A 144,179-nucleotide genomic window follows, 5' to 3' on the forward strand; every position below is an offset into this window, starting at 1 on the left:
AACGTACACAGAAACGGACTGTTTGATTGCAACTGTCATATTCCTGCCTAGATACAAAACATATGAAAAGAAATGGGGGAGTTGAACTGGTTTAATGGCCAGTTAAACTTTTTGCTTATATAGCAATGTTACAAATATCACTAGAATGACAGCATTACGTGACAGGAACACAGTGCAAAAAAAACGCAAGAACACTGTAAAATACACAAATACATCAAATAATAGTTACAACATGTAAACCACAGAAAATCAGTATTTACGACGGTGCAACAGCACACCACAAACAAACTATGAACATGTTCGTCACATGAATGTATCAACGCCAGAAAATGTGCTGTATATTTGCTAACGTTCCTATTATCATAGGTGAATTTCTAATAAATATTAGACTTGTAAAAATAATATAATAGACACGTACAAGAATATGAAACTGGGATTGAGTTTGTAATGATGTTATTTTATGTATTTTGTAAAGAGTATCAAAACATAATTTGGTTTATGATTGTGTTGTATTTGTATTTCCTAACCAGCTCGGTGTTTCCTCCAAATCAAAACTGTGAATAAACAAACACGAAATACAAAGATGCTTTTAACTTAAAATAATAAATGAAATAACTTATATTTTATTTTTAAAACTTAAAGATAGCCGCAGCATATATATAATCACAACAAAACCAATCGACATTGTTCTCTTTTCTTAATGAAACTTATTTTTTAGCTATCCTACAGCATTAGAAATGGTAGAAAGTGGTAGAATAGACCTTAAAGACTTTGTGACGCATCGTTTTGACATGACTGAAACTGTTAAGGCTTTTGAAACCGTCGATGACAAAGCCATGAAAGCTATTAAGGTCATTATCAATTGTAATTAGATATTAAAAATTCGTTTGTGTTTATCTTTATTCTTTATTCTTTTTGTACAGACACATTTGAATGTTTGTCTAAAGTGACTTGGATTTTATCCTCTCTTTTACAGACGTTCGTATCTATCTTACTAACGATATTTCTAGTCATTTTCTCTTTTATGTGATGAGTTAAATGTCTTAACAGTAGATACGAGGTCCCAAAAAAATTAGAAAATTCAGCGTTAAATGGTAGTCAGAAATAAATATCAAGAGACTAATATTTAACTGCCCAAATAAAAAACGAGACTGTCACAAGGACTAAAATATAAGATAGATAAATAGATAAAAGCAACGAGACAGTCTCAAGAACAAATAAACAAGAAGCATAGATAAATTTAAAGCAACGAGACAGACAGACGAACCACCAAAAACAAGCAGATAGCTTAATATAAAGCAACGGGGCAGATGCACTGACTAACACAAACAAAGGCACAAATGAACACAAAAAACGACTAGACATGCACATAAACTAATACAAGTAGACGCATAGATAAATAATAATAATAAAAAAAAAACAACAGGAAAGGCGCAAGGACCAATAAATATATATTCCAACACTGAAACAAGTTATGATATTTTTCTGCTCGAGACCGAAAATTTTAATATCTAAAGTGGGAGGCTGAATGTCTCCCAAATATATTTTGCCTCTCTTTTATAAAGGTGGAATCTTTTACTCTAAAGATGTGTGTCCTTCCTTTTCAAAGATTTGCAGAAAGTTGTGTTCTTTATATGTAACGTTATTATGCATGGTCTCCTTTTTTTGATGACGTCACAATAGGAAATAAACTCATCATAGATACCAGGATTGAAAGTTTATATTTACGCCAGACGCTCGTTTCGTCCACAAAAGACTCATCAGTGATGCGAAAATTGAGAAGAAACCAAGGAAATTTGACGTCAATATTAAAGTTCGATCAATTATTTGCTGAGAACATATATTTGTCTAATGAAGAGAAATATTTGTCTTACACCGTTCAAAAAATATGAAAATTGCACAATTTGTTTTAGGTCTAAATACGTAATATGGCATCTGCATCAATTTACATTAGAATGTATGATCTGGGGAAAAAAAATTTCATTACTTCCTTCAACGTCTGGGAAATGTTCTTCACTTAAAAGTAAAAACTGTTATACTGTAGTTTGAAAATTACTCGCACCTCCATTTGATAATTGCCATACGGAATCCTGTCAATTTCATTACTGTCAGATACAATATTAGTTGCAAATTCTCCTCCAAAGAATATGAATTGAGCTAGACAATCGATTGATATTACGTTATAATCCCAACTGAAGACTGCAATATCATCAACACATTCCCTCGAAGTCTATTTCATTGTGAACTTATTTTTGAAGATTACAAGTGTCAATTGGTGTCCTGTGAGAATTGTTGACTTAAGGTGGTACCTAACACTACAGGGAGATAACTCTGTAAAATCAGCTAAACGTTTTAATTACGTTGTGTTGTTAAGGGAATATTAAGCTTCTCAATGATCAAAATTAGTGTTTGTCAAACTGCTATATAACCAGTGTAATATTCCTGATAAAATGGTTGGTTCATTTTTTTTTGAAATTTTTATATTTTCATTAAAGGATCAAAGCAAATACTTTGTCAAAGTTTTATCAAAATTAAACGAGTCAAATTCATTATAGTGAAAGTGTTGGGTACCACCTTAACTTGATATATCATATAATTGTCTGCAAAAATATAAAATAATGCTTTGTCATAAAATTATTGCTACGAAATATGTTGTGGAAACTGTACAAATCGTATTTCATTTGAATGATCAAGCCAAAGTAAAAAAATTTTTTTTATTATTTTTAATTTTGGGCAAACATCTGAAATGGTAAAACAATGAAATCAAATACCCTCAAAAATATAAGTTTCCCTCAATCCACGGAAATTGATACCCACGAAAATAGAGGTATCCTCAATTTTCATATAAACAAATGTACTGGCAAAGTTTAACTTTACGTATAGCCGGAGTTATATTATTACGATTTATTCGTACAGTATATGCATTGCACTCTTACAGTGCATTGTTAAATATATCACGCCTCCATGAATATTGCAGTTAAGTTTTTCTGTCAATTATATCATTGTTTAGTAGCACTTACAAATCATACTTCTAAGCAATAGGTTTGAAACTTAAAGATCACTAGCTAAGCTGTATTCCCGATTGAAAACATGAATAGCATAAACACATTCCCTCGAAATCATCTTATTGTAATTATAACTTATTTTCGCTTGTTCCCCTCGGTTATTTAGAACTGAACTTGACAAAAGATGTTTTGTTTGATAACGCTTAAATGTATGTCAGATATCCTGAAATCTGAAATATTAAAACCAAGTAGTAATGTCAATGCAAACCAATAGCCAACCGAAACTACAACTTTATTAATGACCTATCAGAGTTTTGCAAAAATTGTGAAAAACATCGGATTTCTTTCAACATCACCATATTATTTACCCGTTTGTAACACGCATGGAACTTGTAAGTCAGTGGTTGTTAGTGAGTGTTGTCTGTCAAATGTTTTTGATATACTGTTGAATCTGCTTACCCTTCCGGAGCACCTGAGATCACTGCCTGATTTTGATGTGGTTCGTGCACGTGTTGCTTAGTCTTTAGTTATCTTTATTGTGTCTTTTATGTTTTTTTTCTGTTTGTCTTCTTCTTTTTTAGCCATGGCGTTGTCAGTTTATTTTTGATCTATGAGTTTGAATGTCCTTGTGGCATCTTTCGCCCCTCTTTGAAAGTAGACCAGTCTGCTAGTTTTCATATTTTTTTTTTATCATTTTTCATTTCGGAGTCCTTTATAACCTACTATTAAGACTGTAAAGTCGTTTTAAGCCAATGTTTTGTCGGTCTCTGTTCGATTTATTAAACAAAAGGTTCACAAACTTTTTATGTGCATAAAGGTGAAGCAAAGGGTAAGCAAAAACTATTTTTTATCTCGCATATTTGACTTGTGGACGTATTTCAATGAGAATGTCCTTATTGAAGTGCTTTGGTCTTGTTCCCACCGGTCCACTTGACCCAGTATATCAATATTCAGGAATATAAGACTGATGAACGTCTACAGAATTATCACTTTGTGGTTTTCGAACTAATGAAACATAATGAAGCCGTAAACTTTTTTCTTTAGTGATTGACTGACTTCGAGTCTTCCTAATAGACAATTATCATGTTTTTTGTTACTAGAAATCTCTATAATCAAAAGGCCATGCGTATAAATCATAACCAACATACATATTAATGTCATAAATAGCAACGAGCGTTTCATTTATGTATAAAAAGTATATTTCCTAGCACGAATATACAATTACGTTATAAGACTAAAATAAACTGATATCCTCATTACTTTGGTGGGGTTCGTGTTGTTTATTCTTTAGTTGGTTGACCGTTATGGAATAACCGTTTCACAAATGATATCGGATATGTTCCCTACGTCGTAACTACAATCCCCTTCCCTTTCATGAATAAATAAAGGCAACAGTAGTATACCGCTGTTCAAAACTCATAAATCCATGGACAAAAAACAAAATCGGGATAACAAACTAAAACCGAGGGAAACGCATTAAATATAAGAGGAGAACAACGACATAACACTAAAATGTAACACACATAGACAAAATCCCACGAGAATAACAAATATAACATATATATATAACATCATGAATGTGACCTACCGAATTAAACTGTTTACCGGATTTGTTAGAATATATGAAACACGACGGGTGCGACATGTGGAGTAGGATCTACTTACCCTTCCGGAGCACCTGAGATCACCCCTAGTTTTTGGTGGGGTTCGTGTTGTTTATTCTTTAGTTTTCTATGTTGTGTCATGTGTACTATTGTTTTTCTGTTTGTCTTTTTCATTTTTAGCCATGGCGTTGTCAGTTTGTTTTAGATTTATGAGTTTGACTGTCCCTTTGGTATCTTTCGTCCCTCTTCTTTTACTTCAAAAGACCGACAGACCAACAAAAAGAATGAACGACACGAACATTAACAACAATCTGGAGGAGATCTCAGGTGTTCCGGAAGAATCAGCAGATCCAGCTTCACATGTTGAGTAGTATGGTATCGTCTCCGCATTTCAGAATTCACCTTCACCACAGAACAAATAGTCTAGGATCATATATTTGAGGGGCACAAGAAAAGGTAAAAACTATCTTGTGCTAGTCAAACTTTAAAACAGGATGAAAAAATGTCTTTATAAATTACTTGCGCCCCAAACAATTTCCTGGATTTACTTCATGCAAATCACCCAAGACCATCCTATTAAAGACCATGAATGTGTAAGTAACAAAACAGTTGAAGAACTATATGACTGAAACAGACCTTATAATAACAAATTCATCTGAGTTTAATTTTTTTAACGTAAAATTTAAAGACTTCTTGTATCTTCCATATACAATTATTTGGTTTCTACTAAAATATCATAATAATGTATAACCGTCATGTAGTTATGATACTGTTGTCTGGTCATTAATGATGGCATATTTTGGCTTCAATATTGATTCACTTATAGGGTCTTTGCATCCAAAATAAACACATGTATTCTAAAACCATTTGTTGGCATGACAAGGGTTATGTTTTTCTCATATATTTTATGATGGTATGATACTAAACTTCTAACAGGAGGGAGTGTGCTTGATATTCATATAATGTTGACATAATCTTTCAATCAGTTTAATTGAGGTCTGGAGTAGGTAGGTCAGTAACTGCTTGTAGTCTTTTGTTAATTTATATATCATTTTCTTTTTGTGAAAGTTTTTTTTTTGTTATCTATTCTGACATAGGACTAGGACTTCTTTTGAACTGAGTTTTACTGTGCGTATTGCTGTGTTTTCGTTTTTCTATATTACCTAAAGGTATAGGGGAGTGTTGCGTTTTAAAAGAAAATATGTTTGATCACGCAGCATTTTACTTCTGTCCAAAGTCAGGAGCCTCTGGCCCTTGTTTGTCTTGTAGGATTTTTATTTTTTGTTTCTTTTATATATTTCAGAGTTTTTAAACGATTTTAGTGTCTCAGTCTTATTTCGTCAGTCATTTTATAGCTTTTGTGTGGATATTGTTTTCTTAAAAGCCAATGTTATATCAGACGAATCATAGATCCATGAAAGTATAATACACATAATCTGTAGAGGTTACCCCTAAAGTAGTTGCATTTGATTTGAACTAGACAATCGATTGATATTAGATTATATTCCCAACTGAAGTCTGCAATGAAATTTAGACATTCCCTCGAATTTTTTTTTTATTGTGAACACATTTTTGAAGATGACTACTGTTCATTTGTGTTCTATGGGAATTGTTATCTTAACTTGATATAATATGCGATTGTCTACTACAATATCTAAGAATAGCAATGTCATTATATTTCTGTTACGAAATATGTTGTGAAAACTATTTGAATCTTGAAGCCAACATGAGATAACAATTAAATCATTTCTAAAACTTTGGGCTTGCATCTGCTTAAAGAAACAGTAGCTGTCTAATTCATAATTACCGAACTGACCCTTAAATTGGAATTGTAGCACATTAAAACGTTTATTCAAATTACAGAAGGTTAACAAAGAATTAATTAACAATGCATGGGCTCGAATTTCGTGCGTAATTTAGACGATGAGCGATTTCATTATCCATGCGACGGTCATATAATCTGACATAAAGATAAATAAAAGTAATTATTAACCAACTAAGTGCATTATTGCCAAAAGTGACTGTTTATTAAAAATTTCATATTTTCTGTAATGGCCCTGTTTTTCTGTAATGGCCTTGTTTTTATCTGTAATGGCCCTGTTTTTCTGTAATTGCCCTGTTTTTTCTGTAATAGCCCTGTTTTTCTGTAATGACCCTGTTTTTTCTGTAATATCCCTGTTTTTCTGTAATGGCCCTGTATTAATGCCCAGTTTGTCTGTATTAAGCCCTGTTATGGTTTTTAATAAAGTTAATAAAACTAAGTTGTAAAGAGTATAACCTATAATGGTTTACTTTTTTAAATTGTTATTTGGATGGAGAGTTGTCTCATTGGCACTCACACCACATCTGCCTTTATCTATATAATACCTTTTTGTATTTTATTGAATTTAGTAACCAGCAACCAACATTAAAGAACCATATCAAAAGATCACTGTTCATCCTGGTTTTTTTAACTCATATCACTTTCAACTTAATATCTTGGATATTTGGTATATTTAAAGCTTTATAATGATACAAATTATTTTGTTCAAACTAAACTGTCATTAAAAGAGTAGGACAGTACATCAAGTTAGCAGCAACACATACACTTTTGTTCAGTTGGATAATAAATGTATTAAGAAATGGGTGTTTTTATAATGGCCCTGTTATATGTCCTCGGTCAGAAATAGTGGCCTCGGATGTCTGTAATAGCCCTCGGCGTTGCTTCGGGCCATTACAGACTTCCTCGACCATTATTACAGACCTTGGACATATAACAGGGTCATTATAAAAACACCCATTCATTAATACTATAATAAAAGGATCTGTTTGGTTCAATGTTACAGTCGATCATAAATATATGTAATCATCGTTTTGCTTGTCTAAAAAGGCACTTAGATGTGCTGGATAATTCAAGGAAATGTCAATTTGTGGTGTCTCCCTTATTTCACTTGTCAATATTGACGTTCGTTTCTTGCTGAAAACTTCCACATTCTCCAATAAACGTCAAATCATACGTTTCATGAATATGGATTGAAATGAGTTCAATTTAGTACTAGAGATGTTTTACGGCTTATGTTGAACAAAACTGACAGCATATAGCTAAATATTATTTTCATATTCTGGTTAGATATATGTTTAAAACAACACTAACGCAGGTGGTGATTCAATCTATTTACAAAGTTATGTTTCTTGTCCCTGAGATTGGTATTCCTCGCGGTGAAACCAAGGCCAGTAGTTTGTATTGAATGGAAAACAAACTGACTATTATCTTCGAAATCAGATTTAAAGAATGCCATGATACCAAAAATCACTTTGTTCAAAGATATCAAAATACACCATGTAAAAACAATTATAGTTTGATAAACAGGAACATGATGCACACAAAGGGAGTGCAATAAAAAAGGGTATAAGTTTTCAAAACTTGGTTTATAGTCAGTGATGCTATCGGCCGGCAGTTGAAAGTATACATTTGTTTTTAAAATTAGACAGGTATATTGACGTATGATAAAAAAAATGTTTTGCTAAATGGAAAACTTTAGCTGAAGTAAAAGAAATATGTTGTTCCCGAAAAAAATACAACTCGTTTTAATGACAACACCACAATTGATAACAGAACCATAATTTGTTTCGTTGTTTATAATTCAAATTACAGCGGTTACAATGTAATTTGTAGTTTTGATTTAGGTGGCAGAAACCAGTTATTTTACAATAAATCTTAAGAATTTCAAGGATTTATGATTTTATTTTCTTGAAAATTCATTCAAACTTATATGCAAATAAAATGTATGGTTTCAAGAAACTAAGATGTATGCGTGCCTTTGTGAATTTATAGAAAACCTTTAAATTTGGGTGTCTGTCCAGCATGGAGATTTTAAAATTTATAAATGCATGGAAAATAAGGCAATAATGTGATGCTCTGATACAAATCTAATCCTCACCTGCAGAATCCTGCTAATAGCAGACAAGAATTTTAGGCAAAATTCAAAAGATAATTAATTTTCAGTGAATTGAAACCTTGTCCGAACCTATCCTTACCACCAAAATCTCAAGATATTTTTGTTTACATAAAACTGAAAATTTACTGCCAATTTGATTGGATGCGGTCAAGTGAGGAGACCATAATTTTGACTTCTGATTGGACCCATATGTGAGAGAAATCCCAAACCTGTGTATGCAACTACTTACTTGTGTAGTATCATAACCTATAATTTAGATTCATTTATTTTTTTTCAATCCACATGATGCAATTAAATATCTCAATGCTTAACTATAACAAAATTTCTGCGTGGAACATATGTTCTGGTACACCAATACTGGTACCTGCCACCTTAGTTTTGAGTTTTATTATTCAATACAGTGGTATTTAAAGGGCACCTATCATATTCACGTTTGTCGATTTAGGAAAAAAAATGATCATTTATTTTTAAGATACTTAAACGTGTTTCCAAATTATAAAAAATAGTATACAAGATATAATTTATCATTATTTTGAGTGTATTTTTTTGACAGACGCCATTTAATCATCGTTTGAAATTACCTCCAAGGATTATCGATATTCATATAATCCAACACCAACATAGTAATGAATTTAACCAAATGTAAAATATCCTTTTTTGAAAAACATAAAATCGTATTTATTTATTTTGTTTTCAATTTTGTAGCTAATGCCGCTTTAATGATGTTCGATACTCTGTTAAAAATTAACAAGCTTTTAAAAAGACAATTGGGAATTGATAGTATATAATTAAAGAAACTAAAAAAGTAGAAAAAATGGAATGTCCGTGTGCTCGTTTTCGAGATAAAAGCCATTGACAATTTGGCGGGAAATTATTCTCTTTATATTTTTCATAATTATATTTAACATTGGCACCTTATTTTTTCAAACACTATGAAAAAATAATAACATGAATTTTATTGATTTAAAATATGGCTTTTTAAACTTTATGTAATAAAATTATAAAAAGAAAAGTAGGGGTTAGTGGGCTATTGTTTTTAATAACAATACATGGATAAAACCAGAGGATTCGGAAAATCTGTCAAAAAGTCAAAAAATAAAGGAGCAAACATCCTTTACGTGCTTTTTAATTTACCATACATATTTTCATTATTCAACTAATGTACTATCAAAATTTAATGTCTAACCGGAGTTGAAAATTACGATTTATTCACTTGCTTAAAAAAAGCACAGTGTTAATGTGTTGCACTATTACAGTAAACTGTTAAATAACTCACGCCTACATGGATATTGCTTTTAATTTGTATTGTCTGTTTTATCATTGTTTAGTAGCACTTTTTTGGCAAATCATACTTCAAAGCAATAGGTCTGAAACTTAACAATCACTCGGTATTAAATTGAATTCCCGATTGAACACTGAAATAGCATTACACATTCCCTCGAAATCCTCTTATTGTAATTATACCACATGTTCGTGTGTTTCTCTTCATAATTCTGAACTTAACCTGACAAACGATGTTATAATTTTCAAAATTATAAAAATATAATTTTCAATTTATAAAAGATATTCTAGAATATTTTTGAATTAGCTATTGAAATACAAATCAGAAGCCAGACATGCAACTTGTAATGCAATGGTTGTCGTTCATCGTTGCTTGTCATATTTGTTTTTCGTATACTAATTTAGTGGGAAGCAGGCCGTTAGTTTTCTCTTTTAGATTCTTATTTTTCATTTCGGGGTCCTTTATAACATACTATTAACACTGTATAGTTTGGCAGTTGTCCTTTCGTCGTTTTATACAAAGGTTTTGTCGGTCTCTGTTGGAGTTTCAACTGTCACTTTGACATCTATCGCCTGGTTGTTTTGGATGCAGTGCTAACTTACTTTCGTATTAGGATAGCCAAGTATAAATAAAAGGGAAGTCATATATCCAACAGAGGCATAGAGAAAATTACCGAATCATTTATAAGTCAAGAGCTTCATAATCTGTTTATGTGTATAAAGCTGAAGTATAGTGTAAGCCAAAACCATTACAAACGTTAAAAAAACAACAAAAAAAACATCTTAAATCTCAATGCATTCGAAGCGCTTATGTGGGTGTACCTTCACCAGGAACGTTCCAAGCCGAATATTTGAAAGTCAAAGATGTATATATATATAAACCAAAAACAACTGATTAATGTTTACCTTTAAAAAAAGAAATAAGATATCTTACAGATTTTGATTATGGATGTATTTCAATGAGAATGTATCTTAAGAAGTGATTTAGTCTTGTTCCCACTGGTCCACGTGACCCAGTATGTCAATACTCGGGAATATAAGACTAATTAATGTCTACAGAACTACCACTTTGTGGTTTTTGAATTATTGAAACAAAATGAAGCCGTAAACTTTCTTATTAAGGTATTGACTGACTTCGAGTCTTCCTAATAGGCAATTATCATTTTTTTTGTCAAAAGGCTATGCGAAAACATCATAACCGACATAGATATGAATGTCATAAATAGCAAAGAGCGTTTCATGTATGTATTAAACGTACTAACACGTATATTTCTTAACATTAATTATTTGTTTTTGTTTTAACAGTCGTAAAATTCTTTAAAACATGCATAACACTGGGGGGATCTCGGCGGCTCTGGAAGGATGTGCAGATCCGCCCCACGTGTGGCGCGGGTTAAGTACCGTTATCGCATTTCAGGAATTCACTCCTCCAAAAATCAAATAGTCCAGTATCTTGTGTTAAACTGGCAAAACAAAAGAAAGTCAAAGCTATCTTAGGTCCATCAAAAGTATTAAAATAGATGAAAATAAAACTTTCTAAATTCCTCCGGAAACACTTATCTGGATTTTTTTTCATCCGAATCACTCAAGACCTAACATTTGAAAACCATGGATGTGTGAATACCAAAACAGGTGAATAGCTATATGACTAAATAAGACATAGAAATGCAAAATCTGTATGAGTTTTATTTTCTAGACGTCAAATTGCTACACTATTGCCTGACAACGCCATGGCTAAAATGGAAGACAAACAGATAAATAAAAGCACACAAGACACAATATAGAAAACTTAAGACTAAAGTGTTTTGGAAGGATAATCAGATCTTGTTCCATATGCAGATTACAACGGGTGCCACATATAGAGTATGATCTGCTTACCCTTCCAGAGCATCTGAGATCACACCATTTTTTGGTGGGGTTCGTGTTGCTTAATCTTTAGTTTTCTATGTTTTGTTTTGTGTACTATTATTTGTCTGTTGTCGTTTTTAGTTTAGCTTTGGCGTTGTCATTTTATTTTCGATCTGTGAGTATGACTGTTCCTCTTGTATCTTTCACCCCTATTTTGAAATCAACCGTATGAAAGTATTAAAAATGTATAATCGTCATGCATTACAAATGTAAGAAACGTTTCTCCACACTGTTTTTGCAAGTACTTTTGCAATATTTTAAAACAAAATCCCCAAATCTTGTAAACATTGGATAACGAAACTTTAAGTTATACTTGGTTCCACTAATTATCTAGATAAAACAATACAGAGAATGAATTAACTTGTATTTATATATGATGCAGGGAATTTCACGTGGGAAGTGTGAACCTCTACATTTAACAATACATTTTTATATGTTAAATGCTATTGAATATTATGAAAGTACTAAGCAAGTTATGAATTTAGAGGTCTCAATGTAGAAATAACTAATAATCGCTTGATTGATGACACAGTAAAAAATAAAAGACAAAAGATAAAAGTCCTAACTGTTTTATTAAGTTATAAAAGAGGGACGAAAGATACCAAAGGGACAGTCAAACTCATAAATCTAAAACAAACTGACAACGCCATGGCTAAAAACGAAAAAGACAAACAGAAAAACAATAGTACACATGACACAACATAGAAAACTAAAGAATAAACAACACGAACCCAAATTGTTTTATTAAGTTATAAATTATCACTATATCTATATCGGCCTCTAATGACATCTTCTCAACCAAATATAGAAAATATATGCTGATATTTTATAAATGCTGAAATGTTAATCATGTGTTGCAATAGTGAATTTTTTATTCACCAACAGTTATATTAGAGGTATTTTGTTTTATTCAGTTGAACATATCTCATTGACCTAAAAAAAATATATATTGGAATTTATTGTATAACATGTTTATTTTAGATATCAGAAAATTTCATATCTCATTCATTCAAGTACAAATGTAGACGATCTTTTCCCACAATAAAAACATACTAGGTGCATGCTGCATTTTTTGGTCATTAACATGACATTCATCACAAACACTGTAGATTCACAATTAACTCCTATACTGTCCTCCGCAACTTTGTAATACAAAAATCAAGTGCATTCATTTTTTTTTAATTTCTTACCCAAATTTTATCAATCTCATAAAATAAAAAAAATATTACATCTATTACTTACCAATCACCGAAGCATATGGCTTATCCAGAAATATCTACCCGAAATTGCCGGATTTTGTTGACATGTTATTTACCAAACTTACTATTGTGTTGGATTGACACTTTATATGCCTTATGTTTGTTAATGATGAGTTGCTAAGCAGCTAAGCGATATGGTCACCATAAAAAAATAAGTTAAACAAAAAAAAATGAAAAATATCTAAAGAGCATGAATATGGAGGCTTTTTTTTTTTTTTACATCAAAGCGGCGTTTTTCCTTTAGAGCATATCCAATATAGTTACGAGATAACTGATCTCATATTAATTACTTTATTTCCTCTCTTTTGACAAGTTGTGTTGCTCTTTGATTTGTTACACGCATATTCACATATTTCGAATTACTTACCTAATGCATGCAATGTAAAATCAATTTATATATTCTTCGTATTTGCTTAAATATTTTGATTGTTTCTGTCTTTTTTCGTCGGTCATTTTATAACTTTTGTGTCGATATGGTTTTCTCAAAAACCAATATTAGTTTTTAATTTTCTATTTTGCGTCTTGCGTACTTTTTTTTTGTCTGGTTTTTTCTGTTTGTTTTGTTTTGTTTTTAGCCATGGTGTTGTCAGTTTATTTTTTATAAATGAGTTTGAATGTCTGTCTTGTATCGTTTGCCCCTCTTATATATGATGAATCAGAGATACTTGAAAATACCATTCATACAACATGTAGCGGTTATTCAAAACAAGTTGCAAAGATGTTCATACTTTATATTAGTATTTGGCTAGTCATACATTTCCCTTATGTTCTAAAAGTGTGAGACTTATAATTCATAATTGATAACAATGCATATACAAATAAACACGATGAATGTTTATGTGTGTAAGAGGATTTACAGAATCTTAAAACAACCGGCACAAAAACAAGTATCTCTTTCAGATTTAGACATGCGTTTTCTGTTTACCTTAAAAACAGCCTACATTTTTCCTTTTTGTGATACAATATATCAAATTAAAGTAACACATAATACGAACAAATAGTATCAGTGTATTTAAACAAGCTTTTCGAATTGTAAATTCTATCCGGTAGAATTTCTTTGGTCTCTAAAATTTGAAAAAACGAAAAAGTATTAATTATGAAAAACATCCAGTACTTGGAAATATGTGTAATGCAATAGTATATAGCAGTATTTACAGTAATGAATTGTGTCTTATATTTGCTTGACTCCTTCAAAACTCTGTGTGAAGGAAAAACTGAAAACCTAGTCATAACATTGTCGTTTTGGATCTTCAGAATCATTTAAGAATGAACAGTAAAAGTATTATTGAAAAAGATAATGTTCTGCAATAATGAAAACAGCACGTTAAATAAATTGCATGCGTCCAAAGCACTTTTCTAGATTAACCTACATCGGAAAAACTCTCAACAAGTTATGTGAACCAAAACAATTGAAGAGTTATATGATGAATAAAAGCATATTAAATAGACAAATCCATCATCTAAGGTCAACTCAGCCTGAGGGAGTTTAAATCTTAGTTTCTTTAAAATTTATAAATTTATAAACTGACAATTTAACAAATGATTGTTATAACCTTCAAATGGCAGTCGTGTTTTGCATTAGTTTGTCCTCAAAAGACATGAACAATTATACCAGACAACCTTGGCAGGGTATTTTCAAAAGAAGTACAATAACCGTGCGGAATTATCGCAGATGAAAAGGATGTGTTCCGTTTGTTGAAGCATCACTAATCACAACCCATAGTAATAATACCGTCACCTATGATTTATCAACGGAATTTTAGTGTCCTTAAACCCTAATGTGTCTCTTTTTTTTAGGTTAATAAATAGTATGAAAACAATGGTTTTGAGATTCAAATAGTTTGAAAATGTACTATGTTGAACAAAAGTTATGATGTAAATAAATGAGGAGGCTCTTCGGGGTCAATCTTTGATCATATACTAATAACTAAAGAGAAATCTGCCATTAATGTATTTGGTTACGAGGTTGCTATGGATATTTTGTTATGTCTTATGTTCGATGTCGAAGAAGACGTGGTTTGGTATTCATATATTCCGCTTTCTGGCATTTTGCTGTTATTTTTTTCTATGTGTGGATCCGGTGGGTCATTTTGTGCTAATTTAGTTAATTAAGGAATGACTGCAATATTTTTTCTGTCTATGAAGAAATAACATAAAAAAAAATGTGTTGCACACTGAATAACCCGCGTAGCGTATTATTTTACAGAATGCACCACACTTGTTTTGTTTGTTTAAAATGGAATGTAGAAATAAATTAAAAGAAATGACTTAATTTTTTTCTGTCTATTCGAAATAACATAAAAAAAAAGTTCAACGCATTTTTATGTTATTTCGAATAGACCGAAAATAAATAAAGTCATTTCTTATAATTTAATTTTAAATTCCATTTTAAACCTTAGTAAACTATGAAAAAACGTTGATGACGTCACAGTCACATGATAAAAATATGTCTATGTGCTGATAAACATATCAACGTCAGCCAATCAGAAGACGCGTTACATCCAAAATAAAATTATGTAAGGATGTTGAAAGTTCTTGTCCAGTCTTTCCGTTCATTAATATAGTCGAGTAATTAGTTTGTCAGTTTTTGTAGACTTTCGTCCTATGCTTTAGGTTTTCATATTACAAGCCTTATTATTATTTTTTCAATAATTCAAAACACTTTAGGTATAGAACCGGTAATTCAGGCCCGGTCGGAAAGTAGTATAGTTGTTCAGATCAAAAGTATCTGTTTTGGTACTATCAAACTTCCTGGAAACAGTGCGGTCTAATATGCAATTAAAGGTATGTTGATTTTTTTTCAGCACAAGTTAGGATAAGATATAGTTTTGACATGAAATGACTGCCACTTTATTTGAACTTAAGACAAAGTACATATTAATGCATAAAATTGCAGAATTTAACATAAAAAGCAATGGGGCTATGAATTAGTGCATTTATACCTTTAACTTATTTTATGAAACTTTTGTGAATTGTTTTATATCTAATTACGTAAGCTCCATTTCAATTTCAGTTATTGTCAAAATGTGTTTTTGTGCCTGCATTTTGCTGTGACAGTTTAATACTTTGATTTGATTATATGTGTTGGTTTATGGTCTTCTTAAAATAAAATATTGTTGCTCGATGAATTGTGGATAGATAAAGACAACAGTAGTACACCGGTGTTTAAAAATCATAAATCAATTGAGAAAAAATAAATCCGGGTTACAAACTAAAACCTAGGGAAACACAGGTACCAAATAGGGGAAACAACAGTAACAACAGGAACATTCAAGTGAAGCAAAAGCAAACGCCAACACATATTGCACGAAATATGTGTCGTAAATATTTGATGTATGAATCAAACGTCAGGTTTCAATATTCATATAGATTCATTGATTGTTTTGATGGCACTTTCAGCCCTTTTGTGTTATTTTGTGGCGGTCAATTTAATCGGTATATGAAGCAGGGGCCTGTTTATCGAAACTGTCCTAAGTTCCGTCCTAAGAATTTCTTAGGACAGAATTTAGGATAAAGTTAGGACCGACTTACGACACGTCTCAGCATGCACATCGAAGCTATCTTATGAATATCTAACTAGGACCTCCTAACCGATGTCCTAAGTATTGGTGGAAAAGAAAATACAAATTAGATATGAAAAAATACAATATGATATCATATTTTATCAATAATTTTGTTTTTTCAAATATAGTTAATTAGAAACTTATTAATAGTGTTACATTAAAGATAATAAATGATTATTGTATAATATTTGTACATTTAAACTGTATAAAACAAAACATAAGACAAAAATAATAACTACGTATTATATAAAAATTTAACAAACTAATTGTAAACTAGATAAATAATCGGTAAAAATCATTACATGTTTTGAGTGAGTTGAATTCGAAGTGTCAAGGTTTCAATATTTAATAGTCCAAAGACAAATCTTTTCGAATTAACTGATTCAACTGATTGAATATTGAAAATCGTAGAAAGTTATGATTTGGTGGATACTTTCATGAAGAGACATAAACAAAACAAACAAATATTGTATTGCTAATCACAGCACCCAAACTACGTGTGGTATTCGAGCTTCGTATATCAGGGTTGACAGGCTTGTTATACGCTAGTTTGACTATTAGACCACTCGGCAACAGGTGATTCCTATGATAAACTGAGTACTGTGTCCAAATAATTTCATATGAAATCAAATAAAAGTATAAAATACAATTATTTATAATGAGTGTTTTTAGGGAAAGTAAAACCACTAAACATACTCACAAAACATAATCCAAAACGGAAAGCCCTTATCTTAGTCAAAACAATGGATAAGTTAACAACTGTCATATTCCAGACTTGATACAGGAATTGTCTTATGTAGAAAATGGTGAGTTGAACTTGGTTTTATAGCTAGGTAAATATTGCATCCAAATTATTTTTCCTAACAGTTTAGGGTTGGTGTGACAGGTAATTATTATAATCTTAATCAGTTTTAAATCTCAAATATATTTTTAATTATTTTAATTGACAATAATTAAGAGCCATTTGATCCAAAACTGCAAACAAATGAATGAGAAGATCTCGAAAATGGACTATTTCGGTAGTTTTCCTTTAATGCAATTCGTTTAAGTCACCAAAGCAAATATTTAAGAAACAATACAATACCATAAATAAACTGATGTTTTATTTCAAAAGCAAATACTTCCGACAGAATACAAAACTATTTAAAAAAATCAATGGAATTCGTCAATTTCGACTTTGACATCCATTTTTCATCAGAAGCACTATATCCAAATTTGAAGAACAAAAAATTATAAAACCTGTCTTAAATTATTGCAAGGAAATTGCATGGTGTGTCAATTTCTAAACAATAGAAAATCGGAACTTATGAACAGCAAAAGTGAAAATCATGGCTCTAACTCAATTATGTTGCTAAAAACCAGCATATTGAAATCTAAATATCATTGGTTTATCGGTTATCAAGCAAAAACACCAAAAAGTTTGATCCGCCTGCACACCAACCTAACGCGTTATCCCCGAAATTATGTCTGGATTTCTCTGTCGGAAAACCCGATATAATTATCACAATATCTACTCTTTTGATGTAGCATAAATGAGAAATCATATTGATTTGTATAACACTCTGACGAGAACAGACTATATTCTCATTTATAATTATGATAAAGTGGTAGTTTCCTCGATTTGACCATCTATAAAAGTGTTCATGATAATGTTCTGATAGACGGAATTACATCGAATAACAGTGTTTAGCAAAATCAAAGCAGTATTTTGTTCAACGATTTTGATATTTCTTGTGTAACTAGCTGGAATTACCAAACAGAATTTTGGATTGGTCTTGCATAATAAGAATACACAAATTTTATTTATAGTTGTTACAAAAGATTGATTTATGCATCATCAAGAAGGAAACAAATCTGTCCATTTAATGTGGCGTTCACACAGTGCTAAGTATGGCTTCCGTTTGAGATCAAACAACACTAAAACACGAATCTTAATTCATTCTTATCTGGTTTGTATCTTTTGCATGGTAAAAAACATAGAATCTGCTCCGACAGCGTCCCGATTCTGTGATCTTCTGTCGAGTTCTATCCAACAGAGATCATACAGTGAACCGACGCTGCCGGGATATATCCTTTGCAAAACTGTAGCCATATTCGGGATGCAAGTACTGTTAGAACGCAATCCTGTCACAGTCTGCTGTATCACATTCCAAACGGCTTTGTCTGGATTGTGTTCTGTAATTGTCGGGGCTCTGACGTGGGTACTATATCCGAATTCCGTATCAATAGCGGGATTTTTTCGGCAGACGGTTGGTTTGCACTCGGCAATCTGCACTCAATCGTTAAAAAAACAGTAATGAAAAATTTCTTCAAGTCATGCCCGTTCCACAGGACTGCGTCCAGAACGCACAGAACTTTGTTACGATTTTGTTCCGATAAAGCAGAAACTGTCACTACATAGTAACATTAATAATCCGACTAGACAAAATCGGCTGAGTTTCACAGAATGTTATGGGACGAACGTAAATATCGAGCATACTTGGACGATCTCTCCAGACCATTCACGATCCGTAGAAATCTGTAACGAACGTATATTACTACGCTCAGACAATGATGGGACATTCCAGATCATTAAGGAGAGTAATCTGACGTTTTAACTTTTTCCGTATTAGCGCTGTCTGATTTCAAACGGGTGTCATAATCGGCACTGTGTAAATGCCGAATTTAGAAAAATTCTATTAACAATTTGAAATCATCAGCGATGTGCTTAATACTGAATTAAAGTACTGGTGTACGACCCTATATTATATATGTTGTGTTTTGTTATATCTAACTGCCCTGCTTTATATCCTTGAAAAATCTATTATTTTAAAAAAGATATTTGGATTTTTTATAATGAAAACAATACCCTTTAAATTACAATTGTACTTAATGTTTTTTTTTCGATTTATCGACTACTAGTATTATCTGGAAAAACCACAGCATAAAGGAGAGAGGTTTTGAAAACCAAAAAATTATCACACAACATTTGTTGTTTGCATAAAATGCTGAAAATATAAATTTTATTTCCCAACTAAGTTAAAATGACCGAAATCTTTAGTAGACACTTTCTTAGAATTATTCATCTTTGATGATCACTTTTTCCCTTTTTGTTGGGCTATTACCTTGAAAACTGGTATTTATAGACAGATAAATATATAAACTATATTGGTCAGCTAGACAAGATTTACATTAAATAAAAGTCAGCATTGGCAAACGCAGAATATTAAAATAGACTTTCAAGACATCATAACTATTTTCACTATTTAAGTTCGATCGTAACATAATACGCTACAGTGGTATATTATTATATATCTGGCATTGTTTAATCCATGCTCAAAGCCAAATATTTCAAAAGTATACACAAATGCATTTTACATTCATTGTGGATTTAATAAATGGAATAGAATAGAAAAAAAATAATGTTTATCGTTTATCACAGAGATAGTAGCTGAGCTTAATGATCTAGATACAATGATCCTTGAAAAATTTATAATAACTAATAATGGTCTTTTGTGGATAGTTGTCTCATTGGCAAGTATACCACATCTTCTTTTTTATATTTTAAATAACTTAAATAGAAATATAGGAATTTAAAATTTACCAGCAATAAGATAAAACTTTCATATATATTTTCCCCATGAGATAAAACCAAGTTTTTAGTGGGGTTATTGTTGCTTAGCCCCAAGTTTTCTATTTAATTTTTTTTGTGTTCTGTTGATTGTTTCGTTTTTTTGTGTGTTTTTTTTTTTTTTTTGTCATAGCGTTCGATTGTCTCTTTGATATATTTTGCCTTCTTAAGTACAGTGACCACGTTCCATAACACAGACAAGGTGGGTAAATTCTGTCCGCAATTTCTATCTAAAGTTGCAATATAGTAGTATATCCTTGTATTTTGCTTTAAAACTATCAATCAACAATTATACTGTAAGAATTCTGGTCTTTCTTTAAATAGTAAGAAATTAAAATTGTTTAAATATTTGAAGAAAATCTCAGTATTCTCAGAACTAATGAGCAAGCAAAAACAACACTCATTAGTTAATATCTTCAAGGAGAAAGCCATGTATAAATCACTGTGGTAAAATTTTTGTATGTTTTATTTTTGGCGCAAATGATACCATCTAATTTCAAAACAGGTGGCGCAAACGTAGCATTGGAGTAAAAAGTTGTGGCGCAAAAAGGCTCATTTTTGGTGCAAACAGATCTCTCCCCTATGAATACCTTTTATTGTTATACGTCAATATATATGTAGGAATCAAATTTATGGTGGGCTTCAAATCTATGGCAGATTCCAAACCTATGGTAAATATGACGTCATGCCATTCCAAATCTATGGCATATTTTTTTAAACCCTACTCTATGGCGAGTTTTGTAATTTCCTAATCTATGGCGGATTTTTGTTGTTTCTAAATCTATGGAAGATTTTGTGCATACGAAGGCAGTACATATGTATACAATCATTTAATTGTCTTAGATAACTTCAAATATACGACAATCGGAGCATGTCTATAAACATTTTTGAATTAAAATTTCATAATGTTCAACCAAATCGTGATGTCAATCATTTAAACAGTATAGAAGTGATATACTATAGTACAGAAATGATATTCCCCGGGAAAATAAGCATTTCCTAATCTGTACATGGTACCTTTTATTCCGTAAATTAAAACAACTATAAAACATTGAAGTCCCTTCACAAGAAAGAAACCAGTGTTTTTAATTTTTTTTTTTTTTTTTTTTTTAATTTAAACAGTTTGACTTTTCACATAATATCTATTTCAGCCGGTACTCACTTTCTTTAACTGATAAAGATTTATGTCAAGGTGGTATCCTGTATTTCATTTTCTAACTTTAAATACTTTGCCAGCCGTAGACGCTAAAATATTAATATGACACCATACCCAAAATATCCGCTACTAAAAACAGCTGTGCCTTTCTTCGTCGCGGGATTCGGACGGTACACCACATAACTTTCGCCCCTTTTATGGATAAAAGATAACAGCTTCCTTTAAACCGTCAGCAAATTGTTATAGATGAAAAACGGACAGTGTTTCTTGAGTATTTTAAACACAGAACTTCAGGAATGTTTGGAGAGCCAACAACTTTGTTGAAGTCGGCGACGACTTATATGGCGTGATTTTTATTCTATTCTTTTTCCCGGAAAATTACGCAATTCTTAAATCTGCCATAGATTTGCAGAAAACCAAAATCTGCCATAGATTTGATTTGTTTGACGTTTGTTACGTCATATTTGCCATAGATTAGGAATCTGCCATAGATTTGGAATCCGCCATAAGTTTGAGTCCTACATATATAGTTAGATAAATGCGATGAATTAAAAAATAAATCAGTAATGCATTTTGTTTTTTTTACAATAGACCAGGGGAGGTAGGGGTGATACATGCAAAGCAGAATACGTTTATCCTGTCGACGCCACCGGTCTTGCACCTGTTCAAGTACTTGTGTTTTTGTTAAAAAAAAAAACTTCATTTATATCTTCTACTCTAAATTCATTTCGTTGGTACTGGTGAACCACAAATTCAAATGTTCAAAGAATTAACATATTTTCAATAGGATTTGTATGTAGAGATTGGAAAAAAACACAAAATCAAATATCCACGAAAAATGAAAGATTTTCTCAATCCACGAACATTAATACCCACGGAAATAAGTGAATCCCCAGTATATCGATTTACACGATTTGAACATCGATAATCAAATGATGCCTTAATTTATCTTCACAATGTTAGAAATATTAACACCTGGAAATAGAAACAACGTTGTTACCTATGTCGACTACACCTTTTAACAAAATAGTCATTTTTATTTTTCAAAAGGTGTTATTATTTTTGTTAAATCTTTGACAGCAATGAACTTCAAGTAACAATAAAAATCCCACAAAATATTTTGATGTATGATTATGATGTATATGAGGTTGTCCCAACGGTATTTTTGACTTTCAACAAATCGATTTTTACACGCATAAATATATTTATGATCATCGTATTTTGTATAAGATATATTCAAAACGTTTCTGTAAATGAGAGTCAATGCATTTTCCACATCAATAATAATCTATTGGCAATAAAACACATTTAATGGCATATTCATTAGTATATGGCTGTTTCCTTATGATGAGCGATAATGGTAGGCAATTAAACTATGAAGGATTGTGCAGCATAGACAATTCTTGAATAATTTGAAATTTTAGAAGGTTGTTTATTCCCCTATATTCATTTGACAGAAAGCTAGATACCATAAACATGCTATGTATACACATGCCAGAGTCTGAGCTTGATGTGCTGTATGATATAAAAACTAAACTGACGAAAATAGCTTGATAACGGGTAAACAAAAGTAATCACAGTAATTTCTGCTTTGTAATTGTACACTGAGTAATTTACTTTCCTTTTATCCTAAACTCTTTGATAAGTTTCATTTAGTTGTTCACTGCAACGTTCTTTCATCTTAACCTCTCCCTTCAACTCTATATGTTTTTCTTATCTTTCATTTTTGCTACCATTTTGTTATCAATGATGGTTAACGTTTACTCCAAGCCCGTTTGGTAAGTTTCTTTCCAATGTCACTTGATTTTCTGTCAATTACTGATTTCCATTCATTCTATCGATAACATGGTATTTTTACCTCATCTCTAATAAACCTTTTCTTCAATAAGTACTAAATTTTCTCATCTTGTATTCTTTTGTCCATTGCTGATGTATTATTTCAGATAATTTATCTACAACTCAGTTATACTTCAATGCAACCATGTCTAGGAAATCATTTCAAAGTAATCTAATTTACTGTTAAAATAATCTAGAACGGCAATGTTCATATCGCAACTGTCAAATGTTGCGATAAGGCTGACCTTCAAATCCGAAGTGCGTATATATATATGTAACAGTCAGTTTCATCAATTCCAAGCTTTAATCTAAAAGGACTTTACAAGGATCTGTGTCAATTAAAGCTTATAATATATTTAGAAAAAATGGCCGACACAAATGTACCAGCGATTATTTAGATTCATGCCCAATAACCTAGATCGAAATCGTTTGAGACTGTTTTCAATGTCATACTAAACTCACGGAAAAGTACACGAAGCCTTACAATAATACATGACGATCTCAACAATACATTTGCATTTCGGGAGAACATTTACACAAGGTAAATAGACTTTCTAACTGTTTGCGTAAGTTCAAGATAATATATCAGATTCATGTTTTATGACAGATTCCCACATGTACGCTTTATCCGTCATCTTAAACTGAAATATTGTCATACACAGTCTTTGGTCAACATTACAACTAATTAACAAGTATGTGGCTGCCACTAAAAAATGGTTTAATTGGGAAATATTCCATGCAAGACATAGATTTGTCGGATATTTTCTGATTAACGAATATAACGGCCAAGGCCATATGAAAAATATAACAAATGGATGGCTTGCATGAATTGTGTCGACTTGAATAGGACAAAAACGGTGATTTGAAAATCTAAAGCGCAAGTAAGATTGTCGTATGGCTGTTCAGAACTTCTATTTTACACCCTGTGCGATAAAAGCTGCAAATTTCAACTAAATCTGAGGTTTGCATGAACTATTCCTTAATTAACAACTAGAAAAATAATGTTCAACCCATATAGTTTAAATCCCAAACATTTGTTTTCGTTGGCTAATATTGAATCTGACTTGTCGCGACTATCGCCGTCATGTTGATTTGATGAAATCCATGAAAGTTCGAATAATGTAAAAGAACAAAGGATGAAACACCACCTAACTGAAAACTATATTCCCATGTGATATTTTCCAAATTTGGAGCGTACATGTAACGGAATATTCTTCAGCTTGAGATTTTTCATTCGTATGACGTCACATTAATAAATGATCGTTAATGCGCTTAGATCATTCATAACATTTTGCAGAATTCTATATTATTTTGATTTGATACATCTTTTAAGATCTTTTGCTTTTATTCTTTTTGTTATGCATTAGATTGGAGATAACATTAGTTTCTATTTCAATTTGAACACAACGAAATCCACATCAGGATTTCCGTGGCAGGATAATAGTAACAGTCATATTGATAAGTACACAGTGAAGTATGTGCTATGTATAAATATATCGAGTATTCATCAAGCTGTTGTTTACAAAACGATAGAAGCACGTCATATTAAAATTGAGAATGGAAATGGGGAATGTGTCAAAGAGACAACAACCCGACCAAATAAAAAACAACAGCAGAGGGTCACCAACAGGTCTTCAATGTAGCGAGAAATTCCCGCACCCGGAGGCGTCCTTCAGCTGGCCCCTAAACAAATATATACTAGTCCAGTGATAATGAACGCCATACTAATTTCCAAATTGTACACAAGAAACTAAAATTAAAATAATGCAAGACTAACAAAGGCCACAGGCTCCTGACTTGGGACAGGCGCAAAAATGCGGCGGGGTTAAACATGTTTGTGAGATCTCAACCCTCCCCCTATACCTCTAACCAATGTAGTAAAGTAAACGCATAACAATACGCACATTATATATAAAATTCAGTTCAAGAGAAATCCGAGTCTGATGTCAGAAGATGTAACCAAAGAAAATAAACAAAATGACAATAATACATAAATAACAACAGACTACTAGCAGTTAACTGACATGCCAGCTCCAGACTTCAATAAAACTGACTGAAAGATTATGATTTCATCATATGAACATCAGGCACAATCCTTCCCGTTAGGGGTTTAGTATCATACCATCATAACATATATGAGAAGAACATAACCCGTGTCATGCCAACAACTGTTTTTAAAAATAATGTGTTTAGTTCCGATGCAAAGACCTTATCAGTGACTCAATATTAACGCCAAAATATGCAATCTTTAATGACTTTGAATACTATAGTACTATATGCCATTAAAGTAGTCAGAATTACCATTTAATAACAATAACTCTTTATAATTTTCATGCGTAATAAATTAAGCGCTTCTCTAGATTTATCATACATAAATAATTATTTAAAAGTCAATGACGTTATAATTACCTGGATAGACGAGGAGTGAGCAAAAGGGACAAAAAAGAAATAGCCATTCATACGAGAAAGCTTGGACAAGAGAAGTATTCCAACGACGAATCATTTCATTCTACCATGGTTTTGGTTTTACATGATTATTTAACAGCTTGCTTGTTTTTTTATGATATAATCATAAACTGGTTGCCATTTTATAAATCTAAATTATGTCTTTTTCTATCACAACAAATATATCAACGTTTGCAATATCGTAACAGTAACGCCAGATTCATTATAACGAATACTGTTCTGGCTGGACATTTAATTTCTCTCTTTCAGAAACTTACAAATTGTTTAAATTACTCTGTTGTGACGTTTTGTTATAACTTTTTATCTGGTTCCTCATGCGCCTCAAGTTAATTTTGTAGTTAATTGCTCATTAATTGCTTTTTCTGTACATTGCGACATGCAAACAAGCGGGATAGTGTTATCTTGAATCTTTGCCACAATTCTTAATTGGCTGGTTGTATGGAAACATTCCTGCTTCTAGCCTTCATGTCTTCATTTTCTAGTCGGATTGTCCAAACTTACCGCCCATTCTAATATGACATTCTTCTTTCGCTTTGTAAATAAACCCATGCTCGAAATCCAATAAAATGTGTTTGCTCATGCGTATATTGACTACTGCAGAAAAATGAATTTTATCAAATTAGCATGCATTTCATATATTTCATTAACTTAAACCACTTTCAAACTCTTAAATGATGCACATGTTGTTATAGTATGACTACAATGTGTTACAATTGGCAATTGACATATTTGACCTAGATACAACGTTCATACTGGCTGTTCAAAACCCCTTCCTTTGAAAAACACATTGCCAGTTGTCTGGTTGTTCACAAACAACATAAGGGAGGTTCATGGAAGAGCCTATACAAACTATCTACACTTATACACCTCTATACTTTATTGTAGTTTTAACATGGATAGGCATTATATCCGTGTTATTTTAGCCCTTACTATCGCTCAGGCAAAGATAATCACGAATATAATGCTTACCCATGATAAAACTACAATAAAGTATGACTTGCATCAATTATTTCTTAATGTTTACCTACAGAAAGTACCACGGGTAGTAACCTCGATATATCAAGGAGTGTTTAGTTCAGTGATTTTGTCATAGTTTAGTTAAGTTGGTCATGATTAAGTTTAGTTACTTCTCAGAACGATAGGCTCAGTTCTTTTCAAAAGACCAAAATAAAAAGCAAAATAGATGTTTGTCAAGCGATCTACATAAGAATTGTTATTTTTAAGAAATTAACGCAGGGTAACTGTGACCAAAATATCGATATTGATGTACCGTTGTTTTCAACTGTAATTGTACATAGACTTGAGGTAGTGTTGATTGGATATCATGTTTTTTGTTTTTTAGCGCCACTTTTAAGCACCGATTTTTGCTTATTTAATGGCGGCAAGTTTTTATTGGTTGAGGAAGCCGGATTACCTGGAGAAAACTCCGACCTTTGATAGGAAAACTTACAATCCTAGTCAATTAAGATTAGCGTCGAGTGCACCCGCACGAGCGGGGTTTGAACTCTCAACATCTGTGTTGACTGGCAAGTGATTACAGTAGTAACTACTAAGACCACTCGACAACAGAGGCCCGAGGTAGTGTTGATAACGGACACAAAACGAACTTTTTGTTGAATAAAACTGTTGTAAAGTTACGAGATTGCTTCACAACTAAAATTTAGTTTGATATCGAAATGTATCTTTGTAATGGTATGATGTGTGAAAAGTATTCTAATACAAATGATCAATTTTTTGGTGTGATCTTACAAGAGAGTAATAAACTCTAAAATGCCTACATGGTACAAATGTATATATAAGTCTTATATTTCATATTTATACGTGACCATATGCAGGGAAATATTCCGAACCACAATTGGATGAAAAAAAAAGATCCTACAGATATGATACAAAAATATTCTAAATCAAGAGTTTCCCCATACATTATAGTGTTAAATGTTGAAAAAAAAATGATTGCCAGCATCGAAAAAAAACCCGAAATAAAACGTTTGCGCGGATAAATTTCTGGCTCAGATAAATTAACAAAATACCCCCTCCCCCTCTCCTTTTTTTTTTTTAAAGTTAAGTGGTTGCTTCTTTATGAAAGCCATTTTGATGATTTGCAGTAGTTTAAAAATAATAAAGATGTCTCGATTAAGCATTAGAAAACGTAGGCTGCAGCAGCGTGCTTACAGGCGAAGAATATATATTTTTATTCTCATAAAGCCAATGCATTACATCGGTACAGAGATTGAAGAAGAAGAAGGAATTATATATTAGGGATCACTATAATCCTATCTTTTCTGTTTGTTTCAAATGGTATTTCTTCTCCAATGAGTGTTTGGAAAAGGGAGGGGGTAATATTTTTTTAAGTTTTAAGGGTAATTTAACGGATCCAAGATACATGTACTAGACAAACAATACATTTACCTCACACTTTTTAAGTAATGCATTTATGAGTGAATCGTTGTTTGAGTAAAGACCAGTGGCAAAAATTTCTGTGCAAGTCAAGTCGATTCAGAGAGACCTTAATTTTCAAATGAATTATGTGTTCGGCAAGTTTAAAAAAAATATATATATCAAGTTTAGATAAATATTTCTGTAAAGAACTTTATTAATAGGTTTAGGTCAATGTGAACACGGCCTAAGCCGGTGATTATTTTTTTCAATCATGATACTTCAATTCATAACATATTATCTTTTATTCTAAAAATAAAAGTTGATAAAACTAGGAAAGTCAATATTTAAAATTTCGTTTACTATGTATACATGTTTGTCTTCATGACAAAAACCAAGATAATTGTACGGTCGGTAATAAGAAAGTTATCCTTGATTTAGTAATGTTTCTAATAGTTAGAAATTATCGAGGGAAAAATAAAGTTCTAACTTCCTCTGACAAAGTTGACTTCCCATGGATTTTGGCTATTGTTATCTCCATTTTGTCATTATACTCCTTACATTTCCAAGTACTTATACCTAGACGTCTTTGGTTTTCACAAATCTAGAAAAGCGCTAGGACTCACTATCTATTTGTATTTACAAAACTACAGAGACGCTTCTCCGTATTAGTGTGAGATGAGTATTTTCCAAATAACAGTTACTGAAACTATGAATAAGAATTTGAATGAACTGCATGCATCATTGGTTACAAGAGTATGCATAGCTAACAATACTAACTAATAAACGAATATGTTAGTTATAGACAAATGTTGTGCATCAATTGGTTATCTTCCTAAATATGTCCATTTCTTGACCAGTAGTTGAAGTTAACCCTTGCTCAAGTAAGGCAGCGTTTAGTGTTTGCAATGTATTAACATATACAAGGAAAGGTGTCTTCCACTATCCAACATAGCTTTTTTTCCATTGGAATTATTATTCGGCCAATTATCCCGACTACCTACATTTTTTTTTTACCTTGCAGAATCGACCTTTTGCATTTAAATTTGTTAATTTGTTCTCGTCCTAATTATATATATGTCGTGTACAAGTTGCGATTTTGTACAGGTTATAACATGTACAAAAATATTGTACATGTTATAACTTGTATAAGGCAAAAATACAAGTTATAACATGTACAAAAGTACCCCATACATGTTATAACCTGTACAAAATATTGCTTAAAAATGGTTTTAACTTGTACAAAATAGGAAAATAAGGATATTTTTCTATTATCGCAACAGATGATATTGACCTCAATAACATTTTCATAACTTTTTTATTATTCCTTCATGTTAGTGTGTTTGTCCCTTTTTGCTACAGTTGGGTCAATATCTTTAATTGTTTTTACATAGGCGGTAATGGTAACGTTTTTTCCTGTAGCTCAATCCATATCGTAAACTTGGATAGCTCGTTAGTAAGCTGTGACATTTTCACAAATGTGGTTAAATTTTCGGGGTACAAAGTGAGATTACTTTTTCCGTAAATTAGCATACCCCGAACATTTTTTTGTGATGCGGCTTCTTGTGGTAAAATATCCACTTTTTAACACAATAAGTTCTTTGAAAATTTAATACTTTGAACACATTTAATAGCTCCATTATAGTTTTTACACATTTATTCTATGTTCCTCTACTTTCCTAATCACCACAAATGGTTAAGTTCAGTCATTTGTAAAAAATAGAAACATGTCCAATATCACTAGACAGAGATTTGTTCTTTACACATGACTTTTGAGTTCCTCATTTCGAGGCGCATTAGGGATGATGTCCCAGTTAATGTCCAGGGGTCGGTATTACGAAGAATTCCTAAGACCTGTCATAAGATATATCTTAGGACATGTCTTATGATCCTCTTATGACTATCTATGGACATATCTTTATTTGATGAATTATAATTGTGAGTGCAATAATAAAATACTTTCATTCTAGTTGACACTAAAAGACATAAGAGGATAGCCAGGATAGATGTGTTTACAAATAAAATTGGGAATTGAAATGGGGTATGTGTCTTAAAAAAACAACCTGCCCATGGAGCAGACAACATCCAAAGGCCACAAATACATGCTTTCAAAGTAGAGGATATATATTTAAAACATATCAAAATGACATTCGCCTCATGCAATGATCTTATAGTTTATAAACAAAAATTGAGTTATAAATTTACATAAGTCATGCTGAAGGCCAAAAATGTTGAAGAGTAGATCCAAAGATATTGATAATGAAGCGTGGTCCAATGAAAACTATTTCAGCTCTCTCTTACTTTTACAGAGTAAGCATATAAGACACTGTTTTAGTCTTTGCATGCTATAAAACAAGAGGGAGGAGTATTTCCCAAAATTATTAGGAATCGTTCTTAAATTTTTTGGAAGAATTTAGCTACTAGTATTTAATGTAAATGTCATTGAGGAATGCAAGCTTTTAGTAAATAGTTTCACACTTATTTAAGCCATGATGGACTGTATAAAACATACAATTACATGAAAACACATTTTGCCAACATAAGTCATGAAACATATATTTCTGAAACTTTGTGATCATTGTCCTCTACAGAAAAAGACACGTTCTGGCCTATTTATTGTTGTTCTTTATGCATTGGTGAATTTAAATGTATATTTTACTTTATTTTAAATTTTGTACAAGTTAAAACCATTTTTAAGCAATATTTTGTACAGGTTATAACATGTATGAGGTACTTTTGTACATGTTATAACTTGTATTTTTGCATTATACAAGTTTTAACATGTACAATATTTTTGTACATGTTATAACCTGTACAAAATCGCAACTTGTACACGACATATATATATATAAAAGTATGAATGAAATATTTGAAACTGAACGTTAAAACCAACCAAGCAATCGACCAACTTTTAACATTTATAGCATATCAATCGAGGTGAACAATCACGAATTTTCCTTCTACAAAGCAGGAATATATAATATTTATATATTTATGTCGTTGGATTTTGATGCGTTATGTGATGACTTCTACTGTCGTCTTTGATTATTAGTTAAGATTGGGTTACTCAAATACTGTATACTCAATACTGCATTTACGCATGTTAGATATGTCGTTAAAATGATCATCCTTAACATGCTTGTAACTCCTAGTAATCCCTTGTTAATTCATGTTAATTTATGTATCATTGTCATTTTGCTTAGTTTCTTTTGTTACCTATTCTGACATCGGACTAAAACTTCTTTTTTAACTGTGCGAATTGCTGTGTGTTTCTTTATTCTACATTGGCTATAGGTATGGGGAGGGTTGAGATCTCACAAATCATGTTATACCCCGCCGCAGTTTTTAGCCTGTCCCAAGTCAGGAGCTTCTGGTCTTTTATAGTCTGCATATTTTTTAATGTTGGTTCATCTATATGTTTTGGAGTTAAGTATGACGTCTATTTTCCCTAAACTAGTACACATTTAGGGGTCAGCTGAGGCCCACCTCAGGTGCAGGATTATCTCTCTGCACTGAAGACCTTTTTGGTAGCCTTTAGCTTTCATATGGTCTTTGGTCGGGTTGTTGTCTCTTTCATATATTCCGCTTTTCCATTCTCAATTTTATGAAATATTTTTTGCAATTGGACGTCAAGAAACTAACAATCAATCAATTAATCATTATTATGGTTTCCGGTCGTATATCTAAAAATAGAAATTTCAACTCCTAGACGAGTAATTGCTCTTGCTATATTATATTTTAAGAATGACAAGAAAAAACTAGTTTGAGGGGGATCCTGGGTATAAATCATTTTTTTTTCTTATATAGGATTTCGCTATATTTTTTTATAAATGAACTTTACTTAAAAGAAAAATGAAATAAAAAAATGGGGTCACCGTTCATTTAAGCTCACAATCTGCCTCCGGAAGAAGCATGCATTTTTGTTAATGTCCTTTTTTTCTGTTGAACTAATAGGAGAAATAGAGGTAATATCGAAATAAAAAAAATAACCTAATTACAGAAATCGCTTAAATTTTACAATTATTTAGTTTATGTACAGCTTATATGAAAACAATAATAAAAAATATAGGTCACCGATGAGTTAAAAAAGATATTTCAAATTTAATGCCAAAAAATGGCATTTTTGCACCAAAGGGAGATAATTTGAAGCTTTTTCAATGATATAAACATTTTAAAAGTCATCTGGGCCAAACCAAATCGATTTTTTGGGTTGATTTTTTTACCATATCATAAAGTAATAACTAATAGTGTAATAAATAAAATTTGTAATGAAAAAATAAAGGTTCAATTCTTTGCTGAAATTTTTGTACCCACGAGCCACCTTAAGTAAATATTTTTACCGATTATCTAGGAGCCTGGAAATCTATGCAAATCTGACTTCCTATAAACATTTTTTGTACTCCCCAATCAGACACTTCTCTAACACGACAGAATGTCACATCTTTTAAAAGTGATAAAAACGGAAATATGTAACTAGTCATTATTTTTGCCTGATGAAAATTTCTATAAAACTGTGTCAGTCAGAATTGGCTTGATTTTATATATCAATACGTGACAAGTGAAATGCCTGTTGAATGATAATACCAAATATAAATTTCTGATCACTCTAATTATCGAGGGTAATATTGATCTTATATCCAGCGACAGCCGTACAAATTGTGACAGTATTGATACAAGTGATCGGTCACTTCACAGCTTTCAGATATACCTATATATAATTATACGTTTCTATGACAATCATACGCACCTTGTGTTTCCAAGGCGATAACATCAACAACATTATCCAATTGATTCCTGTGTTTAACGCGAGTAAAACGTAAATTCAAATATTGACATGGAAATCAGTATATTATAAATATCGACATGTTAGACTTTTGAAAATATTATATTTAGTTATTTTTGAAATAGACATGGGAAACGGATCGTCAATAGAGAGTACCAAAACAGTTTATCTGGACATAAATGGAAAGTCAGAAAAGGTAAGAAATAGGCTTTGTTTTAATCAACATGTACAATGGATACATATTTCAATATTTGTCATCTTTATTTTGTTTGAATGTTTTATGTGTCATTTTATATGTGAACAATTATCAATTTGTTTATGAACAAATATGTTGATTATTACGTAATATGTGAGTGTGTACGTTTGTTTGTGTGTTTTGTATTTTCGTTCTTTTCTTTTTCTTTTTTTTTGGTTGATTTTATTTTGAAAGGCTTACAATTGTAAAACAAAAATTGGTCAAATACTAAGATAAAATATTTTGGTATACGTAATTTTGGTATACGTGACAGAATGTATTCAAAGACTGACCACTCAGATTGACTAGCTTTCCGATGAATGCCTTATATAAGAAAATATATTTATGATTTTTTTTATACGTTATATTTGTTGAAATATTGTTCCTTATTCCATTCAGAAAAAAAACATATTTACCCCTACTGCTTAAGTTGTTTAATTTCACCGTCGGGTCGCTTTCACATTGGCGATACCCTACTTATGTTATTCATATTGTTTGATCTACCAGTTTTATTAGGGCATAGGACATTTGAGCGAAAAAGAAAAAAGCACATAGGGTCATTTGAGCGCCGACTTCATAGGACATTTGAGCGCCGGGATATTAACCTTACCTGAGTTTTCAGACAGGACATTTGAGCGAAATTTTCCCTGATAATTTTACACGAATTAAGATTTTTTTTTAAAAGTAAGAAAAAAAAGTAAGATTTAGTTATAAATATTTTTTATTTTATTTCACACCCGAGTAATTCGACCGGTTCTGGCTGGTTTATGTAAGTGAAATCCTAAGTTGATCTCTATTTACCAATCAATTCTACTATAATTCATTGGCTATGCAAATTTTCTTTGTTCTAAAATTCTTATATATATATCTATTAAGTGAAATGTCCCTTGGCACTTGAAATCTTAATACTAATAATACATGTACGTGTTAAAATGGATATTATTTTGACCGAGACTAATAAGGGAAAAAGAAGCCTTGTTTGTGACAGTTTCCGATATAGAGTGGACAAAACACTAAAAGGAGAAGAAATATCCTGGAGATGTACAGTAAGTACCTTTTTTTACAAATTTAATGTTAATGTAAACTACTTGTTCGTCTGTTACGCTTCAACTTCCATAACTTCCAAAATTTTGATTTATATCTATATCATTATATGTCTATCTTATACCTCCTTTAGATTAATTTTTTAACACATTTGAATATAAGCTACCACATATAGGGTTAGGTATCAAGGCTCCATGTTGAAGGTCGTACTGTAACCTATATAACATTGTTAGGTTGATTTTCTAGGCACTTTACAATATTCATACAATACACTGTAAAAATTGTGCTTAGAGCCTAAACATGTTTAGGAAAATGTTTAGAAGCTAAACACATAAATGTCTGTGGTGTTCCCATTCTAAACATGTTATGAATTTCATTTCATTTCATTTCATACTACATCTTATTTTTATGTTTTGCAATAGCAAATGAAAAAGCATTTAAACACTTCAATTGTATTTTACAATTAAAATATGTTTTAATCTTTTTGTTGGTAAACTCCTCATTTAATGAACTATATTCGTAAGAAAATGTGGTATGATTGCCAATAAGACAATTCTCTATCCAAGACTTGTTTTCGCTCAAATGTCCTACGCTTATTCTTATTTTCGCTCAAATGTCCTAAAATTTAGGCGCTCAAATGTCCTATACTTTGGCGCTCAAACGTCCTTTTTTTTTCGCTCAAATGTCCTGTCAATGCGCTCAAATGTCCATTGCCGTTTTATTATAAGGACCAAACTTTGTCGAAAAGGGAGTCTTAAAAGGAATAGTTTAACACTTCGGTGTGATGTGAGATAAACAACTCAGTAAAAATTCTATGTGTCAACAGTTACAGGTAAGTCGTTAATTAATATCTAATATATATAATTAATACTAATAAGTACTACTGTCATTATTTGAGCGGTGGCCGTTTTGTATTAATCAAGTACGAAATATTCACTGAATTTTGGCACTGTGTCTTGATTAATTGTTGGTTGCTTGACGTCCAGTGGCAAATATTTCATGCATATTCAGGACGAGTCACAATAAATACAATAGGTAGGTCTTGTCACAATAGAGGCAATCTAGGATGATGGTCGGTGAAGAGCATGGCACTCTCTCTACACGAGACATCGGATTTAACGTCTCCATTCTGACCGGACGTGAGTGCGAACTTGATACATCCCGCACAGCCAAACGGACGCCCTACTTCAGCAAGCGTTTTACTGCCGGTCGGAAGAAGACCAAGTGACCATATTTCTATTCCAAAGTCACCCTTGGGGCCAACAGTGTCTATACTGATTGCTTAATTTTAGTGTTGAGTAATTTTTTAGGTTCAAATTCGAATAAGAAATAGTTTCGTTTAATGTCAGATTCATGAAACTTGACAAAATTAATTTACAGAATATAAAAACACAAAGTTCACGGTGAATTGGTGAAGTTATTTCTATATTTTTTTTCTAGACATGCGAAGACAAAATCATTATTCAACAACCCTAAATAAATAGTTTATATAATATTAAAAAAAACAATACACATTAAATGTATATGAAAAGTCTAGAATTGTCGAAATTAAAGTTTGAAACATTAAATATAAAGTACAGGGATAAATTTTGAGACATGCGACTGTTAATTATCAAAAATGTTTCCAAAAAGGACTTTATACAACTTCAAAATATTAGTAAAAAATGCAGCCTCTGATTGCCTGATATTTAGTTCAGTGTAATAATACAATTATGCATTTCAAATGTGTTTTTATAATCTTTGTTATGTATCTTTTGATGAAGCCAAATTGTTTGTCTTAATTGCTGATGGAGGATGAACAAGGAAATAGTCTCTGACATTTAGGATTGTTGACGGACATAGCTGTCATTCGTGTGTGACCTTTATGTTATTAGAATGTCAAGTGGTATCAAGGGGATATAAGAATGGTTACGAAACAACGCAAAAATTAAGTCCTTATAAAAACAATTGTGAAAATCATATTCCTCTAAACAAAATATATAAACGTTCCCGGTATGAAAAATGAAAATCAATTCAGAAAAGAAAAAAATTATTTCGGAGCCCATTATAGATGACTATGCGGTATGGGCTTTGCTTGTTGTTGAAGGCCAAACGGTGACCTATGGTTGTTAATTTCTGTGTCATTGACCTCTTGTGGAGAGTTTCGTTATTGGCAATCATACCACATCTTCTTTTTTTATATTAACGGCATCATTTTTACAATACAAGATACAAAAAACAAATATGTCAGAAATAAACCACTGAAATGCAGGCTCCTGACATAGAACGGAACAGATTCTAAGATAATCTCAACATTCCTGTAGAGCCTACCTAAGTACCCTAATAATTCTGTCCCTCCCCGTAATCTATATCTCATACTTGGGCGGTTAATGAAGTAATTGTAGATCAGCGGAATACTATTTTATAACCAGAATATTCTGCTAATTATCAAAAGAAGGTTCAAGTTCGGATAACGTTTAGCAATATTTAATAAATGGTACAACAAGCATATATGCAATGTTACAATATTGGGTTCCATGATTTCGGTTAATGTCCTTTTCCAAAACTAAACTCTAATTATTGTAAGAAGTGTATTAAACATAATTATAGAAATCCCTATATTTGAGGGTTGAGTAATTATAATTTATTGTTAGGACTTAACTGTCTTCGACACATAGATACACAATTCATTCGGGATTTGTTAAATCATACATTTATATAAAAAAAATAATCACTTGTGAAAATTTAAGCTAAAGACGACAATTAAATAGTTAAATAATAAAAGTCCGAATTAATAGTCAAACTAACTAAACCGATTTTCGTCCAGTCACATTTTAAAGACAAATACTCCTAATGAAAATCTTAAAACGAGGCTTAATTACATATTGCGTGCTTATAAAAAGATTTATCTTTTCTATGGCATTTGACTTTTATGGATTTGGCTTTTTTTCTCAATCAGTCATTTTTATAATCCTTTCTAAATCTATCTTGATTTATATTGACTTAGAAAAGTCGTGCTTCAGCTTTAAATCTAGTTTGTCATTTATAAAACATTAAAACTATGTATATCAAATGTACGTCATTTTAGAAATGTTCTTAGATAGTAATCTCAATATTTCATTTTCATTAATTTGTGTTCTCTGGTTTACAGATCTAAGAGAATAAGAATTTTTTTTTTATCTTAAAGTCATATGAAACGAGTGAGTGGTGAAAAATAATGTTTATCCTTGAACCAATGCATGTATATATCATAAACTTAGTCCTCTGTGCACGATTTTCTCTTTTTTTAACGCAAATATATCGTATAATCGTCAATTTTTTTTCTCTCTGTCTGTTATGATTTAACAAATATGGCTGCTCATTAAATGCCGTGTTTTGAAGCCGAAAGTTACCGATTGTCACCTTATAGTAAACAAATAACAAAAAGCACGGGTATACAGCACGTGTTTAAAATGTACAATCAGATAGTTGTTTAATTTAATGACAGATCCATGCGTATTGCGATCACAAGAGGGTTACGCTCAGGTCACTATGAATACGGAAAATATGTCGGCGAATTGCTTCCTGCTTCCTGGAAGGAAGCAATTAAAAATAAGTAAACTTTTTCTAAATGTGGACAAATTAAAGAATTTTCCTCAGAAAAATGTATACGTACATAAGTTGTATAATGACAACTATCCATTTAGTAATAAAAAAAAACATATGGATATTTTTTTTAATTTGAGGTTTCTTATGACTTTAAACTATATTAATATAATTTCAGTCGGTTGATTTTATGAATTAGAATGAAATTGTTTTCTTCTGAATTGTCTGCCCATAGATGGCGTTTAGGTTAAGTGAGTTGTGTGATTTGGCGGTTAAATCATTCGGCACGACAGGGTCTACTAGATAGGTCACGTTATTTTTTAAATTCACTGTGTTCAAACGAACATAAAGTATTTATGTGCTAAATCACTCTCTAGATTTTTGTAAAGCATACATATCTGAGCACATTCAGATATGTACATTTATACGATAAATGCATAATAGAAAACTAAATACATATTTGGGTACTGTTAGGCGCAATGACCATCTCAATTTTAATAACTATAGATCCAGAGATTACAATATTTCTAATATCAAACACCATTAACAGTTCATGTTTTGAATACGGAAACCATGCATCTACGAAAACAAATCCCGGTTAATAAACATCACACAATCAACAATACCGGTAAAAGACAGCAATCAAACATCAACAAAATATATACAAAACACATTAATTCTTTACATACAACTTCAATACATTAAAAAAAAAAAACAGAATTCTCAATGAAAATTAAACTTCAATGCAAAAGAAACGTACGACAATGGTCACTGCCCAAACCTCGATAGATAAATCTCGTGCAAACTCTCATTATATACTGAGCGCCAAAACCGGTTTACAACTATTGCGAAAACACAATAGAATAAATAACATACTTCAAAACTCAAACGCGAACCGTACATAAATATATTTAATTTTTACATCCATGCTAATTGATATTTTGTATTATGCATTCGAGATTGATTGATCTATAAATGATTGTGTTTATTGGAAATTAATACTAGTACATATATGATGACATTTCGAACTGATTCGTAATTTGTTTACGATATATATTATTAAATGGTTGTTATTAAACCAGCCCTCGGCTCTGTCGTGTGGTATTGCACTTTACTCTTTTTTGTTATTTATTAGTATGATTATTATCAGTGGTTGTGATATATGGGTGTTAACGGAAGAAGAAGTAATGTACTTTCTAATTGAATGTGGTTCCTCGGTGGTTGCTTTGTCAAGGTAGTTTATCTTAAATAAAACACTTGCTTGTCAACACTGAGCTTGTTTGTTAGAATCACGCTCGCTCGTAACAGGTGTATTCGGCTCCCATCTTGATTGACTAGAACGGCCAGTTTCCTGCCTAAGATCAGAGGTAAGCTGGTAACAACAATATAGACGAGAGAGCTGTTAACAACAATATAGACGAGAGAGCTGAAAACAACAATATAGACGAGAGAGCTGATAACAACAATATAGACGAGAGAGCTGGTAACCACAATATAGACGAGAGAGCTGGTAACTACACTATAGAAGAGAGAGCTGGTAACAACAATATAGACGAGAGAGCTGAAAACAACAATATAGACGAGAGAGCTGATAACAACAATATAGACGAGAGAGCTGGTAACCACAATATAGACGAGAGAGCTGGTAACTACACTATAGAAGAGAGAGCTGGTAACAACAATATAGACGAGAGAGCTTGTAACCACAATATAGACGAGAGAGCTGAAAACAACAATATAGACGAGAGAGCTAGTAACCACAATATAGACGAGAGAGCTGGTAACAATAATATAGACGAGAGAGCTGGTAAAAACAATATAGACGAGAGAGCTGGTAACAACAATATAGACGAGAGAGCTGGTAACAACAATATAAACGAGAGAGCTGAAAACAACAATATAGACGAGAGGGCTGGTAACAACAATATAGACGAGAGGGCTGAAAACAACAATATAGACGAGAGAGCTGATAACAACAATATAGACGAGAGAGCTGAAAACAACAATATTGACGAGAGAGCTGATATTTACAATACAGTCGAGAGAGCTTGTAACCACAATATAGACGAGAGAGCTGGTAACCACAATATAGACGAGAGAGCTGGTAACAACAATATAGACGAGAGGGCTGGTAACAACAATATAGACGAGCGAGCTGGTAACAACAATATAGACGAGAGAGCTGGTAACAACAATATAGAAGAGAAAATGGTGCTAAACACATCAATTTAGCTCATTTTATTTTAATGAAAGTAGATAAATATATTACCACAAGGAACACGTTTTTATTTAGATAAATAGTTCCTAGAATGAATTCATAAAAGAAAACAATTGAATGAAGACGCACACATATTGATGACAATGGTTGTTATTCAGTTATGCTAGAACACACCCGTGATATCGCAGGTCCGTGACTGAATTAAAGTATATAACTATGCGCAAGCCTTATTTTAGTATTAGTATTTTCATCTGATAAAGTCATGCCGATTATGTTAAAATACACAGTTTTCTCTGCTTTCAAATCCGTCTGTTTTTACCCGTCGAATTGGAACTTATCAATTATTGGTAATATTAATTATTTGAAAACAAAAGGTCCTGGAATGGAGTATTTTTTAATCAACAGCATTGTCCTATCTATAACACTAAAATAACGAGGTCCAATTTGTCAGCCGTCATCACGTAAAAACGACTGACAAATTGGACCTCGTTATTTTAGTATTATAGATGTTATTAATAAAAATGACGTGACAGATAGTAGTAATTTAAAACATTAAATTTTCCTCAATTGATGATTATGGACGATTTTGATTTGCTAGTACGGCGTAATGTTGATTTAAGACAATTATGTCATTGTTTTTTATTGTCAATGCTTTTCCATGATCAATTAGTACATTGTGCTGACAGATATGTAGCGACAGAAGGTCCCGAGATGAAAGCCCAATATCGTCATTAAAAAACTTATGCAATACCATAGTTTCATTTTAGTAAAAAAAAATGACGTTAATACGCGTAATAGTGTACAAAATAATGCACGGAAAACTATACATCAACAACACAAACTCTACAAAATTCGGTGGAAACTGTAGTACTGCGGTAGGGTAAACAGATCCTGCTCCACTAGTGACATCCGTCGTTGTCTACTGTCAACTAAATGATGGGTAAAAATTGCATTCGGTGATGTTATTATTAACGACTATAGGAATGTATTGAGACTGGAAAGATTTCAGACCGTGTTCTTAAATGAATTCCTTATAGGCTTGTTTTTCCCGTTTGAGTTATAGACCTAGTTAAATCGGGTGTTTCTTTAATCTCTGTCTTTTGTCTTCTATGATACTCAATACTGTTTAATTTAATGATATTTTATAGTCAACACCTGCATATGTTCATACTATTGTTTATGTCGAGAAGTTTGACTGTGCCTTGAGCTATGCATTGTTTCTATGCATTGGCAGTTGGATTAAACTTTGGTATCACTATTCAAATTGTCGGCCGTCTCGTGTGATAGTGTACCTATTTGTATTCCTATCGCACGAGAAGGTATGGACAAAGTGTTCATGTTTTATTGTACTGGGGGTGTCATTGTTGTTTGGATGATCGTGTAATATAAGAGTATATTAGGTCTTTCTCAAGTGTAATATGCATGTCATTGACGTATACAAACATCTGCGTTAAGGCTATATTAATAGTTCGTTCGTACTCGCAATTCAAATTACAATGCAGTGCTAAGGGAAATATAATAAAGCCAAGCGTTTTCATAACTTGTATCATATTTTCACTCCCGGTATTGATCAAATAGAATGTTTATATAAATGATCTTTTATATGGTCAACCGGTATATCACCATTGTTTTTTTATTGAGGTCGTGTTTTTCAATCTTAATGTTTTATACATCTATCATAAGGGTCACCTGCATTTCACACTAAGTTTTAGATAGAGGTCGTGTTTTTCAATCTCAATGTTTTATGTATCTATTACAAGGGCCACCTGCATTTCATCCTTGGTTTGTGATTGAGGTATTGAGGTCGTACTTTGCAATCTTAATGTTTAACTTGAATATATCTATTATAAGGGCCACCTGCATTTCATCCTTGATTTGTGATTGAGGCCGTGTTTTTCAATCTAATGTTTTATATATATTTATTATAAGGGCGACCAGTATTTCACCCTTGGTTTAAGATCGGTATCGTGTTTTTCAATTTTAATGTTTTATATATATAACTCGTCGATTTGGTGTCACGATATCTCAGTGGCATGGGTTTGAATCCCGGCGAGGGAAGAACAAAAAATTTGCGAAAGAAAATTTACAGATCTAACATTGTTAGGTTGATGTTTAGACGAGTTGTATATATATATATCCAAAATCAGCCAAATCAGCGAAACAGATTTATACAGGGAAATAGAAACCACAACCCAACGAACAATTTTAGACAGAACCACCAACAACGTTTACAAAGATATGAACAAAGTAATAGCAATTATAAAAGAAATGACGAAAGTACAGAGAGTTAAAATAATAACAGGAATCCATATCAAAGAAACCGAAATTCAAGAGAACGTTTTTTAGAACCAGGCGAGAGAAACCGAGACACTCGGTGGAACCGTCAAAATGTGAGATACCAAGAATAATTAATCTATCTAACTTAACATTATCAGCACCAGAGATTCAAATACTTTCAAAGGGACTAAAATTTACCCCGACTCCACAAAAATCAAATTATAATGAGATTAAAAATGACATTTCAAATTTCTGTCGAAAATTATGTTTAACAGAAAAATTATTTGATAAAGAGAACCCAGACGAATCTTTTGTCCGGAATAAAAGTACTTATAAATCGTCAAAGGGTAAGAACAAAGCATTAGATACATTTTGTGATCATATAACAAATTTTCCCTTAAACGAAATACAAAGTCCGAAATGCCGACCAAATACAAGTCGTCAGGAATGGGAAACAATATACAAATTAAAAAATAACAAAGATATAATAATCAAAGAAGCAGACAAAGGAAGTGCCGTTGTAGTTATGGATCTTAATTACTATATAAATAAAGCCAATAACTTATTACAGGACAATACTTATTAGGAAAAAGTAAAGAACTACAATCAGTCAAAAATAAAAAAAAAGCAAATTAATAACCTGCCTCCACTTACTAAGAAAAGGATTAACCGACAAAGAATGCGATTACCTAACAAATTTTAAATGTAAAAGCAGTAATTTTTACGGACTTCCAAAAATTCACAAAAGTAATGTTATTAGGGAATCTTGTAAAAATTCAAAGTCAGAATGTGTGAATATACCACATCCTAACGATCTGAAATTGAGACCAATTGTAGCAGGTCCTTCTTGTGAAACACATAGACTAAGTAATTTTCTAGATATTCTTTTGAAACCAATACTTAAACATATACCAAGCTTTATTCGAGATGACTCAGATATGTTGAACCATCTTCCCAGAACAGTTTGCAGAGACAGCATTATGGTTTCTTTTGATGTAGTTAACCTGTATACCACCATACCACATGAATATGGATTAACAGCTATTGAATTTTGGCTTGAATAATTTCCCTCCGAAGTACCTGATCGGATAGAGAATAAATTCATTATTGAGGGAATTAAATTTATTCTTCAAAATAACTACTTCAATTTCAACGGGGAATCTTACATACAGATATCTGGTACAGCCATGGGAACACAAGTTGCCCCTACCTATGCAAATTTAGTAATGGCGTATTTGGAGACGGAGAAAAATGTAGAGAATAAAAGGACTTTAAGAGCATTTTGAAATTTAATTTGATTTTATATATATATAAAGGAATCTAAATTGAAAACTACGTTCAAACCTATGATTTCGTTGGATAAAAACCGCAATTTATTATACGTGTGCATTTTAAACAAATTTCGTTGGAGAAGGGTCTAAATACAGCACAAACAACATTTTCCAAAAGACAAAAAAAGTGAAAAAGTATATTTAAACAAAACGCATTTGACTAACAGGTCGAACAACTGATGTTCTTTAACCCTGCTGACTGCCATTGGCGATTGCCAAATAAAATTGATCACACGATGTAACAAAATGGATCTTAATATAAATTTAAACAATAAATTTGTGGTCAAGATGTTTTGCCACAAACAATGAGGTGTTAATATTTTTTGTACACCAGATCCTGTTTTCAACATTCAATGTCTCTTCAGTGATGTTAGGGATCGAAACGATATTTGGAAGGCCATATAATTTACCCTCAATTTAAGATAGACTCTTGAATTGTAAGCGTCAATATAGGATGAACGGATCATATAAACCGGAAGGAAAATATGATACAAGCCCAAACAAGTCTAAATATAAATATATTATAAGGGCCACCTGTATCTCGGCCTTGTGTATTGATTGAGGTCGTGTATTTTCATACCATTTTTATATTGTATTTTTATAAATTTACCTGTTTTGTTCCTTTATGTTGCATTAATAAACAGTTCATTATTCTACTGTGATGTATTTGTGTTCTGTCTTAGATTAATGTAAGGTGTGCGTTATTATTCTGTGGTTTAAATGTTGAAACGTACAATTATATTATTCATCTACCTATTTCTCTGTCCTGAATGCTCTTGCATTTATTTGTACTGTAATCCTGTCACATAATGTTGTTATTTTAGCGGTATTTTTAACATTGCCATATTAGCGGTAGGTTTAGCTATCCATAAAATAAAAGCAATTCAGCCCACCTGTTTTTATCACATTTGTCTTTACTACATCAGGAGTATGACATTTGCTATCACATAGTCTGTTTTTATGTATGTTGACGCTTTTGTAGCAGTTCAGTGTTTCTGTTCCGTTTTGCTTACTCTTATAGTTGACGAGTTTCCATCAGATTTGGTTTATGACCAGATTTGTTTCAGTTAAATCGACTATTGAACAGCGGGTTTCTATTACTTGTAATACTTTTATTTTCAATCTTAGTGTTTTATATATCTATGTTATGGGCCACCTGTATTTCACCCTTGGTTTATGACTGAGGTCGTGTTTTTCATCGTTGGTTTATGACTGAGGTCGTGTTTTTTACCCTTGGTTTATGACTGAGGTCGTGTTTTTCATCGTTGGTTTATGACCGAGGTCGTGTTTTTTACCCTTGGTTTATGACTGAGGTCGTGTTTTATATCGTTGGTTTATGACCGAGGTCCTGTTTTTCACCCTTGGTTTATTACTGAGGTCGAATGTTTCATCGTTGGCGAAGACCGAGGTCGTGTTTTCAATCATATTTTTTTATGGGTAGTGTTTTTGGTGACTATTATTTATCTGTGTGTCTATATTCCTTTGTGTGTTCTTGTTTTTATCTGTACTAAATTTTGCCTTTATTCAAAGCACAGATAGCCCACAACCTCTAACGACCATGTTTCATAAGTTTAATGCGTGTTCTTTTGTTTGCGTTGTTAAGTACTTTCTTACATTTTAAGTGCCACTGTTTTCTTAATTACTAATTGTTATATTTGTTTTTTAACTTGTACTTTATTTGTCCTTTCAACATTTTTGGTTTGAACTTCACTGATAAGTTTTTGTAGAGTTTTTTATTTCATTATAAATTGATCAATTATAAATGTAAATGTCACAGAAAGAAAAAGGTTCCAATTTTCGTAGATAAGATTAATTTTAGAAAGTTTGGCTGTATTTTGATACTTGAAGAATTTTTTAAAACATGGCTGGCTATATCATATCTGTCACAGAATACCACGGATTATTTCTCCTTGTTGTAACCACAATGCTGTGAAAACGCGAATATCACCGGATTGTTACCCTTCCAGGTCACCTGTTCTCCGGTTAATTTGGTGGGGTTTGTATATTGCTAAACATTTTCTATGCAACGTCTGTTGATGGTGTTATCTTTTTGTCGTTTTAATATTTAACATATTTGAACATCAAGTTTTCTGTTTTTTGATTGGTCTAATAATTATTGTTTGCCCCCTTGGTTTTTTTTTTATCTCTCTTAGGTTTTGGTCTCTTATCGATTCTGACGACAGTAGACCTGAATAAGGGTGTTTCGAATGCAGCTAATTCTGTATTTTTCACTTGGTTTGATTAATTCTTACACTTACATACATTGACGACAGGTGATACAGAAGGGAATAAATATACCGGGAAGATTTATTACATTCATAACGACAAATCGACAGGTGGCGCTATCATTTTAGACGCTGTTAATCATGTGGACATCATTCCTCAAGGTATCAGGTTATGTAACTTAGTTTTTTCAATGGAAGTTCAGCTATGTGTCAACTGTTATATTTTTTCATAATGAAAAAATAAGAGTTAGTGTCAGTGTGAATGCATTTCTGTTGAACACAATGAAGAAACTGTAGCCGTACATGGACGGTTGAACTGTTTTTAAATTATCATTATAACATTGATAAACAACTTGTTGTGACCAAAAACATACATTGTTTAGGCAATTCTGAATGGTTTGATGTATATTTTGAACACCAGGAAGTGACATGTTGTTTTTCCGAATACTACTGATGAGCCTAAATTCTAAGCATGGTTGCTGTTCCTGTAATAACCCCACTGAGTCAATTTCACTAATAGTAATCTTTTCTGGTCCACTAGTCAGCACATGCGATAAAATTGACGCGGTTGTTTTCTATAAAGTTATAATTAATGTAATAGTCAATCATTTGAAACACTTAGGTTTTCCTACCATACAGTGATTTTTTTGGTTTTCCAACTTCATAATCAATTCGAACTTTCGACTTTTTCTTGGAGCGGTACTGGCGAGTCTCGTGTACTAAATCATAAACCGATATCTTTGATGATATTTTTGTACATATTTTTTTGTACATTTACAACTATGGCTTTTATCACTTTTTAGAGGTAATATCAAAAGCCAGATTTAATCTTATAAAAAAAAGTTGTATACATACTACGTGTGGTTGTTTCAGTCATATTGATTCGAACCATCATGGGTACTTAATCCATATTGATTTTATTTCTCGGTTAATACATTTTACACAAAAATAGCCCTTGACAATAAATGATTAGCTTTCTTTGTAATGATGTCGTTAACCAGAGTAATGTTTTCTATGATAAACGATATCTATACATTATACGGATACCAAGCTTGATCAAAGCGGTACCTTCTTCTACCAGAGTGACGATAAAATGCATATGAACTTTGGTTCAAATCTTAAAAGGGCATTACAAAAGAAATTGGAATTATCTTTTGTTCGTGCATTACAGTTATACCATAATGTCATTTTATACGTTATTATTATTCTATTTCAATACATTTTATATATTTTATTGCTATTGTTGTTTAACAGATAAACACGTTGTTTTGTTTAAGCATTTTATAATTGTCTACTTAATGTTGTGTACAACGTAGTATTATTTTCACTTATATTTATATTGGACATAAAAAGATAATCTTACACGAATCTGACGCTACTTTAACATTGATCTGGCCGTTTCAGAACAAATTAATGGACCAAATATAGATTAGAATTGTTTATACCAACATTAAAATGTTAAAGTAGACAAATTGGCGTTTTGCTAATCTTTCTGCTAAATACAGTGAGTTTTCTAGTTAGCTATAAAACCAGGTTCAATCCAGATAAGAAAATGCCTGTACCAAGTCGGGTATATCACATGTGTTATCTATTCGTTTGGTGTGTTTGAGCTTTTGACTTAGCCATTTGATAAGGAACTTTCCTTTTTAGAAATTTCCTCTGAGTTCAGAATTTTTGTAATTTTACTTTTTGTCTAGCAATAGTTTCGCCAGGATGAATAACACTGTTATGACTGTTAATGGTCGTTTACCTTCTTGAATGATTGATTATTGCTTATCATTGTGTCAGTGCAAACATAGACATTAAGCAAAAACCTGACATCCTAACAGTATGGCTAGTTATTTCATTCAATATAAACATTTATCTTATAGAATGTTGATTTAGTCAAAATGGAACTTTCATGGTTATATCAATGGTTTTGTTTTACGATAAGGGTAAATCAGGTATCTCAACCTTATTCGATTGAAAATAGCTGAATAAATCGGACAAGTTCTTTAATTTGTACCCCCCAAAAAATGCAGTCAATTTTTACTACTTGTCATCCAAATGAAGAAAATCACATTATTTAGACTGTTTTTTAACAAAATCAGAATGATTTTTATTTGATTCAACTTATTTACAACTCGTCGATTTAAGATCGGATGACTTATATAATCTAATCTTATTAAGGAATGTATTGGTAATTTCCTAACTTTGGTTTGAATTACGAAAACAGGTTTCGTGACCTCAATTTTTGTATTCTGAAAACACATAACTATAATCGTCTAGTTTGTTGTTTTTTTTTATGTATAATCTATATGAAATCCAATAATAATGTGATATTGGCCATATTTTGTAAAATTATTGAAACAAAATTAAGTGTATACATGAGGAATGTGCCAAACAGACAAACAACCGGACCAAGGTGAAGAAATTAGCCCAAGACCACCAATAGATCTTCAACATGTTGTTGCGAGAAATACCACACCCGGAGTCGGGCTTCAGATGGCCCCTAAACAAAAATGTGTTCTAGTTCAATCAAGATGGACGTCACACTTAAATCTGAAACATATCAATGCAATAAAAAAATTAAAAAAAAACAACATACGAGAATAACAAAAGCTAGGGGCTTATGACTTAGGATAGGCGCAAACATGACGCGGGGTTAAACTTGTTTTTGTGACATATCAACCTCCTCTGAAACTTCTATTGTTTATAATTTAGACTAAAAGTACATACAAGTCCTATGATATCTTACAAAAAAGGTTTTGACTGACCATGTTTATTGAGACCGGTGTCGTATAAAACTAAGCAAACGAGATACAGTATATTCGTTTAGCTGTAGAAAGGGCACCTGTCTTTTTTTCTGTAAAAAAATTGTTGAAGCTAGAATATATTCTATTAGCTGTCTATACAAATACAGTAAAACATTGCATTTTACATATGTGTATAAAGAAGATGACTTGACTATCAGTTAAATAAATACACATTACAAAACAAATTGATCATAGCTCAAGGTTTCGTGGTAACCTTTCTCTAAACTTTCCTTCGTCTTGGGAAAAATGCGGAAAACCTATATGTTATCAACTTCAGTTGACATATTTATATATGATCAAATGTCAGAAGGCTATCGGCGTTAATAACTCAATTAGAAAATAGTTTTAAGCTTCAAAAATCAATTAGTTTGATACTGTATTGATGTCATTCTCAGATGAAAATATCTTCAGGTAATCTTACAACGCAATAGATCTTCGTCAAGTTCTCGTTTTGATAGAACCAGGTGCAAAGAAGTATTAATACAGCGTTGATGATACTTAAAAGACACTGTCAAACAATACCAAGAGGTAACCTTTGTGTCAACAATACATTAAACAGAGATTATTAAGTAGCAATCTGAGATAGCATATCAGATAGAGTTGTTCAGATTTCTTGTCAATATGAGTAATGTTTTCTAAGTAATTGATTTTAGATATTTTGTTCAAAATTAAAGAGACGAATTCCTCTTATCGTTAATATTAAATATTAGAAGCCTTTAATATTTACACAGATAATGGTTCACTGTATCTTGTTCATTTTCCACTACTGAAAATGGGGTTCTTGTATCTTGTTCATTTTCCACTACTGGAAATGGGATTCTTGTATCTTGTTCATTTTCAATCACAGAGAATGGGATTCTCGAATCATTTTCATTTTCCATTACAGAGAACGACATTTCGTATCTTGTTTTTTTCCATCACAGAGAAAGGGATTTTCGAATCATGTTCATTTTCCATTACAGAGAACGAGATTTCGTATCTTGTTCATTTTCCATCACAAAGAAAGGGATTTTCGTATCATGTTCATTTTCCATTACAGAGAACGAGATCTCGTATCTTGTTCATTTTCCATCACAGAGAAAGGGATTTTCGTATCATAATCATTTTCCATTACAGAGAACGGGATCTCGTATCTTATTCATTTTCAATCACAGAGAATGGGATATTGTGCCTTGTTTATTTTCTATCACAGGGAACATGATCTTATATATTGTCTATTATCCCTCACATGGAAAAGGATTTCGTATCTTGATTTTTTCCTGTAAAAGGAATAGGTTCGAATCTAGTTTATTTTCCTCTACAACTGCCAATGTAAATTTTATTTTCTCTTTCTTTATTTTATATGCACTGTTATGGTTGCGCAGTTTTGTGTTGAAATTTGCATTTATTGTAAGGTTATATGTTGTACGGTGTGTGCACATTTTTAGTATGAAACGCTTTGACTTTTAATTTTTAATTACTGTCATATATATATGTTTATAGTTAAGACAAATGAGCTAACCACATTGTGTCACTGTCTGGATAAGCGTGATGAGAGCTCTACAATGCTCATTTACTACACGATAGCAAAGTATATAGAAAATGATTTCAAATGTTAGATACTGATGTTACACTGTACATAAACTATCTCTTCGTTTTTGGCTGCAAAGTGCTGGACAAAATTTATGACAGAAATGTAATGAGCGTACGTAATTGGCTATTTGAATGTGGTAGTTAAGCATGCATGATTTAAGTTTGTCTGCTCAACAATTTGTTAGCGAAGACGATCAAGGACAAATTTAGGACGGATTAAGTAAGAGAAACAATTATTTTATTATGTTTGATTTACAATGCATTGTTCACTATCAAACAGTTGAGTCTAGGGGTGTACTCTTTGTGAATGCATATTTCATTAATGAAAGTACATTTCTTTTTTTTCTTCCTCTCATAAACTTGTTAGTTACGAATCTGTTATAACTAGAAATGCTACAAGTAAAGCCCATTGCTGCCTTGATGATTAAGTATTTAAACTGTTGACATTTAAATAGACATTGCGTGCGAGACACCAAGCGATTTATACAGTTCTGGGTTGGATAGTTTTAATTTCACTTAATACTAGAAACGCTAAGGTTGTAAGCATACACAATCTGTTGAATATAAGTTAGATTTGTCTTTGTTTGGACTAATTTAATTTCCTGCCGAAATCGATTAGACAATTTATCACTAACTAAATTCGATTAGATAAAGTTAAGTAATCAGCTTTAACTGTCAACTGATTGATGAATTACTCTAAATCATTTAAATCGTCCATACTGTTTTTACCTTGTTTTTAGAAAACTGTCATCGAAGATATTATTAATGATAGAAACTAAACTTCCACAAAGTTATCGTAAATACAAAATGTTTATATTGTAAAACATATAATTTATCCCATACTCATGAACATCAGTAAACAAATGTTGGTCTAAAAAGATCAATGGTCTGAACATTAAAAGACTCAATAATATATTCTTAAGTCATTTTCAGTCTTTATTCCAATTTTCAGAAGTCCCCATTGCGGTAAATTCAGTATTGTTCAACCAATTATCTTGCAGTCAGTTTCTGCTTTTTATTGATCTGATGAGTTGAGTTCCGATCCTTAGTCAGGAGCCTATGATTCAGTGGTTGTCGTATGTTGCTGTGTGTCATATTTTTATTTTATTCATTGTTTGTTACATAATCAGGCCAATAGTTTTCTTGTTCGAATTGTTTTACCTTTGTTATTTCGGAGCCTTTTATAGCTGACTATGAGGTTTGGGTTTGACTCATTGCTGAATTTAGTACCGTCACCTATACTCCAGAATTTTTCTGTCATTTGGTCAATGGTAGATAGTTGTCTGTTTGGCAATTTGACTGCATCTTCTTTTTGTAATTTAGAACTGTTCAGACAATATTCAGACCTTTCAGCCTTTTTTGTTAACCATGAACTCATTGACAACTTACTGACTTGTCTAAAAAGCTACTGAAAAGTAGTGAATTTACTGCCTATCTGAACAGTGCTGAGTTAACCATTGTGGATAATTATGGAATATGACTAAAAGACATAAAAATACTTAATCCTTTTTTATTCTGACTTTTCAGATGATTTTAATCACCCAATATTCATTTACTTGTGTATAAATAAGCCAACAATGACTATTTTGCATGCACGTGTGTAATGTTTTGTGCATGCCTTGATGTTTGATCTACATTTGCACCAGTGATACTTTGTATCAAATTGAGTATTCTTCATACGCATCAATTCAATACTGATAGTTAATTCATTGGTGAAAAATCTGACATTGTCATTCTTTTGAATTTAAACATGAATGTAAACTCGGAATATCGACCTTTCCCACGTCTATTTGAGAGGGAAAAAAACTAATCAAAGAAAACAGGCTGATAATGGTTACGTCAGACGTGCGTTTAGTCTACATAACACACATCAGTGACATAAGGGGGGGTTTATATTAAAATATGACTCTAATTGTTTGACTTGATGTCTACAACTTTTTGGAAATGAAAACTTAGGGTTTCAAATACAAATTGTAAAACAAATAGTAAGTTTTTATACGATACAAGCGCTTTCTTAGTATAACAGTGTTGATTCATGGAATTCTTCCAACCGATAATTATATCCGTGCCGAGAGTATATATTTTCAGTTCTGCTATGAATACGCAGACACGTCTTATCTGAATGGGAACGTTACATTTGATGACCTTTTTTTTAAAGAGCGCCACGTTTTGTGCACCAAAAAAACAACATACATGAAAATGCTGTTTGGGGGATTATCAGATGACCTATTGCATGACAAAATTCTACTACCTTCTCGCTTTTGATAAGATATTTATTTTTGATTATTTTACATACCTTAAAGATATACCATTTACCTGTCCTATTTTCTAGCATAAACGCAGTCATTAAATAGCAAATGTTTGGACGTTTGTTGTTGTTATTTCAATAGAGATTTCAAGCAATAATTGACTATAACAAATTAACATGATGTTACATTTCCTTTCATTGTTTTGTACCTAACCAAATATGTTTTTGGTAAATTAATTTCATGACTATCAAAGCCTTAAATATCAGAAATTAAATAACATGTGTAACTTAGAGAAGCAGGAGCTGCTTACACTACCAAACATCTGACCTTGTTCTTTTGAATATTTTAGCTTTCGTCGACTAATGTTGTATTTTGTTGGCTTTTTGTTATCGTTTCTCCTTTACAAATAAAATACAGTCTAAATAACTCGCTTTTTGTAAATTTATGGTTTGATAATTCCACGTAGAAAAACAAAGACCACAAACGATTTGGAGGTCACTTAGTTTAAATTTACATCAATTATTACCAAAATGTTGTGGCACAATTTTGTTACCCGTTATATATCTTTTGAATTACGTTTCTAATTTCACCAAACGTTTCCATCCCCCAACAAGCTAGTAGCTTGTACAATTCTTCTATAACAAGTCCATAAAGTTCGTAAATCGATTTGAGTCATTTCTTGGCATTTTGAAACAACTTTGATTAGAAGAGAGTACATCTGCTAGTAATTCTAGATGAACCAAATCCATTATACAAATTATGTTTGCTGAAGCTAATTAAAAAAATGCTCAAAGCAACAAGTGCTTATATTGACATTTTCTCTTTTGTCGCTTTAAGTTAATTGAATATGAACCAGTATCAACACCAAGACGAAACAGGATATTACTTTTGCAAAAGGTTGAGGTCAAATGGTCGCGAAAGAATGATATTCATAAATAGGTTATTTCATTTTTCGATGATTTTATGTATATTGAAATAACTTTTACTTTTTTTTTCACCAAGTGTGGTTGAGACTAGAAGTGTTGTACCATGCTTACTGTGTTTATGCGTCAATGTTGTTACTATTTGTGAATGTTTTAAGTTTTTTTTATCATGGCGATAGTCTTATCGGTCTTGTTTTGACTCCATCTTTCTTTATTGATCTTTGTAATCGTCTCTCCTTTTTCGAATAAATTATAGTCTAAATGACTGGCGTTTTGTTAATTTTTTCAACAATATAGTGAGAAAATAGTTGTTAACAGTATTGTAACAGTACACCGTCAATATATGGAAACTAAATTGATATCACAATCATTAAGTCAGGTGAATACATGTTGCAGAGGAAGGACTTAAAATTATGATTAATTATGTATGTATGGTGACAAAAACAGCAATTATTAATACTTATTTAATATCCTCATTGACTTCTACAGTTCTGTTCATAAACATTGCCAATGGACGAGGAAGTTAACATTTATAGGGCTTCAATAATGAGCAGACCCCATATCGTAATGTAATTATCAAAAGGGACTGACATGACGAAATGTGAAACAATTCAAGAGAACAAAATAATTGACATGATTCATGCTTTAACAACATTGATCGAAAAACGAGACATTCACAAACAACAGCCACTAAATTACAAACCTCTGACTTGTGTTAGACACATTCTTAATGTTGCAGGGTTAAACATGTAAATCGGAATTGACATCCTATGTGCCAATATTACATATGTTCAATAGTTAGTCGGAAGCTTAATCATAAAACTCATGTTAAACTTTGACACAGAAAGATGAATTGTCAATTAATAAACTATACCTGGTAGATCATGCAATGCCATTTTGAATAGAACGAATGGGTTAACCAACCTTATTTCATAGAAACGTCCGTCAACGCTTGAGAATTAATGTTTCTTTGAAACGAATTGAATTGCATTATCTTTTGATCTCTCAAAAGAAATTACAAACCCGATTGATTGTCTATGTTGGACATCAAATGCTACTTAAACGTAATGCCATACTGTCATTGATTGTATGCGACTAATAAACGTAATGCCATACTATCATTGATTGTAAGCGACTAATAAACGTAATGCTGTACTATCATTGATTGTAAGCGACTAAATAAGAACTGTAATGAGCGAAAGAAGAATTAATTTGAAAGAACTAGGTAACGAACCCGTAATGAAAAGAATTATATATTCTTTGCCATTATCAATGTGAAATTAATTGGTATATATTTTACAAAGTGTCTGAGACGAACGTAGAAGTAGATATTAAATAGTATAATACGATATGACATGTCAGAAGCCAGAAATTTTCTGTAGCAAATGAATTCGTAATGAAATCTACTTAAATAGCGTTCAATCATAGTGTTAAGAAATAACTGTATATTGTTAACGGTTGAATATATTTTGCCGTGTGATATTCTGAATAATAATTCTTTAAAATCTTCATCTGGTAGGATAAGAGCTTGATTAATGGAACTATATCAAAATCAAGCTACTAGTATCTATTGAGTTTGCTGTTTCGATATCATTTTTAATGTTAAGAATGATTTAACTACCTCGGGCAAATATGATCTTAGATCATGATGACTACTCATATGTGATCATATACTGATATAGCTCTTAAATAGTTTAGAACATACTCACCCCTTCTCGTCCAATGTAAAATCAGTTTTTCCCCCTCTAATGTTCATAGTACATGGTTTTCCATGCACTATGAAATGCTATACATGAATGACTTTTCATTGTCAGTTAATTATGAAAGTGAACTCTTAATAACTGCACTAATGATTTTTTTTTCTATCAAAAAACAATGCCAGACTGCTGATATATAAGGCAAAGATTTTTTTTGGAAAAAACACAATGCATGTAAATTTATCAATAAAAAGTGAGCATTTAATGTTGAATGGTCTGAATTTAAATATTTAAACAGAGAGTTTTATATTTATAGAAAAAGTCAAATTTCAAAAAAGGAGATTTATATAACATTGTGTTGCTTTTTGAAATAACAAATAACAAATCTCAAGATATATAAGTAATAAATTTTACCTGAAGCAGAAAAAAAACAATTTATCCATTCGGTCCTCACAAATTATGTCCGAGGCTTTTCATTCCATCCATTCAAATGATGATAACCTATGTTTTACATTTAGTTAATTATAAAAGTGAACTCTTATTTAGGTTTGAATATTACAATGGGAAAGGATAATTTTGTAAGGTCACTGGAAAACGTGAATATGTTATAAGTTGGTCTTCGCCTTGGGCTTAAATCTTCATAAAACATGACCAAGTATTGTCAACCTATAAATAGACAACATTAGATTTCTTTGTACACCTTGTGTCCTTTTCATTTAGCTTTTAATGTGTTTTGTCTTTACTTTTGAACATGTTTGAATAAAAGATCAATGTCAGTGAGATGAAATCGAATTGTACACTATATCGAATGACCTTTAGAGGTCAACAGGGATATCTAACAATAGGCATGTAAGGGTACACTATGATATCCTCTGAATCACCAAGAATACAGAAAATGGTGGTTTTTTTTATAAACATTGCAATTTGTCACTTTGAACACTGTGATGACTTTAGTATGGGCCTACCAAGTTCAACTCCTATAAATCCCTGGTTGTATCGATGTTGTTCTCTGCTTTTGACTGATTCGTCAACTATGCAACAGAGTCGAACAAAAATTCACAGTGAACATTCGAATGCATACCGTTGTTATATTAAACTCATCATAGATACTAGGATTGAAATTTTGTATTTGCGTCAGATGCGCGTTTCGTCTACAAAAGAGGGGCGAAAGATAACAGAGGGACAGTCAAACTGAAAAATTATCGATTAAGAGGTAACTACGCCACATTTTGAATGTAAGCCCCGATATAAGCACTGATCTTAAATCATGTCTCGCGTTTGGACTCAGAAATAAGTCTTGAAGTGGTGGAGTGATAGCAACAATGACCCGATATCATAAGCTTAATTTAATACGCTTCCAAATTTGTGTTATTTTTTTTTTTAATTTTCAGTGCAATAAATTTGGTATTGTTGATGTTATCCTTTAGGAATTTTGGTCCTCATTTCCCTTTCAACTTCGTACTCTATTTGGCCTTTTCAACATTTTTTGATTCGAGCGTCACTGATGAGTCTTTTGTAGACGAAACGCGCGTCTGGGGTAAATATAAAAATTTAATCCTGGTATCTATGATGAGTTTATTATCTTCATGAGTATGATTCGCAATATATGCACAACAAATGAATTCATTTATAAAGTACATTTCTTTTTTCTCTTTCAGATCATTTTCAGTAGACATTGTAGTTCCAGAGATATACATGATCTTATTGCACAGGTTGCGGGGGTCGGCAAGTAAGTAGATATAACGTCCTTTAGTAACATTTGAAAATCTTTGTTAATCAAAATTGACGGAATAAAAGCAATAGATCCTCAAAACTTTATTACTCTGCGTCTATGGTAATTTAACCCTTTAGTTTTTTACACATTGAAGAATTAATCAAACTTTTAAATAAAAATAGGTAGTTATCTTTTATTAATGTTAAAGTCTCAAATTTCCTTTTTCCTATTTAACTGTGATAAAATTTTTATCATTAAATATTGTCTGCTATATTTATTTGTTATGTTGTAAAAATATTGAGTCAGATGATTGCATACAAAATTAGTTCATTTCACGATAAAAAATCAGAAAATCCCAATAATCTGATCTACTTCAGAATTCTGGAAATAATTTTCAAAGAAAATACTCCTAAAGAAAAACAATAAGAAAGTTATATAAAATATTTCATGATTGACGTCTTAACAAACAGAAAATGTGTGTAAACAAATGCTTCAATATAGAATAATGCGTGATAAGCTACGCATTTGATTGTATAATTCGAACTAGCTAAACGAAAAAAAAATGAATTGATTTGGTATCAAATAAACAGATGCATTTGAACTATAAATCAGATCATACATTTACCCATCAACAATTTTTTATATAAAAAAGAAGATGTGGTATGATTGCCAATGAGACAACTATCCACATAAGACCTAAATGACACAGATATTAACAACTATAGATCACTGTTCTATACCTATCAATGCTGAGCTGATGATATAATTTGAATTTTTCTAAATGATTATGTACTTGCACAAGGTTTTTCTTCAATGTAATTAAAACCTGAGCAAGAACTCCAGAGTAGAGAAATTAAGGATGTCTACATGTCTTGTTTTTTTTTTAATTTAATCTCGAAATTAGTTTTTTCATTGCGGTAGTTAACTATTAAATAACTTGATGTCGACCAGACATATAATCCTTTTTTTTTATAGAAACTTTCATAAATAAAATATAAACTTAACCATATTGTGGAATCTTTTAGAGATATTTAAGGTAGATCATCGGTATATGTTTCCCATTAGAATTTTTTTATACTTTGCCAAATTGAAGATTTCACTATGCTCTTTCCAAAAATATGATATAACGGGTGGGTCAACCGTGCTATTTTTTAAGCTATGAGTCGTTGAAAATTGCTTCAATTTGGTTAGAATGATCATGACAAATAAAGGCAACAGTAGTATACCGCTGTTCAAAACTCATAAATCCATGGACAAAAAACAAAATCGGGATAACAAACTAAAACCGAGGGAAACGCATGTTTGTGCATGTAAAGAACTCTATGAGATAGAATTTTGAACTAAATTGTGATAGGTTTATTAATATGTTTGAAGAAAATAAAAGAAAAATGGTGTCACCGAACTTGTTATTGATACAGCTAAAAATCAAAAGTTTCCCTATCAGTCCAGAATAACTTTTTTACTAAAAGAGTTATCTCCTCTTTAATAGATTAGTTGTAAAAACATTAATTTTTGAACATATATATTTGGTATTTGTTTAGATATTTGGATACTAATTATCTTCATAGAAATAAACAGTCTAACCAATAAAATTGCACATCTGTCTAGAAATTTGCAGATTTGGGCAAATAACCAGACTGATCGTGTCCTGCGATAGTACAATCAAAGATGGCAGTATACCATGAATTTACCTTAATCCCATAAATTTACCGATTTATCATAGCCAACTTAAGGCATAAATTATTTCAAGAAATATTATGCAATAAAAACGTTAACGGAAAGTCTTTTGTAGCAAAACAAAACTTATAGTAGGAAATGCGTCAGAATAATGTTAAACATGTGTGTGATGTCGAGTACTTTTATCCAGTCAAGAATCAATGACGCTTTCAATAAGAACATATATTTTATTTCAAAATGTCGAATTCTCACAAAATACAATATTTGTCTAAGTAGCTATGGTATTCTCATAATAAAATCTGTTTGATGTTTTTCTTATTCGTAAATATTATTATGTAATAATCGTTTATGATATCATTTATTTGATTGTTTTATTTTTAGATTCTGTGAAATATCACTGAAAGATTGCCAAGGAGCACACGTTTCATTGGCTCCTACAATGCCAATGAACTCAAATGGGTGAGTTACACTGCGAGTTATAATCCTATGATAAAAGATTTGATAAATCAATCAGTCGAATTTTTTTATTCTTTTGGGGTAGAAGGTGTTGTTCTTAGTTTGTATTCAATTTTTTTTATTATAAGTATTATTTCCATTGTACGAAGAAAACAAAAAAAGACTACATACGTTTTCAGAGCGTTTAATTTATACAATTCAAAACTGTCATTCATGTAATGACGATCGGTAAAACAAACAAAAATAAATTGTACTCGATAGCTATCTGGAAAACAAATACTTTTTATGTCTGTCAAACAGAGAGACGGCCTTTAATAAGATTCAAGTTGATTATTACAATTTTCAAAAAGAAAAATTATTCAGCTACACCAACGAAACCAATTTTACTTCAGGACAACATATTTGCAAATCTGAAACCTACTAAAAGAAATTAAAGAGATTAAATGATAAAAGTAAAGCAAAACATCTTTTGACTTGATATGAAGTGTAAACAGGCTTCGAAAATTTATCATTCTGTTTTTATACCCCACCTACGATAGTAGAGGGGCATTATCTTTACTGGACTGTGTGTCCGTTCGTCCGTTCGTTTGTTCGTCCGTTCGCCCGTCCGTCTGTCTGTCTGTCCCGCTTCAGGTTAATTGATTTGGTAAAGGTAATTTTTAATGAAGTTGAAGTCCAATCAACTTCAAACTTAGTACACATTTTCCCTATGATCTGATCCTTCTAATTTTAATACCAAATTAGAGTTTTTACCCCCAATATCACAGTCCCATTAACATAGAAAATGATAGTGCGAGTGGGGCATCCGTGTACTGCGGACAAATTCTTGTTTTTTCTGATACACTTTTACAAATGTCGATGACAATTTCAAGGTCATCTGTTATATAAATTCATTGCATATGAACATATCAATAAAATGCTGCAATATCCTTAAGCACCATGCATTGTTTTCTAATTACTGAAACAACTTGATCATCAATATAAAGTCCAATATTGATTGATATAATGTATTTCCGTAGAAACATCTGCATTTTATCTGTCTTTTAGACTTTGATTTAGTGAAACAAATATGTCATCGAGACATCGTTGGATGCAATTAAAGAACAAAGAAATGATTAAACATTTTAAAAATTGATTATACATTATTCGATGTTCAGTCTGCAGACTGGCCACACAGTTACTATGTCTCTTCCGCTTTCCTCTTAACTTTGTCAAATTTTGCAAAATGACACAAATCAATGCTCTGTTCTTTTTCAATAATAAAGATAAATATCTCAAAAACACAAATTTAAAAGCATGTCTCGTCAGGATTGACTTTAAGTTGACGTTTTCAGGACAACAGTAGGCGATTGACTATAAACTAACGGTAATATCACAATAGGATAGGATTGAATACAATATATATAAAGTGAAGTGAAGGTACATTTTATGGAAAGATCAGAACTAAAAAAAATTAAATAAACAAACAATAAGCTGCTTTTAACTCCTGAGTACTTTTAAATTATTCAATGTATCATTTCAATATAGATAAACATATGTATAGAAAATCACGTCAAACCATCGGAAACGTTTTTGCAACGTGCTTTGTCTATATGCGTTTTTGTGCTTCTTTATTACATATTTGTTTGTTTTTATAGTGATTAATATTAGAACAATTTTTCCCCCTATAATGTCTCTTAGTTTTGATCACACATCGTTAACAATATTCTGGAAATTTTATCCGACTGTCGTACAAATGAGAGGTTAAGCTAGCGATAAAATCAGGTTCAATACACTTTTCTAAAAAGAAAATGTCTGTACCAAGTCATGAATGTGACAGTTGTTATCCATTCGATGATTTGTTTGAGCTTTTGATTGTGCTATATAAATTTTCCTCAGAGTTCAGTATTTTGTGATTTTACTTTTTATTTTGTATAAGTGTTTTATAATTATGAAATTTGTTATAAAGAAGATTAACTATTGTTAATTGGTTGTTTATTTATTAATTAATTGGGTGTTTATTTATTAATTGATTGATTGTTACTGTTTTAACGCCACTGTTAAGTGTCTCTTTGAGGTTATTTTATGTCAGCCAGTCTTTTTTATTGAGGAAGCCGGAGTTCCTTGAGAAAACCACCAACGTTATAAGTTAACTAATATTGTATGAGCTAACATTATCAATAAAATAATGATTGGCTATAAGAAAACGTTATCAGCAAAATAAGATTAGATTGGCTATGAGGTAATGTTATCAATATACTATAATGTGATTGGCTTCAAGCTGACCTTATCAATACCATACGATTTCATCGACTACTGCCACGTTATTAGTACATAACGATCCGATTGGCTTTAAACTGACGTTTATAGTTCATTTAGGTGAAGTTTAACGTTATATGTACAATAACCTGTGAGTTTGCTTCAGGCTCATGCAATCAAATCTTTGAGATGATACCGAACAACATATTTGAAAATAGTAATGAATCATTTTTTGACCTACATTGGATTTGTGACTGCTCTACTGGTTGGTTCTATTTACATAATTCTCAATCTGTGTTTTGCATACGTTTTTTGTCTTATGATCTGTTTATTTCTTTCCATTGCGTTGTCAGCTTGATTTCGACGTCCTTTTTGTTATCTTATACCACTTTACATATTGAAGACCTGTTGGTGACCTTCTGCTGTTGTCTGCTCTATGGTCGGGTTGTTGTCTCTTTGGCACATTCCTCATTTCCATTCTCAATTTTATATTCATTAAAATAACACTATGTATGTTTCTATCTTTCGAAACGATTTCTTGATTGATCTTTCTAAAGAAAGCTTATGACCGACTTTGAGAGATCTGTATAGCCAGTCAATGTCGTTTAAAACTCCCATTATCATCATTCAATACTGAGCCTATTATACCCTCGTGACTAACAATTCATTAGCAGTAGTAGCGAATCGGTGCTGTTAAAAGAGCAAAATATCACTTTTTACTAATTTCATTCGTTCGAGCGCTTTACTCGATTTACACAACCTCTTATTGCTTCATTCCTGGTCTTCGCTAATTATCTTAAGTTTAATCATTCCTTATGAAGGTCAAAATCAAAAGCCCTTGGATTTTGGTAGCCTTTAATGTACGGTAGTTCAATCGTTACGTGAGAGAAAGTAACAACGATATTGTAAAAAAACGAAAGACTACTTTAAAAAGACAAACAAATCATTAACACTACAAAAAACCTTTAAACTTAAAGCTGAGCAACACGAACCCCAAACGTCAAGAGTATTTTTAAATCTGTTCATAAATATATCAGTGACACTCAACGTTTTGTTTGAAACTAACTTATTTTTTGTTTCATTTAGTTTTATTTTTTATTTTTTTTTTCTCCACTAAAACATTAATTCGTTTAATCCACTAAGCAAGCTTAGTGTCTCTTTCAAGCCATATATATATATTTCTAATGACTTATAAAGGATATTTACATGTTTCAAGGTTCTTAAATACATGATGAGTAATTGCCTATATACTTAAATATACTTTGCATTTAGTAAGTAACACTGTAAACATATATTTGCTCGTGTGTGCTCATAAGTAGCATGCATGTTCCACTACATGTATATTGGATTATTTTAATACAGTTGTTATAATTGAATTATACCTTGAACATGTAATATGGAGAGAGCTTTTATAGGCTGTGCCTGTTGCTCAATCCTTTTCATATCTTAATGAATAAAATATGTTTAAAATCAAAATCAAGAGTAAAATACTTTAAGGTAGATTCATGGTATACCGCCATCTTGGATTGTACAATCACAGTATAAAATCGGTCTAGTTATTTACCCAAATCTGCAAATTTGGTGACAGATTTACAATTTAATGGTTAGACTGTTTATTTATATAAAGAAAACTTGGTGATTTATTGTATTATTCAAGATATTTAAACAAATACCATTTTTGTTTGTTTTTAGAATCATTTTTTCAAATGAGCCACTGAAGGGGAGATAACTCTTTCAATTAAAAAAAACATACTGGACTAATAGGGATTTTTGTTTTAACTTGTAGCAAGAAAACAAGTTCGGTGACACCATTTTTTCTTTTTATTTTCTTAAAACTTATAATGAAACATATCTTTTCACAATTTATTTCACAATTTTTTCTCATAGAATTTTTTTATGCACACAAATGTGTTTTTTCAAGAAGAATCTATAACCAAATTTAGGCAATTTTGAACCACTCATAGTTTGAAAAATAGCACGGTGACCCATACTTTTTATTAACCGGATTTTTGTGACAAAAATGTCGGTTATTGATTTGGGGATGTACGGCGGGCGGCCGGGCGGTCGAGCGACCGGGCAGTCGGGCAGTCGGGCAGTCGGGCAGTCGGACAGTCGGGCAGTCGGGCGGTCGGGCGGGCGGCAATCAAATGTTGTCCGTGCATTAACTCATGAACCGTTCAGCCAAAGCTTTTAAAATTTTAATATGTTGTTACTGACAACTAAATGAAGGTCAAGTTAAATAATGGCGATTTTTACTTTTACCATTCAGGAGTTTTGGTTCTTGAAAGATTGAAAAATGGAGTTTTCAGTCATGTCCGTGCATTTACGCATGAACTGTTCTACCAAAGCTTCCCAAATTTTAATATGTTGTTACTGATGACAAAATGGAGGTCAAGTTCAATAATGACGATTTTGACTTTACCGTTCAGGAGTTATGGTTCTTGAAAGATTGAAAAATTGTGTTTCCAGTCGTGTCTGTGCATTTTCTCATGAACCATTCAATCAAAGCTTTTCAAATTTGTATATGTTGTTACTGATGACAAAATACAGGTCAAGTTCAATAATGACGATTTTGACTTTTACCGTTCAGGCGTTATGGTTCTTGAAAGATTGTAAAATGGCGTTTCCATCCACGTTGTTGCATTTACTCATGAACCATTCAATCTAAGCTTTTCAAATTTTAATATGTTGATACTGATGACAAAATGGAGGTCAAATTTGATATTGACGATTTTCACTTTCACCCTTCATCAGTAATGGTTCTTGTGATATTGCCAGGACACAAATAAATATTAATAAATCCGGTTTGCTGTCGTTGTGACAGCCTCTTGTTATATTTAAAAAAAAAAGCAGAGTAAAATCTTTATTTTGGCAAATTATAAGAAAATTTGTCTCAAAAAGTCTCTACTTATTATCTACTTTAAACCTTAAGTTTTATTGTTTCTTGTTGTTCAACATTTCAAATTTGATCTAATACTTTTAAAGAGGAGGTGATTTGATCATCCAGGGTTACCATACATTAATAAGTTTTGTTTTATTTTCATAATTGGTTTTTCCTTGTTTATATGAATCAATGAAATTTAGCTTCATGATTAATAACACAACAGTTGTAAAGTAATTATATATTCTTTATGATGAGATTTGTTGCGTTTTTTATTATTAAATTTTCTGAATATCAATTTAAATTTCTGTTTTCTTTTATCCCATTTAAATTTAAACTGTTTAGTACAACTTCAGATTTGATATTTTGTTTGTATCATCTTCATAACAATTATTTCCACTTCAGATTGCCTTACAAAGTAGCCATCAAGGACACAGCTCCTACGTCAGGTAAGTTAATTTAAATACAATATGCAATTACATATAAAAGTACAATATTTCAGTAAACGCATTTTAAACATCAAGCAAATAATTACTTTTTGCTACTTGATCTTTCATTCAAATCAATAATACAGGCCTTACTTATTACTCCATGTAAATGGTAAAGTATGGTATGGTGAATAGAATATGGAGATGTCAACAAGATATAAGTCGGTCTGAAACCCCTCAACAAATGCGTTTCGAATACACGAAATTTAGACAGTATTATTTTCATTTATTGTACATTCAAAATAGTAAAATAAGGTCATAAATTTGGTACATTTTAATAATTTTTTGTTTTTTTTCCTCCGACAAGACAGGTGCCATATTTTTCATACATTTGACGTCATTTCCGGTTTCATTTAATGTCACGGATTAATATATGCAGGAGATTAAGTCGTGATTTTGCCACCGAATCAACATAATAGCTATCATCTGATTGAAATCATTATTTGTCAGATTTATACAATTGTGTTTATTTACCAGCAAATGCCGACAACGAAGCAATGTGCATGTTGAAAATTTAGACGATCGTTAATATATTGAACAATGTGACTGTCACGATAACCTTATTCAAACTTTCAAAATATGTAATATCGTCCTATGGAGAGTGGAGAAATGATAGCACTATTTAACCATTATTTGTTCATTCATAACGTTTGATTTTGTTAGTTTTCATGGACTTTTTTTTTTGGAGTTCAGTTTTTTTGTTTAAATTTTTTGTATTCAGATTACATTTCATTACTGGTTTCATTCTTTTTTAAATGTGCTTTGGCCTATAATCGTTTACATTTTACAAATAGTGACTTTGATGGAGAGTTGTCTCATTGGCACTCATACCATCTTCTTATATCTACTTAGTGATTTGCAATCCCAATAGGCAAACTCTTATCATATGAATATGTCTACTGACAGCAGCATTTTAAACGTATTGATTATAATTTCTATTTAATGTTTTAGCAAGTAGTTTATTCGTTTGGGTTAATGACCCCTTTAATTCTGATGAAATTGCTTCTAACCATTTAACCTTATGAAACTGTTGCAATAGATATTGAAATAAAATCCTATGACGAAATATACCTTGCTGTTATAGAGATTAATAAGACTTTTTTTTATAGCAGCTATGATTTGCCTGAATAAATACCATTGTTTTTGAATTAAATAAATCATGTCGTTAGCATGAAAAATCAATTCGGTTCGTATAAAGAAAACAAATAAATTATCGCAGACATGTTGGTGTTTATTATGAATAAATAAAGGCAACAGTAGTATACCGCTGTTAAACTCCTAAATCCATGGACAAAAAACAAAATCGGGGTAACAAACTAAAACTGAGGGAAACGCATAAATATAAGAGGAGAACAACGACACAACACTACAATGTAACTAACACACACAGAAACGGACCAAGCATCAGACAAAATCCCACGAAAATAACAAATATAACATCAAAACTAAATACATGAATTTGGGATAGACAAGTACCGTGACACGTCTTATCGCAATGTCAATTTACACTCAAAAATAAGAGAAAACAAACGACGCAACGTTAAACTGTAACATTGCCAAATTTACCTATTGCAACCGAACATATTTTGTAGTAACACATCAGAAAGCCAAATTATGTTTAAAAAACCAAATCCGAAAGCACCAAACGTTATACTGTTGGCCGTATACCTCGGTATGTTACAGTTCCTCGCATGTCCTAAACTGCATGTCTGACGTCTGTTCTTGGCTGAATTAGGACTTTAAGTTCCACATATTTCATTTAATCCCCAGAGCCTATGGTAATGCTCAATTTTCTGAAATTTATAAAAGTAGAATAATGTGTTGGAACAATGTTAATCCATTCGTGTTTAACACACGCGAAGTGCAAAAAATACACAGATATATAATTCCGTGTATATGTGTGGGTGTTCTGTTTTTAACCCCATTACATAGAACAGCAATATGTAACATTATATTTCTGTTTCAGGTGATAATGAAGTCATTGCTCAGGTACTGACAACCGTCACAGAACAATTCAACAGGTAACCAGTTATTATCATTTTTATTATTATTTTAACAAATAATAATCTAAATAACGGGGTACGTATAAAATCGTGTATTTCGTCAGTATATTGTAAGCATTTTTGAAGGGTAGGGATTTTTTTTTTTTTTTTTTATGTTTTTGATATAACATTAATTAGATCAAACCTAAATTTTATAGAGTCATAAATATACCTCTCAATTGTCCATTTATATATTTATAATTTAAAGAAACTAAGGTTTCAACTCCCTCAGGCAAAATTGACCTAAGATGAATTTGGCTTTAGCTCTCCAGCTGATTCGGTTCTTATACATCATCGGCTTTTAAATATTCTGCTTTGCACGATCCTGATTAATGTTAATCCAGAAAAGCGCTTCAAAGGCATGAAAGTTAAAAAAAAGTGTTGTTTGAATTTTTTATTTGTAATTTTTTTAACAAGTTTATTGAGTGCTCTTAATGCAAATGTTGATTTTCCGCTGGAATCGCTTGGGGAGGTATTTAAAGTTTACTTAAACATTGGATTACTATTAATGAAATGCTTTTAGATTCCAAGAGATAGTAATGAGACCTTCAGGATTATTCTTTTTCTGCGTAATATTTAATAGACAATCTTACGAATGAAAATTGTAAAAGAAAACTGAAGTAACGAAAAGGTCACAACCGTTGCCTCAAGTGGAAACTCGTACATTTGCAAAATTGGTTTGCTTTGGAGAAAAATTGCAGTAATTTTCAATAACAATACATGGATATGTTTTGTACGCTATTGTTACGAGTATTAGATGAAAAGCGTTGGAATTTACAGCATGACTCATTGTGTATCTCCTCTTTATTAGACTAACTCTTACAGATAGTGCATCGTGAGTTATATTGTACACTGATCATTGTCATTCTTTAGTTTCAACTGTGATAAAACATGCAATATCATATTACTGAAGCGATATTCCATGTTAAGTGTTGTTCTATTTATATGTATTGAAAACGAACATATTTATATTTAATATAATATCCTTAAATAAGAAATCCTGACTTTTTATATTCTTATTGGACTCTTTTTTCATATCCTCTACTTTTTATGGAAACGATTACGGAAAACCACAATTAAGACTGAGCACGGATGACTTAGTGTATCTTGGTATATAATTTATGGATTATTTTTAGAATAATATACTTAATTAAGGATTTTGAAAGAAGGCGATCGTCGAATCTGTGAAATAACTAGATTAACTTAAGTCAAAAATGCTATGAGCACGTTTTACAAGAACACGTTTATGAAGATTATATACAATGGAGGTTGTACTATCTTTAATTTGCTTTCCCGTGTTTAGAACTTATTCAAGCATTTTTTTTCTTCAAATTTTGTTGCTAAACTACAATTTGAAAAAAACCTCTACCGTTATAAGATTTTCTACAGTTAGACAAAGAAGCGATTGTGGCCTTTTCATTACTTTTATTCAACATTATTTTTAGTTGATAAAGTTTTCTCCTATTTTTGTTTTATCCTGCATGCTTTAATTGCTATTTTACTTTTTTCATGTCTATACACATGGGAGTTTAATAATAAGAACCGTTTACCACTTCTACGCTATTCAACTGTACATGTGAAAGCCGTCATGATTTGATTAGTGTAAAATGTGAAAAAAACAGGTTATCCAGATATGAAACTTTTTTAATTCAAAACTACAAGTGCATTGAGCTTGGTTTGTAATAATTAGAAATAATGGAGATACTGAATATATTTTAAAGGGTTTATTTTTATTATAATATGCTTTCAATGACCACTGCCCTTTCCTCGATCTTGATATCTATAGCACTAACGGAAAGCTTAATACTAAAATTTATAATAAAAGAGATGATTTTTCCTTTCCTATCGTTAATTATCCATTTTTAGATGGTGACGTTCCATTGTCACCATCTTACGGTGTTTATATATCTCAACTTGTACGATTCGCTCGTGTATGTAACAATGTTTTAGATTTTAACCAGAGAAATTTATGTATTACTGAAAAATTATTACACCAGGGTTTTCGATATCACAAACTTGTCAAAACATTTACTAAATTTTATCATCGGTATAAGGACATCATTCGTAAATATAGCTCAACATGCAGACTTCTTATACGTTCAGGTATTTCACATCCAATTTTTTATGGAAATATTCTTTATAAAGCACAAAAATGTCAGTATTCACCTCAGAAACTAACAAAACCTTTAAATAGACTTATCAAGAAGGGATATAGTTACGATACTGTTGTCAGGTCACTAAAAATTGCTTATTTTGGCGTTAATATTGATTCACTTATAGGGTCTTTGCATCGGAACTAAACATATTTATTAAAAAAAATAGTTGTTGGCATGACACGGGTTATGTTCTTCTCATATATGTTATGATAGTATGATACTAAACCCCTAACGGGAAGGATTGTGCCTGATGTTCATATGATGAAATCATAATCTTTCAATCAGTTTAATTGAAGTCTGGAGCTGGCATGTCAGTTAACTGCTAGTAGTCTGTTGTTATTTATGTATTATTGTCATTTTGTTTATTTTCTTTGGTTCGTCTTCTGACATCAGACTCGGACTTCTCTTGAATTGAATTTTAAATGTGCGTATTGTTATGCATTTACTTTTCTACATTGGCTAGAGGTATAGGGGGAGGGTTGAGATCTCATAAACATGTTTAACCCCGCCGCATTTTTGCGCCTGTCCCAAGTCAGGAGCATGTGGCCTTTGTTAGTCTTGTATTTTTTTTAATTTTAGTTTCTTGTGTGCAATTTGGAAATTAGTATGGCGTTCATTATCACTGAACTGGTATATATTTGTTTAGGGGCCAGCTGAAGGACGCCTCCGGGTGCGGGAATGTCTCGCTACATTGAAGACCTGTTGGTGACCTTCTGCTGTTGTTTTTTCTATGGTCGGGTTGTTGTCTCTTTGACACATTCCCCATTTCCATTCTCAATTTTATTTCCCCGTCATAGTTTAATATCTGTCTTTAAAGTAAAACACAGAAGATAAAAATTAACATTAAAATAATGAAACTTGTTTTGACATACAAATGTTACGTTATTGATCATATAATTGTAACTGGGAAATTATAAAAGTGGAAGATTAATATTTTCTTTTAATCAAGGAGTTTCGTTTTCTTACTTTTATATTTTGTATATGGACTTTCAAATACTTGTTTGCTCAATTATAATTTGAATGCACAATAATGCCTTTAAATTTATTTTCTAGAGTATTTAAAATGGAAGAGCTTAAATCTGATATATCTTCGAGACTTAATGCATTGGAACGAAAAATGGAAAGTAAGTAATTGTATTTACTAATGTATTGAAGGAGATAAAGGGTGCACGTTATTGACACATCCTCCCATATCAAAGATAACGAAAAGTCAATTAAATTAAAACTTCGTCTTCAACAAAAAATGTTTATACAGTTTCAAGTTCTTAACAGTCCCTAGACTAAAAATAATTTTACTATTATCATTAACGTTTTTAAAATATAGTAAAAAGAGCATAAATAATTTCATAATAAGCATTTACTTGATTTTAGAGTTACATCCCTTTATAATTAATTTTGTTTGATGCTTAAGCCTATAGATGACCTTCATATTTCTGTTGGTTCTATATGTCGTTCTGTTGTTATCTCATTTAAAAGCGGGACGAAAGATACCAAAGGGACAGTCAAACTCATAAATCTAAAACAAACTGACAACGCCATGGCTAAAAATGAAAAAGACAAACAGAAAAACAATAGTACACATGACACAACATAGAAAACTAAAGAATAAACAACACGAACCCCACCAAAAACTAGGGGTGATCTCAGGTGCTCCGGAAGGGTAAGCAGATCCTGCTCCACATGCGGCACCCGTCGTGTTGCTCATGTGATTACAAATCCGGTAAATAGTCTAATTCGGTAGGTCAAATTCATGAAAGGGAAGGGGATTGTAGTTACGACGTGAGGAACATATCCGATATCATTTGTGAAATGGTTATTCCATAACGGTCAACCAACTCGTGATGGCGTCCGTAAAATTTACGAAGGGATGATTTCAACTTCACCATTTGGAACTCTTGATTTAATAGCTTCCGTGTGAGCAGTAACCCTCTATCAAGAAAATCATGATAGGAAATGCAAGCACGGGAATATCGTATCAATTGAGAGATATATACCCCGTATGCAGGTGCTGCTGGAATGTTGCTACTTAGAAATGGAAAGTTCACAATTGGAAAGCTGAAATCATCTCTTTTGTCGTAAAGTTTGGTCTTCAACCGACCCTCATTGTCAATTTCTAGATGTAAGTCAAGATATGAAGCTGACTTAACTGTATCTGTAGTATCCTTTATCTCCAATTCGATGGGATAGATGCGTTCCACATAGTCACCAAATTTTGAATTGTTTAGTGAAAGAACGTCATCTATATAGCGGAAAGTAGAGTTAAAGGATATTGCTAACTTCTTATCTTTCTTCCTAAGAAGTTCCTGCATGAAGTCAGCCTCATAATAATAAAGAAACAAGTCAGCAAGTAGAGGGGCACAGTTTGTTCCCATTGGTATGCCGACAGTCTGTTGAAAAACACGTCCTCCGAACGTAACAAATATGTTGTCAATCAAGAAATCAAGCATCTTGATAATATCGGTTTCAGAGAATTTTTTGTTTGAATCAGAGTGATTCTTTACAAAGTAGGATTTATCCCTCCCTAAGACAAGATACTTGTATCTACGTTGGCCATTCTTTTTTATGAAGCAAAGTAATACCAACTCTTTTAATTTGTCTTTAAGTTTGGAATGTGGAATACTTGTGTAAAGAGTAGAGAAGTCAAATGTTTTAATACTGTTACAAGATGAAAGAGAGTTAGATTGTATGTACTCTAAAAGATCTTTGGAATTTTTAAGTATCCACATCTGATTCACGCCACCTCTAGAATAGGCAGTTTCACAATAACTTTGAAGCCCGTCTTTGATTGCTGATAAAATGGATGTTAATAATTTAGAAAGAGGTTTTGTGGAGCACTTGGAAGACCCAGCAATATACCGCTGTTTGTAAGGACACTTATGTAGTTTAGGTATCCAATACAGTGATGGAAGATCCAGTTCTTCATCTTTGGTTGAAATACCAAAGGAACAAAGAACAGACCTATGATTATCCAGGATTTCCTCTTTGGTAAGTGTCGTGAGGGTATATGTTGAGTTTCCAAGTGAATTGTCTATACCTAATTCGTTTATCAAGCAATTAATGTAATGACTTTTACAGACAAAAACGATGTCATTTGGGGCTTTGTCTGCGGAGACAACAACATATTTATCATGGAGGTCGGATAGGTGTTTAGCAACATTTGGGTCTTTAAAAATTGACGTAGCATGGGCATTGATGGACCCATTCAGTTAATTTACTTCACAATAAAATTGAGAATGGAAATGGGGGATGTGTCAAAGAGACATGATAAATATAAATGTTTTGTCAAAAATGTTTCCTAAATAAATCTTTACTGTGCGCTACGAAAAATTGTTGCTGGTAATATAAAGGTTTTAGATTATTTCTTTATCGATATAACTGATCATAAAAAGGTGTTATATTACAACTTAGTCTACTTTTTTGTCAGTCGAAGGGCTTAAATCTGTAGAAATTGAGAAGTGTAAGCGAGATATATCAGAGATTAAAGACCAAATATGGACAGCACAAAAGAAATTTGTTGACTTCAACAGAATTAGGTAAGCGAACTGACTAAACTGCATAACTACATCGATATAAGAGTAAGCGACGATGTCATACAAACTAAAGTTAACAAAAATACCCTTAGATAAAACAGCTTGAAAAGGACTATAGAATATTTATATTTCTTATGCAGAAAAGTACACTGAACAAAATGTAATTTGACACAAATATGAAACTCAATGGTACAAATATCGATTGTTAGAATAATTCCTATACTATCAGATGATATTGCTTTTGCCATGTCTACGTTCTGTTCTGTGCTGTTTCCTTAATCGAGCCTCCAAACTGAAAATGTACGCTTATATTTTGTTTTGAATTACAACAATGCTTTTGTCACGAATATGCAATATACCTCGCATTCACAATCTTACTTATTTTATTGTGTGTCTATTTATCCTGAATTCACATGCTTGAACATTTAATTCACACCTACAATTAAAGCTTAAGCAAATTCAACATGCGTTTACAAATTGACTGATGCATTTGAACTTTCCATCTAATCATGCTGTTTTCCAATATGTATCATTGTCCATGCATTTAACACTAAACTATCTTTACGATTTCTTTTTTAAGACGAATTCGTCATAGTTTCCGCCTTTTGATTCGTTCAAAAATGTCATCATTTGTTTTTATATACCAAATGTAACAATTCCTTGAAAAAAGATCCAACATGATCATTTTGGAATAAAATACAACATTAAAGTACATTGTATTCAGATACGAACACTGAAGTTTTATAAAAAAAACCTTTGATAATGTCTTTAATTGATACGTCAGCAAACTGATTAGAACGAATTAGATTTAGAAACCATTTAATTACTGCACTATTCATGCCAAATTATGTTTTTATACTTGCCGTAGTAGCTAAAGATTTTAAACTATTCATGTTGTGCCTTTGTTAATAGGCACTTATAAATATGTATGTATTTGTCATTTTGTCTTGTGATTTGTATATGTTATTTCTAATGTTTTATACTGATAATCATTATGTTTAATTGCAATTGGCTATATAGGCCATGGTACAACTGTTGGTTGAAAAAAGTAGTTGTTGTGATCTTAAGAAGCAGAATGTATATGTTTCATCACTCATCATCGCCATCTTTTTTTTATATTTTTATTTTCTGTTTATTTTCGCATGCTTTTGTTGTTGTGTCCTGAAGTCATTGTAAGTGAATATAGAGACCTGAAAACCATTGCGTTTGGGTATCTTAAACAATCAGTATATTGCGACACCAGGAGTACTTAGAAAACTTTTAAATGTTCAAACATTTTCATGAACGTGACATCTGTAAAAATAAAAGTACTTAAAAGTGGGAACTTCAATTATACATTAGTGTAGGACTAATAGTAATCGATAATAATGGAAAAATATTGTTCATAACATTATACAGACTGGAAAATGCACAATAAGCTCTTAAACACAGACACAAGATCTGAATATAATAACACGGTCACCACCATTAAACATGGTAAAATCTATTTTAAGAAAATAATTATAACGGTTTTACTATCATCAAATGAGAAACAACAAACATGGCAGCCAAATGTCAAAAATGAGATTAGAAAGTTGCTAAACATAACAGGGAATTGATAATAATAAAGTCAGTCGTAGTGTACATCGAAATAAGAAATAATAAACCTAAATGCATAGCATAAATACTACCGGTAACATTATAAAACTTTTCAATCCCTGATTATGTACCAACATTAACTCAAAAAACGGTATGATTTGATTGGTCCAAAACTATAAACTGTACATTTCAATTAAATTTGGTTAAAATTTGCAATTGTACCACGTTGATGTACCAGCTTTATCATGAACCTGTTCGATCATTGCTAAATCATGCAGGTATTTTCCTAGGGAGTTGGGTAATTATGTAAAATATTATCTAGATTTGGGTCAATGTTAGTTTTATATCTTTGTTAAATTTATTAACAAATTATCTAGAAGTGGGACAATGTAGATCTTGATATTTGTATAGACACTTGTCTTATTGGTAAGACTTGATATTTTTCGGATTATTTTGTGTTTGTATTTCTTAGCCATAAGCCTTTACCACACTTCTCATTCTGTCCATCTCCAACAACAGTTATTTAATACGTTGGATGATAATGTATCATATTATAATGGCATCAGTTTACAAAATTACTAATAATCATTAGCATTGCAAGTATTAGCAACATTTTTTGTCATACCCACGAGTGGTTCGATGTCAAAATATCAAATTCTGTTTTTAACCAGCAGTAAATTTTGCAGCAAATTGGAAAAGAAGTTCTTCGTAAAGTCATTAATTTAAACGTTCTAACTGGGGTGCCTTTCAAACTAGAAGGGGCAACATCAAAAGTTCAATGTAGGATAACACACTTAATTCATATAGCTTTTTCATTGACATCCCTACACCCCCCCCCCCCTTTTTTAACTTAATTTGAGAAAAATTGATTGACAAATAAGAATATATATAAAATGGATGTCAATTAAACAAAACTTGCAGCAATTTTCCCAGATGAAGGTAAATCTAGAAAAGCGAATAGAATACATCACTCCTCAATACACCATGAGACAGTCTGCTTTACATCTTTATTTATACAATTATTGACATGGAATTTCTCAGTAAATATTATTTAATAATTCAAAGCAAAAACTAAATTCTTGGACAGTGTATGGGATTATATGTAAGTTTGGTAGTTTTTGTATATAGTCATTGGTGTAAGTCTTAGTCATGGAATGGCGCAATGATATAACAGGCAAAATTTTTACCTTTCTAGTTCAGGTATCATATCACCATTGAAATTGTTATGTACAATCAAACTTTCAACTGTCAAAGTAAAGGCTCTCATAATATTTTAACTTCAGTTTCTTAATAACTTCATAATAAGCATGTGTATTCATACTGCTACACGCATCTTATTTCTGATTTACAATTTTTATCTAATGTAGGGTAAATAAAGTACGTTTCAGAAAGTACCTTCTACTAAAAAAGCACTCTTGTCTGATAAAAACGTTTAATATGAGTTCTATCTATCATGTACATCTACCCTAAAGTTATGGACAAGTTGATTTTGGCTGAAAATGATCATAAATATTTTTTTCGATCAGCAAAAGTTAAATTATTGGAAATTTAGTTGTAAGTTTCAGAAATGATAACTAAATCAAGAAAACTGTCTTGTCAGATTATGCCTCCCTTTGCATATGATATGTTGTCGATTCTTATTGGTTGAATTGGTGATATGACACAAACATATGGTGTCTGATAAATATTTTCAGTTATGTATATGTCTGCATGTCTTTGTGATAAATGTTATGTTTTTCTCTGTCTTTCCTCGTTTTTATTCGTCTTGCAATCCTTCTAATATTCAACATTTTGGAAATCGGACAACGGTGTAAATGACTGTACTCTAAAACATAATTGTTTAATTCGGTAGCGCTAAGATATATGCTTGTAATGGGGGAAACTGTTTCATTATGATACCCTTTTTTTATATATGCATACAAAAGACAGGGGAAATTGATTACAATTTTGTATAATATGTTTGTTTCATTATTGTTTTTATTATTGTGTATAAATCTTTGGTTTTATTTATTTGAATGTATTTAGATATGTCTTGCGTTTTTATATTGTGGTTATCCTGTGTTTTTATGGTTTAGTTTGTTTCATTTCACTCATCATTTTCGGCTTCCAGACCACTAGTATATGGATATGGTGTTGATCCTTTTTACAGTTCGGTGAGCGATGAGACGAAGATCAGTTTAAAAAGAGATGTTCCATCTTATCCAAAGGTATTAACACGAATTATAATTAACAAAGAAAATAACATACAATAGACATTGATGAAATTTAATTCTTTATTTTTGTTTACAATTGTTGCTTTGCTGTTTGGTTCAACGCTACCTGACGTTTTCACTTTTATTATCTTAACATCCGTAATGGCTAGAACCTGATAAAGGTTATTTAGAAAACCCGTATCGTGTTCGGGAAAAGCGGTATCCTACGTTTCTACAGACATGTATATATCTAACTTTTTGTAAAGAACTTCATGATTATTAATATATTTCAAAAATTGTATAAAACTTATTCTCCAATACACCAATACTGATGCATAATGCAATTTTAAATTATTCACCAAACAGAAATAAATGATAAAGGAAAAACATGTTCCTGTATTTTGAAAAATGTGAATTAATGAGTTCATTTAATGCCGAAAAATCATTTTCCTCGATCACAACGAGAATGAGCTTTATTGATTATTTTGAAAAAGGCTTAAGGAGTCTCACAACACCTTCTCCACTTTAGTGCGATACAGTCTTCATTACCATCATTAGCCTAATTTGCACATGTATCACCATTTTTTTCTATTGAACATTATTCCGAAGTTTTGCTAGATATCTTCAAAGAAAAGAAAGTTATTAATTCCGCAAACACTGAAAGTGTGAATAAATGATGTGGTTTTGTTGACAACGGTTTTTTGTACTTGTATACATAGGAATATAGAAGCACTCTTTTCGCATTAAATAGTTTTTATTTTGTATTTTTAATTACATTTTAATGTAGAAAATAAGTTTCAGGTTTCTTAACTGGATTTCAATGTAGGAAATAAGTTTAAGATTTCTGAACTAGATTTTCATGTAGACTATAAATTCAAGGTTTCTAAACTAGATTTTAATGTTGGAAATAAGATTAAGGTTTCTGAACTAGATTTTAATGTAGAATATAAGTTTAAGGTTTCTTAACTAGATTTTAATGTATAAAATAATAATAAGTTTTAAAATCTTTAAGATCCTCATTTAGATTACAAAACTAACAGTAAGAATATTTATTATTAGAGTTCATAATTCGTTAAGATGAAAAAAGGAAAAACTTTCATAAGTGTATAAGCACCGATTTCAACGTTTGAAGTAGGTCTCTAGATAATGATTAACATACACATCGATGTTGAAAGGCCTTTTTTTTTCTCTGCTAAAATCTGTTCATTTGCACTAACATGTGACGGTCCAAAAATGAAAATTACATTAATGAACTTGAATCAATATACATACTTAATTTACATACTTAAAAGATAGGATTTAACACCAACAATTATGATTATTTACGTCACAAAAAAAACTTTTGAAGATATTCTATATTATTTGTTCGTCTCCTGCAAAAACAGTGATAGGAAATTTATTGGGATTTATCTTTATAATGGCATGATACTAGATAAATGCGAATCAAAAAATTAAAACACGAACTTAATTTATGTAAAAACAAATATACAGATATCTATTTGAATCACACACATAAAAATGACATAAAGCAATTTTGTTTTATCGAAAAATGTATGATATATCCCTTTTAAAAACGTTAGAAGCTGCAGGATAAAAATCTAATTAAGAATAAAAAAAATTATGTTCAAAAACTTAAAGTATGCAAATATCTAAGCAAAATAACATTTCATCAGCAGATAAATTTCTTAAAACTTTTAGGAATTTTTGGTCCTCAATGCTCTTCAAATTTGTACTTTGGCTGTTTCGACTTTTCAACCTTTATGGCGTCACTGATGAGTCTTTTGTAGACGAAACGCGCGTCTGGTGTAAATGAAATTTCAATCCTGGAATCTATGTAAGATACCTTTGTTCGAGTACCTTACGTCGTTATTTTTATTGTAATCATGAATTCTTAACATTCTCCATCAGATGTCTTCTAGAAGCACGGAAAGTAAAGTTATAGCAATATTGTAACGGAAATAGTATTATATTTATCAGATGTTAGAAGCTTTCATGCTAATGAAATATACATGTTGGAAAGAGTGAACAAAAATGACATCACGCAACAAAGTGATAAGTGAAGAAATGTAAAATAAAAAATGACAGACATAAAGACATAATTATTAAGTAACGTCAACTCTCGTGAGACTTGATTACAAAACAATCTATTCAAAATTTAGAAAACAAGTAAATCAGCAATTTAAGACAATTTGCTGGTTAGTAGAGGTTGTCATTTGTTTGGCAAATGCATTATTCTTATTTCTACTATCCGGAATCCTAAGTTAGTAATTTGGTAATGTCAAGGCTTTCTTTTAAATGGCAATGAAAACACTCACCAAAGATACCAGAATAAAATTTCGCAAAAGGATGTCATAACATGTTTTCCTTTTTTGTTTTTAACAATTGTGTAAAGCTGGCAATGGCAAAGTAAAATTCTAACATATATGTGACTGAAAAAAAGAAGATGTGGTATGATTGCCAATGAGACAACTGTCCACAAGAGACCAAAATGGAACAGACATTAACAACTATAGGTCACCGTACGGCCTTCAACAATGAGCAAAGCCCATGCCGCATAGTCAGCTATAAAATAACTTATTTAATATATTATCTTAATCAAAGTGAATTACCTATTGAATTATAAATGTGTATAAATGGGTCATTTCAGGTGTTTTTTATTTGTGTCTAAAGGATCATTTCATTTTTTTTATGTGTATACAGTTCTACCCACCGTTTGTATTAGCTGATGTTACTTTTTGGTTTCGTCCCATATATTTATGAGAATAAAGTTTTGCCGTACGGTTACCATTATTTGATAGTTTATGGATTTGTTATAAATTTTTCACTCTTGAACATGATAAACTGTTCTGGAATATCGAATGTATGATATATGTATCTTAATGGTTTTCGAAATTCAAAATTGTATATCCTATAGATATATAACAAAAAGATAACAATGACTTGACTCTCGCTAAAAAAAAGTCTATATTATGACCTTAAATTGTATTTTGTAGCAACAGTGGTTTTTTTCAAGATGATATGTTATTCACAGAGGAATTTATAATTTACTAACAAACAACTTTTTAGAGTGACATATTTTTTTTATCAAGTATAAGTTATTCAAGAAAATAAAAAAAAATGAAAAAATATCTATTCCTTTTGGTCTATTTGTAACACTGTTCTCGAGAATGGACTCTACTTTCTGAAATTTAAGTTGATGACTTACTTAAACTGTATAATTTTCTAGGGCAATAACATTTAAACTTTAAATCTTTTTGGCTTAATGATGTTCCCTTGTCATGTATTTGAATTTCTGTCAGATTTTCGGAATCCTCTTGTTTTATCCATTTCAATAATTTAAAATGATTTGCCCATTAACACCCATTTTTCTTTTTATTATTCTTTTACATATATAATTATGAGCCATCTATAAAAGTCTTATTAAATTTTTGTTATTTTTTTTTAGTTTTTGAGAACTTTAACTTGTCAATGATTTAGCTATGAAAAATCCAGAGAGAACATTGTCCCGTCAAAATTCCAATGGCTAATATCTTGAGAACAAGCACACGAACCTATATATTCTTTTCTATTTTGAAAATGAGTAGCGAACTTCCTTAATTGCGATCTAAACGTGTATTCTATAAATTTGATATTCGAATTCAAATAATTTGTTAATCTCGGAATTGTATAATTAACATGTATCAACGTTTCGAGATTACTGTTTTACAAGCTCTAGCCGCAGCATCAACAATTTGGTTTCGCAGTGTAGAAATTATGTATTTGCTTTACATTATTGTGCATTGTATTATAGAAAAAAAAAGGCAGCATTAGTATACCGCTGTTCGAGAGTGCTAAAGTTATAAATCATAAATCAATATCTGAATGCAAACATTTGTTTTTATTTTGTAGTACACATTATCACATGAGACAACAGACTACCTGAAGCAGCCAACATTTGATATCTGGCATTGGGAACCTAATGAGGTAAAGTGGGTTTTTTTTTAATTTCAAAAGATAAAATTATCTAATTTTACCGTTGTCTAGAGCAATTTGGCACCATGATTGTATGACATAAATTAGACAGACAGCCGATACGACTTTCAATTAAAATTATTTGACATTCAAAATGACAAAATGAACAAGCGATATGATCGAAAAACTCTTGTAATCACACTATCTTCTAATTGATATATGAGAGCTATGCTCAAATTCTCTTTCCTGATGTTTGCAAGAAATGAAGTAATTACAAATAATTTAAACATTCAATACAGCATTTATGTTTAAATGTGAATTATTCATTACAACCATTACAAACAACGTGTTGCATTAAGATCTCGACAGCTATTGCAGTTTGACATGCCATAAAATTGTATATTTCCGATGCTCTATGTTTTGAAGTTGTGAAGAATAGTCGGAAGCTCTACAATTGATAAAGTTGATTATATTCAGATAACCCATACTATCTTCACAGAAAAGATTCTGTTATACATGTCAGAAAGGCTTTAACTGTATACGTTCGAAAAACACAGACTTTGTAAATTTTATCATTTTTTTTTTTAAGTGCTTGTTAAAAATCTAAAAGCCATTTGCATTCATTCCATTTATTGTTTCTTTTTTTAAGAGAGTAAAGTGAAGAACACCAATTGATCGTTTTATAAAAACAAAAACCTATGAAATTATAGTCAAATTTTATTTTCTTGTTTTTTTTCTTTAAATATGCAAAGAATTGTTTTGTTTAGGGGAGAGACATGATCTAAAAGCGTTGTTTTATTTGTTGTTACAGATGCTTAGTCTGATGGAGCACATGTATCATGAACTTGGATTAGTAGCAGAGTTTAGCATAAATCCAATTACTCTTAAGCGATGGATTGTAAGTTGTACGTTATGCACCGAAGACAATTGAAAGAATGATTTTCGGCGGACTGATGTTCTTATAAAAAGGGGGCGAAAGATACTAAAGGGACAGTCAAACTCATAGACCGAAAAAAAAATGACAACGCCATGGCTAAAAAAGAAAAAGACAAACAGACAAATAATAGTACACAAGACACAACATATAATACTAAAGACGTAGCGACACGAACCCCACCACAAACTGGGGGTTATCTAGATGCTCCGGAAGGGTATATACTTACTGATATCTGGAAGATTAATTTCAAAATACAAAAAGGAATATCGTTCAATCCGACAATTCCCTTTATAAAGCACTGCAATTGATTATAAAAATCTTCAATGTACTATTTTAAAAATCAGGAGTAAGTAAATAACAAAAATATCAAACTCCAATGATATTCAAAGCGGAAATCCCCTTATCAAATGGCAAAATCATAAGCTCAAACTCACATACTTGATTGACAACTGACAACAACAGAGCGAAAGACGACGATGTGAACAACTGCAGATCACTGTTTCCGTTACCGATTAAATCCCATGCCGAATCAGATCTAGATCAGATCTATGCCACAAATGGCTAACACAAAAAAAGGACAGACAGCATCCACTGAATATCATGCTCCTAACTAGGGACATTCAAATGAAAGATGTGACTAAACCATGTTGGAACAAGCACAAACTATCGATCGATCAGAATTAGCAGTTACTGAAAGTCTGTTCAAATCAAATTTTAGCAATTTTCCGCAGTTTTGCAAGACCAAAATATCCCTCAGTGCATGACCTAGTGCTAATAAAAAGTATAATAATCATCAATATGGTTGCTTTAACTGTCCAATTTATTCGAATAATCAATAAGTTCATATGATATATTTATCATGAAGGGTTTTATAAACAACATCACTGTAAAAATGAGGATTTGATATTCGGTTTGTAATGTTATGACAGACACAAGCAAACTTTAAAACCAACCTGTTACCTGGTTCTATGTTATATCTTTATGAAAAACATTATAAAAAGGGAGATGTTAGGAATAATAAGTGTGAAATTGAAAACGAGTGAGATAGATTTTAAGGATATTTCAACGAGATATAGCATCAAATGCTGAGGCAGCGTTATTCACCTATTAATTTATCAATTTAAGGAAGTTTGTGACTGTTAATTGTTTTACTGATTCAGTATTGTCAGTTGTAACGATTATTGATAACTGTTATTATATACAAACTTTTCGTAATAATTATTTTCATTGTAAGTTCGTTATCAGTGTTTAATTAATGTATGAAGTCTGAATCAAAGGGCAATGGTACATGCATATTACTAGTTGAACTAAAGTTTTTTTTTTCATAGCTCTGTGTTCAAGAAAATTACAGAAACAATCCTTTCCATAACTTCCGACATTCTTTTTGTGTGACACAAATGATGTATGGAATGATAAACCTTTGTCGTTTATGGGACCACATATCCAGGGAAAGTCTTGGAATTCTTATGACAGCATGTGTATGCCACGATTTGGATCATCCGGGATATAACAACACGTGAGTAGCATGTAAATTATTGTAGGTGGCGCTGCTTCTTGTAACTTTGTGAACAGTTCATTAAAAGACGGAAAATACATGTTTCCAGATAAAAATTTATTGACAATATCCCATAGTTCATTTCTTAATTGTTAATTTCACAATTTTCCATTTGTAAGATTTTAATTTATTCTGTAATGTTTGATTTCCCAATATCACACTATTAAGTTTTGACTTACATCTTTTAAAAAGTAAGGAAATTAACCAGTTTAATCTTTTGATTCTTTCTTTCTCACCCCTCTTTTACGTGAATTTGTAATTTACAATCAAAGGACATGAAATAAAAAAGAATTGACAACATATGTATAGAACAATATTGTTTTGATTTTCACTTTATAGCCTGACAATTAATTTCCATTGGTGTAAAGCTAGGGTCGCACATTCGCGATGTTTACTGTCGTCCTTGTTAGAAACATAATGATTTTTTTAAAGTCTGATCAAGATCTTGTTAATTCAAACATTTATTTAATCGCGACAACAATCAGATATGGTTCAGGAGGCTTCCAAATTCAGCCGTTTCCATCCGAACTTGTCCCGATTATCCCGTTCTCAATCCGATTATAATCGATATGCATCTTTCCCCATTATTAAAAACGACAGAATATATGCCGACAGCGTCCCGATTCTGCTGAGTGCGATCCAACAGACATCAAACAGTGACCAGACAGTGAACCGACGCTGACGGAAGATATCCGTCAGAAAATTGTCGCCATAATTGGGTTGATCAGGTACTGTCGGAACTTAATCATATCACAGTCTGCTGCATCGCATTGCAAACGGCTTTGTCTTGACTCAGTTGTATCGTGTTATGTAATTGTCTGGACTCAGACTAGGATATTATTGCCGAATATCGCAGTTATGACGGGACTGTTCTGGAACAATTTTGTCAAAGACGGTTCGCATTCGGGATGCAATCTGGACTCAATCAGCAATTTCAAATATCTCAAGATCATTCCCGTTCCATATGACACCGTTCAGAAAACACAGAATATTGTTATGATTTTGATCCGATACAGCAGGCTCTGTCACGACAAAATCACGATTTTAATCCTACTAGACAAAATCTGATGAGTTTTCCCGAATGTTACGGGACGCACCTAACTGTTGGGGTGCTTGTCCGATCTCTCCGATCCGTAGGAATCTATTACGAACGTTTACTACAGCGTTCAGACATTAATAGGACATTCCAGATCATTGAAGATAGTAATCGGACTTTTTTACTTTTCTTGTCTGATCGCTGTCTGATCTCAAACGGGAGCAGTAATCGGCACTGTGTGAAAACCGCATTAGGTTCTTTCAATGTAGAAAAAAGGAAGCGTTTATACATAATATTTTTTGATAAATGAAAGTGCTGCATCTTCCTTAGTTTTATCATTTCGAGGCCCTTTTTCATCGTTTATAATTATCATGTACGTTTTCACTGCACAAACTTCTGATAAATTTTGAGGATATTTAAATGTTATATTATACTATTGTGTGTAATTCTTTGTAGTTATCTTCATTTAGAAATCAAAATTCTTATAATTTCAGGTATCAGATCAATGCACGAACAGAGCTTGCCATTCGATATAACGATATTTCACCACTAGAAAATCATCATTGTGCTATAGCGTTCAAGATTCTTTCTAATCCTGAATGCAATATTTTTTCGAACGTTGATAAGGACACATTTAAACGAATCCGCTCTGTGAGTATAATTCTTTTATATACAACGCAAAACATGTAATAAAGAAAAACATTTAAATACTAGAAAATAAAGCCGAATTTTTGACAAAAACAGGGAAAATGTCATATCAGTTGATGCAAATAGGATACGAATATACAGTTTGCGTGCTAGCATGATAATTCACTTGTTACTGAGCTCAATCAACTTCAAAAGTAAAATGTGATGTCAAGATATTACCGATATGGCTAACATGTATATAAATTTTATGATGTATGAAAAAATTTGATTATCTCGTATCTTTATATTACACTGTTAAACAACACATTTTTAATTGATTTGGGGAATTATGCAATAACCAGATTGTGTTAGAACCCATTCTAGTATTTGGATAATATATCAATAAAATAAATAAAATATCAATGTTTAATTTTTAAGCAAAAACACTATTCAATTATTTATCGGATTCAAATTATTTTAAAAAAAAAAGAAAAGAAACGTGGCACGGTGGATAATGAGACAATTTTTAGCGGGAGTGATCAAATTTCAATGTCAACAATAAAAAAAACTATACTGTATATATAAAAAGAAGATGTGGTTCGTCAATGAGACAACTCATCAAGAGAGACTAAATGACACAACAAATTAACAACAATAGGTCACCGTACGGTCTTCAACAATGAGCAAAGCGCATATCGCATAGTCAGCTATAAACGGTCAGTTTTAGAAGGCTCAAACGAGAAAAAAACCAATTAATTAGTATGGGCATTTGCGATATCTATGACAAAATGAAGAATTTTATATCGGATTTCAGAAATTTTGTCAAAAATCACTTATCGTATGAGGACTGTAAATTAAGAAACTGGTTTAATCTATAACTAAACATCCTAATGATCATTTTTCGACAATAGGAATTTATACAGTGGTGGGAAGGTAATTAAGCGCCTTTTCAGGAACTTAATCTAAATATAGTTTGTATTGGTGTTAAATAACAGCAGACATCAATAGTTCATCAATTGTCAAGTTTGAATTAGTGTAAGGACATCTGTTTATTGATTGAGACTGGTGTTTGGATCATAAAATTTCTGTAATGTATTTGTATATTTAAGCACTGCATCATAGACGTATACTTTTCATTCATATCAAATGAATTAGTAACATTATATACAGTTATATTTGTAAATGAATTATAGTAGATATATATAGATTCTACCACTGCATCGAGTGAAATACGATATTAATCCACTCGAGACAGTTAAATTTTCAAATTTAACTGTCGAGAGAGGATAAATATAGGATTTGGTGGAGGAATCTGTTTCTCTAATGATTTTCTAACATTATACAGGCAAACTTATTCTTTCTTTTCGAATGATCTGCAAAAAGATGTGTTCTTTCTATGTGACGTCATCAGGCATGGCCGCCTTTTTTCATGCTGTCACAATAGGAAATTCAGAAGAAAGCAAGAAATTCGACGTCATATTCAGATTTTGAACAATGAAGTACTGAGATCAAACGAAACACACGTTGATTAATTTTTTTTTATACAATGGGTGCAGAAAGGGATAAATTGACGAAGAATTAGAGAAAAATCTTTATATGTTTATGAATATATAAATTATAGACATATAATTGGCCAAAATTTTCGCAATTATCCGGACTGAACTAAAAATTATAGAATTAACTATTTATCAATAAAACAACAATTACTTGCGAAATCAATAACATATTTTAAACTCACCTGGGCTAGAGTGTCATTTTGAGCTATTTCCATCACTGTGAGTCAGTCTGTTGTACGTCGTCCATCCGTCTTCTATTAATCTTTTTTATTTGAAATGCTTAGCCAATTGCAATCAACATTGGCAACAATCTCCATAAGATTTTCTAGATTAGAATTGTGTCCGACGATTACGCCTGACTACTATTATGGATACCAAGGCGTACACTATTAATTACATTTTCCTCAAAAACTTAGACAAAAATAGTACTACTGTTATCAACAAAGTAATCCGCAAAATAAGATCTACAAATTAGATTTTGTCATAGTCTGCAAACAATCTCATAGAAAATCTGTACTGCATTTGAACATTCTTTTGTGGTTTTCCTATACCAGCGAAATAAAGTAAATGTTGTACTTTTATAAATCAAATTAACGAAATCATTAGAACAAGATAGTGTCGGTCAATTATCTATAGAAGGTATTGTCATTCAATGAAGATGTTAACAATTTTGGCGCTTTTGTGAAAACTTCAAAAGCTAGACGGAAGCTGTGAAAATAGAATTATCAGTAATATTATCAGTAACATAAGCTGTATTTATCAGAACTTTTAGGAATTTTTGGTCCTCAATGCTCTTCAACTTCGTGCTTTATTTTGTCTCTTAAACTTCTACTCTCTTTGATTCGAGTGTCACTGATGAGTCTTTTGTAGACGAAACGCGCGTCTGGCGTAAATACAAAATATCAATCCTGGTATTTTTTATGAATCTATTAAGATCATTACTTAACTCCCGAGTTAAAAAATAAGAATAAATTAATAAACAAAAAAGAAGATAGAGAAAAGACATATTTATGGAATATGGCTTGGTATCAAAAACATATTGTTGGCTCGGTATCAAAAACATTTTGTTACCCCGATTTTGTTTTTTTGTCCATGGATTTATGAGTTTTGAACAGCGGTATACTACTGTTGCCTTTAGAGAGAAACTTTAATTCAAGAATCATCAATATTGATTTACAAAATAGAATAAAAATCTATAAATAGAAGTTAATTTGATGAACTTCACAGTAGCTGTTTGTCGTTTATATATAATACCGGTATTCAAATACAAAAACCAGTTCAAGCAAATATTATCAGCAAGACAAGATTTTTACTGCGCAAGTTTCCATTTTATGCAATTATTCTTGTGTATATTATCTGTTAAATGCAACAATATATTGTAAGCAATACATGCTTCGTTCAGTCTGAAGTTATCAATCTGCATCATTTTCAGGTTATTCAGCATGTCCTAATCGAGGATGTCTAAAATAGTTTTATTAAATAATGATTGATATAAAAACAAACTTCAAAATTACTTAAAAAGCATGTGTATGTTTATATTAATTGTAGAAAAAATATTTGTTCTGGTCTGAAAGCAGTATCAATTTCTATTTATTTCATGAATTACAATAACTGTTATTATATAGGGAATGACTATGTTGGTATTAGCTACTGACATGGCGCGGCACGGTGAAATTATGGATGGGTTTAAGGAAAAATTAGAGCTTGGATTCGACTACAGCAAGAAAGATCATATGGACTCGGTAAATCTTTTGCATATTGGTACATATGGTACCTTGTGGATAGTTTTCATGTGTTAGAGCTATCATAAACAATAGTTTCATCTGTTGTCAATGAGAATTTCTGAAATATAAAGAGATGTAAAAAAAAGTGTATGTCAACAAGATTAAATTTTAAGCAGAAAAGACTTTATAAGGTGAAAGTTTGAATAATACATTTCTATTATTTGGTTTCTAGTGTTCTTAATATTACCGAATAAAAAATTTCTATTTTGAATATTCGGGAATATAAAAAAACAAGGCAGATGGAACTATTGTGAAACCTGTGATAAGCTCTCATCCCCTGTTCATCATAATTGATTATCCATTCTAATCCTGTTTGTATGTTACATGTATATCTTGTCTTCAGGCAATAACTAATCTGATTCTGGCCACAGACATGGCACGACATAAAGACATATTAGAGACCTTTAAAAGTAAACTCGAAAATTTCGATTTTACCAATGAAGAACATAGTGTGGCGGTAACTCTTTCTAAAAATTGAATAGTCACTTTGTAGTGCTTTAATGAACACTCAATTTCATTTATTATTTAATTTTGTTATTTGCTTGTTCACACATTTTTTTTAAATCAATGTTTTTATATTATTTAATCGTAATGATTTATGTCAAAAGTGCGTTTACTTGTACTATAATGATTTTTTTTTAAATGTACGTTCACTTGTAACATTATGATTTTTATTATGCATATTTTTATTTGGTTTGCTTGAACTTTTCGCAGTTGTCTTTAACATTTTAGTGTTAACTCGTTGTGTTCTTCAGAATTAAATTGTAGAGAATAACACATGTGTTAAGGTATACGGAGCATACTGAAAGGGCTGTCAAATATTTATTTTTTATTTGAAATCATGGATCAAACTTGAGGCCATTTGCAACAAAATAAATGAATGTGGAACAACTTCTTAAAAAACCTTTATATTCTTAATAACATCACTGACAAAAAATATTTCGGAAGTAAAATGATTTTTGTTTGCCAACATTATGACCTTTGTTATACATAAAATATGCAGGTCTCTATAAAACTAGTTATGAACCGTTTACCTTAATACATAAATTAATTTTATGTATAGAGTTTGTATATAGAATAGCTTCTTACTATAGTTTTTTTTTTATTAAAGATAAGAAAATAAACTTTACCATTTGGAAATATAATATAGAATGATTGCAATCTTGTTTCTTTCTTAACAACGTAATCGTTTTGTTATTTCCTCTTGTATGTGCATGATCTTATAGACCAGCGGTAGAATCAAAAAATATTTTTTTTAATGCACCCACCGAACACACGGCTAAATTATATATCATTGAAAAGATAAAATTTTTGACTTTAATATTAATGATGCCGTAAGCATGAGAAGTGGTCGGAATTTTGCATAATTGAGGTCAAAGGTCAACAATTGAATATTGCAAAATTTTGTCTCTACTGTCTATTTTGGGCTAAACTTAGGAACATAAAACATATTAAACAATCAGGGGACAATATTTCATTCAACATATATGGAGCCTGTTGGGCATATCATTTTTTTTTCTAAATACGTCATTTTTAACGTTAAAATTAACGTTTTTCGTTATATGATACATTTTGTTTATTTATGACTTCATTTAGTTTCCATACAAGAATGACCTTGAACTTTGGTAATATTTTTTTCCCATAAAAATGAAGTCTTAAGACGACTTGCTACTATACAAAAGTTTAAAGTCAGGTAAAGGGCTATAAAAGTTAATTTCATTGATTTCAGTTTCAATGGTCATGATGATTATTTCAGTAAATTTTTTACATTTTTTTTTGCAGACAAAAGCTGTCATTAATATTTTTGTTGTACAATCAAAATGTATTCATATAAGGTTTATAAAATATGTTAGCATCATATCAACGTTTTTTTGACGTTTTTTAACATTAGGAATGCCCGATCGTCCTATCATAAAAACGGAAATACCTTCAGTGTCAAAATAAACTAAACGTATATTAAATCAACAGAAAAAGTGGACAAAAACTAAAAGCAAAACAAGTTTATATATGAATTAGCATTATTAAGACGTAGATAGGTCAGGTAATCAAGCATCATCATCATCATCATCTATATCTGTCAGGTGTGTATTGATGTTTTTACAAAGGTCTGATGCTTGACATTGACACAGTGCAGTACAGGACAAATTCTGTTCAAAACACACACAACTTTTACTGCAAACTGATTTTCCTTTGCATGTGCACACCAAATCTTGAAGGAAGTCGGATGACATTTGACCTTCAAACAAGACAGGTTCAAGACCACACTTTCCTTCTTTCCAACCAAACTGTAGAGGCGATCCAATAGCAGACTTGGCGATATGTGTACTCATCCAGATTTTGGTTTGGAAAGAAGACCTAAGGACGGGCTGTTTGAAAGATGCTTCACAAGGAGGGAGTCGGACCAAGCTAGAATCTTTACATGCGGCTAATTTCACCCGGAAACTGTTCAGATTATTATGGCAGCGTTTGGACTTTCCTTTAGGATAATAAAGCCTAGTTACGAGTTTTCGACTGACGGCTACCGAATCTTCTATATCTAATAAAGATATCTGGGACAAGTCATTGAAATGATCAGGCGTTTCTTTTAGTGCCTTTAGCAAGGATTTCTTGCCTATGCCAAATAAAGACGATGTAGTATCACATCCTGTAATAGCGTGTGCCGCTGGTAGGATTTTACACAAAACTGAATTTAACGACCCACACAGCTCATGAACAAGAATGTAACGCCGACAATCCTTAATGCTAGTGATCATTCCTGTTTGAAACCACAATTCAGATATATGAGTCATCTGTGGGAAATAATGTATTAAAAGTACTAGCACGTCCGTAGCCGGAGACTTTACAATAATGCGACCGTTTACATCCTTTTCCTTGTACAGTTTGTCAGCATTCAATGCATGCAGAATAATACGTGTATCTGCCTCTTCTTGTGTATTTGACAATTCACTGCATTCTGATATACCTTTGGGACTTATTATTTTCACTATTTCTGGATTTGGAAATGATCCAGCAAGGTACAGTTTTTGTCCATCCATTAGACAACTATTTTCTTTCATATATTGCAAAGTGAATTCACCAAGAAACTTTATAAGTGACTGCTTGTTTTCACCTGAACTAAGAATTTTTTTCCAGTCTGGAATGATTCTTCCTTCGATTACTTGAAACACTTTTGGATTGAAAAATGACTTTGATCGACGTTCCCGTTCAGAGCTTTTAATAGAATTTTGAATGTCATATCTATCAAAAATGTCAGCAACCACTGAAGCATATTGAAAGCAAGCAACCTGATTGCGGACAAAATCTAAAGCCAAATCACCAAATGTTTTAAACCTTTTTGCATTGATAGATTGCAATAATGCCATGCCATCTCTTATATGGGTGGTTCGGGATATATAGAATATTGGAAGGATTTGACAGACTACTACATCCTGTTCCAGTATGTGAGCTCAATCTGCCTTGCAAGTCTTACGCATTGTACCATCGTCGTGGAACATGGATGTTGGGATTGGGCCAATTGGATAGGACAGAACTTTTTCAACTGTTACATCCTCTCGACAATTTGCCAAAGCCAAGGCACGCCTAAAAACTAACTCTGGGTTGATATGCACATTAACTGTGTCACCAGAACGACACATTAGTTTAGTTTTTTTCGTCATATCCTCGAAAGACTTTAGTTTAGATCTTGATATCGGGTTATAGAAACTTCGAGACTGCCCATTCGACAAAAAACCATCAACAAAGGATTTAACCCTTTGTGTGCCCTCATTAATAGAATTCAATAAAGAATCTTGAACTTCTTTAGATGCGTGCATCCCAGTTGAAATGTTTATGAGAGGAACTGGATGTAAGGTAACATCAAAAGGATCTGTCATTTTGTTGATGATATGATCTATCAAATTACTAACCTGTTGGTTATCTCTTGTCATTGCTGCTGGTTTCATTTCCTCGTGAGATAAATCACTCTCTATGGACAAACCAGCTCTATCACGCATTTCTGAACCGAAATGACCGAGAACATGTCTCGTTAATGTCCATCTAATCAAAGCAGATTTTTTGCGGGTTAATCCAACAATCCCCCCATGCCCTTTAGAGTCTTTTATAATGTTTTTTTTCGGTGGCCATGTCACTCCAAATGCCGTTAAAAGTTCCCTTTTTTTGGTGAATTGCAAATTCACCAGAATCAAATGCTGATTGAACTTTAAGAGGATATCAAGAATATCAAGAATATAAACCAGGGTCCATCTGGAGTAATTTGTTCTGTTGGTTATGAAGAAGTATGGCAGCATATCAGTAGTAGTATGTAAATGCAATGACCACAAACCCTCCCGTTCTGCACGAATGTTTTGGAGCATTACTTCAACCGCGTTCAGGAACATATCCCAGTACTTAAATGTCGGGGACTCGAGATATCCCTAGTTCCTGAATCTAACTGTTAATAGTAATACATGGGTGTTATACAGAATCGTTAACTCGTTAAGTACATCTTTGTAAGATTCCGATTCATCTGAAAACTTTGCTTGACATTCAGACAGCATCACCCATACATCCTTTGGTATTGCATCAATACCATCATTTTCCTCACACCATTTGAAAAACGAAGCAAACCATAACGATCGTAATGCTTCATATACGAGTGTTAAACCTCGAACTGATCGGTTAAACTGTTTCCCTATGAGCATCTGGTCAACAGTGCATTCGGCATAAACACCAGAATCAACCATAAGATCCCGAAGACCTCCATCTGCCCACAATTTGCCAATACAAATGTCAAGCTATAAAACAAGAAAGTGTGTTAAATCCACCAAGCCTCAAAATATGGGATCGAAAAACTTCCGGCATTGACCATTTCACTTGCTGTGATACTGCGTAAAGTTGTTGATCAAACGTCTGTATTGCAAAGTCCTGTCCTACTTCTTTTGACATGTCCATACATTTCTTCATTGTTGTATAAACGGTTGACATATCGCTTGGCTTCGAGTCAACAACTGGTGCATATGTAACAAGTGTCCGACAAGGAAGTGATTATGAGACTAGGCCATTAAACCCAGTCCAGAAGGGGATTGCTTGTTTAATTTGTTCTGGAAGTTCCATTGGAAATGTAATTACTTCTCTGAACAGAAGTCGCAGCAAAACCCAAACGGAGTCAAGCAAGTTGGACATCATAAAAGCCTTATGCTTTACCATCAGATCTGAATTAATTTCTGATACCAACTTCACAAATGCAGTATCGTGGTCAGAAGATTCTGCTTTTACTTTTTGGGGTGTTTTCAGTAGATATTTAGTTATACAGGCCGAATGATAAAGGGCATTTTCAGTAAAATTTTCATGTAAAACCGTTGACTCATGATCCGAATTAATTCTAGCTGCCTCAAGTATATTCTTTATTCTGTCTTCTGATTCCACTTTGTGCAATTTAGCATCTTTTTTGTAAGTTTTGTTCTTACAAAAAATACAGGAATACCACTCTGATCGAGTTGTGATTCTAGATGTTCTTGCAGCAGGTAAAAAAATGCAAGCACCACCTATATTCTCCTCCGTTTCCTTAAAATCTTGTTTATAACAAGATAGATTCTGCTTACTGGTGTAAGATTTACAACAAGATCTATGGTATCTAACATCAATATTTTCCGAAAAAAAAATGATTTATAGAAGACAATTCTTCTACAATCTTCAAATAGATCTCATCTTTCCGTAGTTTAGTAGCTTCAATAAAACTAACTTTGCCCTTGTCAGTGAAAATATATAATTTTTCCGGGCTTTTAATCTGACAAATTATGCATTCCTGCCAATCTAAGGAAGACTTCCCTCTCTTTGCACTTGTTGGGGGAAGTTTTAAAGGACTACCGAACTGTGACATTATCCGGAAAATTTTCACAACAGATCCGGAATAATTTTTAAACGATTACTTAACACAATGTAAACAATGATAAAAAACCAATATATTACCACTCTGGGTATTAAAAATAACAAAAAAACAATGAAATCAACAACAAAGCAAATATAAAACTAGTGTAAAGACAAATATAAACCCTAAAACTGATATTAATCAAACAATTTCAATGTGAAATGCTAATCGACATTTGGCTTGTACAGTGATAGAACTGAACGGAGTGAGGATTAAACAAAAATAAACGTCCCGGACCGTAATTCCGGAATTAAATAAATGTGTAACAGATTGAGGTGTTCTATTCAAATTAAAAATTTATTGTTAATCGAATAAGAAATGTAACAAACGAAAGTTGTTTTGTATAAAGTAAATATCGAAGTGTATATTTATGCCAAATAAGCACAAATGAAGTGTTTTATAATTATCCTGTTATTAACGGAAACCGGTGAAAATCGTGTTAATCACAACTACTGAAGTAAAACGGTTTTTAAAATGTTAATGGTAAATATTTTTAAAACAATTATTGACTATTTTTATCGTCAGTGATATATTCTTACATTATCAATTGAAAAAATAGCCGTAATATTGTGATTTGTAATAATAATTAACATTTTAGTGTATCAGTGAATTTTTTTTATACACTACATAACGCTCTAAAAAGCCATTTTTACGGAAATTCGACCATACGATTTTCTTACGGCATGTTTAAAATATAACTTTGATATGTATTCTTTCATTTAAAAAAAATTCAGGTATGTGTTCTTTGGGTGCATTAAACTCCTTAACTAAGCGTCTTTTCAGATTTCGCCGCTGCACTATTATGTGAGCATGACTTTTCTACTCTTATTACTATATGATCTTTGATAATATTGCTTAAACTGACTAGTTCAATTGTTAATTTAATTGTAAATAATGCATAAACTAGCTATGCTTCTTTCAAGTTTAAATATTTCGTTCAGATAAATAAATAGCATATTTGTTTTAACGAAATTCACTTCATAGAAAACTACATGTTGCTAAAACTTATTTGTTATTGTAGCTGAAGATGGTTTTGATAAAAGCTTGTGATATTTCAAATGAAGTCAGACCAATGGAAGTATCAGAACCATGGGTAGATTGCTTGTTAGAAGAATATTTCAATCAGGTAAACTATAATCATTATAAAATAATTTTGAAATGTATTCTACTCAGCATTAATAATTACCATGCACATTATTGAATATGAAATAAAGGCAACAGTAGTATACCGCTGTTTAAAATTCATAAATCGATCGAGAGAAAAAATCCGGGTTACAGACTTAAACTGAGGGAAACACATCAAATATAAGAGGAGAAATACGACACAACAGAAACACAACACTAAAATGTAACACATACAGGAACGAAATACAATATAACAATGACCATTTTCCTGGCTTGGTACAGGACATTTTAAGAAAAAAAATGGTGGGTTGAACCTGGGTTTTTTTTTGGTGGCTAGCCAAACCTCCCGTTTTTATGGCAATGTTAAATATGACATTAAAATGACAGCAATGCATGACAGGACTACAAAACATATAAATGGGAGACCATATAGGAAAGAGAAACACACGAATAGCTATCAAAATGTACCAGGTTTATAATTTGATACCCCAGACGCGCGTTTTGTCTACACAAGACTTACCAGTGACGCTCAGATAAAAAAGTTTTGTAAGCCAAAACAAGTACAGAGTTGAAAAGCATTGAGGACCAAAATTTCTAAAAAGTTTTCTGCCTGGGATAAGAACATCCTTATTATTTAGAATAACTCATACTTTTGCAAACAGTATATTTTAAAAAAAATGACTATATAATAGATAAACATGATAACACCGAAGTGATGACTAACTACAGAATAAAAACGAATACATAAAACAACCTAAACCACCACATAAAACGTCACAGCCGAGTTAGCCGAAGAGATCGACACACAAAATGACCTCACATTTGAATTTCAAAAATTTCAAAAACATAGGATATAATTCAAGATTAGGATCATGAGGATTAAACGATTCAAATCATAAGTTTGTATAACGAAAGAAAAAAAACAAATACTTGCTACACTAAATTCTCATATCTAGACTCGACTTAATGTCAATGTATATATTTATATGAGGGTATATGTGAGTTCGTGTGTATATGTGCATGCATACATTTTTCTGCATTACCTTATCTCATTTTTAGTCTGACAGAGAGAAAAGTGAGGGACTACCCGTAGCACCATTTATGGATAGAGACAAAGTAACAAAGCCAACTGCTCAGATTGGATTTATCAAATTTGTATTGATTCCTATGTTCGAAACGTTATCAAAGGTACTCGTAATAACGCGTAGCGGGTTATTTTACAGTGTGCACCACATTTTTATGTTATTTCGAATAGACTGACGATATATTTTAGTTATTTCTTATAATTTAATTAAAAATTCCATTTTTTTAAACCGGCGTAAATCATGAAAAAACGTTGATGACCTTATGGTCACATGACAAAATTGTGTCTATGATATGATAAACAAAACGACGTCAGCAAATCAGAAGACGCGTTACATCCAAAATTAAATTATTACTATTTGAATTAAAAAACGAGAGTTGACATCGAACGATATTTTATGTTCACAAGTTAGTAAAACTATTTCTCTTATGTTCGACACTCTGAATTTGTTTATTTAAAAATTCCGCAAAATGTTGGTCAAGTCTATTACACACTCCAGTATGACGTCATATGTCGTTTTCCGATGTCAAACTTTAACAATAGAAATTTTAAGACTTTTTGTACGCTTCAGAATGTAATAAAATTAGACAGAAAGAAGATTGTCAGGTGAAATTTGAGATAGTTATGTATATTATTTGAGAAATCACAATGTGCGTTGTAGTGTGATACGATATGTATTTATGTAAGATATACCAGTATCACAGGCCACAACCATAAGAGGATGTAAAATAGCTTATAAACTTACACTTTTCACAAAAAAGGGAATCGCATGATCTCCAAAGTCTCCTTGTATTCATACATTAACTTGCATTCGTTTTTACACTCAGTTAAAATGTGACACTCGAGAAAATGTCACAATCGCCAAATTTACATATCAGACGAATAAACAGATGAATGAGGATATACAACCGCGCACACATATTTAGACGATTGCCCAACACATTGTCTGTCAACAAATACGTAATTATGACGAAATGTAGTGTCAATTTCATTATCTTTCTAACAAATCTCGAATAATAATTGGAGCCGTGTTCGAGCACACCTTCGTATAGTTCGAACATAAACCATAAACAAGTCCTAACGAGTTCACATTCTTTTTTTTCAGTTATTTCCAATTTTAGATGAAACTATGGTAGAACCATTGCGAACAGCTCGTGATCGATATGAAAGCATGAAAGAACAGGTAAAACAGATGGCAAAATCAAGTGTATCTTCTAAAACTGGATGATTTAACATTACCATTTTTTTTTTTTTTTTTTTTGTAAATATATTCTACAACAATAGGTTGTTAATGTGTTTGTGCTTTTTTTCTTTTATTGTTTGCAATTTATTTCTATCATTTCATGCGTATTACTCTTTTTAAGGTTAAAGATTTTTTTAAAGAGCTTTTGTAATTTTCCGTTTTTATGTATTGGTTAGTTTTATGTTAGTTTAGTGATCTGAAATCGTAAATTTTCACATAGAACATACGACCCCTCATCATGCTCATTATAAATGGTTGACAATTAATGGCGAAATGTTACTCGTTTGATGATCCTCAGAAAAAGTGCTATATGTCAGGAAATTTGAAAGACGGAAGCTAAATTAATATTTTTTTGTTTTATTGTGTTATTTAAAATCATTCCTTTGGTTGATAGTCCGTTCGAACAAAATGTTTATATACTTAAATAAAACAGTAAATATGTATTGATAAAAAAAGTTGTGATACTTTGACGTTGAAGTTTTTCATTTTTAACGTATTTGGATCTTTCTGATAGTGGATTTATCTATAAATACTATCAAATGTAAGGCTATTAATAGAATGTTGCAATTTATAATGATATGAAAAACTAGAATTTTAAAATGAAAAAATCGGAAAAATTATTTTCTTTTGTTTTATTTACTTTTCACTTTTACTTTATTGTTTAAAACAATACTAGAGTTAACAATTTGAATTCAGATTTCCAATCATGACAGATTATAAATTCTTACGAAATTATACAAAACGGTTTGTTTTCTGCTCATTTCAAATTTCCATTCTCAATATATTGTTAAAACTAACTGAAAAAATGGCAGACGATATCAGAGGGACAATGTGAACCCTGAGTCGAGGATAACCCGACAGCACCATGGCATAAACAAAATCAAATTAATGAAATACAAACAGTAGTCTGCAAAACTGGAATAGAAAACTAGACTAAAAAACACCAACCTTTCCAATAGCCGATGGTGACCTCAGGTGCTCCGGAAGATTCTGCTCATATGTGCTCCCGTCGTGTTGCTAATTATTAGTACAAAGTTAGTTATATTTCTTATTTGGTGATATCACAATCAAGAAAACAGATTGATTTTAGACAAAACCAGTTGGGATAGGTAGGAATTTGTATCATTGTTTTACTTTCTCTGTGACAAAATCTTCAATATTTGGCTTTTATTCATAACAATTAAATTGTCATGATTGTAATTGCTGCATTCAAAATTGAAAAAATATATATCAACTCTAGACTTAATACGGTGTTATTTTGGTTTAATCTAGTATAATTTACAAAACAATAAACAATAAAATTTCAGGGTGCTCTAGATGAAAAGGAAAAGAAATGAACATTCAAAACACAATAGACAGTTGTTGAAGTTACAATTCAATTGACATTATGGTTGAAGCTCACCAAAGACTCTTGATATGTTTGTCATAGGTTAAGCACGATTACTGATTTTGTGAAAACTTTTTTGAATAAAGTTCCATTTTAATCGAATGATTATGGTGAATGGAGCCACTATTGTATTATAACTATAATTTCACGTTAAAACATTACAGAGTCGTCTGGAGAAGCAACATATATTTTATTATTCACTAATTTATACTAAACGTTTTTATCAGAGTTATCCGATGAAATTAATTCCGTATTTGAAATTTTCTGGAATTTGCGATAGGTAATTTTTAACAATTGTCTATAACCCTTTTACCAGAAAAAAATCGAACCTGACATTCACTCAAATGTTGGACGTGTATCACTATATACAAATGACATAGTTTTATGTCTAATCAGTATGTTTCTTAACTTAAGCCTTACTGATGTCGCTTCTCCAGACCGCTGTTATGAGTATTTTATAATATAAAAATGCTTAGAATATGATGTACACGAATTGATAAAGTTATAAAGGTGCACAGTTGTAAAGAATTAGATATTTTGTTAGCAACTTCGATTGATATTTTATGCAAAATGTTAATATAAAACTTTGGTATGGCAATCTTTTTATTGTTTTAGATAAGCAAATGAAATTTTTCAATTTCATAGTACATTTCAATAATTATGGTTACATAGTCACAATACAATTATTTTACATGAAAAAGAATTGGAAAATAATGTACAAATCCTAGAAAATTAATCCTACATAATTAATAAATGCTAATATTCACAAATTGAAGAAAAATAAAGGAGATTGTTCAATGTGTATTTAAAACAGGATATAATATATATATATTTGTAATAAACAACTTCTCTCAGGGTTCTGAAAGTGAGGTTTTATACATGACTATGTATTGAGGTATTTATGTAACCAGCAACCTACCAAAATAATATATATGATCTTTTTGGTATATTGTATTAAGTCCGTTAATGATGTTAAGTAGGTACATCAAGAATTGTGTTTGATAATTAATATGTTTATAATTTTTATGTTTATATTTACATTCTACAACGGTACGTACCTGTTCTCATAATGATTACTTAAAAGATGCCAATTAGACAAAATTTTATTTATCATTAGTAAGGAGGTGATTTTTCACTATAAAATTATATGTATATATAAATGTATGAAACATAAACAAATTCTAAGTCGGAATGCTTTACAAAGATCTTATTTTAATACTTCAAAAACAAACATACTGAAAGTGAAACAAAACACAAACGAGATTTGTCTCCTCTCAGGTTATAGTTTTTTTTTTCTATTTATAAAATAAGTATAAAAAATATATAAAAAAGAAGATGTGGTATGATTGCCAATGAGACAACTATCCACAAAAGACCAAAATGACACAGACATTAACAACTTTAGGTCACCGTACGGCCTTCAACAATGAGCAACCCCCATACCGCATAGTCAACTATAATAGGCCCCGATAAGACAATGTAAAACAATTCAAACGAGAAAACTAACGGCCTTATTTATGTAAAAAATTGAACAAAAACAAATATGTAACACATAACCATTTTAATTACACCTATTTCTGCGTTGATAAACGGTTAAGGATTAATGTGGCTGAAGGACAAAATAACTACAGTTCGTTTGCATATATCAAATTAAAATGATAATCGCAGATACTTAAAGTGGTTGGAATACACAGTTCAAAATTCTGACAAAGAATACTGTCAAATTATTTTAAATAGAATACAAATCATATTGCTGGTTTTCGTTTTTTTTTGTTTTTTATTATTACCCTAGGGAAAGTATGATGGGATACATTACAAACATAGAGGTTATTGTTCATGGTCCAACATGTTACTTGGCAATGTATGTAACAGTCTTTCTAAATGTATAGGTTTTGAGTTTTCTCAGAATTAACATTGTTATTATCCAGTGGGTAACGAGGAGGTTCTGCATGACCGTTTTTAATTGTCCGAATAGTGTTTGCACATCATCAAATCGTATAGTTTGATAGGATGGTCGTCGTTTTCCAATGTTACTGTTTATAGCCAAGTATATTATGACATGTTGTACATAATGTATTTCATCTACCCCATTGTCATACTTCTGTATGTCTGTCATGTTTCTTTTAAGGATTATATACAATTGCCAAAGAAATGGCAATTTATGTCGTTTAATTTTTATAATCCGTCCTAATCTTTATGATTCCCAAACATTTTATCGTTCAAAATGTTCAATTATATTAGTTGTTATATGTTTGTAAATTTTATATGAAATAAAGGTTTTCAATAGTTTATATTGTGTTATTGTTTTCGAATTCTAAATGTGGGTTTAAGGTGGTACCTAACACTACAGGGAGATAACTCTGTAAAATCAGCTAAACGTTTTAATTACGTTGTGTTGTTCAGGGAATATTAAGCTTCTCGATGATCAAAATAAGTGTTTGTCAAACTGCTATATAACCAGTGTAATTTTTCTGATAAAAAGGTTGGTTCAAATTTTTTGAAATTTTTATATTTTTGTAAAAGGGTCAAAGTAAATACTTTGTCAAAATTTTAAGAAAATTAAACGACCCAAATTAATTTTAGCTAAAGTGTTGGGTACCACCTTAATTGTATAGGAAATTGAATACTTAGGCAGCTAAAAATATACAACTTACAAATCGCTACAGATAAGAATCTTATTGCCATTTTTACTAGTCTTATTCTTTGCCTTCATGAGCCACTCTTTTCATAAAAGTGCCATCAGCTTTTTTTGGCGATTAAACCAGAAACTGACAAGAAAGTAGATTGATTCATGCTGCAATACTGTGATAGTGATAAAGTACGGATTTGATGACAGTAAAATAGACATAATTAAGATTGCATTCCAAATCAGAACGACCTAAGAACTACTAAAATTGTAACTGCATCTTGAAAATTTGAGATAATGACTCTCTGTTCCTGTTCATCAAAATTCATTGTTCTGTTTAGAACAAGAAAAAAATAAAATATATATATATTACTTTCTTAATAATTTAATGTTATCGTCTCATATCTTCACAAGACAAAAATAAAATATCTATGTATTACTTTCTTAATAATTTGATGTAATCGTCTCATATCTTCACAAGACAAAAATAAAATATCTATGTATTACTTTCTTAATAATTTGATGTAATCGTCTCTGATCTTCACAAGACAAAAATAAAATATCTATGTATTACTTTCTTAATAATTTGATGTAATCGTCTCATATCTTCATAGCTAACACACATCATATATAATAAGCCTACATATAATACATAAACTGTATAGGTAAAAAGTAAAATCACAAAAATACTGAACTCCGAGGAAAATTCAAAGGAAAAGTCCCGAATCAAATGACAAAATCAAAAGCTCAAACACATCAAACGAATGGTTGTCATATAAACAGAAATTCACTGTGTTGTTCTAATCGATTCGACTGCATTTGAAATTAGTGGCAACAGACACAGTTTGGTCTGATTTATGCACATAGTCTTCCTTGCACTAAATTTGTTTTGATCTATGAGGAAGAACGACTTTAATTAACAGTACATATTTACAAATTAGTTGACCGATGCAATGTGTTAGTACTTCAACTCACACGTGATATTGCTAACAGTCTCAGATCTTTAGATACCAGTTTAGTTGTCTAATCTATAATTTTGCCGATAGAGTATGGATTCGTATTGCAGGAGATGCATGTATAGCAGAAAACTGTAACCCTGTCGACGCACAAGGTAAAGCTACTTTTTCGATTTCTGTTGTTTTTTTCTTGTTAACTTGTTTGGTCTCTCCTTAATATATTTACAAGATTTGAACACCCGTTTTAATGTTGCTTTCTAACAGAAATTTACTGTTTAACTAGATTAAAACTAAACAAAAACGTTGACTTCAATTTTCTCATGGTAAATATTCCATTTTTAATTTACCTTTATATCTAGTAAATATCATTGAATTGAAACATTATATCAAGTTATGAATTTTACAACAGTATGTTCTATATAGATATTTGATTCTAGGCTAGAAGTAAAATTACCGATGCTTAATTCTTGTAAAAACAAGCAAAAACAAATTGAGGGAATCGCATGAACTTAAAAGGGTGCGAGACAGGTTGATGAATCATCCCCTTCGATATATATGCCTCACTCACCATGTACAATACCCTTTATATGTTTGTACATTCCAGCATGTCATATTTATCTCATTTCCTAAAAAAAATTCTTGCTCAAAAGACAAAACTTGTGGAAAATCTTAAATGTAGATAACTTTAAAAAGACTTAAAATTAAATATAATGAATAGAACATATTTATATACTTTCATTGTTATTGATGAAGACAAGAAGGTATATGGAATTAGTACGGTTGACAATTATTGATCATAGATATCAGGATTATAGTTGTGTAAGCTAAACGCACGTTTCTTTTACAAACCATCGGTCACACACGAATCGAAAAGTTTAATGGCAAAATGAATTAAAGGTCCAAAACATTTCAAAAGGTTTTACCAATATAGCTAAGGTTATCTGTACAGAAAATCCTTGGTTTTAGGAAAAGGATAAATTGTTCACTCTACTCTATCGTGCATGATCACAACATGACTCGGAAAACAAAAAGTAAATGCCCTTCTGTTTTTCAACTGGGACACACAATCAGCTTACAAACAAGGAAGCCATATCTTGTTGTTTTGTGTTTTCCTTTCCTTAAAGTCTTCAAAGACAAAGGCTTTAACATGTTTATGAGATCTTAACCTTGCCCCTATACCTCTAGCCAATGTAGAAAAAACAAATGCACAACAATAAAACTCAGTTTTAGATAAGTCCGAGTCCGATTTCAGAATAGGTAACAAAAGAAACTAAAGAAAATGACAATAATACATAAATTAACAAAGGACTACTAGCAGTTACTGACATGCCAGCTCCAGACCTCAATTAAACTGATTGAAAGAGTACGTCTTCATATGAATATCAAGCACAATCTCTCCCGTTAGGGGTTTAGTATTATACCATCATAAAATATATAAGAAGAAGATAACCCGTATCATGCCAACAACTGGTTTTAGAATAAATATGTTTAATTCCGGTGCAAAGACCCTAAAGGTGAATCAATATTAAAGCCAAAATATGCAATCTTTAATGACCTGACAACAGTATCGTAACTATATCCCTCCTTAATAAGTATGTTTAAAGGTTTTGTTAACTTTTGAGGTGAATACTGACATTGTTGTGCTTTGTAAAGAATATTAACATAAAAGATTGGATAAGAAATACCTGAACGTATAAGATGTCTACATGTTGAATTATATTTACGAATGATGTCCTTGTACCGATGATAAAATTTAGTAAATGTTTTGACTAGTTTGTGATAAAGAAAACCCTGGTGTAATAATTTTTCAGTAATATATAAATTTCTCTCGCTAAAATCTGATACGTTGTTTCATACACGAGCTAATCGTACAAGTTGAGATATTTAAACACCATAAGATGGTGCAACAAGGGAGCGTCATCATCTAAAATGAATGATTAACGATAGGAAATGAAAAATCATCTCTTTCATCAAATTATTTTGTATTAAGCTTACCGTTTGTCTTTTCTTTTTTAGGTATGGCATTGTCAGTTTATTTTCAATCTATAGTTTTGAACGTCTCTCTGGTATCTTTCGCCCCTCTTTGACATCGGGTTGAAATCAATTTATCCGAATCGTTGTACTGTTTCTATGAAGGTCAAAACAATAACTGAAATATGCACCTGTATACATGTTGATGATTCAGATCATCCTGACTACGTGTTTTTGTCTAATAAGGATTTGTACGGTATTTCTCATCCACAAAGAAATTATCAACAAGTCGACCAACGGAACAAAAAGGGCAGGAAAGAAGATTAATTAGCATTGTAGTCGTTGTTCTCATTGGGTTCCTGATAATAGAAATGCCCATGTATTTTGATTTTACTATATAAACTAAAAAAAATGTTAGGGTATAAAAAATTTACAAACACATTGTTGATAGAAAAAAAAACATAACAAAAACACCGAACTGCGAGAAATATTCAAAACGGAACGTCCATAATCAAATGACAAAACCTAACGCTCATACACATCAAACGAATGCATAACAACTGAGACTTGGTACAGGTTTTTTTATGTAGAAAATGATCGATTAAACCTGATAAGATAGCTCAATAAACCTCTCACTTGTATGAATAAACTCATCATAGATAGATACCAGGGATTGAATTTTATATTTGCGAAAGACGCGCGTTTCGTCTTCAAAAGACTCATTAGTGACGCTTGAATAAAGTCCGTAGTTGAAGAGCATTGAGGACCAAAAAGTCCCAAAAGTTTTGCCTAATACAGTTAAGGCATTCTATTCCTGAGGTAGAACAGTGCAGCATCATGTTCAAATCACCTTGATAATGGCAATATAATTGATATTACAGTGTAGTTTCAGTTATCGTTCTTTCAACGTCTATATTTGTTGATTTGATGGTTTTTTTAATTTAAGTTTCCATGAAGGATTTCATTATATTATAAGTATATCCTCTCGTCTCTTACTTTCATTGTCAACCACATACACTAGTTGGGGTCAAATATAACTTATTTATAAATCAAAAGCATCATAACATACAAATATGGTTGGTAAAACATTTCCTATTTTTACAGTGTTTCGAAACCAAGCTGTAAACTCTATTGCAGAATTAGTCTCGTTTTATTTCGTGTCGTTGAACATGTTTTTTTTAATGTTTGGTTCCTTTTTGTGAATATTATCACAATCGTAATTCATCGTTAATAATGCTCTATAATTTTCATATCCCCAAATTTCTTCTCTTGTTTTTTAAAAGAAACTTATGAACATGATTTTCCTCGGTAATATCTGACTCTTTGTGATACTATGTATTTCTGACATATAACTATTCAACGATTTTCGGTACTTATCCATCTTCGGATTTCAAATGATTGACTTTGAGCGTTCCTGATGAAGGTAAATCCAGAAAAGCGCTTCGGATGCAATAAATTATTAAACGTGTTGTTTTCCATTGTTTTATCGTCTTTCGTAAATGCCTTATATTTGTAGGACTCTAAAATGCGATGGGGACGCTAAAGTACGATGGTCACGCTAAAGTGCGATGGTTTACGCTAAAGTTCGATGCCTCCATACGCTAAAGTGCGATGGTCCGCAAAAGTATAGACGTAATAAACGTACGATGGATTATGACGTGAACAGTCTTTTATACAAACAAAAAATGAACATATCGAAAGATAAATGTAGAATATTTGATTAACAACTTTAAAGCAAATGTCCATGACTTACTCAATTTACATATGATAACCGTGTTTTGTCGGCTGAAGCAAATGTGGTTTTTTTTTCAGTGCTAGAAGAAGGACTTTTGTCCTGCAGTCGACCATCTTACTATACAGATACAAAAGTATACACATAAGTATCCTTTATCCTGTTTCTATATGAAGCTAACGGATACATTGAAATCATTGTTTATGTTGCAGTTTACTTTGCCGTCCCCGTTCAAATATTGTCGATTTTAATGAAAAGTAAAGTCGATAAAATAAAGGTACGTCATGTTTCCATGCGTAAATCATAAATTGTCTGCTAAAAAATTAAAAAATGTTCACATTCATTTTAGTGATAGACTGTGGACGGCAAGCTACACCAATTATCCAAATATCATTATGTGATACCGGCCTGCATTAAAAAAAAACATAAACAGGATATATAGATTTTTGTCACACCTAAACTACCATTTTAGCAAGTATTACGTGGTCGTTCTTCTTAATTTAAAGCAATGATCACTTAAGCCTACCTGTAATTATAAAGTCTATCAAATATGTCATAAAACCTTGTATTAGCTTTCGCAAGAAGACTATTTTTTTAAATCCGTGTTCTTTAATACTTTAAGCCCTTTAACATTAGCCTTTTAGTCCATCGTACTTTAGCATGAGACACCATCGTACTTTAGCGTACACCATCGCACTTTAGCGTGACCATCGCACTTTAGAGTCCTACATATTTACCAATGGAAAGGGATATTAAAAACCTTTACACAAGAATCGCAATTACCAAATCAAGGACCCTTGAATCTTAGGTGATGTAAACTTATAAAATAAGTAATCCAAGAAAAACAAATACATTAAAATAGTCCGCAAGTGACTTAACAAACCATTAATTCACGATGTGATGTACGTCCTTTTTTCATACAATGACTTCTAACATGAAAGCGTTGAGCCTGTATAAAAATAAAAATACTTGGTATGGCCCACAAACCAAATAACGTATAAATTACCATCGATACAGGAGGTCACCATGGGTCCTTCAACAATGAATAAAACGGTTTTTTTTAATGCAGTCATTTCAGTTTCAATTATAGATGCATCTTAAATATCGTGAAACATAGGAGTTACCTTTCTTTCTACATATTTAGCACAGCATGCAAGACTCGGAGAATTTGTGGGGACTCTTTTTATGCGCAAAGGGCAGCACGACATTCTTCCATCGAAGCATCAACGTATTAAATGCATCATTCGTCTATAATTAGACCTCTTTATAGTTCAACTTTTTTATCTCACATAACCAAACGAACATCTCTCAACAAACCACAACAAAAGATTTTGTGAAGACTTTTCATTGTTCAAGGACGTTTTGTTCTGGTTGTTATAACAATCACTGGTATTAAAGTGATAACCGTAACTGGAATTACGACTATCCAAATATGGCGACAGCATCATAACATACAAATATGGTTGGTAAAACATTTCCTATTTTTACAGTGTTTCGAAACCAAGCTGTAAACTCTATTGCAGAATTAGTCTCGTTTTATTTCGTGTCGTTGAACATGTTTTTTTTAATGTTTGGTTCCTTTTTGTGAATATTATCACAATCGTAATTCATCGTTAATAATGCTCTATAATTTTCATATCCCCAAATTTCTTCTCTTGTTTTTTAAAAGAAACTTATGAACATGATTTTCCTCGGTAATATCTGACTCTTTGTGATACTATGTATTTCTGACATATAACTATTCAACGATTTTCGGTACTTATCCATCTTCGGATTTCAAATGATTGACTTTGAGCGTTCCTGATCAAGGTAAATCCAGAAAAGCGCTTCGGATGCAATAAATTATTAAACGTGTTGTTTTCCATTGTTTTATCGTCTTTCGTAAATGCCTTATATTTGTAGGACTCTAAAATGCGATGGGGACGCTAAAGTACGATGGTCACGCTAAAGTGCGATGGTTTACGCTAAAGTTCGATGCCTCCATACGCTAAAGTGCGATGGTCCGCAAAAGTATAGACGTAATAAACGTACGATGGATTATGACGTGAACAGTCTTTTATACAAACAAAAAATGAACATATCGAAAGATAAATGTAGAATATTTGATTAACAACTTTAAAGCAAATGTCCATGACTTACTCAATTTACATATGATAACCGTGTTTTGTCGGCTGAAGCAAATGTGGTTTTTTTTCAGTGCTAGAAGAAGGACTTTTGTCCTGCAGTCGACCATCTTACTATACAGATACAAAAGTATACACATAAGTATCCTTTATCCTGTTTCTATATGAAGCTAACGGATACATTGAAATCATTGTTTATGTTGCAGTTTACTTTGCCGTCCCCGTTCAAATATTGTCGATTTTAATGAAAAGTAAAGTCGATAAAATAAAGGTACGTCATGTTTCCATGCGTAAATCATAAATTGTCTGCTAAAAAATTAAAAAATGTTCACATTCATTTTAGTGATAGACTGTGGACGGCAAGCTACACCAATTATCCAAATATCATTATGTGATACCGGCCTGCATTAAAAAAAAACATAAACAGGATATATAGATTTTTGTCACACCTAAACTACCATTTTAGCAAGTATTACGTGGTCGTTCTTCTTAATTTAAAGCAATGATCACTTAAGCCTACCTGTAATTATAAAGTCTATCAAATATGTCATAAAACCTTGTATTAGCTTTCGCAAGAAGACTATTTTTTTAAATCCGTGTTCTTTAATACTTTAAGCCCTTTAACATTAGCCTTTTAGTCCATCGTACTTTAGCATGAGACACCATCGTACTTTAGCGTACACCATCGCACTTTAGCGTGACCATCGCACTTTAGAGTCCTACATATTTACCAATGGAAAGGGATATTAAAAACCTTTACACAAGAATCGCAATTACCAAATCAAGGACCCTTGAATCTTAGGTGCTGTAAACTTATAAAATAAGTAATCCAAGAAAAACAAATACATTAAAATAGTCCGCAAGTGACTTAACAAACCATTAATTCACGATGTGATGTACGTCCTTTTTTCATACAAGGACTTCTAACATGAAAGCGTTGAGCCTGTATAAAAATAAAAAGACGTGGTATGGCCCACAAACCAAATAACGTATAAATTACCATCGATACAGGAGGTCACCATGGGTCCTTCAACAATGAATAAAACGGTTTTTTTTAATGCAGTCATTTCAGTTTCAATTATAGATGCATCTTAAATATCGTGAAACATAGGAGTTACCTTTCTTTCTACATATTTAGCACAGCATGCAAGACTCGGAGAATTTGTGGGGACTCTTTTTATGCGCAAAGGGCAGCACGACATTCTTCCATCGAAGCATCAACGTATTAAATGCATCATTCGTCTATAATTAGACCTCTTTATAGTTCAACTTTTTTATCTCACATAACCAAACGAACATCTCTCAACAAACCACAACAAAAGATTTTGTGAAGACTTTTCATTGTTCAAGGACGTTTTGTTCTGGTTGTTATAACAATCACTGGTATTAAAGTGATAACCGTAACTGGAATTACGACTATCCAAATATGGCGACGGCAGATATATATGTAAAATCTTTACATTCATTTTTCTAAAATGTAGCATATTTTTGTCAATAGTTAATCAGCTGCAAGGTTTCTCTATACCATTACATCATATTTGAATCGTAACGGTGCACTGGAATTGTCTAAGCGCTTTGAAAATTGCCGATGAAAAAATCGGGATGATAATCGTAACTCTATGGCTTTTTTCTTGTTTGATAATCATAATTTCTTTATCAGATAAAAGTAACTGAAAAATACCAAATGTGTCTTTCAGCATTTCAATGGTATTTTGTGTGTTAAAATCTACATTAACGAAAATAAAAATAAATGAAGAAACTTACAGGTTAATATCGAGGACAAAGGACAAGGAATGACAAGGCCCATTTTTGGCCCCCTATTTTCTCATTTTTCAAATTCTGTTTTAAAAGCTACTTATTATGTTGAAATATTTCCTGAGATTTGAAGTTTGTTTGGGTGAACTTCAAAACCATTAATATTTGCAACTGGGTGAGTAGAGAGGGGTAAACTTTCTGTTATAATTCAAATATTGTAACAGTAATTCACTTTGCAGGTGTTCTGAACGACTATTTTTTTATTTTTAAGTGCCTGCGCCAACGTGACTCAGGAATGTTTTTATTCCAGTGTCATGAGAACTATTTTTGATGTCTAAATCGCCAAAAAAATTTCCGGGTCAAGGAGGCGCACGCTATTGAATTTAAGAAACAATGGCCAACTATCGAAATTATTCCTTCTTTTGGCGTTTTTTATGCCCTTTTACCCCCAACTCACCTCACCCATTTTCTGAAATTAATGGGTTTAAAGTTCATCCAAACAAACTTCAAAACTATGGTAATGTTGTAACGTGATAAGTAGCTTTCCAAAACAAATTTGAAAAATGAGAAAATAGGGGGGACAAAAACAGCCTTATCGTACCTTGTCCTTTACTAATACATCTCGATTTATAACTTACAACAATATGCATAACCTTTTAATATAAACGTACCTGTGCAAGATATAGAAAATGAAGCAGCTGTCGAATCAGTTATTGTGGAAAGTAGATATTTAATTTCTTTCAGAGTTTCAATGTTGTGTAAAAAGTAAAATCACAAAAATACTGAACTTACAGGAAAATCAATTCGGAAAGTCCATAATCACATGGCAAAATCAAATAACAAAATGCATCAAAAACGAAAGGACAAGAACTGTCATATGTGCACGTTAAAAGGAGGGTATGGTTGGGAGAAAAGTGGTTGTAGCAATGTCTCATATCCCAAAAGTGCAATCCTTTCAACTCATTGCTCAATAACTTTATATCTGCATTATCGGATTTAACAGCTGATTGTTTTATCGGTGGATATGAGTGGTTCATATTGACCTTTTCCTTATATTTCAATAAAAATGCATATAGTTTAATTTTGGAGTGAAATGTATAATTCCGGTTAAAATAGCGGTTCATATTTTTTCCCTTTGATTACCTTTTTTCTGTTTTACACTGATATAATATTTAATTTTAAAATTAAATTTAAATGTTTTGATCAAATACCCATGTATTTTAGGACGTTTCTTTAAACAGTTGTAAACGGATGGTAAAGGATCTAGAATAGTTACCAGTGTATTGTGACTATTGTTTATTGTATCTTTTGTTTATTGTTTTTATTAGCCTTACCTAAATGGCGTGTATAGTCTTACAATTATTGCCATATATCATAACTTCCTTTAAAATTGCCTCTTCGCTCATTTCCATATTTTGTGACATTCCTAGTTCTTGTAGTTTTATTTACAAAAACATGCTACATTTGAGAAAAATGACTGTAAAGATTTTACCTATATCTGCCGTCGCCATATTGGGATAGTCTTAATTTCAGTTACGATTATCAGTTTAATACCAATGACAATCGAGTAGCAATAAAAAACAAAAAGCAGCACATATACTAGTATCACTGATGAATGCTTTTTTTTTTATTCACGGTCCATAAAATTTTGAAATCGTTAGAAATGTCAAGTTCTTCTACCCTTAGGCATAAATGGCTTTCGGCAGATTTGATACAATTTTGGGGAATATTTCGTTGGTTTTCAATTGAATTACCCTTTCTAATTGCTTTTTATTTGGCATTCCAACTGTTTTGATACAAACCCACTGGTGGGTCTTTTGTTAGAGAAATATCTACCTGGTATCTTTGATGAGTTTTTAGTCATACTCGTACAAAAATAGTCCGGAAAGTCTCTAATCGAATGGCAAAAAAAAAAGATGAAAAACATCAAACTTTCAAATTCCTGACTTGGTGCAAGCGTTATATTATGTAGAAAATGGTGGATTAAAACTGACAGCTAGCTAAACCTCTCACTTGTATAACAGTCGCATCAAATTATAATATGTCGACAACGATATGAGATTAAAACGAAAATAAGAAGAGGTCGGCAAGGAGAGTCGCATAGTTCGTTCCCATATGAATGCCGACAGTTTGTTGAAGAAGTCTACCATAACTCAAGACTGGTGAAAGTATCGCCAGCCACATTCGGTGTTGATCTGAGTTTTGAGGCATTAAGCATTGTGTATAAGTTTTATACTTCAGTTTCATTATGTATATCTGTTATATTCATTTGATAAAATTTATTGTTTGCAATAACATTAATTGCTCTAAATAATAAGGATGTTCTTATCTCAAGCATAAAAACATAACCGTATTTGACACAACCTTTTTCAACTTTTGATCTTCAGCGCTGTACAACTTTGTACTTTTTTTCACTTTCGATCTTTTATATCTGGGCGTCACTGGTGAGTCTTGTGTGGACGAGACGCGTTTTTGCCGTATTGAATTTTAAACCTGAGGTTTTTTGTTATCCGTTAATCATGTGTTTCTTTGTCTACTACGTTCTCCTATTTATTGTATTGTAGTCCTGTAATATTATGTTGTCATTTCAATGTTATATTTAACATAGCCATTAAAGTGCGAGGTTTGGCATGCCTCAAAACCAGGTTCAACCCAACATTTTTTCCTATAAAAATGTCCTGTACCAGGTCAGGAATATGGCCATTGTTATATTATTGTTCGTTTCTGTGTGTGTTACATTTTAACGTTGCGTCGTTTGTTTTCTCTTATTTTTTAGTGTAATTTCACATTGCGATAAGACGTGTCACGGTACTTGTCTATCCCAAATTCATGTATTTGGTTTTGATGTTATATTTGTTATTCTCGTGGGATTTTGTCTAATGCTTGGTCCGTTTCTGTGTGTGTTACATTTTAGTGTTGTGTCGTTGTTCTCCTCTTATATTTAATGCGTTTCCCTCGGTTTTAGTTTGTTACCCCGATTTTGTTTTTTGTCCATGGTATTATGAGTTTTGAACAGCGGTATACTACTGTTGCCTTTATTTATTACATTTAGATAATGCAAACTTAAGTAATTAGAGAACGAAAACGAGAAATTATGCATTTTTTTCAATTTGTAAATGGACATCGTTCTAGAACCGAAAAAGTGACGCCACCATATAATTCAAACTTGCTCTGTTTTTTTTGGGGTTTTTTTTTGTGGTAATAACCATAGGCATAAGTTTTTAACATTTGATAAAGGTAAAGTAAAGTAAGTTTTTACGGAAACTAGTTTTGTTCGGAACGTACGTACGGACATATGTATAGACAGATAGATAGAACAACACGTTATATATTTCGTGCATCCGAAGCGCCTTTTTTGGGAACCTGGGTTCAGCAGTGCCTTCATCAGGAACGCTCAAAGCGAAATATGTGTGAGCCAAAACTTCATAAGAACTGAAATACTTAAAAAAAAAATAGCCAAATCATTCTACGGTCAACTTTGCCTACGGAGGTTATAACCTTAATTTCTTTATAATTTCAAAATTTATAAAGGGACAATATAAGAAAGGTTTGTAACAAATCATGTGAGTACCGAAGTACTGACAACTGATCTGGTGATACCATGGGGGCTGATAGTTCATCAGCAGAGGTATCGAACAATATATCAAATTAAAACTGAAACAAAGAGGGCGAAAACCATCAATAGAGAATAAAAATAATCAGATATAAGCAAAATACAAGATACACTCTATAATAGAAAAGAATATGACCTCATGAACGGTGTGCAACATGACAAACTGAACAATTGCATTATGAAACTTCATGTCTATATGAATCACGTACCATCGACCCAGTTACATAATTGGTTTGACATAACTCAGTATATATATATATATATATACTACATGGTTCATTCGTTTCAATACTGAACTCTTAACATCCTGCGGTTTTACAACTACATGTAGTTACCTATATATGGTACAATCGTAACGTAAATGATATATACTTTAAAACAAATAATGTAAAGATATAAATGGAATTTTACTTTGTAATGTCAAGAAAGACAAAAATGAATGTAAAATTCATTTCTTTACGTGAAAATGAATATTCCGCTAGAGAGAAACAATTCTCCTACCAAAACTCTACATATCATTGTTTATGTGTACTGTGTTCCCGTAATGCAATGTTGTCATTTTTGTGGTATATTTAACATTGCCTTAAAGCGCGAGGTTTTGCTAACCACAAAACCAGATTCAACCAACTTTTCTTAAAATGTCCTTTACCGTCATGAATATGTCAGGTGTTATCTAATAATTCGTTTCTATGTATCATGTTGCATTGTCGTTTATTTTTGTTGCGCAGTGTAATGTTGTTTCGTTGTTTTCCTTTTACAGTTATGTGTTTCCCTCGGTTTGAAACCCGGATTTGTCTTCTCTGTATGAATTTGTGACTTATGAACAGCGGTATACAACTGTTGCCTTTATTTATGTGGATATAAATGTAAATCAGGCAGTATCACATGTACCCATGTTTTTGTTGCTTATATCCTGCAGTCCTTGTCCGTGCTGAAATACAACAGTATTTTAGAAATAGCTAAAATAAATAAAGTAAATACAAGTTAAATGTTTTATGTGTTTATTGGACGGAATGAAAATATCATTGGACGGAATGATGTATCACATAATAAACAACCAACAAATGTGCATTATTTTCTACCATATAGACTATGTCACACACTAAACAAAAATATACATAGATCTAGCAAAACTCAATAGTATTTATAGGATGTGTAATATGCCTCTACATGGCAAGATGGTTGGTTAATGGTCTATAATTTAAATATAATGATTAGGGAAATGAAATATAATAATTGCACTATTTTTAATATTAACATGATATAAACTTTTAAATGAGTCATCATTGTTTGTTTATCAGATCAAAATGAGTTTTGTTCACTAGAAGACTTAAAATTTACATATTCCTTTCGTGACACTGTTAAGATCACAGATACTTATTGAGTTTGGCAACCACCCGTATTTTACTACGAACATTTTTTTAACAAATCACATTGAACAAATGCAATAACACCCGAATACAAAGTTCATGCATTGAATAAATAAATATAAATATAAATTAATTAAGATTGTATATTTGATAATATACGTGAATGAAAAATATGTACATTTGTGTTTTCAAATTATAGCACTCTTTTCTTGCGTACAAAGTGTTTAAATAAAGTCAAAACGTCTTTGAGTGCCATGCTAAATCTTTGCATTCAGCAGCTATCATCTATTGATGACGTACTTATGTATGTCAAATTATTGAACGGAGGTTAATTTTGTCGATAGGTGATAATCACAATTCTACGAAAATACGAAAATATACTTTGTCTTTGACATATATTAGATGTAATTAACTCCAGTCTAAATACGTGAATTCATCTTTGACTATAGTTGCCTTTCTGACTTGTCCTAATATTGCAGACTTAAAAACTGGCCACCACGAAAAATCCCAAAAATACTGAAGGTGGCGCTAAATACCAACCAATCAATCAGAACTAATATCCAGTTAGTTTGAAGTTACGGCGAAACAAACTGAAATAACGGTACATAAAATGGTCAAGTAGACAGTTGTGTCGTTGTCAGTTTTAAAATATTCTAAAGTTTTCTTATTAAAAGATAAAAAATAACTTTGACCATTTCGGGACTAAGTAAAAATTCAAATAATATTTAAAAAAAAAGTTATTTTCAAAAGTGCATACATTACATAAGAACAAAAAATTATGAAAGGTGCACTTCACATTTACTTAACAATTTCATCTCATGTATGAATATGTTGAATTTTAGATTAGTAGTTTGATTGACAGAAGAGCAATAAATTAAAACTTAATTACTCAATTAAATTTATAAATCAGTCAAAAGTGATCGTTATACAAATATTGACAGTACAATTTCAAAAGTACTTGGATAAGATTAAAACCCTAAGTGAATTGGTTTTATAGGAATTTTATTTTAATTGTTATATATTTTGTTGAAATGTACATTCTTAAATTATATGTGTAACAAGGACAAAATATCTAAATCATTCTATTTTATCATTTCTAAAATATTCATAAAAGAAAACTTTGTCTACAATGAAAATTTTAGCATGTTAAAACTATCTACGATCGGTTTCTTACGTTATAAAATTACATTTTGGCAATGAATGAAAAAGAACTCTGTTGTACTTATAATGAAGTTACAAAAAGGCATTTAGAGGTATAATATATAATTATCACACTAGAAAGATTATAAGCTGTTCTTACAATTTTAATAATGTATGACTTTACCGAGCATTCATTGTATATAAATTCTGATTATGAAGCTGTTTTTTCCTACTCATTTCACAGCTTTTACTCTATTATATTCGCTACGGTTTGCTCTGTTAAGTTCTGTATGCGTTCCGCTTGGCTTTCTTTAATCATTTTTCAGGAGTAACTGAACACTTTCACCATGCCATCATTCTGAACGATTATCATCCTATTGCTACTGCTGACTTCTATGGCAACCGGTTTGTCCAATCCGCTCTCGTGTCCCAAAACATTCCTTTGAAAGACTCCATCATTTGTGCAGAGTTGGACCCTATTGTTGCCATTGTCCGCAACAAATATGTTGCCAATTTTGTCAACACTAACACCCTGCGGTTTCTTTAATCCATTTCCACTTTCTGGTCTGTACTGGGAAAGTACACGCCCATAGTTGTCAAATGAAATGACTGTACCCTGCTCTACATCCGACACAACAATAGCGCCATCTGGTGACACAGCTACATAACGTGGCTCTCTGAAAAGCGGTGACCCAACAGTATCTGAATGTATGGAACGAATGACTTCCCCGCCAAGTTGTATGAGGTCTACTAAGCAATCCCTGATAGAGCTAACCACTAAAAAGGAATCCTTGAACGAAAATGCAATGCCATCATACTGCCTTTCTGTTTTCGCACGTTTTAGAAGCTGCATTGATTTCCGGGTTGACAAGAAGATAATCAACTTCCCAACCAATGTAATAGCAACGTCATCATTGCGTCCAATAGTAGTAATATCACGTGGTTCATCTTCAAGTTGTACGTAGTCCACTAGATCTCCAAACTGAAATGTAAATTGAATTATTAAAACGAATGGTACTCCAAGCCAGAGCTAAATCATACTGATACAGGTGTCTAGCATTCTTTATATAGATATAAGAAGATCATACAGTATGAGTGCCAACTACATCAACAAATTACTGAACATCAGATTCCTGACTAAGGACAGGTGCAAACAACTGCAGCGGGTTTAAACGTGTTAATGGTACCAAACCCTCACCCTTATCTGAAGCAATATTGTAACATCACAACATAGAAAGACACACTATAAATATCAATGTGCCTGGATACTGATTGAGAAACATCTACGATCTAAAGGCCTTGCCAATCAAATTCTATGTTTGACATCAACTGTTCATTCTGCCAAGAATGCCATGTGTCAAACAAACAAAAAATAAAAGCAACCAAGAATTAAACTGGTGTGACTTAAGGATTTATTCACTAGAGGTCAATACAAATCAGGTTCAACAAAAGTTTACTTCATTTGACACTTGTCTATAGTTTCCATTGGTTAATTTATCCAGTATTTGATCTAAAACAATATTTCGAAAGGTCACTATTGGAGAAGATTTTTTTTTATTTTTCAGCAAGATTCCAAGGTTAATGCATATACGATTATTGAAACGTTAACTGTCATGTTATCTCTAAGGCTTCAGGAGTTGTTTTGAAACAACAGCAAAAAACAACAGTCGGGATACCAATGAATACCACAATTACTTCAGTTATAAATATCTTCTATCAATTTTAAGGACAACGCTTGTCAAATGTCCTTGTCTGAAAACGAGAAATCTGATATGTATACGAGACTCAGAAAGGAAACTATATAATTGCTACTTCTTGTAAAAATAAGTCTAATGCTAATATTTACACATGGGTAGACAAACTATAATAACACACGAACTTAACAATTATAACGATGATTACACTGTAATAAAGATAGTTTAACTACTGCTCTGACATGTCAGCTTAATGGTCGAGACGTTGTTACTAAGTTTCAACTGAGTGTGAAACAACATGATTAAGGGACATAAATCATGTATTTGTTAGTAGGTTTGATTGTAAGTGTTTTTAAAACATCCTTCTTTGCTACTCCTTTTAAATAAGAATCCTTAATGTTATAAACCACGACACTTGAACACTTGGGTTGGGCTGTTCTTTTTCGATCAAATTTAAATACTTTAATATATATTTTTTATTTGACAATCCCTGCGCAGGTTAAACAAAATAAGTGCTTTGAACTAAGAAAATCAATTATGTTGTATATTACACTTCGAATTGATTTACGTATAATGTATATATTGTATTTTACATTTCAATTTATGCATGCACTTCTACTCTCCAGTTCCTGATAAGAACAACATTCCCATCGCCAAATAATATGAGAAATATGTGTACTATAACTTACTGCGACTGGTGCAACACGTGGAACAGGATCTGCTTACTAGTTTCGGAGCACCTGAGATCACCTCTAGTTTTTAGTGTGGTTCGTGTTGCTTAGTCTTTATTTGTTTATGTTGTGTCTTGTGTACTATTATTTGCTTGTTTGTCTTTTTCTTTTTTTAGCTATGGCATTGTCAGTTTATTTGTGATTTATAAGTTTGACTGTCCCTCTGGTATCTTTCGCCCCTCTTTTAAGGACTGTAGTTTTGACCACTAATACTGTATATGGAGAATTGCATATCTATTGTGCATATAAGAATAGTTTAATGCCTTGTATGCACAGTTATTTGTATTACCCATTTTATTTGTGATTTAAAAAAACTTTATGAGAATCTGTTAAAAAAAAAATTGTCGCCACCTAGACAGTTGCATGTTTATTAGCGTGTTCTTTGATACTTCTATCCTATCTATGTGCACATAATTATCTCTTACTTGTGTGTATGTGTTTTGGGAGTGTATTTTTTTATCAACACAATTATATTATCGATTTTAAGTCCTCACAAATTTAAATTGCCTTACAATATCTTTAAAACGAAATCTAGGATATACAGTATACATCTGATTACACATTTGCAAGTCTTGAATACTTTTATTGTGTAGGGTTGCTATCTCATTGGCGTTTGCTCTAAAACTCTTTTGATTCATTTGAACCCTTACCTTGCTAAACTTCTGAATCCGTCTGTTTTTACAATCCGTGACAATAATGTCATCCGTATGGGTACACGTTACGCCCCATGAATTTAGACCAATAACATCGCTACTGTCATCTATACTCAGATTTCCTACTGCTTTAAACTCTGCCATGAAACTGTCAACATTCTCGGCAAGGTCAAAGTTCACTTTCACAACCATACTTTTAGGGTCAAGTTCGGCAACTGATCCCTGGCAAGAATCTAACTGCTTCTTCACTTGGTTGTATGCCAACAGAATATCTACATCACTACCATATTTCATTAATATCTTCATTCTCTCGTGCGCAGCTTGAATTGTTTTTGTCCCACTTTTCCTAGGTTCTATCCTTCCTTTTAGAATTTTGCGTGCTTTGTATGCAGTGTCTTCTAACTGTCTTAATAACTTGTCTTGTTCCTCTCGAACTTTTTCGACGAGGGAATTACACACTGAAATGATTTTGATTTGAGCACTGTCAATACTAGATTCTAATATTTTATCATTTTCTCCCAACCCGTTTGTGCCATGGACCGAATCCTTCAGTGAGTCTAGCCTATCCATAATATCTTTAACATCCGTCCGTGACGTCATTGCGTCTGCAACTGTTATTACATTTTCACATCTTCTGTGTGAAACAGCCATGCATTGAACGCACAATGGCTCCCTACAATCTACACAGAATAATGTTATTGTTTCGTTATGTTTACCACATGGAACTTTGTTTTTCTTTTTCATCAAGTTTTCCAGAGGGATCTGTCTCAATTCGTCTGAGCGGAAAACAGCATGGTTCGATGTAGTTTTCCCATGAACATGAACTTTAAAACAAGGATCACAAAGCGCATCAAAACAGTCCATGCACCAATTTTGAGCTGCAACCTTTTCCTCTCTACGAACACAAATATCACACATTTTGTCTAAACTCGAGGCAGCTACTAATTCTACTAATTTTTCCATAAAACTATCCATTGGAAAAGAGGCAGCATATTGCCCTGGTAACGCGTCGTGCGGAACATCAATTTCCATATCACATGTCGGACAATGGAAAAATCTCTGACCATTGCTTCCGATTGACTTTTTAATGTAAGCTTCCAAGCATGCGCTGCAAAACGTATGCAAGCAAGGTAGAGAACGAGGTGTTACGAAAGTTTTCGTGCATTCTCCACATAAACTGATGTCATCTGAGAATGCATGGCCATTTTCTAAAGGTTTCCCGTTCGTAGCCATGTCTGGAAAATAAACGAAAGAATATTAGTGAATGTGCATCCAATTCTTTAAGATAAAAACCATATTAACATAACAGATATCAGAACCAATGGTTATTTTCTAAAAGTTTCCCGTTCTTATCCATGTCTGATAGAATATTAGTGAATGTGCATCCGCTCCTTTTAATATATAAAAACCTGAATAGAATATAGGTAATACTTAAATAAACAGCAGTATCTATCTCCGTATAAGCTATGTTTGTTTTTCTCTGTTTGAACATGCAGATTGTACATATACCTTATGCACTCCTTTGTTAGTACTTCCTAAACACTTTAAATTTATCAGTAGTGGTACATTGTATGTATATGTTACAGTAAATAGGTGAAATTAGGAATTACACGTAATTACTAAACATTTCAGTAAATACCTGTAATTACTAGCCAATTTAGTAATTACATGTATTTACTAGTTGTTTCAGTGATTACTGGTAATTACTGATTTTTTTTGTCATTTTTACAGCTATTTACTAACTTGATGTTTTTGTTTTAAAATTAAAAACATAACTCAAGATACCAAATAAGAAAGTAAAGGGGTAGGGATTTTAAGGGAGCTTACTTGAGGGTGTAGGAAAATAAGGCATATCAAAAGTGCATACTCTTTAGTGTTTTTGAATTGAAACTGGAAAATGGTTGTTTTATAGGTCTTGAAACTTCGTAAATATATGCATGCAAGACAATGATATCAATCCAAAATTGATTTTCATAATTTTGTTAAACTAAAATCTCAATCATGTACTGTGGTTTAAAACTTTAAAATAACTTTCTCCAAATATCTTGGATTTCTATCAAACTTGGACAGAAGCTAAATGTTTATGATCATAAGGTAATATCCGAAAGTAAAGATTGTAAAAAAAATCTTCTTTTCCCCCTATATTACTTATAAACATGATAAATGGACTACCTTCAACAATGAGCAAAGCCCACACCGCATGGTCAGCTATAAAAGGCCCCCATAAGACAATGTAAAACAATTCAAACGAGAAAACTAACGGCCTTATTTATGTAAACTAGAGGCTCTAAAGAGCCTGTGTCGCTCACCTTGGTCTATGTGAATATTAAAGGAAGCAGATGGATTCATGACAAAATTGTGTTTTGGTGATGGTGATGTGTTTGTACATCTTACTTTACTGAACATTCTTGCTGCTTAAAATTATCTCTATCTATAATGAACTTGGCCTATTAGTTTCAGTGGAAAATGTTAGTAAAAATTTACAAATTTTATGAAAATTGTTAAAAATTTACTATAAAGAACAATAACTCCTAAGGGGGTCAATTGACCATTTCGGTCATGTTGACTTATTTGTAAATCTTACTTTGCTGAACATTATTGTTGTTTACAGTTTATCTCTATCAATAATAATATTCAAGATAATGACCAAAAACAGCAAAATTTCCTTAAAACTACAACAATTCAGGGTCAGCAACCCAACAACGGGTTGTCCGATTCATCTAAAAATTTCAGAGCAGATAAATGTTGACCTGATAAACAATTTTACCCCATGTCAGATTTGCTCTAAATGGTTTGGGTTTTGAGTTATAAGCCAAAAACTGCATTTTACCCCATGTTCTATTTTTAGCCATGGTGGCCATCTTGGTTAGTTGGCCGGGTCACCGGACACATTTTTTAAACTAGATACCCCAATGATGATTGTGGCCAAGTTTGGTTTAATTTGGCCCAGTAGTTTCAGAGGAGAAGATTTTTCTAAGATTTACGAAAAATGGTTAAAAATTGACTATAAAGGGCAATAACTCCTAAAGGGGTCAACTGACCATTTGGGTCAGGTTGACTTATTTGTAAATCTTACTTTGCTGAACATTATTGCTGTTTACAGTTTATCTCTATCTATAATAATATTCAAGATAATAACCAAAAACAGTAAAATTTCCTTAAAATTACCAATTCAGGGGCAGCAACCCAACAACGGGTTGTCCGATTCATCTGAAAATTTCAGGGCAGATAGATCTTGACCTGATGAACAATTTTACCCCGTCAGATTTGCTCTAAATGCTTTGGTTTTTGAGTTATAAGCCAAAAACTGCATTTTACCCCTATGTTCTATTTTTAGCCATGGCGGCCATCTTGGTTGGTTGACCGGGTCACCGGACACATTTTTTAAACTAGATACCCCAATGATGATTGTGGCCAAGTTTGGTTAAATTTGGCCCAGTAGTTTCAGAGGAGAAGATTTTTGTAAAAGTTAACGACGCCAGACGACGACGGACGACAGACGACGGACGACAGACGACGGACGACAGACGACGGACGACGGACGCCGGACGCCAAGTGCTGAGAAAAGCTCACTTGGCCCTTTGGGCCAGGTGAGCTAAAAAATGAACAAAAAACAAATATGTAACATATAAACAAACGACAACCACTGAACTACAGGCTCCTGACTTGGGACAGGCACATACATACATAATGTGGCGGTGTTAAACTAGTTTTTTCCCAGTTAACATTTATGCAGTTAAAGTTTTTAAAACATTAGATTTTATAAACCATCCTGGATTTTTACCCACTTTTGACAGAAGCTTTTTATAGTACCAGTCAAAAGATAGTATCTAGAGGAAAATTTTAATATTTTTTCCTGATTTTTGTTGAGCCTGCGATTAACAGCAAAAGTAGGCAAGACTATTTGTTCTGCAAAACCCTTACAATTTTAATAGCTTAATACATCGTTAACCATTCTTCAGCTAGGGGTTGAATTGAATGTCACATGAATACGTATTCAATGAGGTCCAAATATTCACTCGCAAGTGCACAATTCATCAACCTTGTTTCTCAGCTAATTTAACAAAATAGAACTAGATTGGCTACTAACAGTGAATTATAATTTCACGGTATCATTTTTATTAATGATTTAACAAACAAACAAATATATATTTATTTATTTTTATATCTCGAAGCTAATGCATATAACAGTTCATTCCAGTTCTTAACCTTCACAACGTTATCTGATCTTTATAAGGTAATAAGTCTAAATATTCTTCAAACTCAAAGTTTTTTTTTTTTAAGTTAAAAATAATGCTTTGGGAGAATTTTCCATTTCTGAATTCCATGTGTGTTGAAATTGGTCAAAAATTATCTGTATAATGCTTAACTTTAACCATTTTGGATTAAAACTAAAGTTACTCTGATTTAACCAAATATTTGAAAGTCCCTATTTATTCAAGATATTTTGAATACAGATGAACCATTCAATAATTTAAGAGTACTAACTGATCTTCTAGTTAGTAATACCACAACTTTTGATCATCTGACCATCATACAACATTATTTTAGTAGTCAGTAAATAGGTGTAAAAATTCATTTTAAAATTAGTAATTACTGGTAATAACTGGGCCATTTCAGGAATTACTTGTATTAACTAAGTGCATCGGGGATTACCTGTAATTCCTAAATTTTAGTAATTACATGTAATTCCTAATTTCACCTATTTACTGTAACATATATATCAACTATGGTACATTTTATGTATATATCAACTATGGTACATTTTATGTATATATCAACTATGGTACATTTTATGTATATTAACTATGGTACATTTTTTGTTGTCCAGTACCTTTACACCATCAATCTAGATATAATCTTAAACAACTGTTTTCATGTATAAAATCGTTAATATATTCTAAAAAAATTTAAATGGCGATATTAAATTAAAGTTAATGGAAAGTTGACGCTCCATTTATTAAGGATGTAATTTACTTCAGAACAAGTGGGAACATGAACGTTAAAATAATTCATTTTACGATCTTTTCTCTCTATATTTTTCACTTGACATTTAGTATGTTTAAAGTAAAATAAAAGTGAAAAATATAAACATGGACACTTAGTGTATTCATGTTACTGTTATAACTTGGTTTCGTGGATTAGTCACAGATATAAAAAAAAGAAACGAACGGGAATAATAAATGACGTCTGGTATAGATCTGTGTGACAGCAAACCTTCAACACAATAAAACCAGAAAATACACTAAGGTGGTTAAAGTCTTCATTTACAGAAAACAAGCGTGTATTATATATATACCTATGCCAAGTATAATATAAAAATCTCAAAGTCCAAACATTTAATAAATAAACCTAACAGAGACTTGGAAAAACCTGCCGTCAACAACCAATGTTTTAAAGTATTAAAAACTAAAACATAGACTAATTTTAGTTTCTTGTGTACAATTTGGAAATTAGTATGGCGTTCATTATCACTGAACTAGTATATATTTGTTTAGGGGCCAGCTGAAGGACGCCTCCGGGTGCGGGAATTTCTCGCTACATTGAAGACCTGTTGGTGACCTTCTGCTGTTGTTTTTTTCCATGGTCGGGTTGTTGTCTCTTTGGCACATTCCCCATTTCCATTCTCAATTTTAATTGAAATAAACAAAATGTGCACTATATTTTCAACAATAGACAATCTTTCATGAGATACCTGACTTACATAATGTAGGAACACCCCAAAATCAGACGAGGTTAAACTTTTGAGACTCTATTCTCTTCATCGTTATTTCTATCGATAGAATAACACCAGGAATAACAATGGATGTGAATTTTAGGTTTAAAATTACTTTTGCATTAAACCTAATACTCAATATGTGTGTACATATAGCTTTTGATTACGAAATATGAACAACAAACAAATAGCAATAAACATGAGAACCCTCTTTTAGGAAATCATACGTTTTCTTACTTTATACACGTATTGTTATACGTTGGGGTAGGAGTGACTCCATTTTAATATCAGAACTTCAAAACCTAGATTCAATCGTGTAAAATAAACAAAAATACAATGCAGCCTTCAACTGAACAATTGATAATAGTAGTGCACCTTGTAACAGAAAAATACTATTCAAACTTAATAGTAATGGATATATGCTTGATAGAACAATATCGATAAGAGGTGTATTTGTTATATGAATTTTGGCCATGGTACAACTGCCATGACAAAGGGTTGTATATTAAATTGTGTCAATTTTGATCGAGTACCGTGATAGATTTTGTATATTTTCGTCCATTAAAAGCACCTGTGTGGCAAAGAGATCAATTGATCTTGAAATCTAAAAACCACTGTCAAACGAGATCATCAAAATATATAGTAAAATATTAATGAATGATTTATTTATAATTTGTATTCCGGACTGATTCTATTGAATTTACTCCAACATATCAAAATTAAATAGAATGATTAAACCGCAGACTATCTATTCATTGATTGCTGTGATTTTACGTCCCAGCAGCACACACAACATCAGCGAGCAATAAAATTGTGAATGGAAATGGGGAATGTGTCAACGAGATCTATAGACAACAAACCGACCAAACAGCGGAAAACAGCCGAGACCAACAATGGGTCTTCAACACAGCGAAAAAATCCTGTACCCGTAGGCGTGCTTCAGCAAGCCCTTAAACAAAAAGGTGTGCTAGTTTTAAAACACTAGTTGGTACACTTTTAATTATTAGTTGCATATTATCTAAACGGTAGATATTTCATGCAAATACTAAACAAGGGCAAAGTAGTAAGAAATTGACAACCGAATTTAGTCTGTGTGCTGAGAGAAGTTAATTGGTTGGAACTGGAACACATGGGTACATTGGGTATGTATAGAAAAAAAGTACATCACGGGCTTAACCCTAGGAGGAAAGAAGCTTTCGCCAAATAAGACCAGACGTAACTACATCATAAGCATAGGTTTATCGTAAGAAGAAGTTAGTCTGACAACGTGTCAATGCTGGTGCAGACTACAGCACATGTTTCCATCTGACAACACAAGATTACAAAACAATGTAAATGTATAGGTCACTACTGCGGATCACTACGAGAAAACCTGTGTGTCTTTCAAAATATACCTTTAGCTGAGTATTGCCTTGTGGAAGTCCAACAACTAGTAACTTGTCTTTCAGCGGAGCCAGCAACTTTTAATCGTCTGGTATAGTAACTGCACACATTTAGTTTTCTTAAACTTCATGAATTCTGCCAATACTTAAGAATTTTGTGAATCGATGATCAGGACCCAAGTCATTTGAAGTGTCAATTATTACGTCGATAAATCTAACTAAATTCTAAAACAATTATCTATTACAATCTTCTTTGGTTTAAATGAAGTAAGTTATAAAATTCTTTACCTTGTAAATTGTCAAATTAAGCAATTATAGAAATCGTCCTTTTTTATCTTTAAAAAGTTTTAAATGACAAAATATTTAAACGCAAAAATGTATGTAGGGTATATTTCTTTTATCTCTAAAAGGTTATTAAATGGAGCCCAAATACTTATACTCGTACACAATTAAAACTGTTGTAATATAGACAATTTTAATAATTTAAAAACAGAATTAGTAATCTGATTATTCTTTTAAGTTTAAATGATAAAATCGGAAAATGAAGAAGGTCACGCAACTAGGAAGCACTTGAAATACCAGTATAAAAGTTTATAACAAAGCTAGCTAGCCTTTACGTCGTTTTAACAATAATTCTTCCCATTTAGCATTATTGAGGTTATTACATATTCTGTCAATATGAAGAGAAAAAAATATAAAACATATATTGACGAAATTGCACTTGTCTTTTTAATATAACAATTTGTTTGATCAAACTGACAAATGATACGATAAGAAAAACATATGAAAGAAACTTTATGTTTGTATAAATGGGTGTGATTATATGGGATTTTGATTGTTTGTAAAAGGTATATGTTTTAAAACTTTCCTTCAATTTTATAGAACATTAGACAGGTACGTGTCTGTGGTGTTCTATAAAACGTTTGTCCTGTATATGTGTCAACGGAACCTATTTATAAGGCATGTCTGGACAAAATTTTGAAAGAAATGGAGATGTCACCTGAATTCATTTTACAGTGATATTCTTGGCTTTTTCAAAACTACCTCTACTCTTTTTTATTGGAAAAATATGCGTCATTTTCATCAAAAAATAAACCATGAATTTGACTGAAACTTCAATTTACAGACCCATTTTCAAGAGTCAGACCATATTTTGTCAGTGATGATACATAAATAGACCCTCAAATGTGCACATATAGTCATTTTAGGCAAGAAAATTGTTTAAATGAGTGTTTTTCAGTTTGTATTCATGCATAATTACTACTGAGACTGCACTAATTGGGAAACAAGTTGTCTTTTTAGGAATAATTTTAAGCCCTTTTTTTTCAAATTGGGATTCTTCTCCAGGGGAAAAAGCCTTTATTCTCCACTAATTTAAGGCAAACAATATCACTGTTTTAGAAGCAAAATCGGAAATAACAATCGCCATGTCAGTACTTGCGAGTACTCTCAGATCTGTACTTAGTGTCTTTTTGTTGTTGTGATATACAAGAACCCGGCCTCGTCCACTTTGTGTAGTATTTCTACTTGTATCCATCTGATGAGATAAGCCTTTCTTAACTGATATTTATAGATCGTTCTTATTTTGTACTGTTACACCACTTTCCCAGGTTAGTGGGGGAGGGGGATTCCACTAACATGTTTAACCCCGCCACATTCTGTATGTATGTTCCTGTCCCAAGTCCGGAGCCTGTAATTCAGTGGTTGTCGTTTGTTGATGCGTTATATATTTGTTTTTCGTTCTTTTTGTTACATACATTAGGCCGTTAATTTTCTCGTTTGAATTGTTTTACATTTGTCATTTCGGGGCCTTTTTATTTCTGACTATGCGGTATGGGCTTTGCTCATTGATGAAGGCCGTACGATGACCTATAGTTGTTAATTTCTATGTCATTTGGTCTCTTTTGGATAGTTGTCTCATTGGCAATCATATCACATCTTCTTTTTATATATACAAGTTGTTGAAATCTTTTATTTAGCACTTGTAGACGTTAGCATAAAATCATATCCTCTTACATTTCTTGAGCAAGTCTATCTATTCTAAGTTCAGATTGATTGACCAAATCCGTCTTGGTTATTATTTAAATACCGTTACATGTATAACGATGTTAGTGGTATCAAACACATTGACTAAATTTGGCTCTTTTAATTTTCATAAAACTTTGTCAAAAATATTTACTTTGACCCTTTGACAAAAATATAAAAAATACAAAAAACTTGAACCAAGCGATTCTCCAGAAAAATTTCATTGGACATATAGCAGTTTGCAGATTTATCTCCCTGTAGTGTTTGGTACCACCTTTTAAAGGCTATAGTATAGCTGACAAAGTCTTAAACCCTTCTTTTGAACTGCCAGAAGGAAGAAAATCAATGACGAAATCTTTCAGTGGAATGCCATAACGCAGACAATCAATTTGGAAAACTATAGTGAACTGCTAGAACGAAAGATATCACAGTTTTGAAAACTGTTCATGAAATGTCAGAAGGAAGAACTTCGATGTGACAAACTTTTAGTGAACTGACAGAACGAACAATTTCACTGTTGAAAACATTTGATGAAATAGCAGTACAAAGAACGTCATTTATCCCTTTTTTTCGGGAGATTTTTTGTGTTAATTCACCCTTATCATTTTTATCAACTCACACAAGACGAAACACAAAAACGAATAGTACTATTCAACTCAATATTGTTGAAGTAGTTAATAGGTTCTCTTGTCTATCAGAGGTCACGTTAGAGACAGAATTTATCAAACTTAAAAAGAAGTAATACATACTTAATTTATCATTGTCTCCCAGTAATAAAATATTTTCATTTTTAACACAGATCTACAAGATGTAGTAGCACTCCCCGGAAGAATTTTGATCAGATATTAAAAAAACGAAATTATAATTGTTAAATGCATTACAACTCACCTTTTATCACTGCTTGCTTGAAGGAAAAATCACACATAATTGAACCATGCCATTCTATTTTTCAATGCCAAAAAATATGCATATTTTGTTGATTATTGCGATGTTATACCAATTTTTAAGTTTTATAATAAGAATTTAGGTAAACTAATGCGCGTGAATCACACAACACAATCGATAAGCTACCCCCGCATGACCATTTTTTATTTGTACAAAAGATAAGTTAATTTCATTTGAAAATATGTTGTTTCAAACTTGCCATACCTAGCTCATATAAAGTTTAAACAAACAAAATCTGTATTATTTTATTATGTCAAATGTGAAAAGTAATTCGCACAATCCTTCAATTTCACAGTATTGTCATATTTAATAGATTTAATTAAAATATATGAAATATTTACTTATTGTATTTGTGGAAGTGATTCGACAGGGGTGTGCTGTAGACAATTAAAGGTCTGTGACTTATACAAGGTACTTCTTGTTGACGTTTTAATCGTGTTAATGGAATGAATTAGGTCTCGACTTAGTATAAACTAATGTTTAGATCAAATTTCAAAATCAATGGTATTCTACTATTACATTTTTTATTGAAAAGCCATTTAAAAGTCGGACCCTATTTTCTTGTGGTTTAAGATGAAATTTTTTGTTTTTCATTTACATAATTTTCACAAAGAGCAGAAGTATTGAGAATTGAAATAGTATGGATATTTTAATAGATAATTAGGGCTCATGTTATATAGGTCTCATGTTGAGGGGCGCGCGAACAATTTTGGTGATACAAATGTAGTAAATCCTGTGAACGAAACCTTTGTTATATACACATATGGAGCTCTTTGCCATAAAATTGGAATAAAATTGTATTCAATTCCTGACTACATATTAAGATGTCTTCAGCACGAATTTGAGGTTACTACAATGACCAATCAATAGTAGATCGGAGACCCCCATGTGTTTCATTTAATTTCATAGAGAGGTAATAAATAACCTTTTTGCTTATCCCTGATTTGCTACAATCAGAAACATATAAATACATATACATTTTCTGCCACAATACTTACAAGGAAACTTACCACATATACTATGGTGTCTTGATATGTTAGAATCTCAGAAAAAAACTACAATGCTTAAATGTTATTGTCATAGTAACTGATATCGCGCGAAACTGTTGAAAATGTATTAAATCACTGCGTTTATATTTCCATCCTGTACGTACATGGCAAGGTACTTTTGTTTAATTACCAAAACTTACGTTCTTTAAGGTGTACATGTATGTAATGAATGTTTTGTATTGAATTATTGTTGACCTATTTAGAGGTGTAATAGATATGCATGTACTTGTTTATGATAGTTTTAATTTACAATAAATATAAAGCTCTATGTATCACATGTGAACACTGACATTTTGTTTTTCACACAATTACATGGTTCTATGGTATGGAATTTTTTTTATTATTAAATTGGCAAGCATGAATGGAACCGTTTCACTGTCTGAATAAATACACAAATTCAATGGTTTATATTTCGTCCTTTTACTATTGAATACATGTACTAACTGATTAAAACTTTAATGCAGATGAAACTTGATGGATGGACTAGGCGAATGGATAGCAGATGGACACTAATAGAAAGTTGTTTCGTTGACAATCATACTATATCTCCCTATTTTTTGCGCTGTACTTAGTTAAACTTAAAAAATAACTAATGGTTGCCAAAAAATCATTTGAGTAGAATTTTATAAATCGAATGCATAAAGGAACATTTTTGTTGTTGACATGCACCTTTTCTAATGAGAAAAAAACTCCTAAAGGTTGTGGCAAATAAAGCTGTGTTTCTGTCTAGTTTTGTAAAGCGTGTGTTTACCCATTTTCTTCTATTACTAAGTTTGCTAGCTTATATATACAGTCTACAGGAATATATGTTTCGACCCATCTGCTAAAATGTTTACTTATTCTCTGTCTTTGTTATTAACCATTAATGTTGCTTACTTAGTAAAGCAACAGAACAACTTCTAGCCTTTTGTTTGACCGGATATCAAACATACACACTATCCTCACTTAAAGCGAGTTCCTTGTAACGAAACCATTAAGGCAAAGACAAAGTAACCTTCCAAAGGTACATAGACGTCAGTATGATAAATTTATTTCTCAAATCTATACAAAAAATCAAGAACATTCAAATCACATGTTAAATACACTACGATAGTACCATGACATTGTTTAATTCTACCGTAAGAGACCACACCATAGACACACGTGTATACATTTCACTTATTAACAAAACTGAATTAATACAAATGTTTTTTCATTGTACTGTTTTATTAGTTATTACTGTTTAAATGTTTAAACAATCGCAGATATGCCTTATCGGTAAAAAAAAAAAAAGCATGATTTGACATGAGTGAAGACAGACATGAAAATTCTTAACATTTTGTTATAAATCAGTCTTGTATACGTGTTACTTGGACCATCAAAAGTAGCCATGATTACTGTTATAAGAATCGGAACAAAGCAAGGAGTGTGGTAAATGCACTTAAAACTATAACTCAATAACCAAATGTCCATATAATATGATCAATGTCTTAATTCTTCGCAGTCAATTCAATAAACTTTAAATCATCCTTTGTTAAAACTAAATTCCGCATCACTGACGAGCTCGTGGTTCCTGAATTCTAGACAGTCGTATTAACATAAAAGAGGCCGAGTAACCTGTTTTACGGTCATTTTACATGACACAGGGATAAAACTAGATGTTTGTGTACCAAAATTTTCCTCTGCGCAATTTCTGACTTGGCCTTAATTCATTTTATACAAAATAGCGTTAAAACTATTGTCTTTTGAAAAACATCAGATTTAACATGTAGAAATTATAGGTAAATGGCCTTTTTTTGATTGAGTTAAGTCTGCCAATTGATATTTTATCGTATGTTTTTCTTTGTTGTGATGTTATGCTATTGTTTCAGAAAAAGGGAGAAGGTTTGGATCCATTAAAACGTTTAATCCCGCTGCAAATGTTTGCACCTGTCCTAAGTCAGGAATCTGATGTACAGTAGTTGTCGTTTGTTTATGTAATATATACGTGTTTCTCGTTTCTCGTTTCTCGTTTTGTTTATATAGATTAGACCGTTGGTTTTCCCGTTTGAATGGTTTTACACTAGTAATTTTGGGGCCCTTTATAGCTTGTTGTTCGGTGTGAGCCAAAGCTCCGTGTTGAAGGCCGTACTTTAACCTATAATGGTTTACTTTTTAAATTGTTATTTGTATGGAGAGTTGTCTCATTGGCACTCACACCACATCTTCCTATATCTATTTTGTTTATGTAATCATATATCAAATGTTTAAGTCATAAGAAAATGTTTCCACGAAGAGATGTTTCATGCCATGTAAAACATTCTGTACTTTTCACTTTTTGTAGCAGTCAACATTTACATACATGGCATGCTTGGTATTCAAAACACTTTTCTGCATTACTTCTGGTGACTAAATGAAGCTGATTATTGAGTTAGCACAAAACGACGTCACCGAAGATCAATACATGCATTAACAAGCACCTGTCCCTAGGTAGATATCAATCAATGAATAACTAATCATCACTCGATAGTCAGAACAACCAAAGTGTCACAATGCAGACTTCCGTATGTAATTTAGTAAATTTGATTAAATGACAACTGTCTCGTATCAAATTATCTACAGATGTACAGTAGTAGTGAAAACGAAAACACGACGAGTCATTAAATGCTTGGAATTAATTATTAATATGAGAATTATTAAAGCATAAATGTTTTTTGTTGGTCTACAATTCAGAACAGATTGGTCGTAAAGAGTAAAAGAAATAACCATAAGTTCTCGAATTAAGTCAGTACATGGTGAGCAAAGAACTGGTCATATGCACACAACAAAATGACATCAAAATATCTGAAGGAAATATTTTTAAAAAACCGATGCTGTAGCAACTGGCGTAGGCAGGTCAACAAAATTGAAGCAATGACCATGGTGCTTACTCGCTAAAAGATAAACATCTAGTTGTAACTCAAAACCACAGAAACTAGTAAACCTCAGACTGCTTGGCTGGTGCTAACTTCCGGGACGTTTTAGAAATCACTAAAAGATACTGGTATGTAAAGGAGACAGATAAAACTGTACAATTTACTAGAGCACGGTCACAACTGATAATAGACTGGCCCGAGACCGGATGCTTTTAAGCAAGATAAAAACATCACGTCTATATATAACCGATTTTTTAGAAAACCTTATCAAAATGACATTAAGACCTTGCACGTTTATTTTATGTCAACCTATTTCTTCAAAACAAACATTCCAATTTTTCAAGGTGGTTCTATCTCTTGTATACCAATAACTCATAAGTACGTGTCCCTTGAGTATGTACCACTTGAAACAAGAACCCCATCATTATATAATATTAACATTGCTTGAGAGTAAGACTCGGGGAGAATCACAATGGTCAAGTAAAAGTTATAAATTCTATAGGTTTGTATAGGTGATCTATAGGAAGGATTAGATGTACAGAGAACAATGCAGGCTATCTTTTGAAATGTACAATAAATCATTCAAATTCAAATAAATAGTACTAGCAACGTAGGTATTGTATTTACCGAGATGTCCCACCAGGTAAAGTAATTGATCCGTGATCTGTGCCTTGTCAAGGCACGAAAAATTAATCAAATATTTATAAAGGTTAATACGTATATAACCCCTAGCTGACAATTATAACAGTTTAATCTTATAGATAAGTATAATACTTTTCTTATACTGTTGTGTATAACCAGAAAAGGATCAGCAAAGGCGAGGTGTTTATTCAAAAGATCTGTTCGGTTGGACGATTGTTCTTATTGTGCTGTGTGGTCTCAGATGAGATGGTTTGAGCTACATATCGTCCTTACCATATAAACAGTGGATGATTAGCAACCAGCATTAACCTTTAATGTATATGACAAAGAAAACAGTATTGTCCGAGGAAACTGCCCGAGTTCAATATTGATTTCCTTCTCCTTTACATTCTCAATGAATTTGTAATACGGATTTGAAGAAAGTAGTCAGTATGGGGTTTTATCAAACAAATTCAAAGTTATCAGGAATTCACTAGGACAGGATTTTAATTGATAAAATCATGCATTCAACACCCTGTTCTTACATAAAGTCTCCAAGACTGATATCTTAACATAAAAAGCAATAATAAAGCAATTTATGACTTGGTAGAATACTGAAAACACTATACAGATTGGTTGATACATCAACTATAAGATCTTTAAATATGTGAATAGGACGCATTGATTTATCAATTAAAATCTGCTCCTTGATGAATTAGATTCTTTCATAATTTAAAAGACGGAAATACTAGCAATACAACCACGATAGACATCACTTCGGCATAGACTATTAAAAAAGAAGTGAAAACACAGAAACAAAGAAGATTTTAAAACTCATTAGTTTACAACGTTCAAAAGATAAAGCAAACTTTTTGTATCATACGACATTTTAAAACTCAAAATGCAAGCATACATGTATACAAGATACTTCAGATTTTTCAAAATTTCAATCTTAAAATGCTTTTATTTGTGTAAGCAGAATTAAATAAGTCATGTTTGTATATTATATAATGTGTATATACACTGTAGAGTGTCATTCAATACTAAATGTTTGTTTTCTATTGTTAGTATTTGTTTGGTCGAGTTCGTGTCACATGAACGTCAGCAGTCAATAACACCTTCTCCATGTCAAGAAACTTGCAGATTTACAATTTCAAGTCATCAAAATACATTTAAAATATACTTTTATTTAGTATTTACAGGAAAATATATGCAGTTTATTAAACAGATATATATCGTTAATCGTTAGATTTGCTCTATATCTACTCGAAGGTTTTTTTATTTGGCATATTGTATATGCTAAAATCTTTATTTGGCATATCGTATGTGCTAAAATCTTTATTTGGCATATTGTATGTGCTAAAATCTTTATTTGGCATATTGTATATGCTAAAATCTGTATTTGGCATATTGTATGTGCTAAAATCTTTATTTGGCATATTGTATATGCTAAAATCTTTATTTGGCATATCGTATCTGCTAAAATCTATATTCATTTTGGGTCTCTTAAAGAAACGTTATTTTCCTTTAAAGTACGTGAAGAGTGAAGGACCGACTCTAATGTACTTTTCCACAACCAATAGTTTCTGTATGAAATAACAGCACAACTTCCTTAATAAAACGAATGCATAACTATACTCAATACAATGGACTATTGATTTTCACATGAATGAAGCTTACTTGTTATACATGTAATATGCGGTTATTTATGTACAACCCGTTACTAAAGGTTTTACCATTAATTACATGCCTCCACTGAACATCTACAAAGGTATCAACAATGTGGGCATGGTATTGTATGATAGAAATTAAGTTCTGACTTGAATGTGTTTACATTTGCAACGTCGTCCACTTAATTTAAACATGAAATTTGAATTAATTTAGTGTACATGCTAATATATCAAGAGAATATATAAACATATTTGGCAAATATTTATGTAAATATATTAAAATGCATGCCTTGCATTTACAAATAAAAGTATGATACCACATTATGTTTCCAATAATTTTGTATTTACAGGTGTATCGACTTACCTGTCGTTTTCTAGTCAATGGTCAGCTGTTCTGGTGAAGATGTAGATTCCTTATGAACATACCATTAACTGAATCTGACAGACAGATATAATGGCTGATGAATCTTATAACAATCCTTATTCACACATGCAAATTGTATTGAAAATTTGACCGAACGGTAAATACCACGTTCAAGACTTTAAATGATCAACGATCAATTGATCAAGTTTATTACCTGGTGAATTCAGGTAGAAATTTTTATAAACAAACATGTACAGACAGTGACTTTTGAGTAAGAAATAGAAGGACCAGAGGTGCGGTTTATCGCTTATTTTGATCACATGCTTTCATATATATTATAGATTCTTATAAAAGGTTGATTGATTTTACTCAATGACAATACCGTTATGGCTTGCGGTTTGTTAAAACTAACGGGCAAATGGTAAAAATATCTTCGGATTTACTTTCTTTTATCGGAATTTTTAAACTTTAAATCATTAAAATATTTCTTTTCAAAATGGTTTAAAATTTTACACCTTCAAATTTTTAAAGTATTCAATGCTATTTAAAAGATATCAGGTTCGAACTAAGGAAATTAAATTGTGAAAAAAGATTTATGTTGTATGCTGTGTAAAAATAATTTGTTATCATACTAACTGCAGAAAATATTTATTGTTAACATGTAGATTTATTCAGATTTATTTCAATGAAATTTCAAAAGAATATAAAAGAAAGAGATAAGCTACCTTCACATTTTTTGCTATCTCAATGATAAATGTGTCAACCGATGAACAGAAATACAAAATAGATATGTATAAGAATGTTTATTATATCATATTATATTATATTACCTTAATGTTCCAAAAATATTTACATCATGAGCAAAATATTAAAGTGTACGTTGTTAAATGCAGAAATTATATGCAGAATCAGAAGAACATTTCAATAAATTATAAAGTTAAGCTCAAAGTAGGAAGTACAAAAAAGTAAACTTTTCCCTGAATACCAAGTGAATGAAACAAATCCGAATTCATTAATGTTTTCGGAGGCAAGAAAATTATTTCTTTATTCGAGTGTTAGTGACTTGATATTACCAAATATAAGGTTCTCACAAATCATGTTTAACTCCGCCGCATTTTCGTGCCTTTCCCATGTCAGGAGACTCTGGTCTTTGATAATCTTTATTTATTTTATGTTTTTGGAGTTTAGTGTGAAGTCCATTTTCACTGAACTAGTACACAAAGATATATAAAAATGTCGTATGGTTGCCAATGAGACAACTCTCCATCCAAGTATATGTGTTGCAGCCTCCAGGTACAGGATATCCTCGCTGTGTTGAAGACCCATTGGTGGACTAATACATAGTTTACAATGTTCTCTGTATATTTACTTGATTTGTTTTGTCCCTTCCATTTTTACTATTCATTATCATCTTTTAGTAGTCTTGAATGTATATTAAGTTGTTGCATTATTTCTCTGCGTCCTCTTCGAAATCGATGTTAAAAAATGTTCATATGATGAAATCATAATCTTTCAGTCAGTTTAATTGAAGTCTGGAGCTGGCATGTCAGTTAACTGCTAGTAGTCTGTTGTTATTTATGTATTTTTGTCATTTTGTTTATTTTCTTTGGTTACATCTTCTGACATCAGACTCGGATTTCTCTTGAACTGAATTTTAATGTGCGTATTGTTATGCGTTTACTTTACTACATTGGTTAGAGGTATAGGGGGAGGGTTGAGATCTCACAAACATGTTTAACCCCGCCGCATTTTTGCGCCTGTCCCAAGTCAGGAGCCTCTGGCCTTTGTTAGTCTTGTATTATTTTAATTTTAGTTTCTTGTGTACAATTTGGAAATTAGTATGGCGTTCATTATCACTGGACTAGTATATATTTGTTTAGGGGCCAGCTGAAGGACGCCTCCGGGTGCGGGAATTTCTCGCTACATTGAAGACCTGTTGGTGACCCTCTGCTGTTGTTTTTTATTTGGTCGGGTTGTTGTCTCTTTGACACATTCCCCATTTCCATTCTCAATTTTACTTTTTATAGAATGTGACGGGGTTAAATGTGTTTGTTGTCTCCTCCCTCCCCTCGTATTACATTTGATAGTGGTGTTACAGACATCACGAGAACATAGTAATATACTTTTCTTTTTAACGCTAACCCTATATATATAGTATGTAGATTCATCGTAGCTATGAAGCCATGTGTTGATTGTTGATTACGTAGAAGTGAATCATGGATCACTTTGGCTGACCGCGCGCTATAATACCGTAGACTTATGTAATCTAAATGTCCAGTAACGTGATCTTTATCTCTGGTGGACATTCTGCTCAGAAAACAATACTTTCCATATACAGGGAAGACAGGTTAAATTTTAGGCGTCTTGCACATGAAATTATTACAAAACTTTTTATCTAAGGGTAACACACCCTAGAATTGTATTGACATAAATGACTTATTGATTTTTTTGCTTTAAATTTGCTTTTCATAACTAAAGTAAATATTTACTAAATCTGCAGTTTTACAGTTATAACTTTATGATAGTCGTGTTTCAGTCGTTATTCATCCGGGACCCACTATAGTATTGAACAGATTGTATATGATTTTGATTTAAAATTCGTTATTTATAAATGAATCAAATATTCACTAAACTTCTGGTTTATCCTAAGTGTCATTGACATTTTATATTTAAAAGCTTTGTTTTGATTCTCTGTGTACACATGATTACAGAGTAGGTGCTGAAGAAGTGTTTTATCCTTAGTACATTAACAGTACATAGTTTTGATTCTCTGTGTACACATGATAACAGAGTAGGTGCTGAAGAAGCGTTTTATCCTTAGTACATTAACAGTACATAGTTTTGATTCTCTGTGTACACATGATAACAGAGTAGGTGTTGAAGAGCGTTTTACCCTTAGTACATTAACAGTACATAGTTTTGATTCTCTGTGTACACATGATAACAGAGTAGGTGCTGAAGAGCGTTTTACCCTTAGTACATTAACAGTACATCGTTTTGATTCTCTGTGTACACATGATTACAGAGTAGGTGCTGAAGAGCGTTTTACCCTTGTACATTAACAGAACATAGGTGCTGAAGAAGCGTTTTATCCTTAGTACATCAACAGTACATAGTTTTGATTCTCTGTGTACACATGATAACAGAGTAGGTGTTGAAGAGCGTTTTACCCTTAGTACATTAACAGTACAAAGTTTTGATTCTCTGTGTACATATGATTACAGAGTAGGTGCTGAAGAAGCGTTTTACCTTTAGTACATTAACAGTACATAGTTTTGATTCTCTGTGTACACATGATAACAGAGTAGGTGTTGAAGAGCGTTTTACCCTTAGTACATTACCAGTACATAGTTTTGATTCTCTGTGTACACATGATAACAGAGTAGGTGCTGAAGAGCGTTTTACCCTTAGTACATTAACAGTACATCGTTTTGATTCTCTGTGTACACATGATTACAGAGTAGGTGCTGAAGAGCGTTTTACCCTTGTACATTAACAGTATATAGTTTTGATTCTCTGTGTACATATGATAACAGAGTAGGTGCTGAAGAGCGTTTTACCCTTAGTACATTAACAGTACAAAGTTTTGATTCTCTGTGTACATATGATTACAGAGTAGGTGCTGAAGAGCGTTTTACCCTTAGTACATTAACAGTACATAGTTTTGATTCTCTGTGTACACATGATAACAGAGTAGGTGCTGAAGAGCGTTTTACCCTTAGTACATTAACAGTACATAGTTTTGATTCTCTGTGTACATATGATTACAGACTAGGTGCTGAAGAGCGTTTTACCCTTAGTACATTAACAGTACATAGTTTGATTCTCTGTGTACACATGATAACAGAGTAGGTGCTGAAGAGCGTTTTACCCTTAGTACATTAACAGTACATAGTTTTGATTCTCTGTGTACACATGATAACAGAGTAGGTGCTGAAGAGCGTTTTACCCTTAGTACATTAACAGTACATAGTAGGTGCTGAAGAGCGTTTTACCCTTGTACATTAACAGTATATAGTTTTGATTCTCTGTGTACATATGATAACAGAGTAGGTGCTGAAGAGCGTTTTACCCTTAGTACATTAACAGTACATAGTTTTGATTCTCTGTGTACACATGATTACAGAGTAGGTGCTGAAGAAGCGTTTTACCCTTAGTACATTAACAGTACATAGTTTTGATTCTCTGTGTACATATGATTACAGAGTAGGTGCTGAAGAGCGTTTTACCTTTAGTCCATTAACAGTACATAGTTTTGATTCTCTGTGTACATATGATTACAGAGTAGGTGCTGAAGAGCGTTTTACCCTTAGTACATTAACAGTACATAGTTTTGATTCTCTGTGTACACATGATAACAGAGTAGGTGCTGAAGAAGCGTTTTATCCTTAGTACATTAACAGTACATAGTTTTGATTCTCTGTGTACATATGATTACAGAGTAGGTGCTGAAGAGCGTTTTACCTTTAGTCCATTAACAGTACATAGTTTTGATTCTCTGTGTACATATGATTACAGAGTAGGTGCTGAAGAGCGTTTTACCTTTAGTCCATTAACAGTACATAGTTTTGATTCTCTGTGTACATATGATTACAGAGTAGGTGCTGAAGAGCGTTTTACCTTTAGTACATTAACAGTACATAGTTTTGATTCTCTGTGTACACATGATAACAGAGTAGGTGCTGAAGAAGCGTTTTATCCTTAGTACATTAACAGTACATAGTTTTGATTCTCTGTGTACATATGATTACAGAGTAGGTGCTGAAGAGCGTTTTACCTTTAGTCCATTAACAGTACATAGTTTTGATTCTCTGTGTACATATGATTACAGAGTAGGTGCTGAAGAGCGTTTTACCCTTAGTACATTAACAGTACAAAGTTTTGATTCTCTGTGTACATATGATTACAGAGTAGGTGCTGAAGAGCGTTTTACCCTTAGTACATTAACAGTACATAGTTTTGATTCTCTGTGTACATATGATAACAGAGTAGGTGTTGAAGAGCGTTTTACCCTTAGTACATTAACAGTACATAGTTTTGATTCTCTGTGTACACATGATAACAGAGTAGGTGCTGAAGAAGCGTTTTATCCTTAGTACATTAACAGTACATAGTTTCGGTTCTCTGTGTACATATGATTACAGAGTAGGTGCTGAAGAGCGTTTTACCCTTAGTACATTAACAGTACACAGTTTCGGTTGTTGGTTTGTCTTCCTTAACAAACAGCTTTGTTTTCTATAAAGCTGTAATTTATTTTTTCTATCATTTGATTCTTTGTGGAATGTTTTTATTCTTCAATGACAATCATACAGGGAATAAAAATAGTAAGTTTTCCATACTTTGTGTTAGCCTTTTGTGTACCCAAGGCGGGCGAAGGAAGTAAATTCAAAGTGCTGCAACAAAAGGGTAGTATTTCATTTTTTTATTTCATTTTTTTGTTATTATGAATAACTGCTATGTGCATATTTAAAATATAAATATTGAAATACATTTAAAGAGGGTTGAACGATACCGAAGGACAGTCAAACTCATAGATCAAAAATAAACTGACAACACCATGGTTAAAAAATAAAAAGACAAACAGACAAATGATAGTACACAAGACACAACATAAAACTAAAGACTAACCAACACCACGAACCCCGCCAAATACTCTGGGTGAATTCAGGTATTCCGGAAGGGTAAGCACCCGTCGTGTTGCTCATGTTTTTAGCGCTGATGGAACATTGCTACATAGAAAAGAGAAGATGAAATCATCTCTTTTGTCGAAAAGTTTTGTTATCAACCTACCCTCATTGTCAATTTCTAAATGTAAGTCAAGATATGAGGCATCTGGACAGTAAAGTTATGGGATATTGCTCACTTCTGATCTTTCTTCTTAAGAAGTTTCTGTATGAAGTCAACCTCATATCAATAAAGGAATAAGTCGGCAAGAAGATGGGCACACATGATTAACATTGGAATGCCCACAGTCTGTTTTCACGTGCCAAAATTGAAATATGTTCTAGAGAAATATTTGAATAGACTTCCAAAATCTTTAAAAAGTTGATGTAAAATGACGATACAACCATGGATACCTTATACAAGGCCCATTGGCGGATCCAGGGCGGGTCCGGAACCCCCCTTTTTGGCCGATCAAGGCATTTGAATGGGGACATACAGTTGGAACCCCCCCTTTTTTATCCTGTGTTGGGAACCCCTTTTTTTTAAATGGCTGGATCCGCCCCTGCAAGCCCCGTACAAAGATGGTCATGATATCATTTGACTTCATCTCAACTCTAAAACAGAATAAAGTACTAATATCACACATATCTGCTTTGTCCAAGATGTAACTAAATACATGAACTTTGGATGTATGAATACCGATATAACAATTAGAATTCACAGTCGTCAAAACAGTCATATTAGGGAATAGGTTACATTGGTACTTAGTAGACCAGACGACGTAGATGTGCACTTACACTTTTGTTTATCTACTATTGAATATTACAATTTTTTAGTATTATCTTTTCATAATATTTAGACTAAATGTTCGTTGACAGTGATTTCCGACATTTTAACAGTCAGTTCTGCTTATGTTTTAGCTACACCCAGACGTTTAATGCAACTTACACAATGTCTTTCATTATTTATCTCACAGAATTAAAACCTAGGATTTTTAATGATTTAAATGCATTAAAACGTAATTGTTTTATAAATTCTTGCATACCAAAGACTTACATATAATACATACTTTGTCCAAGGTGGTCCATTGTGTTACATCTATAAACATTAACAATATCAGTTATATTTACCACGACTACTAATACGTAAAATATGTATAAGAAAGCACGCGATACAGAAATAGAAACCCTACAAGGGATCAAATGAAAAGTTCAAACATATAAAACAATCACTTTTTGCGATGGATAAACTCATCATATATACCAGGATTAAACAGGCTCTTCAGTGCTGCTTGAATTATAGTAAGGCAAGGCAACACAATGTATGAAGTTAAAGAGCATTTAGAAACAAAAAAAATCCAAAATGTTTTGCCAAATACAGTCAGGTTCGGTAATCTACTCCTAGGGTAAACAAAATAGTAAGACGTTAATATTAAAGAGAAGTTGTATTTGTCCTTTGGTAAAGTGCTAAAAATATATAATAAGGAAGATACGGCATGATTGTAAATGAGACTACTATCCACCAGACATCAAATAACGGGAATTTAAGCAATTATAGATCAACGTACTTCAACAATGAGCAAAACATTCCTTTTGAACAAATGTGAAACAATTAAAAACAAAAATAATATCAATTGCCGCCGACAAAAAGTATGACAATGTTGGAAAATATTTTTTAATACGTTTATACTTGTATATCTTAAAACAGAAACGTACAAAAAATACTTTAGTATAACGACAATAGGTTTATTTTCACAGTAGTTACTACTTATTGAGTTCGTTGTCTCAGTTCTGCTGGATATATTGACATATTTCGTGTGCCACAATTTTTTTTGGATTGACTTGTTATTATGCATTTGATTACCCAACGATGCTGGATGTACTGATATGACCAGAGAACACAGTTGTTGCGTAGTGCATTAAACAAAAAATGCTAATGAAAAAAATCGCATCTGCTCTATCTTAGAAAATTATTTACAGTGTAGTGTACTACTATTGGGACATACATATAAGATTAATATGTAAGTCTACCCGCGTGTATTCAAAATATGAAAACCCTGGATTCTAAATGGCTTTCTTGCAATGTCATTTTTCATAAATTTACTGTTTGCAAAAGTTTAAATTATTCGAAATACTAAGGATTTTCATATCCCAAGCTTAGACCCTCTTTACCGTATTTGTCACAACTTTTGGGAATTTGGGTCCTCGATGCTCTTCCACTATGTACTTTTTGACTTTCTAACTTTTTTATCTGAGCGGCACTGACGAGTCTTATGAAGACGAACGGCGCGTCTGGCGTATTACATTTGATAACTATCATTAAGGTCAAATATACAAGATGTCAGATTTCTGTTACCCGAAACAAAATTTCAACCTTCTCCTCAGGATTTTTTTATGCCCCATTTATGGGCATTATGTTTTCTGGTCTGTGCGTCCTTCCGTTCGTTATTCTCGTAATACGGAAGCCGATAAGGGCCATTCAAAAAAAAAAAATTATGTCGTAATTACGACATAGCATGTCGTAATTTCGACATAACATGTCGTTATTACGACATAGCTATGTCGTTATTTCGACATAACATGTCGTTACAACGACATCGCTATGTCGTAATTTCGACATAACATGTCGTAATAACGACATCACTATGTCGTTTTAACGACATAGCTATAATGTCGTAATAACGACATCGCTATATATTTAAAAGAATATGTATTATGATTGCCAAGAGACTAAATGACACAGAAATTAACAACTATAAGTCATCATAATGCCCCAATAATTAGAAAAGCCCCCGCATAGTCAGCTATAAAAGAGGGACGAAAGATACCAGAGGGAGAGTCCCCGAAATGCTGTGTGGCAGACGGTGTTATTAATTAATTATTAGCTCCCTTGGTAAAACTCCAAATTTCATATTTAATGTATTTCATTGTTAAATAATTTACATGAGGCTTAATAAGTATATATTTGTTAATTGCATAGCTTTTGCTATTTGAATCCATTGGTTAAAGGTATTTATTTATATTGTAAAGTTTAATATTTGCATCGTCGCAAAATCTTTGGTTACCTTCTTTGGTTTCCTTCTGTGAGAAACTTATATATCTTATAGATCCCATTAAAGTTCATTAAATTACCATCGTGTCGTGGAAGAGCTCTATAGCCAATCTCGGTAAAAACTATGAAAGAATAATATGTGGAATTAGATGTGGACTGACATGCAGTCCTACCATGGCAAGCTAAGCTTTCCACCTCCCATTCCATAAGCGCAAACTACATGGCTTCTTGTAATAAGGGTGAATTGAAGTATTGATTGCTCTATTTCTACTTTCAAACGTTGGACACGATGTTCCTACAACACCACGTTACACTTTTGGTTGATTCTGGTTCTGTTCGTTTTGTGATGTAATTTTATCATAAGTTACCTCAAGTTGTGGAAATCGATTTAATAATGT

At 31.9% G+C, this 144,179-nt stretch overlaps 3 protein-coding genes across 9 annotated transcripts in view; 2 read left to right on the forward strand and 1 right to left on the reverse strand.

Moving 5' to 3' along the window:
* Positions 1 to 877, forward strand: part of LOC139524777 (sorbitol dehydrogenase-like) — a 21,090-nt gene extending 20,213 nt beyond the window's left edge. The window contains exon 9 of the mRNA XM_071319847.1: positions 719 to 877. Coding sequence (XP_071175948.1) covers positions 719 to 872 — 154 coding nt within the window. The 3' untranslated portion in view covers positions 873 to 877. The remainder of the gene's footprint in view (positions 1 to 718) is intronic.
* A 31,747-nt stretch (positions 878 to 32,624) lies between these two features.
* LOC139524781 (high affinity cGMP-specific 3',5'-cyclic phosphodiesterase 9A-like) lies at positions 32,625 to 100,347 on the forward strand. 6 transcript variants are annotated; one of them, XM_071319854.1, is made up of 18 exons: positions 32,625 to 32,981; positions 56,574 to 56,644; positions 58,688 to 58,765; positions 64,287 to 64,330; positions 66,336 to 66,390; positions 67,223 to 67,246; positions 69,621 to 69,691; positions 71,992 to 72,100; positions 75,786 to 75,882; positions 79,756 to 79,830; positions 80,630 to 80,716; positions 82,084 to 82,271; positions 83,841 to 83,997; positions 87,657 to 87,770; positions 94,240 to 94,344; positions 95,403 to 95,531; positions 96,533 to 96,610; positions 97,978 to 100,347. In XM_071319854.1, exons 1-18 carry the CDS (start codon positions 32,913 to 32,915, stop codon positions 98,005 to 98,007), a joined length of 1,581 nt encoding a protein of 526 aa, XP_071175955.1. In that variant the 5' UTR covers positions 32,625 to 32,912; the 3' UTR covers positions 98,008 to 100,347. The 6 variants fall into 6 exon arrangements, with proteins under 6 accessions (XP_071175955.1, XP_071175954.1, XP_071175957.1 ...); XM_071319853.1 differs by lacking the exon at positions 87,657 to 87,770 and adding an exon at positions 87,155 to 87,271 and having other exon boundaries at positions 32,626 to 32,981; XM_071319856.1 differs by lacking the exon at positions 87,657 to 87,770 and adding an exon at positions 87,155 to 87,271 and having other exon boundaries at positions 32,626 to 32,981; positions 75,825 to 75,882.
* Positions 100,348 to 113,817: 13,470 nt separating this feature from the next.
* On the reverse strand, positions 113,818 to 135,489 carry LOC139524778 (E3 ubiquitin-protein ligase TRIM71-like). 2 transcript variants are annotated; one of them, XM_071319848.1, is made up of 3 exons: positions 135,067 to 135,489; positions 118,419 to 119,656; positions 113,818 to 116,325 (listed from the first exon to the last, which is right to left on the reverse strand). In XM_071319848.1, exons 2-3 carry the CDS (start codon positions 119,652 to 119,654, stop codon positions 115,666 to 115,668), a joined length of 1,896 nt encoding a protein of 631 aa, XP_071175949.1. In that variant the 5' UTR covers positions 119,655 to 119,656; positions 135,067 to 135,489; the 3' UTR covers positions 113,818 to 115,665. The 2 variants fall into 2 exon arrangements, with proteins under 2 accessions (XP_071175949.1, XP_071175950.1); XM_071319849.1 differs by lacking the exon at positions 135,067 to 135,489 and adding an exon at positions 129,500 to 129,662.
* Positions 135,490 to 144,179: the final 8,690 nt, after the last annotated feature.

The sequence above is a fragment of the Mytilus edulis genome, chromosome 5, assembly GCF_963676685.1.
Source record: "Mytilus edulis chromosome 5, xbMytEdul2.2, whole genome shotgun sequence".
Classification (NCBI taxonomy): domain Eukaryota; kingdom Metazoa; phylum Mollusca; class Bivalvia; order Mytilida; family Mytilidae; genus Mytilus; species Mytilus edulis.

What these genes read in the sequence shown, in the direction of transcription:
- LOC139524781 (XM_071319853.1), top strand. Translation starts at nt 32,913, where the DNA reads ATGGGAAACGGATCGTCAATAGAGAGTACCAAAACAGTTTATCTGGAC. An exon ending in TAAATGGAAAGTCAGAAAAG is followed by an intron (nt 32,982 to 56,573) that starts GTAAGAAATAGG and finishes TTTCTCTTTCAG; the next exon opens with ATCATTTTCAGTAGACATTG. An exon ending in TGTTCGAAACGTTATCAAAG is followed by an intron (nt 95,532 to 96,532) that starts GTACTCGTAATA and finishes CTTTTTTTTCAG; the next exon opens with TTATTTCCAATTTTAGATGA.
- LOC139524778 (XM_071319848.1), bottom strand. Translation starts at nt 119,654, where the DNA reads ATGGCTACGAACGGGAAACCTTTAGAAAATGGCCATGCATTCTCAGAT. An exon ending in GGATTCAGAAGTTTAGCAAG is followed by an intron (nt 116,326 to 118,418) that starts GTAAGGGTTCAA and finishes TTTACATTTCAG; the next exon opens with TTTGGAGATCTAGTGGACTA.